The sequence below is a fragment of the Notamacropus eugenii genome, chromosome 1 (genome assembly GCF_028372415.1).
Source record: "Notamacropus eugenii isolate mMacEug1 chromosome 1, mMacEug1.pri_v2, whole genome shotgun sequence".
Taxonomy (NCBI): domain Eukaryota; kingdom Metazoa; phylum Chordata; class Mammalia; order Diprotodontia; family Macropodidae; genus Notamacropus; species Notamacropus eugenii.
In genome coordinates, this window is record NC_092872.1 from 174769236 (window position 1) to 174913414 (window position 144179).

A 144179-nucleotide genomic window follows, 5' to 3' on the forward strand; every position below is an offset into this window, starting at 1 on the left:
AGATGTCAGGAGTTTGACAAATCTTAAAACACTAAATCAATGTGACCTATTACTGATGTTTATAAAGTGAAAGCAAAGAAAAAGGCAGGGAAGTCGTGCAATGGATAGAAGGACAGGATGAAAGTCAAAAAGACCTCCTGCTTTCCCCTTGTGTCAGGAATAAAAGTCTCCCTTGGACAAGGATGGGAGGAGAAAAAGCTAAAGATGTCTATCGGCCTCCTTTTGAGCCACATAACGACAGCCCTAGAAACACAAGGGCCTCTCTGCATGTAGCACTCCACTCTGCAATGCCATTATCTATGGGTTCATTCAATGACCACTGATGATGCATCTACTATGTGCCTAGCACCGTGGATACATAGTTGAAAACTAGAATCTATGCCCCTAAAGAACTTACATTTTACTAGAGAGATTTGGAGGAGAAGAAAAGAAGTCTATACTTAATAGCACTATATGAGCAAACCACATCCTGACAACTGATGATAGTCTCATTTTTCTAAGCCATTCTACACTGTTTCTTACTAGCAACAAATAAAGAAGATGATGTTCTTTGACCCTATTCCCAGTTTGGGTGGCAGGGAAAGGAAAAGGGCAGAAGGATCAACACTGATTGGTACAGTAGCACACTATGCCTCATCTCATCTCATCTCTATTTGCTTGTCATCCCCTATTAGTATTCTCATCCTACTAATATATTTGCAGATCAATTCAGAATAATACTATATTATTTTATGCACTTAAGATATAAATATGGCCCAGGAGATATCTGTGAATAAAAATATAGACTTTTGTCATCAAATCATGATCTGGCAATTAGAAACTCATCAATTTCAGTCCCAGAGGCATCACTAAAGTACTCTACCAGTAAGCTTTCAGAAGCCTCTCTGGGAATTAATAACCTCTCTGGGCTCCTGTGTCCTTGATATTAAAATGCGTCAGTGTCTTGGATCCTTTTTCAGGAATGGAATAAGAAACAGTATTCTCATAATGTTACCCAACCCAGGAAATGGGTGCGATGTGAACACAGATAAGGTATTCGAGGTCTTCCTTTGGAAATGTCATGTAACATTTGGAGACAGCAAAAGCTCATAAAGTTTAGAGATCTTAGAAGTCATCTAGTCTAATCCCCTTATTTTAAAAATGAGAACCAGGGAAAGGAAACAACTTGCCCAAGTCTGCAAAGATGGCAAATATAAGAACCCAGTCTTGAAGCCAAGGCCTTAGACCCCAAATTCATTTCTCTTTCTCTCTACACTTCATTCAGATTCAATTACCATTAGTTTCATCTTCTATATGAGAATTTACTTATGTACTTCTGTGAAAATACTGAAAATATTAAGTCTTTGACACCACTAGCAATGACCACCATTACCACCATCATCACAACTAATGAATCATGAACCATTTGAGTGAATAAATTACTTTCATATACTATGTTTTGTTTGCTTTTCACAATCCCTGTAATTTAAGGTAGAAATCATTTTTTTTCACATTTTATACCTGAGAAAATTAAGGATTTGAGAGGATAAGTGATTTGCCTAAGGCTACACAGTTTAAAAAAGAAGAAGGAAGGACTGAATTGAGATTTTCTGCATTTTGTGAGCTTTCTCCCTATTTCCTTTATAAATAATGTTGTGAGTCAGTTGGGTACAGTAGAAAGAGCTCTAGACTAGGAACTAAAGAGTTGGGTTCTATTTCAAGCTATCTGCTCTTTGACCTTAGGCAGATTATTTTGCATTTTCTAGCCTCAGTTCTAAAATGGGAGCAGAGGACTAGATGATCTTTCCCTTCCAGCACCAACATTCCATGATGCTGCAAAAGAGGATCTTATGACAAGATTTTCTAATCTGTAAATTCCAGGGACTTGGTAAAATTAAAATGTTCTAGAAGGGTGAATAACCTTTCAATATGACTGTATAGTCTGATTGAATGAAATAAGCATCATCCCTGACATCCCTGCTCCCTAGTCATCCTGTTGCTTTGGATAATTGCACTATTGTTTCTAAAAAAATCCAGGACTTCAGAGAGGCCTGGAAAGGCTTATATGAACTGATGCTCAGTGAAAAGAGCAGAATCAGGACAACTTTGTACACAGCAACAACTACAGTGTGTGAGAAATTTTTCTGATAGACTAAGTACGTCATTGCAAGGCAAGGACTTACAACATTCCTGATGGTCTCTTGAGACAAAAATGCCTTCCACATCCAGAGAAAGAACTGGAATTGGATCACAGAATGAAGCAGACCATTTTCTTTTGTGTTATTTTTGTTTTATTATTTCTCCCATTCATTTCAGTTCTTCTGTGCAACATGACTAAGGTGAAAATGTATTTAATAGGAATGTATGTGTAGAACCAATATAAAATTGTATGCCATCTCGGGGAGGGAGGGGGGAGGTGAGGAGGAGGGAAGGGGAGGGAGGGGGAAAAATTCTAAGATATATGGAAGTGATTGTAGAACAATGAAAACAAATAAAATAAAAATTTTAAAAAGCACCCAGGCTCTGTCAATGATTTGGTCAGTGTCTGTAATCAAATTGCTTAATCTCACTGAGCCTCTGTTAACTCATCCATAAAATGTGAATAACAGAGCTCATACTTGTGAAGAAAGTGTTTTTAAACCTTATCGTGCTGAGCAAATTATGGAGTGAGGAAAATAAGTGTGAAAGTCTTTCCTAAAGTGCTACTCAAATGTAAAATATTATTTTAATTTAAACTCTGATTTAAATTACTAGGAAAATAAGGTGGAAGTTAAGAAACATTTAAGGGGTTTTTCGGTTATAAGACACCTATAGTTCTCCAAACTTCCCTAGGAGATGAGACAGAAATTTATCATAATAAAAACTGAGAACAAGTGTACTTTAAAATTATAATTATTATAATAGTATATATTTATGCAGGACCTTGTACTTTCCTGAAAGCAACCAGGTGATATAGGCAATATAAATATTATTATCCCCATTCTACAGATGAGGACTCAGACTTGCTCCAACTGAAAAGATCATGAAGGGAAAAAGTCATGAAATGTCAAAAACAGAGCTGATTGACAGATAGATAGATAGATAGGTAGATAGGTAGATAGATAGGTAGATAGATAGATAGACAGATAGATAGATGGAGACAGAGATGGAGACGGAGATGGAGATGGAGACGGAGATGGAGATGGAGATGGAGATGGAGATGGATGTGGATATGGATATGGATATAGATATTACTTGACTCCATATCCCATATTCTTTTCATGACAGAGTTCATGTGAATCTGGTACATGAAGACACTACACATAATTATAACATTATAAAAACAACAATAATTAAGTGCTCGCTATATGCAAACCACTGAACTAAGCCCTGGGGATACAAACAGAAAAAGTAAGACAGTCTTTAGTCATAAGGAACTTTTATTGTAATAATGATAGAAAAAACATATAGGAGAATTTCACTATAAGCCATATGCAACATCACAATGGTCCACAGGGTACAGCTGCACAGCTGGTAATTTATACTCTTTAGTAAAATTTTCCATTAAAAAAACCCATATCCCCTTAATTCATTTGAGGATGCCAAGGAATTTGGTGGTGAGAACTGTTTTTGGTGGGTCTCAGCAGGTAGGGTTGAATCCCATATAGAGGCATTTGCCAAGATGCATCTCCAAAAGAATTTCTCTCTAGAGGATGGCAATAGGGAACGGGCTAGAAGTAGGGTCATTTATTTGCCAGCCATTGGTGGCAATTGGTTAGTAATTGATGTTTGTGGTAGCAGAGATGTTGTGGCCCTTTTAAATAGGTATTGCTGAGGGGGAGGGAGGTGGTGCTGAGCCAAGATGGTGGAGCAAAAGCAGCGATTTGCTAGAGCTCAACCCCCAAACTCAGCTAAATACCTGTAAAAAATGATGCTGAACAAATTCTGGCATTGCAGAACCTACACAATGATGGTGTGAAGCAAATCTGCAGCCCAAGGCAGCTTGAAAGGTCAGTGGGAAGCATCTATCACTCTGTACTGGGAGCAAAGGACAGTCCAGTGTGGGCCAGACCAGCACAGATGGGACCTGAGCAGGTCTCTGGGGGACTGAATTTCTGGCAATTGTGTCAGTTTCCAGACTCCAAGAACCCAAAATACTGAAGATAAACTGAAATATCAGTGGAAAAATCCTGTCGGACCTCAGTAAGAGAATAGAGTGGTTTGGCCCCAGCCACAGGACAACAGAAGGAGTGGAAGAGCCCCCAGCAGCCTCAATAGCAGCAGGAATAGTGGCACTGGCTGTTTCTGGAGCTCTAGACCCACAGACTGTGAAAGGATTGAGCAGCTGACAGTATTCCCCCCCACACACACACACATACACACACACTGGAAACAGAGAACAACCTTGACAAAGAGCTCAAAAGTCAAGTAATTGGCTGGGGAAATGAACCAGGAAGAGAATCAGACTACAGAATCTTATTTTGGTGTAAAGGTAGACCAAAATATATAAACATAAAAAGACAACAAAGTCAAAGCTCCTATTTTCAAAGCTCCCAAGAAAAATATGAATTGGTCTCAGACCATGGAAGAGCTCAAAAAGAACTTTGAAAATCAACTAAGAAAAATGGAGGAAACATGAAAAGAGAAATGAGAATGATGCAGGAAAATCATGAAAACTGATCTATTGCTTGCTAAAAGGGACCTAAAATATGCTGAAGGAAATAACTCCTTAAAAAATAGACTAACTCAAATGGTAAAAAAGATCCAAAAAACTGGTGAGGAGAAGAATGCACTAAAAAGCAGAATTGGCCAGATGGAAAAGGAAGTCCAAAAGCTCACTGAAGAAAATAATCCCTTAAATATTAGAATGGAGCAAATGGAAGTTAATGACTTTAGGAAAATCAAGAAATTATAGAACAAAACCAAAGGAATGAAAAAACAGCAGATAATGTGAAATATCTCATTACAAAAACAAATGACCTGGAAAATAGATCCAGGAAAGACAATTTAAAAATTATTGAACTACTTGAAAGCCATAATAAAAAAAAAAGAGACAAAATATCATCTTTCAAGAAATTATCAAGAAAACTGGCCTGATATTCTAGAACCAGAGGGTAAAATAGAAATTCAAAGGATCCGCCAATCACCTTCTGAAAGAGATCCCAAAAGGAAAACTCCTAGGAATATTATAGCCAAATTTCAGAACACTCAGGTCAAGGAGAAAATATTGCAGGCTGTCAGAAAGAAACAATCAGGATGACACAAGATCTAGCAGTTTCTAAATTAAGCGATCAGAGGGTTTGGAATATGATATTCCAGAAGTCAAAGGAGCTAGGATTAAAACAAAAAATCATCTACCCAGCAAAACTGAGTATAATACTTCAAGGGAAAAAGTGGTCATTCAATTAAATGGAGCACTTGCAAGCATTCTTGATGAAAATACCAGCGCTGAAGAGAACATTTGACTTTCAAACACAATAGTCAACAGAAGCATGAAAAGGTAAACAGAAAAGAGAAATCATAAGAAATGAATGTTGAAAACTAAAAATAGAGATCAAGATGGATCCCATAGTGGGTGAGACCTGAAACACTGAAGAATTATGCATTTGCATCACTTCCATTGAGTCCTGCCTTTCTTGGTCACCTGTGACTGCTCAAGTCCTCTCTCCATCCTTTGTTGTCTCCAATGCCAGGGTCCAAACCCAAGGCTCCATGTCCCTGAAACCCTTTCAGGGTACAATATGTCCAACTGTGGCAGATCAGATTCAGAGGCTTTATCGCAGGCCAGGCACAATTAGTCCATATGAACATTTGGAGTGGAGCTCAGACATGCAGGCCAAGTCTCAGTGCTGCTTCAGTCCAGTGAAAAGATGACCCTATGGTCTGGGCTGTCTGTGTGCAGGATTATGACTACAGCTCCTAGTGTATCTGTACCTGATGTTTCATCACTTGCCCATCACCATAGAATCTTGAGAGTCATCAAAGTCCAGTGGCAAGACAAAAGTCAAAACAACTGGCAATGGCGCAGGACGTAGTGGATGACCTTGGCATCTTTGATGTCCAGCCAAACTCTAAATGCTCCACAGTGACTGTTTCTGCCACCATTGTGGCCTGTTGGAATAAATTGTTCTCGTCTGCCTATTCCTCTGGGGAAATCTTCACATGTTTGGGATAAACATTCGCCTAACTCACCAAAGAGTCTAAGACCCTTCAGTTACCCTTAACCTGATTTAACCCATTTGTCAAAACAGTTTGCTGCAGTATAGCTGCTGCTCATGCCACAGTTCCTTGGAGCTATAGGTGAGAGTTGGGTGGCAGGTGGACGCCAAGAAGTAGTAGCATTCATTGAGTATCCATACACCCCAAGGAAGCTTTACCCAGTAAAGTAGTTTACAGGGAGAAGTTCCACAGATGCCTGTGGAACACCTATGGTTAGAGGACATAATCTGGAAGAAGATCCAGGAAAGGAGACAGTGAAGGAGCAATCAGATAGTAGGAGAACTAGGAGAGAGAGAGAGAGAGGAGTGTCTTCAACTACGCAACCCATAGCTCGCTGCCCTCAAGAACATAAAATACCCATTTGACAAGATATTTGGGAAAAACTGGAAAGCAGTTCAGCCAGAACTTTCTTTTCATACATTTGACAGTGTATCCCACAATACTTTCAACATGGTTATACAACCTGAATATAATAGGTTTAACAACAGACACATATGAAGATAACGAGATTGGATACCTTCTACAGTGAAGGCTCAGGGAGGAAATTTCCAACCAAACAAGAGATAAAAGTGATTACAAAGAATAATTTAGATAATTTTCATTTCATAAAACTCAGAAGCTAGAAAACAAAGTCAACTAGTTTAAGAAGGAAAAGTCAATTGCAGAACATTAGCATTTGCCTTGAATAAGGGTTTGATTTCTAAATCATATTGAACATTTACAGAAATATATAAGGCTACGTGGATAAGTGCCAAGGGATATAAACAAACAGATCTCAAAAGAATTGCAAATTGCTTGCAACCATATAAAAATTGCTCCAAATCATTAATAATAAGAAAAATGGAAATCAGAACAACTCTGAGGTTTCACATCTGTAATGGAAGTTATTTGCATCATATTTTAGATTCATTTATTTCCCTTGTTTGGTAAACCCAGCAAAATGGCAAAGATTTAAGATGAAAGTAGTGTTGAACAGGTTACACAAAGGCAAGCACACCAATACACTGTTGGGGGAACTTTGAGTCATTGGTCCACCAATTCTGAAGAGCTATTTGTAATTAAGCTTTGAAAAGTGACTAATATAACTATGTTATTCATTCTTTAATAAACATTTATTAAGCATCTACTATATGCCAGGCATTGTGCTAAGCACTGGGGATGCAAAAAGAGGCAGACTTCTATTACTGTCCTCAAGGAATGTTAGTTCCTTGTAAACTTGTAAACGAATATTTACAAAGCAAAGTGTATGCAGGATAAATAGGAAGTAATTAACAGAGTGAAAGCCCTAGAGTTAAGAAGCGTTGAGGAAGACTTCGCTTTAGGAGATGGAATTTTAGTTAAGACTTAAAGAAAGTCAGGGAGGTCAGTAGTTGGAGTGAAGCAGGGAGAGCATTCCAGGCTTGGGAACAGCTTGGGGAACTGAGAGATGTGGGGTGCTGGGGGGGGGGGGGGGGCTCTTGCTTGTGGAATAGCCAGGAAGTCATTGTCACTAGATTGATGAGTGTGTGTCAGGGAGTAAAGGGTAAGAAGACTGGAAAGATAGAAGGGGGATAGGTCGTGAAGGGCTTTGAATGCTGCAATTTGTATTTGATCCCAGAGGCAATAGAGAGCCACTGGAATTTACTGAGTGGGGGTGGAGATGACATGATTGAACTTGTGCTTTAGCAAAATTACTTTGGTGGCTAAATGAAAGATGGATTAGAGTTGGGAAAGACAAGGAAGACCAAGCTATTACAATAACTCAAGAATGAAGTGATGGAATAGGGTGGGGATGTTGAGGTAAGAGTTGGGAGAGTTGGTTCAGATTTGAAAGAATTCACTTAGACCTTCTCTTTAGTCAATGGGAGCTTTAATGTCACAACAGCAATTCGGACCTGAGATTTAGTAAGAAACTAAACAAAAGCACTGATATAGGAGAAGAACCAGACATAGACAGAAAACTATACAGCTTGCAGGTTGATTTTAGATTTTCTTATGGGGGGTTGGAGATTTAGGGACAGGATAAGTCTTGCAAGATAAGGACACAGGATGAGGACAATGAATGACATAAGATAAGGGAGACAAGAGAATCTTATGAAGTAGGGTGGGAGTGGGGGAGAGACAAGGAGTTTTATAGTCCAGGATTAGTGGAAGGTTTGTGGTATTTCAAGATAAAGGGAGGAAACTTTAGGGCACCAGGAAAAGAGCAACTCAGCCCTTAGGGCACCTTTGTATCCACATTAGGGACAGTGTTAGAGAAGAGAAAGGGAGACATTTTAGAGATGATGGAGAGGTGAAACAGACAGATTTTGGCACCATATTGGATATGGGAGATGAGAGAGAGTGAAAAGTCCAAGATATGCAGTCCAAAAGTCTGGGTTGTGAACTTGAGGGACTAGGAGGATGGTGTTGCCCTGGACAGTAATAGGGAGGGCAGTAGATTGAGAGAGTTAAGGGGGAAATATGAATTGTGTTTTAAATATTGAGTTTAAGATGTCTACTAAACATACAGTTCAAGATGTCTAAAAAACATGGAGATACTAGAATGGCAGTCAGTAGAGGCTGGAGCAGTAAAGACAGAGATGACAATCTGACATCAGCATAAAGATGCTAATTAAATCCATGGGATCTGATAAAATCACCAGTAAGTGTCATATCTTCATTTTCAAGTTCCCGACTAATTGCGCCATCACCTACTCCTTTTTAGCCCTCAAGTTCTAACAAGTAAAAATAATTGAGTGGAACTTTTACTCCTGTGGAGACCAACCATCTTCTCCTACAAGCCTGGACTTCTGCTGCCCAGAATTATAGATATGAACCCCAAAGAGGTTAAAGACAGGGTTCATGCACAATATTCACAGTAGTGGTTTGTGTTGTAACAAAGAATTTGAAACAAAACAGTTTCTCATTGATTGAGAAATGGTGAAGCAAATTGTTATACATGAACATAATAGAATATGACTGTGCTCTAAAATATGAATACAAAGAATTCATAGAATCATAGCAAGATAGATAAATTAAGGGAGGAAGGAAGGGAATTTGGAACTAAAATTTTAAAAAATGAATGTTAAAATTGTTTTTACATGTAATTAGGAAAAACAAAATATTATTTAAAAAAGAAAACTAAAAGTATACTAATTAAAAAGAAAACAATAAATAGATATTGCTCCCCTTGAGGATGACTGCTAGGGATGCCCCTCAGAAAGTCTGGAACTATTTATTTATTTTTTTCATTTCAAAGAATTCTTCTGAAGTTTCCCGTAGGTATGGCTTTCTGCTCTTTTCAAGGGTGACCCTCCCTGACACTACCATCATCCTTGGCTAACTGGTTTTCCATATATATACGTGGGCAATTATCTAGTCATTGGTCACTACCCTTCCCAATGGCCAATGTCAACACCTCAGAAAGAATTTCCTACTTACTCTGATTACAGGAAGGATCCTTGATGGATTTTTTGAACTCAAAAAGTCACCCTTTACAATTGTATTTCTGGGTTTCTGTTTATCTAAAAAACAACCACAAAAGATACAGAGACACCATGTGCTCACAGACACATGGAGACCCATGTAAGAAAGCATCTAGCTACTGTTCCTTCCCACCCAATAGCTCCCAGCATTGTACACTTTAAGAATTATAAAATGGATGAAAATAAATTTGGAAAGTGTCCTAATAAAAATTTAATAAAACATCACCTTGATGCAGCTATAGAAAAACTAAAACTTTCACATCAAAAAAAGAAGAATACCGATAGTCTTAAAACACATGAAAAATAGATCAAAACCATTAAAAATGTTTGGAATAAGCAGATACTGCTTCCTTGAATATTACTACAGGCTGATAACAAGAACTTGCCTTTGGAGTTGTTAAATCTAACTAGAAGTGCTTTATTCCACAGATCTAAATATAGAATCAAAAGACCCTCCATCATAAAGGCTACATCTTCATGAATGTAACAAACAGTATGTTGACGAAGGATCAAACACATTGTTGAGTCCTATGGATTTGTTTGCTGAAATAAAAGGTTTCCTGATTGCAATTCTGGATGAGTTCTGAGTTATCAGAGAGTACAGATAGGTAATCCTTAAGGAGCTTGGATTTAGTGAACTATGCTAAGTGTACAAGGAAAAGATGGAGACAGTGCACCATATCACTTTAGGTTTTAAAAATTTAGCACCTACTACATACCTATCCAGGCATGACTTGATAGCTAGAATCATACATCAAAATCTTGTTAGGTTTTGTGGATTAACAAGTGGCAAATTTCCTTATTGCATATATACAAACTTTGAAATATCTTGGGATACTCAGTCAGTAAGCTGTATTAGAACTGGATCATTATCATTGATTGCCTGTGGCCCATAATCATCCAGACCTAATTTTAGTTGATAAAAACTTAACAATATTTTAATCGCTGTCACTACCCCATTATCTCAAAGTCATATTGGATAAAAATTCTTAAAGTATAGTGACCTGGGCAAGGAAATCAAAATCAACAAGGTGAACAGGGAGAGGTATTCCTGTTTTCTAGTCTTCTCCTAGAGTTTTTCTAAGGGTGCTTTCAATGAGTCTAGAGAGAATGAAATTATACCTAATTTTTTTATTCAACTAAAAAAAAATCAAATATTTTTTTCACCAGTGCAAGGATTCATAGAATACAAGGATTCAAGGAAAAGCAGGAGGAGAATGAATTGTCTCAGGACCGTATCCATCAGAATCTCATTGAAATAACAATCATAATCATGACAATATCTAGGTAGATGGCATAGTGAATAGAACGCTGGACCTGGAATCAGGAAAACTTGAGTTGAAATCCAGCCTCAAATAATTACTAACTGTCTGACCTTGGGTAAATCACTTAACCTCTTTCTGCCTTAGTTTCCTCATCTGTAAATAATAATTGTACCTACCTCTCAAGGCAACTGTGAGGAAAAACTGAGATATTTGCAAAGTGCTTTGCAGACCTTACAATGCTATATATAGATGCTAGATATTTATTATTACTGTTACTATTATCATTATTATACCTGAGAATTCATTGGTATGAAAGAACATCATGAGGAAACTTGCTTTACCAATGCAGAGCAACAATTCTTCTGCATTTTTTAAGCAGAGGTAGGATTTCCTAACCTGAAATATGTGGACATGCACTTTGTTTTGTTTTCAATACTTTATTAACTGTATTGTAATATTAATTGGTTTTCTTTGTAATCTGGTATATTTTATTTTGCACATGTTAAAAAAACAGTATTCTGAAGAGTCCATAGGTTTCACTTTATTGGATGAAAAGGTTCCATGACACAAAAAAAGGTAAAGAATCCCTGCCTGGGAGAATTGCCTTAGCACAGAAAGGATTAAGTGACTTGTTGAGGATAATCCAGCCTCCATGTGTCCAAGGCAGGATTCAAATCCAGGTCTTCTTGACTTAAAGCATACTAACACTTTATAAGTGATCATTATCATTTTCATCATCTTATTTGAACATCAGGAAATCTTGTGAAACAGGTAGATATTCTATCATCCCTATTTTAAAGCTGAAGAATTGGGCTCCCAGAACAGTCACAGTGCCAGGCCATGGCTGAGTTGGAGCTAGAACTTAGGTCTTTTGACCTGGAAACCAATCTTTTTTTCACTATACCTTGTTATCTTGCCTCCCAAATGGGTGTGGTGGAAGTTTAGAGTGGCTATTGCTGCATGGTACTGAGAATCTAGAAACAATCAAGTGTTTCCATTTTTAAGCAGATGTTTGGCAGCATATCCAGACAATCAGCACATGCTAATTTTGAAAAAGCAATAAGAATAATAATCATAACCTTCTGTAAGACAATGGGTTTCCAGGTTCTGAATTAAAAGTAAACATGAGTAGTTGTTGATCTTGGGTATAGTAAATTATGACAAAAATATGTGAGAAATGCACAGGCCACTCTGCAAATGCATAGCAATGACCTGATCATGGATTTGCTCTGCATTGAACAAAAATAAGAATTGATATGCACCTTGAACCAAACTTGAGTTTTCAGCAGGTGAAAAATTGATTTGGCGGCCTCTTTTTTGGAGGGCTGTTCAGTTTTGCATACCTCAGCACTTTTCAGTCCCTGGCAGGAGAGATCTGAAGTCTATGCAAAGGATTCTCAGATCAAGGTGGATGTAGGAAATGCCAGAACTCTCTAAGGAAGATGATTCTGCTTCAAAGATTCCAACCTTCCCCACAAACACACACACACACACACACACGTACACACGCACACACATACACACACACACACACACACACACACACACACACACACACACACACACTTCCTGCCTAGATACAAAGCTTAAAGAAGTTGGGAGAAGGATGAAAAAAGGCTGGAATCTAAGGACGCTGGCATTTTGATTACACCAATATACTCGTACCTGTAGTCAATCAATCACTCAATACCACTACCTGATTTCTATCTACTTAAGGAGGCAGAATAAAAAGGTGAAGTTTGTTTTGCTTTTTCCCAGTCTAGCAACATGATACTTCAACAAAATTCTGAATTACTTGGCAATGACAATCCTTTAGAAGGAAATAGACCATGTGAAAACACACACACACACACAGATACACAAACAATAAAAATCTATATAAACCCTGAAAAATAAGTTGGTGAATACATTCTCACTATAGAAAACAATAATAATTAAGGACACAGGAAAACATTAAGGGTTTGGAGGCCATGAAAAAAATGTGGATGCTATGTTTTGTAAAATCATCATCATAACTATCAATATGCATTTATTAAGTACCTATTGCGTCACTGTCCTAAGTGCCAGTGGTACAAAGAAAGGCAAAAACACAGTCCCTGCTCTTACTAAACAGATGAATGAGCAGACTTTTTTTCTATTTATGTTTATTTACTTATTTTTATTTTTCAACATTCATTTCCACAAAATTTTGAGTTCTAAATTTTCTCCCTATCTCTCCCCTCCCCCACCTCAAAACGCCATGCATTCTGATTGCTGGTGCCCCTAATCTGTCCTCCTTTCTGTCACACTCCTTCCTTCCCTTCCCCCATCTTCTCTCTTTTCTTATAGAGAAAGATAGATTTCTATACCCCATTACCTGTATTTCTTATTTCCCAGTTGTATGCAAAAATAATTCTCAACATTCGTTCCTACAACTTTGAGTTCCACCTTCTCCCCCTCCCTCCCCAACCATCCACACTCAGAAGGCAAGCAATTCAATATGCACTATATATGTGTAGTATTGCAAAAGACTTCCATAATATTCATGTTTTGTAAGACTAACTATATTTCCCTCCATCCTATCCTGCCCCCGTTATTGTATTCTCTCTTTCGACCTTGTCCCTCCCCTAAAGGGTTTACTTCTAATTACTCCCTCCTCCCATTTGCCCCCCTTTTTTATCATTCCCCCCAACTCACTTATCCCCTTCTCCCCTACTTTCTTGTATTGTAAGATAGATTTTTATACCAAATTGAGTGTGCATTGCCTCCTTAAGCCAAATGTGATGAAAGTAAGCTTCACTTTTTCCCTCTCACTTGCTCCCTTTTCCCCTCCATTGAAAAAGCTTTTTCTTGCCTCTTTTATGAGAGATAATTTGCCCCACTGCATTTCTCCCTTTCTCCTTCCAATATATTCCTCTAACACCCCTTAATTAAATTTCTTAGATGTCATCCCTTCCTATTCAATTCACCCTATTCTGTGTGTGTGTGTGTGTGTGTGTGTGTGTGTGTGTGTGTGTAATCCCACCAACTACCCAAATACTGAGAAAAGTTTCAAGAGTTACAAATATTGTCTTTCTATGTAGGAATGTAAACAGTTCAACTTCAGCAAGTTCCTTATAAATTCTCTTTCCTGTTTGCCTTTTCATGCTTCTCTTGATTCTTGTGTTTGAAAGTCAAATGTTCTATTTAGCTCTGGTCTTTTCATCAAGAATGCTTGAAAGTTCTCTATTTCATTGAATGATAATTTTCTCACCTGAAGTATTATACTCAGTTTTCCTGGGTAGGTGATTCTTGGTTCTAATTGTATTTCCTTTGACTTCTGGAATATCATATTCCAAGCCTTTCAGTCCCTTAATGTAGAGGTTGCTAGATCCTGTGTCATCCTGATTGTATTTCCACAATACTCAAATTATTTCTTTCTGACTGCATGCAATATTTTCTTCTTGACCTGGGAACTCTAGAATTTGGCTGCAATATTCCTAGAAGTTTCTCTTTTCAGATCTCTTTCAGGAGGTGTTCAGTGAATTCTTTCAATATTTATTTTGCCCTCTGGTTCTAGAATATCAGGGCAGTTTTCCCTGATAGTTTCATGAAAGATGATGTCTAGACTCTTTTTTGGATCATGGCTTTCAGGTAGTCCCACAACTTTTAAGTTGTCTCTCCTGGATCTATTTTCTACATCAGTTGTTTTTCCAATGAAATATTTCACATTATCTTCTATGTTTTCATTCTTTTGATTTTGTTTTCTAATTTCTTCATTTCTCATAAACTCATTAGCCTCCATCTGCTCCATTCTAATTTTTAAAGAACTATTTTCTTCAGTGAGTTTTTGAACCTCTTTTTCCATTTGATTAATTCTGTTTTAAAGCATTCTTCTCCTCATTGATTTTTTGGACCTCTTTTGCCAATTGAGTTAGCCTATTTTTAAAGGAGTTATTTTCTTCAGCATTTTTTGGGTCTCCTTTAACAAGCTGTTGATCACTTTTTATGATTTTCTTGCATTGCTCTCATTTCTCTTCCCAATTTTTCCTCCCCCTCTCTTACTTGATTTTCAAAATCCTTTTTGAGCTCTTCCATAGCCTGAGAACATTGCATATTTATTTTGGAGGTTTTGGATGCAGAAGCCTTCACTTTTACTCCTTCCTCTGATGGTATGCATTGTTCCTTCTCATTTGAAAGGTTAGAAGAAGAAAATACCTGTTCACCAAGAAAATAGCCTCTATAGTCTTATTTTTTTCCCATTGGGGGGGGGCATTTTCCCAGCCAGTTACTTCACTTTTGAGTCCTTTTCCAAGAGGAGGATATACTCTGGGGATCTGTAAATTCTCAGTTCCTCCAAGGCGGCACAATCAAGGGAGAGGAGTTTACTTCTCTCCTGGCCTGTGCTCTGGTCTGAGAACAACCACAAGCACTTTTCTGCCCAGGATCTCCGGGTAGGATTCCCTCTCCAGAGCCTCCACCTGCTCCACCAGGCCAACTCTCCTCCTTATCCCAGGGCCACCACTTCAGGTTGAGATTCAGATCAGCTGCTCAATCCCCCCAGTGTCTTTAAGCCAAGGGCTCCAAAAATGGATGCCGCCATTGCAGTGGCTGCTGCTATTGGGCCCAGATCACATTCCCTTCTCACCCAGGTGAAAGAGCTTTCTCACTGACCTTTGGAGCTGTCTTTGGAATTTGTGGGTTCACCAATCTGTGAACTGGTACTCACAGCAGCACCCTGAATCCTGCTCTGATCCTGTCCCTGCCACACTGCACGGCCCCCATGCTTTGCTATGCTCCACCAATCCTGGTGTGGACAGAGCTTTCTTGTTGGCCTTCCAGGCTGTCTTGGACTGGAAATCTCTTTCACTACATCATTTTGTGGCTTCTGCTGCTCTAGAACTTGTTTAGAGTCATTTTTACAGATATTTTATAGGATATGGGGGGGGCGGGGAGCTTCTACAGGTCCATCTTTCTCCTCCACCATCTTGGCTCTGCCTCCATGAGCAGACATTTTAATGAGAGAGGAAGCATACAAAAAATTATGCATATACAAGATATGCACAGTGCATAATTGGTTATAATCTTTAAGGGAAGACACTAGCAATGTGAGAGTTGACGAGTGGGGAGAGGGAAGACTCAGGAAAGGCTTCTTCAGAATGTCAGATTTTAGAGAGCTGAGTCTAGAAGAAACTCAGGGAATACCAGAGGTGGATGTCAGGAAGGAAAGAATTCTAGGCTTGGGATAGGGTCAAGTAATAGAGTCGAGAAAGAGAATATATTTAGAAGTTTTACTTGGATGAATCATTATTTATTAAATATTCATTTATCTATTCATCTATTCATCTATTTATTTATTTATTTATTCATTTATTCATTCATTTATTCATTCATTCATTTATTTATTCATTCATTCATTCATTTGTTTGTTTGTTTATTTATTTTTCTGCCTTTGGTATACTTGTTTCTTCTTATCTCCCTCCCCAAAATGTTATGCAGTCTTATATGGGTTCTACACACACATTCCTCTTAAACACACTCTCACATTAGTCATATTGCATAGAATAATTATAACGAATGGGAAAAATCATGAGAAAAATAAAACATAACAAAAGAAAAAATATTCTGCTTCATTTTGCATTCTGACTCCAAAGTTCTTTCTCCGGATGTGGATGGCATTTTACATCATGAGCCCTTTGTAAATGTTTTAGGTCCTTGCATTGCTGAGATCAAATCAGTCCTCACACACTGTGGCTACTACTGTGTATAAAGTTCTCCTGGTTCTGCTGGCATCACTAAGCATCAGTTCATATAAGTCCTCCCAGGTTTTTCTGAAGTATGCCTGTTTGTCATTTCTTATAGCACAATAGTATTCCATAACATTCATATACCACATGTTCAGCCATTTCCCAATTGATGAGCATCTTTTTGATTTCCAGTTCTTGGACATCACAAAAAGGGCTGCCAAAATATTTTTGTACATATAGGAATTTTTCCCATTTTTATGATCTTTTTGGGATACATCCCTAAAAGCAGTATTGCTGGGTCAAAGTGTATGCACACTTTTATAACCCTTTGAGCATAGTTCCAAATTTATCTCCAGAATGGTTGGATCAATTCACAGCTCTACCAACAACAATTGAGTGTTCTAACTCTCCCACATCTTCTCCAACATTTATCATTTTCCTGTTTTGTCATGTTAGCCAATTTGATAGGTGATATGGGACCTCAGAATTGTTTTCATATGCATCTTTCTAATCAATAGTGATTTAGAGCATTTTATATGACTATACATAGCTTTAATTTCTTCCTGTGAATATTGTTCGTATCTTTTTTGACTATTTATCAATTGGGGACTGACTTGAATTCTTGTAAATTTGACTCAGTTCCCTATAACATCTTAGAAATGAGGTCTTTATCACAAATACTAGCTGTAAAAATTCTTTCCAAATTTTCTGTCTCTCTCCTAATCTTGGTTGCATTGGCTTTCTTTGTGCAAAATCTTTTCAATTTAATGTAATCAAAGTTATCCATTTTGTATTTCATAATGTTCCTATCTGTTTGGTCATAAATTCCTCCATTCTGCCTTAATCTGACAAATAAACTATTCCTTGCTTCCCTAATTTGGTTATAGTATCAGCTTTATACCTAGCTGTGTATCTATTTGGCCTCTATTCTGGTATATGGTATCAGGCATTGGTCTATGCCCAGTTTCTACCACACTATTTTCCAGTTTTCCCAACAATTTTTATTAGTGAATTCTTATACCAGAAGCTGGAGTCTGTAGGTTTATCAAACAGTAGACTGCTACAGTCATTGACTACTATGTCTTGTGTACCTAACCTATTCCATTGGTCTACCCCTCTATTTCTTAGCCAGTACAAGGTGGATTTGATGATTGCTGCTTTATAATACAATTTAAGATCTTGTATGGCTAGGCCACCTTTCCTAGCATTTCTTTTCTCTTAATATTTTGGAACTTTTGTTCTTCCACATGATTTTTGATATTATTTTTTCTAGCTCTATAAAATAATTTTTGGTAGTTTGATTGCTATGGTACTGAACAAGTAAATTAATTTAGGTACAATTGCTGTTTATACAAGCTCAGACTACCCACAAGCAACTGATGTTTTTCCAATGATTTATATCTGACTTTATTAGTGTGAAAAGTATTTTGTAATTATATTCATATAGTCCCTGGGTTTGTTTTGGCAGGTAGACTCCCAAATATTTTATAATGTCTACAATAAATTTAAATCAGATTTCTCTTTCTATCTCTTGCTGTTGGGCTTTGTTGGTGATATATAGAAAGATAGATGATATATTTGGATTTATTTTGTATCCTGCAAGTTTGCTAAAATTGTTCATTATTTCAAGTATTTTTTTACTTGATTCTCTAAGATTCTCTAAGTATATCATCATATCATCTACAAAGAGTGACAGCTTAGTTTCTTCTTTGCCTATTCTACTTCCTTCAATTTCTTTTTCTTCCCTTATTGCTAAAGTTATCATTTCTAGTACCATATTGAATAGCAGTGGTGATAACGGACATCCTTCTTTCATCCCTGATCATTTTGGAAATACATCTACCTTATCCCCATTATTAATGCTTGCTGATGGTTTTCAGTAGATGCTACTTAACATTCTAAGGAAGGCTCCATTTATTCCTATGCTCTCCAGTGTTTTCAACAGGAATGAGTGTAGTATTTTGTCTATAGCTTTTTCTGCATCTATTGAGATAATCATATGGTTTCTGTTGCTTGTGTTGTTGATATGACCGATTATGCTGATAGTTTTCCTAATACTGAATCATTCCTGGTATAAATCCTAGCTGATCAAAGTGTATTATTCTCATGATAAACTACTGTAATCTTTTTGCTAATATGTTATTTAAAATTTTCACATCTATATTCATCAGGGAAATTGTTCTATTTGTTTTGATTTCCTGGTTTAGATATCAGCACTATATTTGTATCATAAAAAGAACTCAGGAGGACTCCACCACTTTTCCCAAATAATCTATATAGTATTGAAATTAACTGATCTTTAAATTTTTGACAATATTCACTTGTGAATCCATCTGGCCCTAGAGACTTTTTCCTAGGGAGTTCATTGATGGCTTATTCAATTTCTTTTTCTGAGGTAGAGTTATTTTACTCCCACTTCTGTTAATCTGGACAATTTATATTTTGCTAAATATTCATCCATTTTACTAAGATTGTCAAATTTATGGACATACAAGTGGGGTAAATAATTTCTAATTATTGTTTTAATTTCCTCTTCATTGGAGGTGAATTTATCCATTTCATTTTTGATACTGGTAATTTGGTTTTCTTCTTTTTTTAATCAAACTGACCAAAGGTTAAGCCATTTTATTTTTTTTATAAGACCAGCTCTTAGTTTTATTTATTAGTATGCTAGTTTTCTTAATTTCAATTTTATTAATCTCTCCTTTGGTTTTCAGTATTTCTAATTTGGTATTTAACTGAGGATTTTCAGTTTGTTCTTTTTCTACCTTTTTCAGTTGCATGTCCAAGTCATTGATCTCCTCTTTCTCTGTTTTATTCATGTAAGCATTCAGAGATATAAAACTTCCCCTAAGAACTGCTTTCACATAAGTTTTGGTAGGTTGTCTCACTATTGTTATTCTCTTGAATGAAGTTGTTGATTTTTTTCTATAATTTGTTGTTTAGCCCACACATTCTTTAGGATTAGATTATTTACTTTGGAATTAATTTTTGGTCTCTCTTTCCATGGCTTTGTAGATATAATTTTTATTGCATCATGATCTGAAAATGATGCATTAATAATTTCTGCCTTTTTGCACTGGATTGTGAAGTTTTTATGCCCTAGGAGATGGTCAATTTTTGTGTATGTGCCATGTACCACTGAGGAAAAAAAGGTATATTCTTTTCTATCTCCATTTAGTTTTCTCCAGAGGTCTATCATATCTATCTTTTCCAAAATTCTTTTCACCACATTAATCAACCTTAATTTCTTTCTTGTTTATTTTGAGGTTAGATTTATCAAGGCCAGCAAGGAGAAGTTTGAGGTCCCCCGCTAACATAGTTTTGCTATCTATTTCTTCCTTTAACTCCCTTAACTTCTCCTCTAAGAATTTGGATGTTATACAACTTAGTGCATATATGTTTAATAGTGACATCACTTCATTGTCTATGGTGCCTTTTAGCAGGATATAGTTTCCTTCCTTATCTATTTTGATTTCATCCATTTTTGCTTTTTGACATGGGGTTCACTATCCCTGCTTTTTTTCACTTCAGCTAAAGCATAATATATTCTACTCCAGCCTTTTACCTTTACTCTGTGTGTATCCTCCTGTTTCTTGTAAACAACATATTGTAATATTATGGTTTTTAGCTCATTCTGCTACCTGCCTCCATTTTATGGGAGAGTTCATCCCATTCACATTCACAGTCATGATTATTGTCTATATCTTTCTCTCCATCCTATTTTCTCCCCTCTTCAGCTTTTATTTCTCCCTTCTTCCTTCCCCTCCTCAAAAGTTTTCCTTTTGACTACAGCCTTCCTCAATCTTCCCTCCCTTCTATCAGTGCTCCTCCCTTTTTCTTTCCCTTTTCCCTTACTACTTCTTCCTTCCTTTCTAATAACTCCCTCCCTTTTATTTCCACTTTCCCCTCTTACTGCATGTCGGACAAATTAGATATCTATACTTAACTGAGTTTGTTATTCCCTCCTTGAACCAATTCAGATGAAAGTAAAGCTCAAACAATGCTCAACTCCCTCTCTTCTTTCGTCATACTATAATATGTTTTATGCGCCTTCATGTGATGTAATTCACCCTTTTCTGCCTCCTTCTTCGCTCTTCTCCTTTCATATTCCTTAATTAAGTTTTTTTTATCATCACATCAGTTAATTTATACCCACACCTTTTATCTGTGTATATACTTTTTAAATGTCATAACAAATATACAATTCTCAAGATTAACAAGTATCATCCTCCCATATAGGGATGTAAATAATTTCCCCATATTGAATAACAAGGTTTTTTTCTCTTTTTTTCCTATTTACTTTTTTTATGCCTCTCTTAGTCTTCTATTTGAAGATCAAAATTCCTATTAAGCTCTGTTCTTTCCATTGGGAAGGTCTGGAAATCCCTTATTTCATTGAATGTCTATCTCTTTTCCTGAAAGATTATACTCAATTTTGCTGGGTAATTTATCCTTGGTTATAGTCCAAGCTCCGTTGCCCTGTGGAATATCATATTCCAATTCCTCTGATCTTTCAATGTAGAAACTATAAGGTCCTGTGTAATCCTGACTATAGTCCCTCGATATTTAAGTTGTTTCTTTCTGGCTGCTTGCATTATTTTCTCCTTGTCCTGATAATTCTGGAATTTGGCAATAATATTATTTGTTTTCAATTTAGGATCTCTTTCAGCAGGTGATAGGTGGTTTCTTTCGATGACTATTTTGCCCTCTGGATCTAGGACCTCTGGGCAGTTTTCCTTGATGATTTCTTGGAAGATACTATCCAGGCTTTTTTTTTCATCATGGCTTTCCAGTAGGCCAACAATTCTTAGATTTTTTTTCTCCTGGATCTATTTTCCATGTCAGTCCTTTTTCCAATGAGATATTTTACATTTTCCTCTATTTTTTAATTCTTTAGCTTTTGTTTGACTAATTCTTGGTGCCTTATAGAGTCATTAGCTTCTACTTGCCCGATTCTAATTTTTAATAAATTGTTTTCTTCAGTTAGCTTTTGTAACTCCTTTTTGATTTGTCTCAGTTTTCCTTTCAAGGAGTTATTTTCTCTCGTTAGGTTTTGAACCTCCATATCCATTGGGTCAATCTTACTTTTTAATGAGTTGATTGTATTTTAAAAACCATTGATCAATTTTTCTTCTACCTCTCTAATTTGCCTCTTGAAATCCTTCTTGAGCTCTTCTAAGAATACTCTTTAGGCTTCATACCAGTTCATTTTCCCTTTTGAGGTTTCAGATGTGGATATAGTGTTGATGCTGATTCTATGGTCTTTGCTTTTCTAATCTGCTTCTTGCTTTTTGTGATTGCCTTTTTCCTGGTTTTAAAAGTGGATCTCTGCTTCTGGGGTACAGGGGGATCTGTCTCATTTTTCTTGTTCTGGGTCTTGTTATTAATCTTGTATCCTGTGGCCTCTAATTCTTTTGACTAGAAGCTATATAATGCTGCAGCTTACCTGGTGCTAAGCTAACTGTTGTGTGCCAAGGTTAAGGCCAGGTGAAGTCTAATTGAGGTTCCCTGAGGTTATTCTGAAGCTTGCAGTATGAGGTCTGGAGGAGTGGTCTGGCTGCTGGAAGTCTCCTCCTCCCCTAAAGCTGTGCTACAGCATGATCTGGTTCAGTGGCTGGTGAACCCTGTCTGCTCTGGTGTCTGTCCAAATCTCCTGGCTGTGATAAGGCATGCCTGGGGTCCTGGCATTGGCACTTACTGGCTCCATCCCATTGGGGCACAGGATCTCCTGATGGTGGGCTGCCTCTGGTCCTGCTGTGGTCTCCTTCAGCCACAGCAAAAGAGATCTTTCCCATAAATCTCCTCAGTCTCCTGAGCTAAAAGCTACTTCACCCCTTGTATTCCAGGATTTTTTCCTGGGGCAATATTCTCTGGGTTTTTCAAGGTCAACAAGGGAAAGTGAGAGCACTTACAGTTCACTCTGCCATCTTAGTTCAAGAAAGTTCAAGTAGGTGACTTTCAAACATTCAGTCTGTGAGCTGATAACCCCAGGAGTAGCCACTGCTACTGCCATGGGTCCCAAGCTTCTCTCTCACCCCCAGAGGAAGTCTTCACATGCTAAGGGGAGACACCTCCCAACTCACCACCAAGTTTAAAGCTCATCAATTACCTTCAATTTGGTTTGGCCCATTTGCCTAGACTGTTTGCTGGGGTGGAGGTTGTACATGCTACAGCTTCTTGGAGACATAGGTGAGAGTTGAGTGTCAGGTAGACACCAAAGTTGGATGGGCAACCCTGAAAAGGGTTCAGCAAGCCCTCACACCAGAGGTGGTTGTACTTGAACACCCCATACATACATATTAACAAGGTAGTCTGCTTTCAAAAGACCAGCCCAAGTAAACAAGTATGAAGAGATTCATCATCACTAGGCTGACCCCTTGGTGATGAATTCTTTGGTCATGACTACCCATGAAACAAAGGAATATACTCAATGACCCCCACCTCCCTCTTTCTGGATGGTGGAAGGGGGGAGATGGGGGTAGAAAGTGAGGACTCACCTAACTTTTAGATTATTGGTCAATTTTAGCTTAGTTGTTGATGTTTGTCTAACGACCAATGAGGAGACACACTGCCATGTAACTAGGAATTTTTGAACATGGAAAATATAGCACAAAGCCTGCCCAAAGCAACTGAACTGAACAAGACTCACTCTTTCAGTGACTCTACTCCCTCCTCCCACACCCTCTGTCCATCATTATAGACCAGCCTGACTCAGTATACACCAGCCTCTTTCCTCTCCATCAGGCTATCAGCTTTTACTAAACACTGATAGAACTGCTGTTGTGGCCAGCAGTTACTCAATTTAGCTGTTTTCCCCCAACCTCAGCCCCAGAGCAGCTCCTCAGAGGAATCTCTCCCACATGTTTCCTGAATCTTCCTCTCCTGTGCCCAGCATCCCCATTCTTCTTCAGAATCTGACAGCTTCTCTCTCAGCTATTATTTATATTTTAGTCACTTTATTCAGTTTCTGTGGATGTCAGTTACAGTTAAACAAGAACTATTAATAAAATCCAGGGGAAGGCCTCAAGAGTATGGAGTAGATCCTCTGGAGAGGATTTAAGAAGAACATAGAAAATGGAGAATGAGAAGACTCACATGGCTTGAAATGACCATCAGGAAGATCAAAGTTGGACTGAAATACCAAGGTATCCATCACTGTGGAAGGTGAGGCTTTAAAAGAAATGACAACAGCAGCAGCCAGGTAGCAGACCATTTTTTCAATGAGAAAATGCCTGCAAACACACACTTGTCTCTCAACTCCCCTCCCTTTGAGATGAATCAGGCAACAGTGAGTACTGAAAGTCTGTTCCTGGGAATCTGAAGAAGAAAAAACTTGTAACTTTGGATCAGGTTCAGGAACTATACAAACATATCTGTTCCAGTTTTTTAGTATCCTATCTTGTTTGAGTCAAAACTGTACTCCCTATCCTTCCAATTCACTTACCTTATTCATCTGACTTGCCTCAAAGGGACCTTTGGCATTCTCAATACACAATACACTCTAGTGACTCCCTGTAAAAATCAAACATAACCTCCTATTTTTGACATTTAAATCCCATCAGAAGTTGGCCCCAACTTACCTTTTTAGCCTTGCTACATATTATTTCCCTCTGCATACATTAAGAGCCAATTCAACCACCCTTTTGACTCTTCCTCATGTGACACTCCCCCTACCTCTATGCCTTTGTACTGGCTGACTCTTATTCTTGGAATGTACTTCATTTTCATCTCTTAGAATCCAAGGTTCAATTCAACCACTACCTTTAGCATGAAACATTTCAATTCCAAGAGCCTTTCTCCTCAATATATCACTTAGTATCTATTTTTATATGATTCTCTCTCTCTTTTCTCTCTTCTTTCTCCCCCCTTATGTGGATACAGTTGTGTTTGTCCTTTGTTCTCAAAGAGGACCATGATATCAAGATGATGACATGACTTACAATTGACTTTGATTTGAGTGAAGGAAGGCTGTGCGAGGTCACCAACTTCACTTTCTTCTCCTGAGCCATCTGGGTCTAGTGGCCTGATATTCATCAGGATGGCTGGAGATGGTCCATGATGCAGTGTGAAACCCTGGCCCACATTCTCACTTTGAGTGAGATACACCCATTCAGTGAATAGGCTTCTATAAGTAGTTACTCAAGGGATGGCTCCTTTAATAAAAAAAATCAAACTGGGAGGGAGAGACTCTCAGGGTTCCTGGGTAAAAGAGAAACAATTATTATTTTAGTTATTACACTAATAACTAAATGGGTATATAATGCATATGCATATATGCATAAATATTATACATGCTGTACCTAGAAACTAGACTTCAAGTTTTTCAAGAACAAGGCATGTTTTACTTTTGCTTTTATATCTTTAGCTCTTCCCAAAGTACTTAGGTACTTAATAAATGTTGATTAATTGGCTGATTTCCAAAATCAACCTTCCTCATGTTTGCTTTGAATGTTACTAAAAATATTCAAAAGGATTGTCCCACAAACTTAGAAGATGGTTCCCAAAAAAGAACTGCAGAGATATTCTGAGATATGGTTGTATGTTTGGAATAACCAGTTAACTTCCCAAGGGCTTTTGTATGTATAATTTCTGGTATATTTGTTTAAAAAAAACACTTAATGGTCATATCTTATCTGCCACCTATAGAGAGACTAGAAACCCTCAACATTTTCTTCTGATTTCCAGGAAACCACACTACCATTCTGCCCAGAAATCACCCTAGAAGCAAATATGAAAATACCTCCTTCCTTAAGGAGGAACCCAAAAACTGAAGCTCTTTCCAAGTAGACACTGGGCTTCTACCATATGCTAAACCAGCTCTACTAAGTGTTTCATTATCAAGATTCAGGTGCAGAAGAGAGCTTGCCTTACTACCTCTATGTAAACACAAGATTTTTTCAGTGGTTTACAGCTATAGGTCAGGAGAGTAGCACCCTTCCCCCTGCTCGACCCCCATTCCCTTCCCCCTCCTGAATAGCTGACAAGAATTCACTTCCTTCTTTGGCAGAGGAATATGCTCACTTAAAGACAGAAAAGATATTTCATAAGCATGAGTTCCTAAAGTTTTAGATGAAAGAAAGCATTGTTCATATGTAGAAACATCTTTTTGTGCCTGGAAAGAGGAATTTTAGTCCCATTTCTAGATCTTCTTTATATCCTAGTCATTGTTCTTACTGTTCACTTGAAATTTAACTCGACTTTAATTTTGTCCATTTTTCTTTCCTTGAAAGAATAAGCTCATTATCCTTGGTACATTTGACACCACTTTAAATGAAATCCTTGAAAATACCTCATGATATGGTCAGCAGTCCATTAGCCTTTTATGCCACGTAAAGTCACCCAGCAGCTGAAGGATAGTGTTTCCGATCAAGGGATTGGAGGTTGGAGAGAAAAATCCTGATATCTATCCCAAAAATGATTAACTTCTAAATGAATGGAGAGGTGTGTGAATTTGAAATTGACTCCTTCTTAGGCAAAGAAAGGGAAAAGATGGACTCTAAGACATGATTGCTAATGTTTCCATGAGTGAAGCAATCTTTTTTTTCCATTTAAATGGGACAAAATAGTCCATTTGAATGTGCAGCTGAGATTTGAAAGACTGGCATTAAAGAAAACAAAGTAAGAAGATGTGGAAAGACCAAAAACCAACAGCATGTTGCCCCAGTAGCAATATCATAAACGTAAAATGTCACCAGTAGTAAAGGCATATATATGGCACCCTCAAGAAGGGGGCCTGGCTTACTCAAAAGAAACAAAGGATTAAAACTGAGGAAAAATAAGCCTCAAAAACCTGTCTTTTCAAAGCTTTGTTCTGCTCAAGAATCTATGTATAAAGATATGCCCAGGGAGTCTTAACTCCATAGGAGAACCCAAAACGCTCATAGGAAAATTTTCTGATACTATAGAATTAGAGCATGATACGGATTAGTCCATCAATAAGCAAATATTAAGCACCTACCATGCGTCAGCACTGGATTACAAAGAAAGGCAAAAATAGTCCCTGCTCTTGAGGAATTCACAGCCTAATGAGTGAGACTGTGCAAACAGCTATGTACAAATGAACTATGTATGGTATAAATAGGAAAGAATAAACAAAGGGAAGGCATTAGGATGAATGCGATTGGCAAAATTTCCTGTAGAAGGCAGAATTTTAGCTGTGACTTGAAGGAAGCCAGAGAAACCAGGAGGAAAAGAGGAGGAAGAAAAAATGTGATGCAAGAACACCAAGATTAAGTCTCAAAGACATATTAGACTTGAGAGAACATCAGTCCTATTCCCATTATTTTACACTTTATCACTATTATTAATGAAGTCTTACAGGGGCTTTGGCTAAAAGCAATAAAATTCTCATCCAGATAAGATTATGTAACTTTTCTAGGGGGCCTCAGGCCTTCTGATTTCCAGCCCAGTATGTTTTCCACTAGGCACTTCCCACTTAGATGAAAGAGGGGCAGTTCTGAGAAGGTTTCTATAAAACCCAGATTTAATGCCTGATTATATAATTTAAAGGGAGAATAATTTCAGTGGTCTAAGGCCTCTGTATAAAGTCTACTGAAGATCACATCTGATTTCACCTGTTTCTCAAACTTTTTTGGTCTCCAGATCCCTTTACATTATTAAAAATTATTGAGGACCTCCCAAAAAGCTTTTGTTTATTTGACTTTTATCTATCTATATTTACTACATTATAAATTTAAATGTATTTATACTATTACATAAATAGTTTTGACTTTACAAACGCCCTGAGTCTCTTGGGAATTGTCTTAGAAACTCAGCAGGGTTACTTGGGCCCTACTTTGAGAAGACCTACTATAGATAATATTTTATTATTGGGATAGTGGTTCAGTTATTCAGTCATATCTGAATCTTCATGATCCCAAGGACTACAGCATGCCACACCCTTCTATCCTCTTCTGTCTCCTAAAGTCTGTCCAAGCTCAGGTTATTTTCATGACACTAGCCATCCGTCTCATCCTCTGCCATCCCATTATTTCTTTTGCCTTCAAACTCACCCAGTATCAGGTCTTTACTAATGAGGCCTGTCTTCTCATAATGTGATCCAAGTATTTAGACTTTAGCTTTAGTATTTGATCTTCCAATCAATGGTCCTAATTAATTTAAGTATTTATAGATTTGAACAACAAGCCACAGAAAGCCCTGGGGTTATTTGGTTTTGGAGGCTGTATCAGCCTGAGCAGCTGGACCTTTTAAGACATCCCCCATAATGGGTGGAGTTGGGCATTTGAGCCTGGGAAGACTGAAGAAAGTTCTGCTGATAAGGGACTCTAGACTCACCTGTGCTGGGAAGAGTGGCAGAGTTAAAAAGGAACCAGCACATGCATGGTGAGTGCAGAAGCAGTGGGGCAGAAAGCCTCTGGCTACGGGCACTGACAGGAGGTTGGAAGTTTGACTTTGGTTCTAAGTGAGAGGGAAGAACTGAAGATATGGGGCAAGAGGTAACATTTCCCATACCCCAGGGCTAGAGGTGATTATAAAAATTAAGCTAATATCACAGCCAAAAAAAAATGCACAGGTAAAGGAGAAAGAATTCAACCATAGAAAGCTATTATGAGAATGGAGATGACTGGAGTTCACCTTCAGATGATATTAAAGCAAAGAAACCCTTTAAAAAAGTAACATCAGGGGGCAGAGCCAAAATGGAGGAGTAGAAAGACATGCATACTCTAGCTCTTCCCCCACAGCCCATAAAATGCCTGTAAAGAATGACTCTCAATGACTCACAACAAATCCTAGAGCAGCAAAAGCCACAGAAAGATGGAGTGGAGGAGCTTTCCAGCCAAGGGTGACCTGGAAGGCTGAAAAGAAAGGTCTGTCACACTGGATGCAGAGCGGAGCCCAGCCCTGGCCATGACACTGGGAGAAGTAGTACCATAGCAGACCTCAGGGGCAGAATCACCAGCAGCAGGGATAGTTCTCAGATCCCTCAACCCACGGGAACCAAAGGCAGCTTCAAATGTCAGTGAGAAGGTTTTATTAGCTGGGTGAGAAGGGAGCAGGGTCACCCCCTAGTTCTGGCCCCAGGGAGCGGTGGCAGAGGCAGCAGGAGCAGTAGCAAGTGTCCACTTTTGGAGCCCTCAGCTTAAAGGTCCTGGTGGAATTGAGCAGCTGATCTGAACTTGAGTGGCAGCCCTGTCCTCCCCTTAAAGCCCTTGGAGGAATGGAGCAGTTGATCTTAATCTCAGAGAGAGAGAGAGAAAGAATAGGGTGAGTTGAATAGGAAGGGATGACATCTAAGAAATTTAATTAAGGGGTGTTAGAGGAATATATTGGGAGGAGAAAGGGAGAAATGGAATGGGGCAAATTACCTTTCATAAAAGAGGCAAGAAAAAACTTTTTCAATGGAGGGAAAAAGGGAGTAGGTGAAAGGGAAAAAGTGAAGCTTACTCTCATCACATTTGACTGAAGGAAGAAATAACATGCACACTCAATTTGGTATAAAAACCTATCTTACAATACAAGAAAGTAGGGGAGAAGGGAATAAGCGGGGGGGGTGATGATGGAGGGGCGGGCAAATGGGAGGAGGGAGCAATTAGAAGTAAACATTCTTGTGGACCAACAAGGTCAAAAGAGACAATAGAAGAAATGGGGCCAGGATAGGATGGAGGGAAATATAGTTAGCCTTACACAACATGGAAGTCATTTACAAAACTACACATATATAGCTTATGAATTGTTTGCCTTCTCAGTGGGGATGGGTGGGGAGGGAGGAAGGAAGAGAAGTTGGAACTCAATGTTTTAGAAACAAATGTTGAGAATTGTTTTTGCATACAACTGGGAAATAAGAAATACAGATAATGATGTATAAAGATTTCTCTTGCCCTACAGAACAAAGGGAAGGGAGGCATGTTAGAAGGGAGGGCAGATTGGTAGAAAGGGTAATCAGAAAGCTCAGTGTTTTGGAGAGGGGGGAGGGGAGAGATGTGGAGAAAATTTGGAACTCAAAATTTTGTGGAAATGAATATTAAAAACTTAAAAAAAGAATGGTTGGAGCCCTTCACAACTCTCAAAAAGAAAAAAACTCACGTCAAATGATTACCTACCCAAAAAGAATTTACAGAAGATCTTTAAAAAGACTTTAAAAATCAAATGACACAGATGGAGGAAAAACTAAAGAAAAAAATAAGAATAATCCAAGTAAAATGAGAAGGCTATCAAAGGAAAGTCCATCAGTTAGAAAAGGAGATCCAGCATCTTAAGGAAGAAAATGACTGTGAAAATTAGAAATGGGCAAAGTGAAGCCAGTAAAATTATAAGAGATCAAGAAATAATTAAAGTATGAATAATGAAAAAATATACCAGAAAGTGAAATATCTTATAAGAAAAACAATAGATTTTGAGAATAGGTCAAGAAGAGAAAATACAAAAACAAGTGGACTAACTGAAAGTTATGATCAAACAAATAAACTTGATAATGCAAGAAATAATTAAAGAAAATTGTCCTGGGTGGGGGAAATACTTTTAAAAGATCCCATGAGGAAAACTCATAGGAATATCATAGTCAAATTCTGAAACCCCAAGCTCAAGGATAAAATATTAAAAGCATCAAGATTAAAACAATTTAAATATGATGGAGTCACAATTAGAATCATACAAGATCTAGCAGCAGAGACATTAAAGGACCACAAATCTTGGAACACAATATATCAAAGAGCAAAAAAAATGGAGTTCTCATTAAAAATGTCATACCCTTCAAAGTTATGTATAATCCTGAATGAAAAAAATGAATATTTGATAAACTTTCAGACTTTCAAGACTTCGTTAAAAAAAGATCCTGAACTTAATAGAAGATTCAATATACAAGAATGAAGAGAAATATAAGGTATATACACAAATGACTGATTATAAGGGATTCTTAAGGACAGACTGTTTACCTTTTATATATGTAAATTGTATGTCTAAGATTCTTATTAATAATTGGTTAGCTCATAACAAAGATTGGGGTAAACCTGACCTTGATATTAATTTTAAAAGTAAAACCATTTAGGAATAGCTAAAAAGTAATTATTTCATACAAATGAGGTGCAAGAGGAAGAATTGATACAGAGGAATTAGATGGGGGAGGTGGACTGATAGTTCTGATAACCTACTTTCATCAGGAATGGATTTAAGAGAGAATGATACATACATATTCAGAAGAATATAAAAATCTTTTAAATTCAGAGGAAATAAAATGGTAGGGGCATAGGGATCCGGGAGAGGACAAGGGAGGGATCTTTAGAGGAGAGGGTGAGGGAATAGGTTAAAGGTGGTAGAGAATAGTGTTTAGATTTATGGGAATGGCAGGGTAGGGGAGGGATCCTTAGAGGGGGGTAGGCAAGCAATAGGAGGGCAAGGTAGTGAGTAGAAGTAAGGTAGAGGAGGTAGGAGGGATAGGAAACGAGATGTGTACAAACATAAAAACAAAGAGCAGGAGTAGAATATTTTGGGAAAAGTATGTGTCTATATATGTGTGTGTGTATATATATGTATATGTATATGTGCATGTACATATCTACAACTATAGAGCAACATATCTAAACTTCATTGTGCTCTCCTTGGGGGTTGGGGGTGAGGGAAGGGAAAAAAAAAACAAAGTAAAAAAGTGCACAGCAGAGAACAAAAGAAAACTCACTAGAAAGCAAAGAATAGATGGACAATTTTCAATACAATGTGTATTACTCATCATACAGACTTTCTTGAAATGAAAATTTATTGTTACATATTTTGAATCCTCTCATGTTCTGCTATGTGTATTTTCTTTCTTACTTTGTATTTAAGTTCCACTGTTTAAGTTTATGATATATTTTTGTTTCTTTTCTCTATTCTGTATTTGTGTTTTGGTCCTAGACTTCAGAACAATTTTTTTTAAATCATCTAGGTCAAGAGTGAAGATCTATGTGCTTTAGTGAATCACAGCCTCAATTAGATAGCAGTGTGAGGCAACAGCTGCAAAGAGTAGAGGCTCCCTCTGACCACATTAAAAAAGAAATGGTACCTTGAAAGGAGAGTCCATATGATCTGCTCTGGTCAAGCCATATTTGATGTATTGCACTCAGGTCTGGGAAGCACATTTCAAGGCAAATCGTAGACTAAGTGGAATATATCCAGAAAGGGGCAACCAAGATGGTAAGAGAATCTATCATACAAGAAATGGGAAGGAACTAGGGATGTGTAGCCTACTGAGCAAAAGCCTTGGGAAGAGTATGGTACCTATCGTCAAAAAGGAAAAAAAAGTTTTTCATGTGGAATAAGGATTCAATTTATTTTATTTAGCCCTAAAAGAGAGAAGAAAAAGTAATGGATGAAAGCTAAAGACATAGTTTGGGCTTGGTATAAAGAAGGATTTACAACCAATTATTTAAAAGTTTAAGGGGTATCCTCTGTAGATAGTATATTCTTTGTCATTGGGAGTCTTCAAGCACAGGCTAGATGACATATGATGGGCATCTGTTGCAAAGGGAATTAATATTTGGTCTGGGTCAGGTTGGAAAAAACATATCTGAAGTTTCTTCTAGCTCTTCATTTCTCTAAAAAATACTGTCTAAGCCAAACTAATCTGGATCTAAAATAGTACAAGTGGAATAAAGAGAACAAATGTAAGGGCAACAACAGAAATTAAATCAGTAGGCAACTAGTTAGAGGAGACAAGGGGAAAGAGAGAGAAAAATCAAAATCAACTCAGGTTTTGAACCTGAATGATCAGGAAGTTGAAATTACCATCCACAAAAATAGAGAAGCTGGAAGGAAGGATGAGTTTTGTGAGGGGAACTGATGGATTCCATTTCACACCTGCTAAGTTTGAGATACCAATGGAATATCTAGGTGAAGATCATAGAGCTATTGTTAGAAGAGACCAACTAGTTGAATTCCCTTTTTGTTTTATAAAAAGGGGAACTAAGGTTCACAAAAGTCAAACTTAGTTCAGGTCATAGATTGTAAGGGTCAGAGGTAGAAATTGAAGTCCTCTGACTCTAGAACAAATTCTATTCCCAATTAACCACAAAGTCAATGTCCAGAAGTTAATTGAAAATAGTGAGCTAGAGGTCAAAGGCGAGAATGACTGGATATATAGATTTGATAGCTATTAACATAGAATTGGTCTATTGAAGCCATGGAAGTAAAAGTGCTAATACCAAAGGAAAGACTCTATAGAAAAAAGAAAAAGGGGGCCAAGGACAGAGCCATAGGGACAGCCACACTAGGGAGTAGAAGAAGAAACAGAAAAAGAGATCATGGAGATGAAGGAGTTGTCAAACAGGAAAAAGTAGCATCACAGAATCTGAGGGGAGAGGAGGCATTCAGAAGAAGGGAAGGGTCAAAAGTGGCAAAAACTTCAGAGAGGTCAAGGATGATGAGTCTGAGAAAACGCCATTGGATTTAACAATTCAAAAGTCACTTGACAGAAGCATTTTGCAGTATGTTGGGGACAAAAGTCATGCTGCGCTGTCCTTGTCTTATTAGTTATTATTAGTAGCAGTAAATGTTAGCTAGCCATAGTAGTAGTAGTAGTAGTAGTAGTAGTAGTAGTAGTAGTAGTAGTAGTAGTAGTAGTAGTAGGAGTAGGAGTAGTAGTAGCAGTAGTAGTAGCAGTAGTAGTAGCAGTAATGCTAGTATGAGTAGTAGAGGTCTAATCTTCACTGAATTGAATCGAATGATTATACTAAGGATTTGGTGACAAATAACATTCCCAGGACATAGTAGACAGAGAGATAAAACGACTTCAGAGTCAGAAAGACCTCATTTCAAATGCTATCCCTAACGCATACTAACTGTTTGACTCTGAGCAGGTTATTTAAACTCTTAGTGACCCCAGACAACTCTCTGAGGTTATAAAGACAGAAGGAAACAAACATTTTTAAGCACCCACTATGTGCCAGGTATTATACTAAGAACTTTCCAGATATGATCTCATTTGATTCTTGTAACAACTCTTTGAGATAAGTGTTATTATTAATCTCAATTTTTCAGCTGAAGAAACTGAAGCAAAGAGAGATTAAGTAATTTGCCCAGAGCAAATTTCTGAAGGCAGATTTGAACTCAGGTCTTCCTGACTCCAGGGCCCAGTGATCCATCCATTGACCCAGTTGGCTGTCTATAAGTTGCTAAGCAGGTGCCTGCCTACATTGATAAAGGAAGTTTTCTCATAAGAAGATCCCAGCATCAATGAATTCACAGATCTAGCCCCAGTGTGGCTGTTGTTATCCAGCTGTTTCAGTCATATTCAACTTATAACCATATATGGAGTTTTCTTGGTAAAAATAATGAAGTAGCTTGCCATTTCTTTCTCCAGTTCATTTTATAGATAAGAAAACTAAGTCAAACAGGGCTAAATGACTTGAAAAGGGTCATTCAGCTAGCAAGTATTTGAAGCCAGATTAGAACTCATGAAGGTAAGCCTTCTTGACTCCAAGTCCAGCACTCTATCCACTGCACCACTTAGCTGATCTTAACTTCAATATAAACCATTAGAAGATAAAGGGAGACATGTACTCTCTTCCTTTCCCATTATGATATTATGCAGTCTTCAGGAATCCTGTATAAAAAGGAAGCAAACCTCCAAAGACACATAGTCTAGCTGCAAATATTTCCCTGGGGACCCATTATCTTGAGAAAGTCTGCTTTCAAATTATCCATAGAAATTGTGTCTACAAATTGTAATGTATCTGGAGGAATGAAACATACAGTTAAAGAGTCAGATGTTTTAAAATAGGTAAATGTTTGTCCTAATGTGGAGGCTTCCTTTAGCCAGGGCTCAGGATCTTAGACTATCCAAACTGCTGAATGGATGCAATGAGTTCCTGTCAACCATTTCCCAGTTCTCATTAAGTTGGTACCCTGGGGATGTGCTTATGGACTATTAGTGTGTTAGTCACTCATCTAGTATTAGAATGCTCATGGAGAAAGCTCAGAGTATGTCAGATTCTTTCTAACAACCTTTCAGTGAAGGACCATATTCCATGAGAGGGTTGCAGACTCCCACCGGAAAATCCACAAAGACTCAATGAAGTTTACATATCAAAAAATTCCACTTATACCTAAAACTCCTTCCCTGTCTCTCAAAATTCCTCTTATGTGGTTTTCATAGTAATCTGAAAAGCAAATAAGGTTGCGTTAGTGTTAAGTTCGATTTGAAACAAGAGAGAGTATTTTCCCAAAGAAAGGACCAAAACCATGCTAGAGTCTCTCCACTGGTTGAGTTACCATTGTGTGAAATTAGGTACTATTCATATGTTAAAGAAGAGAATTTCTGAGACCAGGTACACCTGATGTTCAACTTTCTACAGCGTATTTCATATCTGTTGCTTTTGTACATTTCCTTCCATAGTAAGAGACTTGTTTAAACTCTTCTACCGCAAATTCTAAAGCAAAAGTCAAGGTAGTTATTAGCACCCAGCTCAGAAAGTTTGAAATGGAAAGGATGCAGATGAACACTCTATAATATCCTTGACTGAAGATCATGCAGCCTCTAATGATGAGGAACTAACTGCTTACTAAGGTAGTCTAGTTTACTATTTGATTGCATTGTTGACTAGGAATTTATTTCTTATATTAACATTGTAGAGGGTAACACCATTCTTCCAGTTACTCAGTCACCATCTAGAGTTAGTCCTGTATTCCTCACCATCTCTCACCACCACCACATCATATCCAAGCTGTTACTAAGAGCTATATATTTCATCTTTGCAACAGCTCTTAAATATGCCCCCTTGTCTCCTGTGATACCATCACCATGCTAGGGCAGGCTCTTATCACCTCATATCTGGATTATTACAGTATCCTGCTGGTGGGTCTAGTTGCATCAAGTCTCTTCTCACTCCAAACCATCCTCCATTCAGCCTCTAAAGTGACTTTCCTAAAGCACAGGTCTGGTGATGTCACCTCCCCTTCTCAATAAACTACAGTGGATTCCTATTATTTCCAGGACCAAATAAGAAACTCCATTGGGCATTCAAAGTCCTGCATAACCTTCACAGTCTTTTATAGCTCCCTCCTACCTTTCCAGTCTTCCTAAACTTCCTAAACTCCCCAAAATGTATTTTTTGATCCAGTGACATTGGCCTCCTGGCTGTTCCTTGAAGAAGACACTCCATCTCTCTGCTCTAAGCATTTTCTCTATTTGTTCTCCAGGTCTGAAATGGTTTTTTTCCTCTTCTGCTCACTGTAGATAGATAAATATAGCTATAAATAGATATATAGAGATATATATTTGTTTGCATATTGTCTCACTTACTACATTCTAAGATCCTTGCGATTAAGAACTATCTTTTGCCTCTTTATGTATATATAATGCTTGGCACAGTACATGTCATGTAATAGGCACTAAAATATGTTTGTTGATTGATCAGTAGATTTATTGATTGATTGATTAAGATCTGCTTCCCCAATAATGAATCAAAAGAATGAGGTGGCTGCTTTAAAAATGAACACAGTTTAGAGCATATTATTTTACAAAATGTGGTTCCCAGATCACAGAAGAAATAATTCAATTCAATTTTAAAACATTTGTTAAGCACCTACCATTTGCAAATCATTATCTGCTATATGTGTTGGTTATGATAACTTTTATGGAGATCATGGGAAATCAAATGTCTTTGTATCTTTATTTTAAACTTTCTGTTTACATGCCGTTTTCCTCCAATAGAATGTGACTTCCATAGGGACAAGGGGAACTTCACTTTTTATTATCCCCAGCTCTTATTACAGTGCCTGAGACATAGTATAATACTTAATAAACACTTGTTAAATTAATGAAATCTTATATGTCCAAATGCAAAGGACCCTAAGAAGATACGTATGGATAAATCAGTCCTCCTCCTTCCTCAAGTTGTTTCATGTAATATAGCAGAAGGAAAGAAGATGCTTGTGTAGATGTGTGTATGTGTGTGTCTGTATTTGTGTGCTGCTGAGACATATGTTCACACCATTCATTAGCCATACTTCCCTAAATAAGCACCTCTTCTGCAAATCACAGCAACTTGTTACGGAGATCCTTCTCACTCAAGAGCTCTTCTCAATGAACAAGCGAAGCTGATGGGTTTTCTCTTCAGGACAAGTTTCACTCTCTTCCAGTTTGATCACAGCTCTTTAGATGCTGAAAAAAGAAAATGACTCATTGAATGTCAAAAAATTTCTCATTAAATTGTGAACTTCAGGCATTACTTTTCCCTCAAAGGACTGTAATTTCTCACAACCTAACTACTTTTCCACGTGTCATCTCATTCCTGAACTGAACCTACTCCTAATTATCTTCTTATCATTTGGAACCTGGAAATCCCCCAGACAACACTTTTCTCTTTAGGGTCATTTCCATCTGAGCTGACTGTAGCTAATTGGCTAGTTTGATTTACCTTGTGGATTGGGTTACCCCTTCCCTCTAATTAGAATCTCATCATTCAGATTCATTATCTTATCATTAAGAAAACTATACTTAATCAGATGAACAGAGTGGCTAAGTTGAAAAACTTCATTATTTTCTTCTAATATTTTGCCTTTCTTCATTACAAGCCACCTCTTAGTGCTACTGTGACTAGTTCCCTAAAGAACTATGAATGTTCAAAATGGAGGAATTTTGTATTGTCTCTTTCTTCTCCTGATCATAATTCAAGCCAAGTTAACCAATATTCAGTAAATGCCTGTCTGCCCAGAACTGAGCTGAGAACTGTTAGGGAGAATACAATGGAAGAAAAAAATAAGAACTCTTTTCTTAAGTTGCCGGTCAGGTAATGAAGTTAATGTACTACTAATGTATGTGGAACATTTACAGAAGAAACATAAGTGGTGTGGTGGGGACATAAATCTTAGCATTCAAGGAAGAGCTGATCTTCTCCCATCATACTCCTTTTGATCATCCCCCTTCCCTTTCAATGAGATAGCATGGTACTGTGGGGAAAGTGCTGGATTCCAAGTCAGAGGTCTTGGTTTCAAAGCCAACCCATGCTATAGATATAACCAATAAATGATGACATAAATGATGAAATAAAATTGCTATGACCATTTTCAGCAAGTCACTTTACTTTTCTAGGTCTCAACTTCTCATCTATCAAATGACAAGGTTGAGCTAGGATCTTTAAAAAGCAGCAGCCTAGGGCAACTCACATAACATAGTCCTTTCCATGATTTTCCAAACAAAGAAATAAACTGGCAGAGAGGGTAAACATGAGCAAAAGGCATTCCATTCAATTGCTGGGGAGAGAGATAATAAAACACTACAGAACTCACAATGACTCTATCCAAAATAACACACAGGGACCAATTCAAGCCAACCAAAGAAGACATGTTCCCACAGATCCCCAAAAAGACTTTTTATATAGAGAGTGAAATGTTGGAATTCAGCTGTAATGCAACAGAAGTTGTTTTTTTTTTTTTTTTAAAGACTGAGAGCATTCAATTCTGCTTAAGTAAGAAAAACCTAAATGGGTAGAGTTCCAATGTTCTCCATCCATGGCCCAGCTTTTTAAAAACTACCACCTTCTATGGTAAATCCAATGTTGGAGATCAGTGAAACTGAGATTCAGACAGAAATAGTTTCAAAAGAACTTATTATGTCTTCCTGGAGCAGAAAATAGTGAGAATGGATAGAAGGACTCAACTTCTACCAAGAATGGAAGTCAGTAGTAACAGATCAGCAGAGCTCTGATGAGCAGTGTTGCTGACAAAAGAATGACAATCTACAGAGGACAAATGTGGAGAAGCAAACCCGAGTCTTCCCTCTTACTGGGTCCATGTGGAAGGGAGCAGGGCAAGTCATAAGAATGTATGGTTTTCCAAGCAATAGTATAACTGACTGGAAATCATTGAGCTCAAAGGTGAGTCATTTCTGAGTCTATTCTGTGTTTTAAAGCCTTGTGAGCCTAAATTCTAATAAGATAAATTAATGACTGTTACCACTGAGGTAACATCACATATGGAGGAGATTCTTGAACACAGAGGACAGAACTAGGGACAATAAATATAAATTGCAGAGAGGTAGATTTAGATAACATTTAAGGAAATATTTCCCAAATGATTAGATCTTTGAAAAAGTAGAATAAACTAACTTCCTCTGGAGGCAGTAGGTTCCCCTTCATTAGAAGTCTTTAAGTGAAGGCTGAATTCACCATGTTGTACAGATGATTCTTGTTGATTAACAAGTCAGACTAAATAGTCACTAAGATCCTTCCCAGCACCAACATTCACTGTTTCTTTAAGAGCAATAAGGATTTATACATTTATGAATCCTAGCACATGGAGTCCTATCAAATTAAATCCACTGAATTGTTTTATTACATATAATCTACAGCATTCATACACCTTTCTCTATCCAAACAGAAAAAGTAGGCCTCATTAAATTTACCTGGTCACCCCTGGACAAAGAAGCCTAAGCGGGTAGTCAAAAGCAGTGGACTTGAAGTCAGAATACATAGCTTCAAATGACAGCTCTGACACTTATTAGCTATAAGCCTATGCGCAGTCATTTAAATACTTTTATTTTTCTTCTTCATACGTTGGGGATAATTTATATTATATGGATATAGATGATGCGTGTTCTTGCACACACACACACACACACACATACACACACACACACACACATACACTTATATACTTTATATTCCATGGAATCACTGTGAGGAAAATGTTTTTAAACCATAAAATACCTTATAAATATGAGTTATATAGGAGGAAATGGAAAAATTGGAGATGTTCCAGAGAAGAGTATTTGAATTGGTTAGGAGGATGGAAATTAGGTCTTGGATTAAGTTTCTTTACCCTCAAACAGAAATGCTTTAAAAATCTAGAGAATTTTAGAATTTAATAGTACCTTGGAGAGGACTGAAAATTACCTTCAAGCATATGAAGGCTTATATTGAAGATGCCTATAAGCCATTTTCATTGTTCTAGAAATCGTGATTGAATTACTGAAAGTTTGCCTAAGCCCAAGAAAAAACAGCTTGATTATAATGGTTGCAGGGATAACACACTCCACACGTTTGCAAGGATGCAAGCAATATAAAAAAAGACCTTCTCAAACAATAATCTTAGACTCCTCTAGTAATAAATTCCTTGAGGAGAACAAGTAGCTCATGGAAACAAACATAGTACAATCAGAAAAGCACAATGATTAGGAATCAAGGAAGGGTAAATAGATGCAGCAGTAAAGGGGATGAGACTAGAAAAGGAAATATGAAGAAAGATGATAAGAAAAGAAAATATGGAAATATAATGAAAGTAGGCTTTACAATTCAGAAACTAAAGTGAATAGGTACAATAAGGAAAACTAATGGAATCCATAAAGACATTAAAAATGGCAAGGCAAGATGGTCAGAACATATTTCTCTCCATATTCTTCCTATGAAAAGACTTAATAAATGAAGGGTTTCTTCCCTCTATCTAAGACATAGTTGATAAGCCAAGAGGGTCCAGAAGAGCCCTTAGGCAGGGCCCCCATGATGTCTGAGCTTCAGAGTGCAGTAGATTTAAGATTTTGAGAAAGGAGAGAAGAGAGAAAAGCAGAGGAGAAGAGAGGACAGGAAAGGAAAGGAGAGGGGAGGACAGGAGAGGAGAGAACAGGAGAGGAAAGGAAACAAAGTCAAGTGTAAGTCATGTCATCATTTCTCTGATGGCATGGTCTTCTTTGGCAATGAAGGATGAACACAAGACAGTTATTTTTCATTCAAAAGATCCTAATAATGCAGCAAATTAAGTACATGCACATTTTGGAAGGTGATCCAGAGCTATCATGGGACAGGTTCATACTCAGCAAAGATGAGGAGCACCTCCCTTTGGAATGTCAGTATATGCCTAATGGTTCTTCTCTTAACAAGACTCAAGAGGACAAACTCTTGTCAGAACCATTACCCTTCTTTGAAAGCAAGCCAATAGATACATTTTATTTTTTCTCTTGGACTTCAAAAAAATAAGTGAGTCTTGCCACAGAGTTGACTTGCATTTTGTTAGATGAAAAGAGAGACCTTGTGCTCATATGGAACTAGAATGGCTGCTTTAGAGCAGGAATATATTGTAGGTGCATGTGCTCTACCATAGCTCTAAGTCAGGTCATAGTTGAGATTTAAGTCAAGAGCCCAATCATTTTTATAGAAACACAGTGTGTCAGTAAGCACCCCAACATACACAGGCAGGCATACTATCACAGGTTCTTAAATCTACATTTATAAAAGGAAAGGCAACTTTTGAAGGGTCAATAATCACTTTAACCAGTTCAAACAAATGCTTCCAGACATTCCCAAACGTACCAAGTTTTCCATTTATTCAATAAACAACCTTTTTATCTCTATCAAAATCAATAGACAGGGCTCTACTGCCTGAATCAGAGCAATATTGCTGTACAGTTTATATACATCTCTAGATTGAGAGACCCTTTACATCTGAACAGTTGAGGCTGGGGCGGGAGGGGGGGGGTCTGAACATATGGCCACTCAGAGTTTCAACCAGGTAATCACACGATCCTTCTCATAAGTGAACCGCCAAAGCAAAATACTAACCTCCCAGTATATATAATGAATACTTGGCTTGTGATTGTCTCAGAGTCAGCAGGCACAAAACCCATACAACAGCACAGCTGTGAACCCTCAAAGCTCAAAGGCTACTGAACCCTCAGGTGCTCACAATCTAGCCTGAGTCTAGAAAACAACTCAAACAAACAAATCCCACCCTGCTTGCTGCCACACACAGTCCCTGTTTACAAAAATATAAATTACCCAGATTAACAGAAGAGGAACTAAACTACTTAAGTAACCCTGGCTCAGAAAAAGAAATTGAACAAGCAATCAATTAATTCCCTAGGGAAAATCTCCATGGTCAGATGGATTTACAAGTGAATTCTATCAAACATTTAAAGAACAGTTAATTCCAATAATATATAGATTATTTGGGAAAAGTGGTGGAGTCCTACCAAGTTCTTTTTATGATACAAACATGATGCTGATATCTAAATGAGGAGGAGTCAAAACAGAGAAATAAAATGATATACCAATTTCCCTAATGAATATAGATGCAAAAAATTTAAATAAGATATTAGCAAAAAGATTACAGCAACTTATCACGAGAATAATACATTTTGATTAGACAGAATTTATACCAGGAATGCAGGGCTGGTTCATTATTAGGAAAACTATCAATATAATTGATCATATCAACAACAAGAGCAGTAGAAACCACATGATTATCTCAATAGGTGCAGAAAAAGTTTGAACAAAATATAATACCCATTCCTATTGAAAACGTTGGCGAGCATAGGAATAAATGGAGCCTTCCTTAAAATGATAAGTAGACTCTGCCTAAAATTATCAGCAAGCATTGTAAACAATGGGTATAAGGCAAATGCATTTCCAGTAAGATCAGGGATGAAACAAGGATGTCTATTATCACCACTGTTATTCAATATGGTACTAGAAATGTTAGCTTTAGCAATAAGAGAAGGAAAAGGAAATGAAGGAATTAGAATCACTCTTTGCAGACAATAAGATGATATACTTAGAGAATCAAGTAAAAAACTACTTGAAATAATAAACAACTTTAGCAAAGTTGAAGGTTATAAAATAAACCCACATAAATCATCTACATTTCTATATATTAGTAACAAAGCCCAACAGCAAGAGATAGAAAGAGATATCCCATTTAAAATTACTGTAGATACTATAAAATATTTGAGAGTCTATCTGCCAAAATAAACTCAGTGACTATATGAACATAATTACAAAACACTTTTCACACAAATAAAATCAGATCTAAATAATTGGAAAAACATCAGTTGCTCATGGGTAGGCCAAGCTAATATAATAAAAATGATAATTCTACCTAAATTAATTTACTTATTCAGTGCCATACCACTCAAACTACCAAAAATTATTTTGTAGAGCTAGAAAAAATTACATCAAAATTCATATGGAAGGGAAGGGGAGGGAAGGAGCCAGTACAACCCAAGTCAACTGAGCAGCTTTTGGCCATCCAAATTTACCTTCCTTTGGAGAGAAAAAGGAAGGGGAGGGGGAGACAGACAGGAGAGGAGGAGTTGAGTTACCCAACTAGCTAGATATTTTTGACAAGGAGAGAAAGATAGGGGGAAGAGAAAAGGAGATGAACCCATGAACAGTTATCTATGCTTTTATTCAGTACACATTCCTGAGTTCAACAAATACTTATTTCATGCCTAGGATATGTCCAGCATTGTGGGTGCTAGATGGTGAGAATGTAAAGAATAAATCAGGCCTGAAGGAGCTTTTGAAATAACATGGGAGTCACAATAGTCTCTGTTTTATTACATAAGCAGTCCCCGCCTTAGGGAAGAGAGAGACAGACATACAGAGACAGAAAGACAGACACAGAGAAAGACAGAGACAGAGAGAAAGAAACAGAGAGAAATCCCCTATCCTAACCTCGTTTTACAAATGAGGAAATGGAGACACAGAGTGGGTAAATGACTTTCCTGAAGTCCACCACCACATGGGTAGTAAGTTACCAACTGGTAAGGATTGGAATTCAGGTCTTGTGACTTCAAATGCAGGTTATATTTAAAACTACTTATGCATTTTCTATAGGAAAATACATTTGAGGTTTAAAATTTTTTATAGAAATAATTTAATGAGTGTAAGCTAGTTAGATTCTATAGAAATAATTTCATGAATATAAGCTATTTAGATTCCAAAAATAGCCTCAAAAATCTGTTAACAACTAGCAATGTAAATGAAATTTGTTCCTAGTATAAGTATATTAAACAACCTAACCGCAAAGTTTAGCAGTGGCTGAGGAAGTGCATACTAAATTAGAACAATGAGAAACACATCTTCATCATCATTGCATTGACTCTCTTTCCCAGATCCAAGCTGGTAGTAACTCTGTACCTGGTCATAGGCTTCAGAAGGACCATGAAGTAGAGAGTGATGGTGAGTTATAAAACTAAGTGTCCAGGAATTTGAAGATCGGGAGTTGTAAGTAGGCCTACTTTCTTTTGTAAATCCCTAAGGATGTTTCAAGGTCCTCGACTCATTCTCTATTTTAATTCATTTTTTATTCACTGGAGCACTAGGACCCCAAATACCATTCCCTTTATCTTTCCATCTTTGGTGAACTTTCACAGTTGTTCTCTGTGGTCTATAGTTTGAAGGCTACAGAAAGAGAGACAGACAGACAGAGAAAGACAGACAGAGAAACTCAAAGAGACAGAGACAGAATATATGTGATTATCTCCCTCTGCCATCCTTGTTTATCATTAAATTGAGCATCTATGTTAACACTGTTTTGGTATTTTATTTGATCTATAACTTTTTCCTTCAAAGTATTTCCATAGCAGTTATTCCTATTATGAGGGGAAAATTGTGAACAATATTGTGATCAATATGTGATCAAATCTACAGTCACTTACCCAAATAGTAATAACAACATTTCTACAGAACTTTAAGCTTTTCAAAATTCTTTCCATACATTATCTTATTTGATCTTCACAACAACAGTGCAGGTAAGTACTATAAATATTACTATCTTGAGGCTGATAGTTGAGGAGATTGAATCTGAGAGTGGCTAAGTGACCTGACTATGATCAGACCAGTAATTATGTGAGGCTGGATGTGATAAGACATCATTTTGCCCTACACAGAGTAATTTGTAAAGTACTTAGCGCATTGTCCGGAGCAAAGTAAACATTTAACAAATGCTTCTTTCCCTTCTTCATGAATCAGTTCCCTCTTTTTTGGAATTCTCCACTACTCACGAGGCCTTTTTCTATTTGGGGCAAAAAACTGTTTCCTTTTAGCTTTTTTTTTTTTAGCTTCCACCCATTTCTTCAAGTTCTGACCTCCAGAGCAAAGCAAAAGTATGCCTTTGAGGGCTTCATGTGACGGAACAGACCCTGGGTTTGGAGTCAAACTTCAGGGTTCATATCTTAGTTTCCTAGCTCTATAATATTTGATCGATATGACTTCAGGCCAATCATTTCCCTTTCCTGAGCCTCAGTTGCCACATTGTCAGAGGAAAAGGTTGAACTAGCTCTCTAAGGCTCTTTATATTTCTAAATCAGTGATTCTACTTACTTGAAGACCGTTATTCTGTTTCCCCTAAGTCTAGTCTTCAGGTCAGTTCCTTGAGTCTTTGGTCATAGGAGATGTTTTTTAGGATTCTCATCATGCAAATAACCCTCTTTCAGTCATTCTTTAGATTGTTCACATCTCTCTTAAGGAAGTTGTTGTTAAGTATTTAATTTGTGATGTTATACTTGTTGGCAATAAGAGACTGGTATATATTTGAGAGTGGTGTACTGAATGGTTTCATTACTGCCTCAAATGTGTCTTTCCTGTGTGACTCTGGAAAAGTCCCTTAACATCCCTGAATCTTATCATCCCCATCTGTAAAATGGGGATATTAATTGCTATAGTATCTACTTTGCAGGGGTCAGATGAGATGATGTAAAGCACTTTGCAAACCTTAAAGTTTTGTGTCTATAAAAACATAAAACCACCACTGAGATCAGAGTGGCTTGAGTACTTGCTCTCTCTCTTTCCTGGTAAGGAGCCCCTTTCAGATCTACATCCCTACTGCTGACCAGATTCAGTTCTGGAAGAGTCAACCCCCTAAAGAGAGTCAGACCCTTTTTCATGAACTGTGCCTCTTAATATCCCCAATATAGATCCCTGGAAGGACCACTTAAATTTTAGGTTTGGCTCACATGGAGTATTTCCCCAGAAAAGGAATAAAATGGTACTTAATAAACAATGTAGATCAGATGTTGGACAGCTATTTATTTCTGTCACCTAAATGGAACATTCAACGTTAAAGTTTCATCAGTTTACATTGACAAAAACTTCCACATTTATCGATGACATAACAGCTATTAAACACTATTGAGACACTGAGATTTAAAACATCAAAACATGAAGCATTTTAGAGGGCTGCTGAGTCAGCATTTCACCTTTGCTTTGACATTTTCTCAAGTGCTGGAAAGAAGAGAGGGAGAGGAGAGGGAGACAGGGAGAGGCAGAGAGAGAGAGAGAGAGAGAGAGAGAGAGAGAGGCAGAATGAGAACCAGTACTCTCTGACATGGGTTTATACAGCTTTGCAGTCCTTACCAAGGAGCCCAAAGCACCAAGTTCTTCTCACATGCTTTCCTAAATGCATTAATGTGTGCAGACTGAGAACACATTCTAGTCAGAGCAGACTGCAGGAAGTGGTGGTGGGAGGAAGAGAAAAAGGGAAATGGTTCTGCTTTTCTGTTTTTTATCCATATTACATGTAATCGTCGGCTACTGTCATTTCCAAGTAAATAACTGACCTGTCAGCTTACAGAAAGAAGAGAGGTTGATGGTCAAATCATTCTATTGTTTAACACTTTAACAGGGAAGGTTTGTCCATTCTGTCTTAGTTAATCATGAGACCATGACTGTAGACCTACACCTAATAACTGTTCAGAGGTTTTCATCATTAAACTAAATAGTGTATGTGGGACAAGACAGGATAAAGTGAATGATTAAGTTTTACATTGAGATTTATTTTAGAAGAGGAATATAAAGAAACACTTGCCTAAATTGACTAGATTTGTTAAAACAGCCTATTTTAAAGAATAAAAACCAGTTGAAAGAAAATCTCCTTCAGGTTCCAAAATAATTTAGTGTCAGGGAAGATAGTAAGGCTTAAGTGGAGTTGGACCAAAGATGGAGAGAAATTAGACCAAACTGAAGGGGCCCTCTGAAAACCTAATACTATAAAGAAAATCAGGTAAAGCTGATCACGGTAAGTCAATAAAACTCTGAATAACTCCCCAAAGGTCTTGTTTAGATAGTATAATAGCAAGAAAATTGAATAGGTGATGGAAAAGTTTTTTTTTTAACCTATAGAATATTTCACTCTTTTGGTCATATTACCTTGAGAAAGTAGTTCAAAACTGTAATAAATGAAAGTTGAATGAGTAACAAAACATTTGACTGATTAAAAGGGTCTGTCTGTAATGAGAAGATAATGAAACCTGCTTCTGAAGAGAGTCATGCTGCTTACAGAAGTTCACAGCTTCCCAAGAGGCAAAAGCCACCTTTCTTGAAGATACAAGAAAATTGCCAATGGGATATTGAGAAAGCAGTGACAAACTCTCCTAGATGGAGACCCTCAGATTTGAAAACACCATTCTAGAGGAGCCAAGATGGTGCAGGAGAAAGATACATATATGCTAGCTCTTACCCCACAGCCCATAAAATACCTGTAAAGAAGAACTCTCAACAAATTCTAGAGCAGCAGAAGCCACAGAACAATGGAGTGGAGGAGATTTCTAACCCAGAGAGACCAGAAAAACTGACAGGAAAGGTCTGTTGTGCACCGGATGTGGAAGAGAGCCCAGCCCTGCCTTGGCCACATGGCACCAAAAGGAGCAGATCCGAGCAGGCTTCACAGACAGAATCTCCAGCAGCAGCATGGATCCCTCAACCCACAGGTGCCAAAGGTCAGTGAGAGGGTCTTTTCAGCTTGCCAAGAGGGGAGTGGGGTGTCCCTATAACTCAGGCCCCCTCAGGAGGCAGCAGTAGAGCCAGCAGCGGACAGGGGTTCCCAAAACAGGCAGTAGCCCCTATGCATTGTTGAAGGTCTCCTAATAAACCCCCTGAGGAAACTAAGCCCTGCCCCAACCTGAGCAGCTGATCTTAATCTCACACTGAATAGCAGCCCTGCACCTGCCTAAAATCCCTGAGGCTTTGGAGTACCTCATCTGAATCTCAGCCCCCAGTGTTGACTTGGTGGAATTGGACGTGAGGTGGTTGTGGAGAAGAAACTCAGAAGTTAAGTAACTGGCTGGGAAAATGCTCAAAAAAGGGAAAAAAACATAAGGCCATAGAAGGTTACTTTCTTGGGGAACAGGTATCTTCTCCCATCATTTCAGATAAGGATGAATAAAGCATACTGTCAGAGGAAGTCAAGGCCTCTGCCTCCAAAGGGAACTTAAACTGTGCTCAGGCAATAGAAGACCTTAAAAAACAAGTTAGGAACTTACTAAAGGAGAACCAAAAAAAATGCTGAGGAAAATAACAGCTTTAAAAAGAGTCTAACTCAATTGGAAAAAGAGGTTCAAAAAGCCAATGAGGAGAAGGAGCTTGTAAAAAGCAGAACTAGCCAAATGGAGGAGAAGGTTCAAAAGCTCACTGAACAAAATAATTTGTAGAAAGAGAGAATTGATTTCAGGGAAGTAAATGACTTTGAGTTAAACCAAGGAGCTAGTAAACAAAACCAAAAATTTGAAAAAATAGAAGATAATGTGAAACATCTCATTGGAAAAACAACTGACCTGGAAAATAGATCCAAGAGAAATAATTTTAAAATTATGGGACTACCTGAAAGCCATGATCAAAAAAAAAAGAGCCTAGACATTATCTTCCATGAAATTATCAATGAAAACTGCCCTGATGTTATAGAATCAGAGGGCAAAATAAATATTGAAAGAATTCACCAATCACCTCCTGAAAGAGACCCAAACAGAGAAACTCCTAGGACTTTGTGGTCAGATTTCAGAGTTCCCAGATCAAGGAGAAAATACTGCAGGCAGCTAGAAAGAAACAATTTGAGTACTGTGGAAATACAATCAGGATAACACAGGATCTGGCAGCTTCAACATTAAGGGATCAAAGGGTTTGGAATGGAATATTTCAGAGGTCAAAGGAACTGGGATTAAAATCAAGAATCACCTACCCAGCAAATTTGAGTATACTTCAAGGGAAAAAATGGTCATTCAGTGATATAGGTGACTTTCAATCATTCATGTTGAGGAAAAGACCAGATCTGCATATAAAAATTTGACTTCCCAAGACAAGAATCAAGAGAAGCATGAAAAGGTAAACAGGAAAGAAAAATCATAAAAGACTCTCTAAAGCTGAGCTGTTTACATTACTACATAGAAAGAAAATATTTTTAACATTTGAATCTTTTCTCAGTATTTGGATAGATGGAGAAATTGTACATACACACACACACACACACACACACACACATACACATGTGTTATATGAGAAGAGATGATAACCACACGCAAAATAAAATAAAATAAAATAAAAATCAAGGGGTGAAGGAGAAAAATTCTGGGAAGAGAAAGGGAGTAATGGAATGGGGCCAGCTATAACTCACAAAAGACATAAGAAAAACCTTATTCAATGGAGGAGATAAAGGAGAAGAGGAGAGGAGAAAAATAAAGCTACTCTCTCCACATGTGACTGAAAGAGGAAATAATATGTTCACTAAATTTGATATGAAAATTTATATCACACCACAGGAAAGTAGGAGAGGAGGTGACAAGTGGAGTGAAAGGAATGTTAGAAGGAAGGGCAAATGGGAGAAGGGAGTCACTGGAAACAAACACTTTCAAGAAGGGACATGGTCAATTGTAGGGGAAAAAATAAGAAGGGATAGAGTAGGACAGAAGGCAATATAATTAGTATTACATAACATTATTATTATGGAAGTCTTTTGCAAAAGAAAACATATTTAGTCTGTATTGAATTGCTTCCCTTCTCGGTGGGGCTGGGGAGGGGGGGGAGGGAGAGAAGTTGGAATTCAAAGTATTAGAAACGAATGGTGGGAATAATTGGGATATAAGAACTACAGGGAATGGGGTACAGAAATTTATCTTGCCCTACAAGAAAAGAGAGAAGATGGGGATAAGGGAAGGGGTGGTGGTGATAGAAGGGAGGGTACATTGAGGGAAAGAAAAATCAGAATGCAAGATATTAGGAAGCAGGGGGAGGGGAGTGATGGGGAGAAAATTGGACATGTTACAAAGTGAGGTAAAAGCAATTAGTATTAAGACAAATGACTGAATCAATTACTGAGAATAAATCAACAGCATCTTTAGTTTGGAGAAAAGAATTTCTGTCTAAATTCCCTAGAGGAAGATAACCTCAGGCAAAATTTGGCATTGATGGAAGGTTTTAATGGTAAATTTGATTTTATGAATGCTATTTAATCAGGAACTAGAACATATATAGAAAGGCATGTAAGTCACTTAAAACTTGCCTTAAAAGAGGTTCCTTAGCCAAAGTGAAATTATAATCATATTTGAAACCTGGTTATCGGAACTTGCCATTTTTAGATGCTATGGGACTATTAAGTGACTGTTCTTCTGAGTCTAACTCTAGGTATGGGTATCAAGAAAGGTGATCTGAGCCTCCAATCCATGATGCCAGTAAGCTGGTGAGATGCTGGTATGAAGTGCATAAGGTGATCTCATGGGAAGGGTGGGAGAGCAGCTGTTCAGCCTGGGCTGAGGTAGGATTCTCCTGACTCAATTTCCCCACTGTCACCTGGCAGACTTTAAGCCTGACTGAATGCAAGTGGATAATCTAATCCTGTCTGGAACTGACATGAAGTTGGGGAGATATTGTATCCCTGCAGTGTCCCTACTCTTGATGACAATTTCCTGTAGTCAAAAAGTTCCTAAGCTTAATACCAGATTTATTCAATTATAGATTATTGGTAGGGGAACATCCAAGGTTAAGTCTAAAATTAAGCTGTTAGGCATGGGACTTTAGACCAACAACAATAAGTTAGGGCTCTTTAATTCTTCGAGACTGTGGAGATAATTAGGTCAAGACCTTGTGAAGTTAGCAACATAAATATTATTTATGTCTCAGTTGGTTAATGTTTAAAAAAATTCTTTTGTGGTCCATATTGTAAATGCTTTAAAAAAAAGTATCACCTGACCAAAAGTTTGAATTGCTTTATCTGTTATAAACTGTTAAAAATAAAAACTAAAAATTAAAAAAAAAAAAGAAAACATCATCCTAGATAGTCCAATCATCCAAAATATAGGGAAATCATGATTTCTAGTGAACTGGATTATACCTAATAAAGGAGCTTAAAATTAGCTGTGCTGTCAATCACTTTCTATTTGATTGAGAGCTCATTGAGAGCAGGGTCCAGAAATCTATTTTTCCTTAGACATAGTATGAATTATAACTATACCTTATCAAAATTAAAGAGCACATGGTGGGGAGAATTTTAAAAGAATCCATATGATTAAATCTGTAGTAAAGATCTATTTTTAAATAAATATAAATATATAGCAATTACATGAAAAGCCCCAATTTATTAGTTACTTTCTTTTACTTTTACTACACTGAAATTAAGAAATCAAATAAAGTAAACAATTCTTTATGCATTATAAAACAGAATGAAAGGATTTTATATGAAACTGTGGATTTTTATTATGTATAGCTTGATTTTTTTTAAAAGTACCTAATAAGTTAAATATGTAACCTCTAAATCTGTCTTGCTTGTCTGTGCTTTCTTCTGCTCTGCCTACTGTTCTCTCCTCAGTAGGGCAAAAAGGAAGGAGGAAACATGTGGTGGTTAGTTTTATTCCTAGTACTCCTTTCCCTCCCACCACACTACAACAAAAACAGATTTTCTTATTGCCCTTGTCCTCAAATGTAAGTCTCATTCTACAACTTAAATTTTTCACCTCTGTTAAGAAATGAGTAACAATTACTTCATAATCAATTTGTTGTTTCTGCTATTATTCACTCGTTTTAGTCATGTCTGTCACATTATTACCCTATTGGGGGTTTTCTTACCAAAGATACTGGTTTGCCATTTCCCATTCTCCAGTTAGTTTTATAAATGAAGAAACTGAGACAGAGTTAAGTGACTTGTACAGGGTGACACAAGTAGTAAGTATCTGAGGCCAGGTTTGAACTTAGAAAGAGGAATCTTCCTGATTTCAGATCTAGTGCTCTCTATCCACTGCACCACCTACCTGCCTGTCATAATAAATAGTCAGATCATTACATTTATCAGAATTCTTATGTTTTTCAAAGTTATTACACTTAATTGTTATTGTATAAGTTGTTCTCTGATTCTTCTTATTTCATTTTGCATCAATTCAAATAATTCTTCCTGGGATTCTCTACTGCAATAATAATCTATTGCACCTATATGCCATGATTCTTCATCAATTCCAAAAATTATTGGCACCCCTAAGTTTTCAGTTCTTTCCTATCACAAAAAAAAGGTGTTATCAATATTTTTGTGCATATGGGTTCTTCATTCTTTCTTTGATTTTTTTTTTTTTTTGATGGCCTTGAAGCAGTATGGTAGGGTCTTTTGGATCATAGTTCCAAATTGCTTTCCATAATGCAAGGTCAATTCACAACTTCCCCAACAGTATATTAATGTTCCTATTATACCATAGCTGTTCCAAGATTTGTCATTTTTCTTTTTTGTCATCTTTGCCAATCAGATGATTATGATATAGAACCTCAGATTTGCTTTAATTTACACATTTCTAATTTTCTGTAATTTGAAGCATTTTATATGGTTATTTATAGCTTGAATTTCTTTCTTTGAAAACTACCTGTTTATAATCCTTTGACAATTTATCAAATAGGTAATTTCAGTCAGCCAACAAGAATTATATTAAGCACTTACTATGTACCAGGAACTGTACTAAATGTTGATAACAAGAAAAACAAAAATCTTGTACCTATCATAAAGAAGCACACATTCCAAAGGGGAGAAAATGTTCAAACAATTGTGTACATATAAGATCCATAAATAGTAAATAAAGGTAATTTCAGAGAGAAAGTATCAGCGATGAAGAATACCAGAAAAAGAATTTAGAATGAGTATTTCATGAAACCAGAGAAACCAGTTGGCAGAGATGAGGTGGGAGAGCATTCCAGGCATTGGGGATAGTCAATGAAAAGGCACAGAGTAAAGAGATGGTGAGTCATAAGCAATAACCATAAGAAAGTGAATTTTCTTGAACTGCATAATATGTGAAAGAGAATAAAGTATAGGTGAAATGTGAAGATAGGAAGGTGCAAGATTAGAAAGGGTTTTAAATGTCAATAGAGCATTTTATATTTGATCTTGGAGGTAATAAGGAGCCTGGAGGCTATTGAGTTGGGGAGAAGGGGTAACTTGGTGGGATCTATGCTTTAAGAACATTTTGCCAGCCAAGTGAAAGATGGATTAGAAGGAGGAAGAAATTTAAGGCAGTGAGACCAACCAGCCCACTATTATGGTAATCTAGCCACAAAGGGTAAGAGTTTGAACCAGAACAACAGCTGTGTTGGGAGGAGGAGGGGGAAAGATAAATGAACATATATAAAATATTTTGTGAATATGGAAACAAAAAGATTAGGCAAGACTTACATATGTCAACTCTGTGCATATGTGTGTGTGAAAGGAGTCAAAACTAACATTGGGATTGCAAGCCTGAGTAATTGGGAGGATGGTAATAAATTCAATATCAATAGGCAAAGTCAAAAACGGAAAGAATTTGGGAGAGTATGGATATAACGAGCTATGTTTTGGATATATTGTTGAGATGTCAAGAGAAAATCTGGTTTGAGATGTTCAAGAGGTAGTTAGTTAGTGACACAACTATAGCTAGCTCATCAGAGAGAATAAGGCTGGATTTATACACATGGGAATCATCTGCACAGAGATAATATTTGAATATATGAGAACTGATGAGCCTACCAAGCAAGAAGAAAAGAAGACTGAAGATAGAACCTTAGAGAGACACCCCTGGTTAGAGGATTACCACGGTTGAAGATCCAAGAAAGGAGACTTGGAAGTAGTTTATGAGACAATAAACAGGAGACAACAATATCATAAAAGCCTAGAGAACAGAGAGCATAAAGAAGGAGAGGGTGTTCAACAACATCAGAGAGGTGCAAAAAGGATGAAGACTGAGAAATGATTATTAGATTTGTCAAGAGATTAGTGGCAACTTTTCAGAGAGTGAAGAAGGAATGAAGGAAGGAAAGGGGGGAAGAGAAGGGAAAGAATAGAACATGTCTCCTGTCTAGTGTTATTTCATACATATATATGCATACATTTATGCACATGTATGTATATATACACACATATATGCGTATATTATATACATGTGTATATGAGTGTGTTTGCATATGTGTGTGTGTGTGTGTGCTCCTGATGCATGAACTTCCATCAAACTCCTATCTGACTAGGTTCCTTTAGGTCAGCCTACCAAAACCATACTTCTTTATTAAAATACAATCAATCCTCAAGTTTCAAGGGGATAGTGTTCTTAGAAAATGGCTCAAAAGTCAAAAATAGGAATGTGGATACAATGAACTTATGGGAAATAATGGGTTTGGTTTTCACACCCAAATTGTGATTTTTCACTAAAGACTGTTGAAAATTCTATACACTTTTCTACATACAAATCTTTGAAACAAAGCATTAATTCTAATAATATGCACTTTTCCTAACATAGTAATCATGAAATAAACCATACAATGAAGTACACAAAATACAATTGGTAACATGCAAAACATTTTTTCACTAGTAATTCCATAGAATTCTGTGAGGTTTTGTGCTAATATGTAAGGGCAAGCAAAGTAGGATGTTTTGTTGTTTTTGTTTTAGTATAATCAAGAAGTATAATGCCTCTGTTTGTTCCAGGATCTATAGCCATTTAGATTGTAAGGTCAAAGGTACTGGAAAGGTGGAGTGTGATGGCAATCAAATTAGGATCTTTTGCTGTTTTTGTTTTACCAAAAATTCCTCTGATTGAATAATGTGATTAAAGAAGATCTTTCCCACCCATTGATGGGCCTACCATTGTGGGAAGCTTGTTCAAGGGAGTTGTTTTGTAGGAGGGTCCCAAGTACCTTTTGTTTTTTCTATTGAGGCAATGAATCAGAGGGTTATGCTCTCCACCTCTAAAAAGTGTATAAATACTCTGATGGTGACGTTTTTCTTTGGGGCTTAGTTTTTGTAAGAAGGTTTGAGTGCCAGGACTCTGGGAAATCACTTTAAGGAGCCCCCGGGGTTTGAAAACTCAGATGTCAGTGCTTCCCTCTCTGATAACTATGGTCAGACAGTTGGAACTGTTTCTTGAATTCAGACAGAGGAAGCCATGTCTGTTGACTTTTAATTTCTCTGTATTTTCTTTGAAGTTCAGGGTGCTGACTCCCCTAAACTAGGTGAATGATATATGTCTTGGTTAAAGGAATGATACATGTGCTTGATTAAAGTGATTGTTAACCTCTTGAAAGTCACTTTCCTTCTATGAATGCAGATCTAAGAACCTGTGATAGTAAACCCCCACCATGCATGTTGTGGTGCTTACTGATACATAATATCTCAATAAAAAACATTGATTTCAGACAATATTTACTTCTCACAACACATGAAATCTGTCCATAAATACTGTTCATCAATTAAATTCTTAAACCTAAAACATTTTTGACTTGAATCTTACTTTCCACCGCATCAGATGGCAGTGTTAGGGTGTTATACTATATAATATATACTGCTGTAAACCTTTCTACCTTGGCCACCCTCTGAAATAATAAAGAGAGTTCTCTTTTATTTAGTCTACTGTAGGAACATACACCATTCTCAGCATTACCACCAACACTCTGTTCTTCATGGCTAGTAGATAGCTTTGGAAATTATGAAGGATAAACCAGCTTGAAATAATCCATCAGATACCCCATCTTGAGATCCTTAAGGTCTCAGTGTATGGGGACAGAGCAGAAACAAGTTGATATTGAGGCTGAAATTGATGATAGGATCAATGGCCTCAATGTCTATAGTGAGCTATATCTGTGGTCAATTAGGCAGACAGCGGCTGCAGACATTCTGAAATGAAGTTTATCTAACACCTCTATTTTTTCACAAAGCTGCATCACTGATTTTGCGTGCTTGGGCTTAGAGCCCAAGGGACTTGCACAGTATCTTGGGGGCATAATAGCAACACAAAATTTGAGTTTTATAGGCAAACAATGAAAATATACAATGGATACACCAGGAGCTCTTTACAACAATAGGGTAAGCAAAACCAGTAAAGGGTCTAGTAGTACACAAGCTTCTCCACAGACTTGTGCCCATCTCCTTCTATTCTCTAATGCATGTTATCTGTGAATATGCATGGTGGACAACGCAAAAATGAAAATGAGGTTACTAATAAAATCACTAATGCTCAGTCACAAAAGTTAAATATGTGACTCTTGAGGATGGACTGTATATAATTCGCATGGCTTATCTCTAACTGATGCCATTTTCTTGGCTGCTTCTTTTGTCCCATTGCTCCAGAAATCCTTCTAGACTCCTTCCCTGCTCTGGTCCCTTCTACCTTAAGTATATTATGAATCTGTGATTCAAATGTCTTTTGATTGGGCAAACTGTTGAAATAACCTACTCAATCAGATAAAACCTATATGAAATCTGTAATGTTCCCCTAAGGAATAAGATGGAAACAGTAAAGCAGAAGCTCAGGATGCTTTGGGGATGTATAAGTTTATGGCATCAGATACAGATCCTTGTCTTAGCAATGATCAGCAGACAATTACCAATGAACCTAATGACCACAAAACACTTTGTAAACATTATAAAACTTGAAAATTTGCCTGAAGGGATTTCAAAAGGTCTGTTTTAAGGAATGTTTAACTTTCCTTTAGAAAAAAAAGAAACCTCAAAATTCAGTATATATAGTTCCCTTTATGCCCTGGCCTTGTGAACAGTACAGAAAACAGTGTTCCCAGACTTCAATTTACTCTCAAGAAAGGAGCTATTGCTTACAGAACTGAGAAAAATAGTTCATAATGTTGCCCTGACTGATGGAACATGCTGTAACAACAATGAAAAGCTGTGATAGAATTCCATTATTCTGTAGTTAAATGCATGCTCTTTCCTCCCCAGAGTCAGACAGGATTATCTTCACCTTTCATACCTGTTGTAACTGAGGTTTCCAGACAGTGTGAAGGCAAGTTGGGGTCCACAAAAAGCCCTGCTAATGGAGCTCATTGGGGAAGCAAATAGGTAGCACTCTGCTGCTGCTGCTTTTGCTGAATAAAGGCAACCGTAGCAGGCTTTGATCAAAGGCACTGACTCTTCTGCCGTTGTTTTTGACATTGACAAGTCTTGAAAGGGACTGGAGCTTTCAAAAATTGCATATGTCAAATACAGAGTGTGGTGTGATGGAAAGAGCACTTCATCTGGAGGTGAAAGATGAACTTAAAACAATTCACTGGTTCAAATCCCAGCCCTGTACCTGTGTGACTTTGGGAAAGTCACTTAACCTCCAGATTGCTCATGTGTAAAATGAACAGGTTAAATCAGATGATCTCTAAGATCCCTTCTAGCTATAAATCATAGATGAGCCTTTTTTCATCAAATACTTCCTTACTTTGATTACTACCACTCTTCAAGGAGTGGGATACTACTGATGCATGAACTTCTACCTGCTTAAGTCACAGTAAGTGATGGATAAAACCTGTATTGTAGCTGTTGCAGATGTTATTGTTATTATGACTTATTGATTATTGTATTTGCAAGGGTAATTCACATTTTGGGAGACTCTTAAGTATGAGACACTTTTGTATGGTCAGTTGAAATCCCTTTTGTTTGGTTGTGAAAAGTAAACGTTTTCTTTGCAGTATTGTCAATGGCAGCTTCGTAAAGTTTCTTGTCAAAAGTGCTAAGTATACATTTTTCCTTTTCTTCTAAATTCTATGAGGTTTCACACTTCAACTCTAGCCCCACAACACATTCTTTATAACAGTAGTTTCTGAAACACTTGGGTGATTCTGTAATAAAGTGCTATGCTGGAGGCAAGAAGATCTGAGTTCAAATCCCATCTTGGACATTTATTTAGCCATGTGACCATGGAAAAGTCATTTAACCTGTATTGCTGCCAGAGATATTTTATGACCTTCATATGAATATAGTACTTATAACAACTTGGAAAGGGCTATAACAGGACCAGAAGATACCTTGTAAGCTCAAGAGAGTGTAGTGTTCATTTGACTGTACCCAAGGGAGCTAAAGTCAGCATTCACACCCCAGGTGATCACTATCCATCTGAGCTCTGTAGTTCATCTTTTCAAAAACTCATATCTTTCAATAAATCTCACCAGTATATACATGAGTTTTTCATTCTTTTTTCTTCTTTAATTTCACATTTCATTGATTAAAGTTATGGTTACAATATAACACTCAGATAGCATTAGCTGCTAAATGTTGACCACTGGGAAAGAAAGCCCAAACAGCTTTCTGGCCCTTGTAATTACCCCATAAACCTTAAAACAACGAAGGTGGACTTCAACCTTTAACTGTTTACTTTCAAACTCCATCTCTGAGCTGGCTGTTGTCCCTTAGCCTCTCCTCCTGGTTCTTTATAATACAAGAACTATCATTCTTGGGAGATAGGCTGCCCCTTCTCTATGTCGCTACATTAGCAGTAGGGCACTGCATCATTATGCCCTTCCCTCTTTTGTACCAAGTGTAGTTTCATCTGGCTATAACTCCAGTCATAGATGATGATGAATCTGTATTCCTAAGAAAATGACTTTGAAAACCTTTCTCATCTGAAAATAGATCTCATTCTAGGCTAATCTGTGTTTCATAGATGAACTATTAAATTCATTATCTATGAGAATAATGAGGATAGGGGACAGTGATAAAAGTCTAGACTTTAGATGTCACTTACTCATCAGCCTCTTTTGTGCTCATTCTTTGTTGATTTGGGGTGGTTTGGTGATTTTACTGTAGCCAGAACCAACCAAGTTATAATCTTGTGTGAAAAGTTGGAGGAATCACCAAAGATCCAATCTTCTCTGATCTTCATATACCTAAGGGAAGGAAAGAAGAATCACAAAGAAACAAAAAGATATAGTGGTATAATTCCCTCAAAGACGTGACAGTCTGAGTGGGGAGATGAGGCAGCCACAGATGCATTAGCTATTCTTCCCTGCCTCCCACACCCCTAAGAGGCTCACAGCATTTCTTCTTCCTCCTTACCTATGAAAGCCACCAGGCAAGAGAGGGTTTTTTTCCTCTTTTGTTCCAGTCTTTTGTTTCTAAAACTCAGTTTTGACTTAACAGCCAATCAAAAAGCTTTGTGCTTTTGCCACACAGTAAACTAATAGGAAATAGTCAAAAATGGCTTGCATACTCTAGAGCAGAGAAAAAGTCTCTCCATCACTCATTTCAGGAAGCAGACTCATCAAACTTCCACATGGGTTGATACAAGGTAGAACATATTGTGTATGGTCTAAGTACTGGGTCCTTGTTGGTTAATCCATTGTTACACAAACTGGTAAAACTAAAACTGCTTGAGGACCTTTGCTTCCATTTACTATCATATGAACTTTCATAATCTAACAAAAATTCCAGGGAATACATGTATATATATATATATATATATATATATATATATATATATATATATATATATATGTATATATATATATATATATATATATATATATATGTATATATATACATATATATATCAAAACTGGATAAAAATTCAAGCATTTTTTGGGAATTAATAGAATCACTATTTTATCTTTTCATATTTTTTTCATTTATGCATATGATCACATTATTTTAGAATCATAGCAGGTTGGAGCTGGAAGGAATCTTAAGAGACCATCTGCTCCAACCCCTTCATTTTAACAGTCAAGGAAACTGAGACCCAGAGGCCTAAAGTGACTTTCTCACATCACACCAAAATTGTCATAATGGAATCTGGACTAGAATCCTGGTCTCCTGACTTAGTCATTCCACAATTCTATTTGACAAAAATGTATTAAGCACTTACTATATCTGAGGTGTTGTGTTAAACATGAAGGCTATGAAGGAAAAAACAAAAGTTTCTGTGCCATCAAGGTACTCAAACTTCATTCAAACTTGAATGCTAAGGGGGTTATGACATGAATATAGATAAGATATAAGAAAACTGGATAAAGTGATGAACTTTGAACAAGGAAAATTAGGTTCAGATATCTCTGATGCTTAAGGAAGTTGCATAACCTCTCTAAGACTCAGTTTCCTTAGAAATACAACATGGAGTTGAGTAAAGAGCACTAGATTTGGAGTATGAGAACCTGGGTTTGAATCTCATATGCATCATTTATGAGCTGTGAAGCCTTGGACAAGTCATTTCACCTAATCTCAGTTTCCTCACTGGCAAAATGAGGGGGTAGACTACATATCCACTGAAGTCCTATCCACCTGAAAGTCCCACCCATCTGAATCTATAATCCTATAACTAAATAGAAGATAATTTGAGAAGACAGCTAGGCTTATTAGGAAAGATTTTGTATAGGAGGTGACATGTTAGCTGAACTTTGAAGGATGATAAGGACTCTAGGAAATAAAGTTGAGGGAAGTACATATTCCAGGAGCGTAATATAAAGATGGGAAGTAGGCTTTGAAATACCAAATCTGGGGAATTGACAGTGATGCCAATTTGTCTACTGTGTACAATGTATAAAGGAGAGGAAGGTATTGTGCTAAGCATTGAGAAAACAATTCTTGCCCTAAAAAAGCTTACATTCCATTGAAGAAATGGACTGAAAAGGGGAGAGATGAAAAACAATGGATAACCATTGGAATAGTTCAACTAAAAGGTAGAGAACAAAAATACCATAGAACCACATGAGGAAAGGCAAGAGAAACAAATGCCAGAGATGTTGTACCAATGACCCAGCCTGGAACATTTCCACTATTGGAATGACTGAGATCATCTCCTATGCAGCTGGTTCCCTTTATCCTAAGAAATATTGTGAGTTAACTGCCATGAGTACCTAACAATTCTCTCTCTCTCTCTCTCTCTCTCTCTCTCTCTCTCTCTCTCTCTCTCTCTCTCTCTCTCCTCATTCTCTCTCTCCTCTCTCCATTTCTATCTTCTTGTTTTTCCATATCTCTATCTCTCTCTGAATCTCTGAATCTATCTCTCTGTCTATCTCTTTCTCCTTTGTCTCTTTGTCACACTCTATCTCTCCATCTCTCTCATTCACACTCTCTTTCATTCACTTTCTCCATTAAGAGATAAAAGCACTTGGCGACTTCCCCTTCTCCTCCCCCCATCACCCAATCTAGTCATATTGCAGTCCTAGCCAAGGAAATGAGAGGAAAATTGGCTTACCACTTTCCCCCCTGGGGAGTCAAAAAAAGACAAAGTATCTTGCTTGGGGCATGAGTGATTGGAGAGGTTGATGTTAATGCATTCCCTTGATTTTGTCAGCGATTTACTAACCTAATGTAGCTATGGAATTATGAATTTGAAGTGGTGGTGATTTGTGAAAGATGTGTAAGACCTAAGAGGGAATGGAGATTCTCCAGTGGGAATGAAGAGCTTTGGATTCCCATCATGTGAGGATCAGCTGAAAGCACCAAGTATGTTCAACTACGAGAAAAGAAGGTTCAGAACCATAGTTCTCTCCAAGTACATGAAAGACTTTGATGTGAAAGAGTCATTACACATGTTGTTTTCAGCCTAGAGGGGAGAATGTGGATCAGGAGATGGGAGTTAACAACAAAAGACAAAAAGACTTAATAATGTCGGGGAAAATTGACTAAGAACTAAAGCTATCCAGAAATGGTCTATCCCTGGAGGGATGCGTTCCTCACTTTTTAGTAAAAGCAAGAATACCAGCCATCAGGTATAAAGAAGTGGAATTCTTTTTCTGGTGTACATTAGAGCTAGGTGGCTACTGAGTTTCCTTCCTACTCTGAAATTTTGTGATTCTGGGACTGTGTGCCCAAGATCCCTGAGATGAGGTAAGCCCACCCAAGGAGACCTAAGCCAGATCCAAAGAGAGTCTCATAGTTCTCCAGGGGTTTAAATATGTTTGTTGAAGGGCTTGAGAGTTATTTTAGGGCAGCTATATGATCATCTGCTGCAATAGAAAGGCAGAGTATGCTAGCCATATAGAAAGTGCTGATCACATACTGACTCCTATGCATGTGGACTGGTGGTGCTTGCCATTTAGGCAGCCAAAAGAAGTGAGGGAGGGAATGATTATGAACCAATTCAATACTGTCATGGCAGAAAATAAGGTGTAGATGTTAAATAGATACAGTGAAGGCTAAATAAAGGTTTGTTAAGGGGCTGAATTGCAAACAAACGATTTGCCTCTTAATGGTTGAACTAATAGCAGAATCATAACTAGGGCATAACTAGGCTTTCCACTAGGGTAGAAAATTTAGAAATTTCAAGCAAGTGTCTGGGGATATTCTTTATCTCTTGCTTGGACTTGCCATCAGCATTGCTGTCCTCATTCCACTTGTAGAAGTTCATTTCTAAAAACCTACTCTTTCCCCTTTTGATGTCAAAGAAACACCCTGGTGTCCAAGATTTTCTTCTTCCCAACACAACAGATGATAAGCTCGCTCCTTGCACCCTCTGCTTGTCCAGGAGCAAAAACTACAAGTTACTTTCCTAGCTAAGAGTCTACCTACTACAAGATGCAGCCTCTCAGGAATGTTCATATCACGGAGGACGTAGTCTCTTCCCTAAATCTACTTTACCTACATTTCCAGCAAATACAGATTTTTCTCCTTTTACGTTGTCTTTACCTAACACCCTTAGAAAGGGTGTTAAATTAGACTGTAATTAAACTGAGAGATTGGAGAGGAATTTTTTTTCTAAGACAAGAAGCAAATTCAAGTAATTAAAAAAGGTTGCTGGGAGTTTTTGTCCATGAGAAACACCGAGCTCGCAAACACCATTATAGGCAGGCACAATGGGCTCCACTGAAATGAAGTTCACCCATTTCAAGTGTTGCTAAGCAATGTTGGCAGGAGGTAATGCAGAAAAACCTGAATTGAGGATGTATGGATATAAAATATTAAGCTCTTGCATAGCCTCCTTTACAGAGTGTTTTAAAAGCATAAAATCTCCTTTGTCTGTCTTTCCAACTCTTTTTGGTCCATGCTGACTGATAGTGAGGCAAACTTTCCTGCAGCATCAACACATGTACTGGATAGGTAGAATGAACACGGCACATGGGAGTCCTAATGACCAACTAAGGCATCAGAAGCACCTCTTGATAAAAAGGTAAGGACCCAGGCAACTTTCTTTTACAAACAACATCATTTGGCTGATAGCTGTGTTACATTTCACTGTAAAAAGAACTTGGTGCTGTAGTATCTTATGAGATACATTGACTGTTCTTAATGCTTCTAGTGCATGAAATCACCCAGGCAAAAAATAGTGTGACCTGTCACCCCTATACCCATGTTCCTTCCAGCTACTAAGATTCTCTCTTATTATTCCTATTATTCTATAACTTAATTGTTTTAGTGTTCCAAGCAGAGCCTGAGCAGTCCCATCAGCAGAAAGCATCATTTAAAACAATAATAAAGCAATAAATACCAAGGCTTATCTAAATGAAAAAGGATTATTATCTTATGCTTTCCAGGGCTGACCATTTTATTTTCTCTAGTGTTCTTATAATCTTCCCTATTTCTAGATCATACATGCTTGTTGAATACCCATTAGTTTCCTAGTATGACATTTCCTATTAACTAGTTAAATTTTTTCTAAAACTCTGCAGAACTGCTAAAAAGTTGCTTTTGTAACTCTGTCAATTAGACATCATGCCCTAGGATGCCTAGAGTTAATTTCTAAGGCATTAATTTTTTTACTGTGTACCTATCCCTTTGATTCAGAAAAATTTCTCATCTGAGACTAGTGATGATTATCAGACAGTAGAAGTAGATTTCTCTTGCAGTAGAAGGAGTTCAGCTTTGTTGTGTGCATGTTTTTCTTTTAGGGGTCTTGCTTTTCCACTCTGTATATCTCTCAATGTAGAGGGAAGACCACTGTCTTTCTATGTCTTGGGATAAACTTGGACAAATGCAGTTCTTATATTGAATGAGAATTCCGTTTCTGAGACAAAGAAATCCCAAGGTTTTCTCTATCCTGAATCAGTAACTTGAGGTCTCCTGGCTCCTTTGTGGGGGGGGGGAGGGGAGGATAAGAGCAAGGTTCTTATAAGGAAGTAGCAGATGTTTCTGATTTTTTACATCTGAGATGGGATGTTTCAGATGCCTATAGACTATTCCAGTCATGGAAACTCTTTCCACTAATGTAATTTAGCAACCTGCCCATAACACAGAATGGTATAGCTTCCTAGAACACTAGAAGGTTCAGTGACTTGCTCCTGGTCACACAACTTCTGTTGGATAGAAGCAAGATGTGAGCCCAGGTAAACCTGATCAAAGATCATCTCCCTATCCACTATGCCAAGCTGATACTCTCATTCCTGGCTGAGTGTACTCCAGATGACCAACAAACTACTGCTCCTTTGGCTTAACTTTGGCAGTAGAGGAAATGAAATGTCCTAAAGGTCCAAACCCTTTAACTGCTTCCATTAAAAAGATCACTCCCTTATATTTTAATAGCATTAAATACAAGACATCCTTCCTTATGGTTGAATGAACACAAAATCTATTCATTTTCTCAGTGCTGAGGACTTGGTTAAAGGATTTGCCACTGAAAAATATAGTCTAGAAATAAGATTTAAAAAAAATTATGACTGTTATTAATGGTTCGGAGGAAATTTCAAGAAACAGATTGTCCTATGCTTTGATATAACTATGTATGAGATCTCAATGTTGAAACTGGACATAATTGAATTATGTCATTTCCTAATATTTTCACTGGCTGCCTCTCATACCTATAATGTTCTCTCCTCCTCATCTCCATCTCTTGGCTTTCCTGGCCTCCTTCACGAAGTAGTTATAATCCCACCTTCTGCAAAAAGCTTTCCCTGTTAGTATCTTCTGTCTGTTGATTTTCTCCAATTTATCCTTTATATAGTTTTTTTTTTCATTTTTGTACACAGTTGTTTGCATATTGTCTATCCCATTAGACTGAGCTCCTTGACAGCAGGGACTGCTTTTGTCTTTCTTTATATACCCAGTGCTTAGCACAGTGCCTGGAATATAGTATATGCTTAATAAGTGATCTTTTATTTACTGTTTTTCTTCATCTGTTTCTGTCTGTAGAAACAGAAGTTGCCATAGACAAAGCAAGCATGTGCTTATGCTACCCAACAGGCTGTCAGCCGAGCCTGATCAGAGGAGTAATCTGGGAGCCATTGCCTTTTTATTGAGAACTTGTAACGCGGTCCCTACTGTTCAAGCTCATTTTTATCTTGTCTGATTTCCATGGATTGGGGCTAAATTGACTGACTTTGGAATTATATTCAACAGTAGAAAAATGTTTGCAGCAGTTAACCAAAATCCAAGATCTTTGTTTTAACCAGTTTTTTGAGTAAACATTTTGTGAGGATCCGGTTGAAAAAGAATGTTTTCTTGCTCATAAATCTAATCCAACCCAAAAAGCATTTATTAAGCACTTATTGTATGTGAGTAACATCCTAGGTCTTCAGATGCAAAATGAAAAGGAAATAAGTCTCTGCTTTCAAGGCACTCATTTTAGCTAGCTAGGTTTATAATTTTGTACTCCAGTTGGTTGGATGGCTTTTATTTCTATTTTTATTTCCCTCTTCTGACTGGTTAATAGACTGATTTTGTTGGCTCCGTGTTTCTTCATTTCACATATTCATTTTTTACTCCTATAAAAGTTACCTGGAAAAAGACTCAGCCACAAAGGAGGAGTACAAAATCTTTCCTGGAAAAATGGACAGCTGTCCCCTCCCCCCAGTCCCATTTCCCAAATTAATAATTTGAGCACACATCAATTTGCAAACAGCAGCTCTAGGCATGTGGCACAGCATCTGTTCCTGAGACACTAGAAAGACCGTCTAACGCAAGTTGGGTGTCTGCCAACACACACTCTCCAGCTCTTTTGCTGACAAGGCTGTCAATAACTGGGCAGATGGCATCCAATCCACAGCCAGGAGAGTTCAGTTAACAACCAAACGTGTTAAATGATTTCAAATTCATTGTATGCCAAGCATTGTGCCATGCCCTTTGTCGGGTCATTAAAACTATTCCCTGATGGAGAATGGAGTAGGGGGTTAAGAAATCAGGAGGCACTGGTTTCATATAATAAGATTAACTAAGCTTCACACAGTTGGTTGGCAATATATGATCAGTCATTGTGAATACAGAATACTTATCCCTTAGAAAGGGAAAAAAAAAAAAACGTCATTCACAGATTTAATTTAATGCCATTTGGACACAGAGATCAAATCCTTGGTAACTGTACATGCACGTGTGACAGAACTTGGCAGGAAATAAATGCACAACAGGAAAGGTTTCCACATGTTCTCTGCAAATATATTTACATATCATCCTGTCTTGTAAGGGCCCTATACAAACATGCATGCTAAATATGGATGGCATTTTAATTAGCAGCCCGGGGGTCTTCCCCAAATAGCACTGCAGCAAAAAATATTTTTTAAATCCTATTACTCATCTGGAGGTGAAATAGGGACAAGTGCCCCTCTTCTCCTTTTGGATCATTGGTCTCTGTTAAAAAGGGTGTGTGCAGCATGTGTAGAAGAGAGAGCACAGGACTAGAAATTTGGAGATGTAGGTTCTTTCCTCACTCTGCAATTTGTACAGTCATGTGACTTTAGGACAAGTCACTTTGCTAATCTGCTGCTGTTTTCTCCTCTCTAAAATGAAGCTTTGATTCAATTTATTTTTTTAAAAAAGCATTCATTAGATATCTATCATGGGGCAGGCAGTGGGATAGATGCTGGGGATAGAAAACCAAAAATGAAAAGCATTCCTGCCCTCAAGGAGCATATTGGGGAGAAATAGCCTATAATTTAGAATAGCTTTAGAGAGAGAAGGGATCTCCTAGGTTATGTATGTAATCCAATCCATGTATGTGAACAACTATGTGCAAAATATTAACAAAATAAAAACAAAGTGATTTAATGGAGAAAAGATTAAAAATGGAGAGGCGGAGAGAAAAGCCTAAGGTAGATAAAAATGCCTACCCTACTTACTTCACACAGTTTCTGTGAGAAACAAATTAAAAAATGAACAGAAAAGTGTGTTGAAGACTTTAAAGTGCTACGGAAGCCCAAGGTATCATTAAAAGCCAATCATACTCTAATAACCAGAAACAATTTGGATACTCCAGGAGGATTTACTAAGGAAGAAAATGAGCAGCTGAGACTTTAAACAGCAGTGCAATCCTGGAGTATGTAATACAATAACTTTTAAAAGTATAGTCCAGGGATTTACAGCTTGGTTCCATACTGTCTTCTATCCTTTCTCTCTCCTCTTTCTCTTTGAAGGTTTATTGATTAATATACAATCAAAGGTTGAATTTATAGGCCTGAGTGTATGGATGCTTCCTCTCGGACAGGGCTTCAAGATAGATGACATCAGAACAGAATTGCTGCTTTATCCACTTATGATAGGGGCCAACCTGAATGATCAATAAGGATTATTTCAGAGTCATGGAGCAAAAGGGAATCTTCACAAGTGGGGCTAAATTAGAAATTTTCCAGCCCCATTACCTTAGAATGGAGAAAGAAGTAGAACTGCCCATATACCAACAAGACCATTGACTAAGGGATAAGATGTCTAGGAATCAGATTAGCTACCTGGATATAAGTAACAACTCTGTTACAGACTAGCTGGGTGATCCTAGGTGAATTATTTATCTTACCAGAGCCTCAATTTCCAACATAGCGCAGCCTCTTATCACCTTGTGCCTGAATTACTGCAAGAGTCTGCTGGTGGGGCTCTTCCCACTCCAATCCATCCTCTATGCAGCCACTAACATGACTTTCCTAAAGCAGGTCCGATTTTTTGACTTCCCTACTAAATACACTTCATTGAATCCCTATCACCTCCAGCAGCTCCAAAATGCCTTGCTTGCCATTCAAAGTCCTTCATAATTGAGCCTCCTCCTACCTTTCCAGTCTTATGCTTTACTCCCTAACGCACAGACTTGAATCCAGTGACATTGAGGTGTTAGCTGTTCCACAAACAAGATCCTCTCTTGACTCTGGGCATTTTATCAGAGTGTTTGCCATGGGGATGTCCTCCTTCCTCTGCCCTGACTACTTACTTCCTTGGCTTCCTTTAAGACCCAACTAAAATCCTACCTTCTACAAGAAGCCTTTTCCAACCCCTCTTAATTTTAATGCCTTCCCTTTGTTAATTATTTCTTATTTATTCTGTATGCATACATTTGTTTGCATGTTGTCTTGTCCATTAGATTGTAAGTTCCTTTAGGGCAGGGACTGGTTTTTTGCCTCTTTTTGTATCCCCAACATTTAGCACAGTGCCTGGAACACAGGAAGTGTATAATAATATACACTTCATATATATATATATATATACATATATACATACACATACATATATACATATATATCTAAATATATATGTATATGTGTATATATGTATATATGCATATATACATACATAATAAATGATTGAATTTCCTCAGCTGTAAAAGACAACAATTGGCCTGGATGACCCCATAAAGTCCTTTCTATCTCTAATATTGTGCATCTATATTGGACATTACATCTGGAGACACTGCCTTAGAGGCTAGAGACTTCTTACAATTTCTCTTCCTTCTTCCCTGACAATCAAATTCAAAATGGGAGATGGTTGAAGATGAAGCAAGGTCAGAGTTGTGGCTGAGGAAGGAGAAAATGTTATTGCCTTTTTCCCTGACTTCAATCTTCCTCCCCAAATACCCACCTTAGTGTAACTCTAGCCATGTCACTTAACTTTTCAGTACTCAATACAACCCTCTAACATCATAAGGTAGAAAAGGTGGTGACCTGCTTTGCTAAGGCATCCCCTTATGGCACAGATCCTTATGCCAATAAAATCACAGGCTATTCCTTATCTCTCTCATTATTCTAATGATATTATGTATTAATTGAGTGTTCATGGACCCACTGTATCTGTAGATAGTGGCAGAACAGAGGGAAGCCTGAGAGTAGATTCACTGGTTGAGTAGCTTCATAAAAACCTGATGTTTGGTTCTGGAATTGTGGGTGCACAAATGCTTTGTGATGAAAAACATTTTAATTAAAATGTGACTATGTTTTCCATTACCAACACTCTCTAATCTAACCCACACTCTCTGCTCCAGCAGTAACTTTATTTGAAATCAGCCAATCAACACACATTTTTCAAGCACCTACAATGTGTGAGGCACTATCCTAGGTGTTATAGATACAAAGATATAAAGGAAATAATTCTTTACCTAAAGGAGATTATAGTCTATTGAGGTAAACAAAGCCGAATAATTTAAATAAATATATTATGTAATAAAATTAATATTATTTCAATATATAATTAATTTTAATTAGGCAAAAAATTGTTATATGTATATGATACATGTGTATCATGTGTATATACATAGAGACTGAGAGAGGCAGGGAAGTGGCACAGTGGATAGAGCAATAGTCCTAGAGTCAGAAAGTTGTTCTTTTGTTGTTCTGCAGTCATTTTCAGTCTTCTCTGACTCTTTCTGACCCCATTTGGGGTTTTCTTGGCAAAGATCCATTTCCTTCTTCAGCTAATTTTACAGATGAGGAAACTGAAGCAAAATAGGGTAAAATGAATTGCCCAGGGTCTTCTTGATGAGTCATCATGACTCCAGGCCTTGGCACTCTATCCGCTGTGCCACCTAGGTATCCTTGAGTCAGGAAAACCTGAGTTCAAATCCAGCTTCCAACACTTACTAACTCTATGACCCTGGGCAAGTTGCTTACGCTCTTTGCCTTAATCCACTGGAGAAGGAAACGACAAACCACTCCAGTATCTTTGCCAAGAAAATCTCATGAACAACATGGTTCATCAGATCACAACGAGTCAGATATGAGTAAATGTCAGAATAACAACAAATAACATGTAAGGATAAAATATCATAACTGTTAAAGTAATTATATTATTGGCATGATATTATTAGTATATGTAATATGAACTTATAATATGTATATACTATAACATATAATATATATTATAACTTATATCTATTATATATTATAATATATGATATACATAAGTTCATATCTGATATGAACTTATAATTGTGAATAATATAATGTTTTATAATTATATAGTATCTATTATAATTGCGATAGATAACATATCATTATACAGTATAATTAATATAGTATGAATTTATAATATAATTGTGGTGATATAGTATCTGTTTATATATATCTGTTTATATCTGTTTATCTGTTTATATCATATAACACACATATGTATACACATATAGAATGCAAGATGATTTGGGCCATTTTGGAGGAGGTATTCATAGCTGGAAAATGAAGAAAGCATTCCTTTGGGTCTTGATCTGAGCTTTGAAGGAACTTGGGGATTTGATTTGAAGGAGTAAAGGTAAAAAGGGACTGCTTTCTAGGCATGGGAGAAAGTCAATGCAGAGACTGGAACTGGTATGTCATGTGTAAGCAATTAGTTCACTATGGCTAAACTAAAGAGAGTATGAAGGGGGAAAAGTCAGTCAGCCAACCAGAATTTATCTAATGCCCACTATGTGCTAGAGATTTTGCTAAACACAAGGATATAAAGATATGCAAAAAACATCCTCAGCTCTCAAAAATTTACAGTCCAATAAAGGGGACAACATGTTAGCAACTATGTACAAAAATGATATATCCATGATCAGTTGGAGATGCTCAACATTGGGAAGGCAGTAAGGGGAATTGAGACAGGTTTCTTGTAAAGATAGACTTTTAACTCTGCTAAAGGAAGCCAGGGACACTAGGAGGCTGAGCTGAGGAAGAAAAGCATTCCAGATATGGGGGCAGTCAATGAAAATAATTTAATGTATACTAATTCTGGAAAGTTCAGCTGGATTTGAATTGTGAAGGGCTTTAAACACCAAGTAGAAGAGATGGTAGTTAATCCTCAAAGCAAGAGGGAGTCCCTGGAACTAGTAGGGTAGTGACATGGTCAGTGACATGACTGGCTTTAGTAATATCATTTTGGCAGCTGTGTAGTAGCATGAAAAGATTCATGATACTTAATATTGTTTTCAGGTACTTGCTCCTGTGGACTAGTTGAGGTTACAGAGATTTGGCAAAGGTGGAAGCAAATGGGTTAGAAATGAGTTGTCAGCTCCCTGGCATAGGGAAGGAATTTCAGAAGTTTCCCTGATTAAAGAAAAAAAAAGTTTCCCCCCAGATAATCCTGCCTATTAGAGATGTCAAGGGTTCACAAATTCCTTTGGAAGTGAGTGTGGTGGATTCAAGTAATCAGATATTGACCTTTGGGGAGGGTTGTTTATAGCATATGCCATCAGCCTCTGAGGGTGAGGGAATATGTTCTCCCTGAACTCACTTTAAATCCTCTCCCTTATGCTCCATTATCTTCCTATGGAAAAAAACATTAAAGAGAGCCAGATAAAAGCTTGATTCCCTTGAATATTCAGAAAGGCATATTACTAAGACTATCCATGGTTTCTAAGGGGAGAATGGAACACATTGCTTAACTCCTATTTTACTTCCTACCCAGCTCACCCAAATACCCTTGCTATAAACTGTTATAAAAGATTCCTACCAAGACAATATCTGTCAAGCATGTGGATATGTAAATATAACAAATATATATGTATGTATAATGTGCATATATACAAATATATGTACACATATGTGCATATATATATGTGTGTATTAGATTTCTGATCTCATAGATATGAGATTCTCTCCAGTGACACATATTGCAATCCATCCATGACTATGCCTCCTATGAATCTCTTGCCCACATCCCTCTATAAGTTCGTCCTAAGAGGTATGCCCAACATGCCAAGGGCCTTCCTCATATTCCTGTGACATTGAGAGACTTGTAGAGTACAAGAGCTCTCAGTTATCCTTCGCTCTTGATAAATGACTGTCCTATCTCTTTTGGCCATACATTTCTGTGAAGACATCCTTTGTATAACCCCTCTGTGGTACTTTTTCTACTGTTTCTCTCATTTGTAATGTGTTGCCCCTTGCTCACAACCACCCTTTCTTTGCCTATTCATTGCAATAGATTCATCCTGAGGTCTGTTGGTATTTAATAGTCACAAAGAAGAAACTGATACAGATACTGATACATCTCACTGCCTCATCCATACATGAGTTTGAAGTGGTTTTTTCAGGCTTGACTGGTATATGTTCCAGCTTCTCTAATGATAGACATTAGTGTAACAGATATTGATAATGAATCTCCTAGAACATCTCAAAAATGAACATCCTGGTGCTGGGTGTGGCACTTGATTAACTAGATCAGGGTATGCTAGGCAGCTAGGTGCACAGTTGATAGAGCACTGGGTTTGGAGTCAGGAAGATCTGAGTTCAAATCCTGTTTTGAATACTTACTAGCTGTGGGAACGTGGGCAAGTCATTTAACCCCGTTTACCTCAGCTCCTCATATGTAAAATGAACTGGAGAAGGAAATGACCAACCATTCCAGTATCTTTGCCAGGAAAACCTCCAAAATGGGGACACAACTGAAATAACTGAACAACTCATGTAGATGCTTGTTAAATCAGGTGAACTGAAAGTAGATGGGAAAATGTGACCTTCATCAAAGAAAGAAGAGGTCAAGGTCTGGGATGATATAACATGTAAATGGGGCTAAAGCAGGGAAGGCGAATCCCCTTCACCAAATCAGGGAAGACAAAACAAGAATTAAAAGTATCAGAATCAGTACTTTCAAGGTGAGTTCCAAGATCTTGCCCAAGAAGGCAAATCATAGCAAGGGAGAATTTTGAGATGTCTGGTGTCTTTAAATAGGGGCTTCAAGGCTGTCTGAGGCATGGCATAGGGAACATCTGGATTGCACTCTCACATCTGGTACATCGTATGACCTCTCTAAGCCCCAGTCTCCTTTTTTTTTTCAATGTACAGAATTTTATTTGATTCAGAATGAGCATGAGTACATAACAAAGTCATCTCATATTTCTGATATTCTAAAGATCATTAAAACAATACAAATACTGGCAATTGTATTGTTCTAGAAAATAAGATTTCTGGCAGCCAGACTTACAGGTATTATCAAATATCCTAGTCTATTTCCAACAGGTCATCTCCATTAAGTTTTGCATTTAGTCTAATTCACTCATAGTAAAGTGGCCTACAGAGGAAGATGCTATATAGTTTCAAGTTTTGTTGGCCTTAAGGAGTTGGGTTAAATTAGAGATGGAAAACCAATCACCCCCACCATATTAAAGGAAAATAACACAAAGTACAAGTATCCCATGTTCCTTGCTCAGATCTCTGCTACTTGGGAGCATTTTTTTTTTACAAAGGGCAAGTGGGGGAAACAGGATGAAATAGACAGAAAAGGAGTCACAAATTCTACCTAGAGTTCTACAAATAATGCCCTTAGGCATAGGGAGAGAAGAAAGAAAAAAGAGGGGGAAAGGGAAAGGAAAAGGAGAAGAGAAAGGAAAGGGAAGAAATATAAATGATGATGGGCCACCAGCAATTGCCTCCACTGTCCCCAGCCCTCAGAGTACTAATGTCCCCAGTTACTTCCACCTAGTCTAGTGGGAGAGACTTTGGATTGCACCGAATGGTGTTCCTTATTATTTCTTGCTCCTTTCATTAGCAGGGAACAGAGCTGACTTTTAAGCACAACCTGGAGTTAGTCATTTTAGAAGATCACTAGTACTTAAGAATCTGACTAATTAATCTAGCATCTATCACTGTGATTCCCTCAACCCAGTTGATTACTTTTAGCTCCTTGAAATATAAAACTCCCCTTTTAAGAAGAGAAAAGCAAAGAGGCTTTAGATTTATTGTTTGCACTTTTCATTTGGTAGGGCCAATGTGGGTCTCCTTAAGCCACAGAAAAATTGAACCAAGTAGTGTGGCTAAGCTCTTCACCTGGATGGAGCAGTACACAAGGAAAACGTTGCTTGTTGACTGCATTTGGCCAGTTCTGGGTCTCAAGACAAAAGCCTGAGTGTTTGGGGTACATAGCACTTCCTTTCCCTTCAACTTTCCATGGAGTAAATTGGCTGTGTCAAACTGAACCCCAGCCTGAGTTGTATATACTTCTAGAAGATAGACCCTTGCACAAAAATGCTTCTCTTGTATATCCTTCAGACAGAAGTTGTAGTAAAAACCATTAATCTGGAACTTCTCTATGTGCTTTCCAAGTTTCACTGGCTTCTTTGGGTCAAACGCAGTCCTCTGTACAGATTCCACTTTTCCAGTAGTGATCAAGTTATCACTAACTGACAAAAAAGCTTCAACATCTATACAAACTTCATGATCATATAGATATTCAGAAAACCCTGGCCCACCAGGTTGAAACAAGTAGTTGGTCAGACTGACTGGTGTAGTGCTACTGGTCTGGGTTTTGTAATTTACTATGAACTTCCCCCCATCAAGTGTGTACATGATCCAAACTTTCAACTTGCCAGGATAGCCTTCCTCTTCATCTGGACTGATTTGGGAGAACTGAACACCATTTGGTAGCACATAAGTGGTCCAAAAGACCTTGTCAAGGCTGTTTAGTCCTCCATGTAGACTAGGAGGTCCATTGTTAATGGCCAACTTGTATTCTATCCCATCCATGATGAATGTTCCTTTGGCAATTCCACTGGCCACTTTTCCAACTACTGCTCCAAAGTATGGATGCTTCTTGATATACCCTTCCAGCTTAGCAAAGTCCAGCACCACATCTGAGAATTTCCCATCCCTGTCTTTCAACTCCAAAGAGGTGACGGTGCAGTCCAGGGAGACAATTTCCACCCTCAGCTGGTCTGACTATAGATGGAACTTCTCTAAAATCCCTCCTCCACTGGAGAGGCCTCCAAACACACTCCTGGTCACCAAAGCCTTGGGCAGAAGGGGAAGGAAAATGACACAAAACCCAGCTTCAACACAGATATCATCAGTACCTCACCCCAGTTGAATCCATTAGATTGTAAGTTCCTTGAAGGCAGGGGCTGTCATCTGCCTCTTTTTGTATCTCCAGTGCTTAATACAGTACCTGACACATGGTAGGCACTTAATAAATGCTTATTGATTGAGTCTATAAAATTAGGACAATAGTACCTTGGTACCTACCTCACAGGGCTGCTGTGATACTAGAATGAGATAGTGCATATGATGTACTCCCCATGATGTAAAAGTTATATTTCTGTTACAGCAGTTTAAGGTGAGTTTCATCTCCACTACAGCTATGATAAGGATCAGAACCCCTAGGACAAAATTCTGGCCCTCCTGTTTTTCCCAGGTCTTCCTTTTCAAACATGTTTCTACTCATCTAATTTCACTGAATCTTGTTTTTGTCAGTTTGGGTATTTTCAGATATCAGAAGTAGGATCATACATGTACAGTTGGAAAAGACTTTTAAAATCATCTAATCTAAGACCCTCATTTCTAGGGCCCATCTATTCAGCAAAGCCTGAAAATAAAAACAGTTTGCATTTAGAACTTCTTTTTTGCTTTCAGAAGTTTACAAACTTTACTTTCCTCATTCCAGCACTCCCCCAAAACTTCATCAGTACCACCTCTTTGACGCTTGACCTAAGGTACACTGGATTATTATACTTCTCTCCATTTTCTCTTCCTAAGAAAATCATACACCCTGTAAGACATCTGTCTTTACCTCTTGTATCTCTAGCACTAGGTAAGTTTACAAATAATAATCATAGCGATGAAAATAATCATCCAAGATAATGCACGGAATTAGTTACTTGCCAATATAAAAAAGAAATTTAAATGAGTTAGGATTTTAAGCAAAATTATGATGCAAATTTGTATTAAATGTGTATTTCCATCTAATATAATGGCTCTATTCTTACTGACAAGTAAAAATGTACAGTAACAGACTGGGCAATTGATTTCTTGTCAATGACATGTCTAGCAACGTATCTTAATTCTTGACTGTCAGGGCTAATGATTCAGGATCTTGGCTTTTAGGTTGTGAAGCTGCACTAATTCTTTCTTATATTAATGTAGTAGTGAGTAACCTATGTCTATAACTGAGTTGATATCATTTAATTCTAGCCAGTGTGAGACAATATAGGAGCAAATGGCATTCACATAGAGCTTTTAAGTTTTATTTGAGGTAGGCACTAAAGATATTGTTATGATCGTTTTATGAATGAATAAACTAGTTCTGAGTTTCCCATATCTCCACCTGTAAATGTAATTTGAACTCAGTATTTTAACCCAGATTTTCCTTACTCCAGGTCCAATACTCTATAGATGAGATAACGCATGTAAAGTGCTTTGTAAAACTTAAAAGTCCTATAGGAATATCAGCTATAATTATAATTAACACAATAATAATATAATAATTTTTGTTGTTGTTCAGGCATGTCCAACTCTTTGTGACCCCATTTGGAGTTTTCTTGGGTAAGGAACTGGAGTAGTTTGCCATTTTCTTCTCCAGTTCATTTTACAGATGAAGAAACTGAATCAAGCAGATTTAAGTGAGTCACTCAGGGTCACACAGTTAGTAAATGTCTGAGGCTAGATTTGAACTCATGAAAATGAGTCTATCTGATTCCAAGCCCAGAGCCCTATCCACTGTGCTACCTAGCTGCCCTGTAATATAGTGCTGATAATCATGATGATCATGATAAAAATAATAATTAGCAGTAGTAGAAGAAGCTATTTTGACTGATACTATTACCCATGTTGAGTCCCAGTAGGAATACGAAGATTTTTAGAATATGCTGAGAGGAAGTACTTTTCCTAGATCACTTACTCAGAAAAGAAAAATCATACTATTCTTAGGTCTTAGGAATCCCTCATTACCTTACCTTGCTTGGAGGTATGGATAGTTGATTCTGATTCCTGTTTTTGGAAACCAATATTTTGTACCTTACCCTTATCAAAATAGTCTCAAGCTTTTGATCTATAGAAGGGAAATATAAAAGTGGATGAACTCTATTAAGTGCATATCATGGGAGGCAGAGTCAAGATGGTAGAGTAGAAAGAAGGACCAGTAAAAGCTCTCATCCATAGCCCATAAAAAACCTGTAAAAAATGACTCTAAACAAATTCTAGAGCAGCAGAAGTCACAAAATGACAGAGTGAAAGACATTTCCAGCTCAAGACAGCCTGGAAGGCCAACAGGAAAAGTCTATTGCACCAGGCACAGAGCAGAGTGCAGCCCTGCATGGGCTGCACAGCACAGCAGGGACAGGACTGAGAATAGGCTTCACGGTGCCCCTGGCAGCAGCAGTTCTCAGATTGCTCAACCCACAAATGTCAAAGACAGCTTCAAAGGTCAGTGAGAAAGCTCTTTCACCCAGGAGAAAGGAATGTGGTCTAGACCACAGACAGCAGCCACTGCAGTGGTAGCAGCAATTTTTGGAGCCCTGCACCTAAAGTCCCTGGGGGAATTGAGTAACTGATCTGAATCTCAATCTTGATGGCAGCCCTGGGGTAAGGAGGAGCTCTGGCATGATGAAGCTGTTGGAGGCTTTGGAGATCCTGGGCAGAAAAGCTTGCAGTAGCTCCCATACCAAACTGCAGGCCAGGAGAGGAGTAAACTCCTCTTCCTTGATTGTGCCACCTTCGAGGAACTGAGAACTTACAGGTCCCCAAAGAATATCCTCCACTTGACAAAGAACTCAAAAGTCAAGCAACTGGCTGGGGAAATGCCTAAAAAGGGGGGAAAAATAAGACTATAGAAGGCTACTTTCATGGACAATAGGTATTTTCTTTCATCCTTTCAGATGAGGAAGAACAATGCTTACCATCAGAGGAAGACCTAAAAGTCAAGGCTTCTGCACCCAGAACCTATAAAAATAAATACACATTGGTCTCAGGCCACGGAAGACCTCAAAAAAGATTTTGCAAATCAAGTAAAAAAAGATGGAGAAAAAAAATTGGGAAGAGAAATAAGAGCAATGCAAGAAAATCATGAAAAGCATGTCAACAGCTTGCTAAAGGAGACCCAAAAAATGCTGAAGAAAATAACATCTTTAAAAATAGGCTAACTCATTTGGCAAAAGAGGTCCAAAAAGCCAATGAGGAGAAGAATGCTTTAAAAAGTAGAATTAGCCAAATGGAAAAGGAGGTTCAATAGCTCACTGAAGAAAATAGTTCTTTAAAACTTAGAATGGAGCAAATGGAAGCTAATGATTGTATGAGAAACCAAGAAATTACAAAACAAAACCAAAAGAATGAAAAAATTGAAGATAATGTGAATTATCTCATTGGAAAAACAACTGACCTGGAAAATAGATCCAGGAGAGACAGTTTAAAAATTATGAAACTACCTGAATGCCATGATGAAAAAAAGAACTTAGACATCATCTTTCATGAAATTATCAAGGAAAACTGCATTGATATTCTGGAACCAAAGGGCAAAATAAATATTGAAAGAATCCATAGATCACCACCTGAAGGAGATCTGAAAAGAGAAACTCTTATGAATATTGTGGCCAAATTCCAGAGCTCCCAGGTCAAGGAGAAAATATTACAAGCAGCTAGAAAGAAACAATTCTAGTATTGTAGAAATGCAATCAGGATAACACAAGATCTAACACTTTCTATATTAAGTGATCAAAGGAATTCAATATGATATTTCAGAAATCAAAGGAACTAGGACTAAAACCAAGAATCACCTACCCAGCAAAACTGAGTATAATACTTCAGGGGAAAAAATGGTAACTCAATGAAATAGAGGACTTTCAAGCATTCTTGATGAAAATACCAGAACTGAATAGAAAATTTGATTTTCAAACACAAGAATCAAGAGAAGCATGAAAAGGTAAACAGGAAAGAAAAATCATAAAGGACTTACTAAAGTTGAATTCTTTACACTCCTACATAGAAAGATAATATTTGTAACTCTTGAAAGTTTTCTCAATATTTGGGGAGTGGAGGGATTACACACACACACACACACACACACACACACACATGCACACGCACATGCACATATGTGAGAGAGAGAGAGAGAGAGAGAGAGAGAGAGAGAGAGAGAGAGAGAGCAGGCTGAGTTGAATAAGAAAGGAATCATATCTAAAAAAATAAAATTAAGGGTTGAGAAAGGAATATAATGGGAGGAGAAAGAGAGAAATGGAATGGGACAAATTATCTCTCATAAAAGAGGCAAGAAAGCTTTTTCAATGGAGGAGAAAAGGGAAGGTGAGAGGGAAAAAGTGAAGCTTACTCTCATTACATTTGGCTTAAGGAGGAAATAATATGCTCACTAAATTTGGTGTGAAAATCTATCTTACATTACAGGAAAGTAGGGGAGAAGGGGAGAAGTGGGGTGGGGGATGATAGAAGGGAAGGAAAATGGGAAGAGGAAGTAATTAAAAGTAAACATTTTTGGGAAGGGATGAGATCACATGAGAGAATGGAATAAGTGGGGGGGTCAGGGATGGAGGGAAATTTAGTTAGTCTTATACAACATGACTATTATAGAAGTCTTTTGCAAAATTAAACGTATGTAGTCTACATTAAATTGCTTGCCTTCTCAATGGGGATGGGTAGGGAGGGAGGAAGGGAGAGAAGTTGGAACTCAAAGTCTTAGGAACGAGTGTTGAGAATTGCTTTTGCATACAACTGGGAAATAAGAAATACAGGTAATGGGGTATAGAAATCTATCTTGCCCTACCAGAAAAGAGAGAAAATGGGGATAAGCGGAGGGAGGGGTGTGATAGAAGGGAGGGCAGATTGGAATAAGGTGTAATCAGAATGCAAGGTGTTTTGGGGTGGGGGAGGCGAGAGATGGGGAGAAAATTTAGAACTCAAAATTTTGTGGAAATGAATGTTGAAAACTAAAAATAAATCAATAAACATAAAATAAAAATTTTTTTTAAATTTTTAAAAAGTGCACATCATAACCAACCTGGGTTGCTTCCTTTTCAAAAGCAATTAGCACACTGTTTTGTGATTCAATTTTTGCTTGAAATAATTCCAAACCTTTATTTTATATTTGTTTTCATATAAAAGAAAAAATTAACTTGCAAATCTCATCTTACAACATACCCTAAAAGCAATATTCATACAATTCCTGTCTTTTGCTTTCTACAATGTGAGATTTTAGGGCAAAAAAAAAAGTTTTATTGTTCTTGTTTTTGTTGTTGTTTTCCTCTCTGCAGCAGTATTTTAGAGGTAAAGTGGCCAGTTTGTGTGTGGGAATTTACTCAGATAAATGCATATATAAATCAATTGAGTCAATCACTTTATCTTGCTTAGAAGTAACTGACTCTAACCCTGATTAGTTTTATCAGGAGAGCCCCTCAATTAATCAAATTAATCAAAATCATTAAATTACAATAAACCCAGAACCATACTGTTTTTGTACGGAATTTGCATGGAATAATTAGCTAGATGGGAAGCCAGGAATTTGAATACCTCTAAGCTTGGAGGAAAGAGCAGTTCCAGCCCACATGTTTCTTATTATTGTAGTTATTCCATAAATTTTCTTCATTTTACTTACTTCAGTTTGCATCAATCCATATAACTCTTCCCATATTTTTCTGAATTTTATGTTATTTTGTATCACAAAGTAATTTTGCACAGAAGCATAAATTTAGACCTGGAAAGGACTTTAAAGATCATTGAGTCCAACCTCCTCACTTTGAAGATGAGGAAACTGTAAGAGTTTATAAGTGTTCTAAGCAGCATTTGATCTCAGGTCTTCATAATTTCAAGTCTAACTATCTACTACTTCACTTAGCTGCCTATGTTCACATACCACAATTTGTTTAACCATTATTCACCTGATGGAAATCTACTTTGTTTCTAATTCTTTCCTATTTGTGAGAAAGTATAGCTATAAATAATTTTTTAGTCTATTGGACCCTTTTTTCTGTCTTTAACATCCTAGTAGTATCACCTCAATTAGATTTCTTTTCCTTACAAGTGTCTCTCTCCCCCTCCTTCTGTCTCCCTCCCTCTGTCTCTCTGTCTCTCTCTGTCTCTCTGTCTCTCTCTCTGTCCCTCTCTCTCTCTCTCTGTCTCTCTCTGTCTCCCTCTGTCTCTGTCTCTGTCTCTCTCTCTCTCTCTCTCTGTCCCTCTCTCTCTCTCTCTCTCTCTCTCTGTCCCTCTCTCTCTCTCTCTCTCTCTCTCTCTCTCTCTCTCACACACACACACACACACACACACACACACACACACAGTAATGAGGTTAGGGAATTATTTTAAAGCCTACACTGGTTTGCTTCAAAAACATTAGCGCAAGGAACACAAGAGGTTGCCAACTGTTAAAACTTTCAGAAAAACCATAGGGAGCCTTTGAGATTCTTTTTCAGATCTCGAATATTTCAAAACAGCTCTTCTCAAGAGGGATTGTCCTGCCAAGCATGGTAACCTAAACCTAAGCAGACCTGATTTCCATTTTCAATATCAAATGCAGTTTAATCAATCCTGCCAGTATATGTCTTTCTCTGCCAAGTACTTCTGAATGTTAAAGATTATTCTGAGTTTGGGTCCAAGAAAGGGCCTCATTAATCCTTTCCCAGGTAGCCCCATCCAGTGCCATGTACATCATTCTCTCCAGACTCCTCTCCACATCTGGATATTCTGTTCCTTGAGTGGTGATCATCACCATCTACAAAGTGAGGGTGTTACGCTAGCCTCTCTCTAATTCCTTCCCATTCTCTCAGCCTTTCCCATTTGACTGTAAGTCCTGGAGGACAGAGAGTCTTTCTTTTGAACACTCCCACAACACTTAGTGCAGTACTCAACATGTTACAGTTGTCGTTTGCCCTTCATCTTCAAAGAGGACCAAAGACATCATGTCTTCACTTGTTCATTAATTGGATTTAAGTGAGGCAGAGCTGTACAAAGTCATCAGCCTTGCTATCTCTTCCAGAGTCTTTGAAGTCCAATGGTAGGACAAAATTCAAGACAACTGGCTATGGCCAGGGATGCAGTAGATGACCTTGCTGTCTTTGATTCCTGACCAAGCTCTAAGTTCTCTACAGCACCTGATTGAGTCAGATTGTTTTCAACTTCTCATTTTACTGGGAAGAGTCTTCATATGCTTAGGGTAAACACCCCCCTAAATCACCAACAGATATAAGGCTACCCTCAAACTAGTTTAGCCCGTCTGCCAAGATGGTTTACTAGGGTGTGGCTCCTGCCCATGCTACAGCTTCTAGGAGCCACAGATGAGAATAGGGTGAATCAGATGGACACCAAAAGGTGGGTGAGCAGCCCTGAAAAGGGTTCTGTAGCAAGCCCTCACGTTAGAGGTGCTAGTCCTCCCAAATACCCCATATACCTCTACATATACCTCTAGTGAAGGCTTCAAAAGAATATTTGTAGTCTAGTATGTTTTATTCTACAAAAAACTTTGAAGAAGCAAAGCTTGTCTTCGCTGGTGTCTTGCCCTTCCTCTCATTGGTTTTTGCCTTAAATATCTTCAGGTTAATATCTTGGAGAATGCTGTGATGACTCATACATCATGTTCAAGCATTCTAGATTCTAGATTTAAGGCATCCCTTCTCCTGACCAAGCCATGATTACCCCACAGCTTTAAGAGCTGGGGGAGGGGAAAGTATTTGCATCTGAATGTGCATCTGAGCTCCAACGACAGTTATTTCTCTCCCTTTCACTGACTCCAATTATTTCTGAGGTGCTAATGGAATGGTAAGTCCAAGTTTATCTGGAGACAAAGGTTGTTCGAGAGGTGTAATAGATGAGGCACAGAGGTAATAACAAATAAATCACTTTCACACAGTACTTTGACGTAATATTTCACATAGTAAGGTGGCAAAGTAAATGGAGAGTCAGTTTCAGATATAAAAAGACCTACGTCCAGGTTTTACCTCTGACCTACCAGCTATATGACCATAGATAGGCAACTGGTTTAAATAGGCAACCCTCTAAGACAGAACCTGATCTGCATTAATAGGGTGAAATTCCTCTTCAGGAGTTCTCTGTAAGGATGAAATCTCAGGTCTAGAGCAACAGCAACAGCATGAAAACACTAAATAGCCATAAAAAAGCTTGGTTGTGATGGCTGTTAGTCCAGAATTTCACAAGCAAGGAGGTCACACATTGATACCTTACGTTGTTGCCAGGGTCCATTTTTTTGTATTGATGGCATAATGGATGCTGGGGTGGGGAAGGGGGTAGTTGAAGGGAAACTAGAGCAGGAAAATCAGATTCAAAATCCATCTTCAGACACTTACCTGCTGTTTGACTCTGGTCTAGTCACTTAACCTCTGTTTGTCTTAGTTTCTTTAACTGTAAAATAAGGATAATAATAGCATGTTCCTAGGGTCTAATGAGATATTTATAAAGGTCTTAGCACAGTGCCCAGAATTTAATAAATGTTGATTTCCTTTCTTCCTTCTTTCCTTCCCTGCCTTCCTTTTCTTTTTCTTTCCTTCCTTCTTCCCTCTTTCCTGCCTTCCTTCCTTCCTTTTGAATTCCTGTCTTCTTAATTAGATAACCATGCTGTCAATCAGCAGCACTACACTGACCAGTAAAACCTACCACTCGAATCTGATAAATAATCTCGGATAATGTGCTAATGACACTGTTAAATAATAGACTTCTAGTGACAACGAGTATACAACTCATGTTATGTAATTCATTAGACTGTAACCATGAGAATTTCAGTTCATGGAAGGCTAAAGTGGAAAATGTTTTTTTAACAATTATTCAATACATAGTCATTAAATTCCTGCTGAGAGGCAGCATCCTTTAATAGGTGGAGGGCCAGCCTTAGAGGAAGGCAGATCCAGGTTCAGGTTTTGCCACTGACACATATTAGCTGTATGATCCCAGGCCCATCACTTGGCAACTCAGTGTCCCAAGCAACTCTGTAGGACCCTAAATTATACAGGAGTTGTCAGTCTGCATAGTAAAGAGTTTCTACCCTAGAAAGTTCCCCACATTAATGAAGTCATAGGTCCAAATGCATGTAGCGTAGAGTACTAGGGGTAACCAGGTGGCACAGTGGATAGAGCACCAGGTCTAGAGTCAGGAAGACTCCTCTTCCTGAGTTCAAATCCAGACTCAGTCACTTACTAGCTGTGTGTCCCTGGGCAAGTAACTTAACTCTGTTTACCTCAGTTTCCATATCTATAAAATGAGCTGGAGAAGGAAATGTCAAGCTACTCCAATATCTTTGTCCACTCAACCACTTAGCTGTCTCTAATTAAGACATGGTCCCTGCTGCAAGGAGATGACAAACTAATGGGGTGATGTAATCTGTTTGCAAATAATTTTAATGAAAATTAGAATATACATTTGTTGAGACCTCGTGTCAGACATTTCATGATGCCATGTGGGATTTTCTTGGCAAAGATATTGGAGTGGTTTGTCTTTTCCTTCTCCAACTCATTTTATAGATGAGGAAACTGAGGCAAACTGGGTTAAGGTCTCTCATAAGGTCTGTTGCCATATTTGAACTCAGGAAGAAGTGTCTTCCTGATTCTAGGCCCATAAAAGAAATACAAAGTGACTTGAGGGGAGATAAGAAGAATGAGAAAAGGTTTCCAGGAGTTAAAAATGGGTAGAGATTTCGAGTTCCTCAGATCATAGCAAATAGATGGCTGCCCATACTATTTATGCATAGAGATGTAATTGTCATTCTACCTTTCATACAAGGTCAATCAGACTCTGTACTGATGAGAGACCATAATGAAATGAAGTCTTCTCTTATTCTGTGATACGTTTTTTCTTACACCTCCCCGAACACCAGGATCCTATTTCCCCTTGTCAGCTGATATTAAGGTCTGTGTGACCGTGGTAAGACAATGGGTCTTAGTCAATACTTCATATGAGACATGTCTCATAGCCCTAATGCTTCCTTAAAAATCAATATGGCATCCTCTGATTGGCTTTAATAGAATTTCCTCATTAAAAATATATGCAGGATGCCAACTAGCATATGAATGAGAAAGAAATAGAATGAAGAGGAGAAATCAGTGACCATGCTGGCTGTTTCTGTCTCCCACCATCCTTTAGCTTCCAGCCCTGAGAATGGCAGGATGCCCCTGCCCTGCCCTGCCCTGCCCTGTCCTGTGGGACTCTAGCAGCTGGCTGTTGCTTCCCAGATGAATTGAAAAGAATAACTGTGAACCTAAGAGGCCTCCCTGTTTCCTAACTACCCAGGCACTACTTGCTCGCTCTCAGCAAGGAGGGTAGGGCATGCATGGGGACAGCACACTCTCATCCATTTTCCTTTGAGTTGTTTTCCACCCCATTAAAGTCTCCTGCAGCGGGCTATTATTTGTGCGGGCCCAATGCAAGGGAAGTACCACCTCATGAATCTTTATACCACTCAGACCTGCTTGAATGTTGTTTAATTATAAGCTGCAGTGTGAAAATCCCATGTTACCCCCATGCCTGCCTGCACTGCAGAGTAGAGCTATTAAAGACAGGCGGTATAACCTTTGGAATAGACTCAGCTATAATAGCTAATACCCCTCAGGAAAAATTCTGCATTGTTCCCCCGCTGAAATGGGATGAAGACAATTTTGCCAGGCTTGAATCTGCTTATCTGTCAAGATATAGGAAATGCATCGGGGGAAGCAGTGGGCCCCAGATGCTACTTCCCAATTACATGGCCTCACTTTCCAAGTTGCTAGAACACTCTCTAGCCATTATGTAATACTCAAGACAACTCTGTGAAGGCGGTCAAAAGTTAGCATGGCTGTGTTCGTTTCACAGATGGAAAAGCCAGAGTATGCTGAAGGCACTTACCCCAGACTAGCAGTAGATTCAAGATGATGGAAGAGATCCAAAAGCATGGAATAAGAGAACATTTGAGGAGGGTGTCCTTTCCAGGTTTTTCATTTTAACAATTATAAAGGATAGGAAAAGGGACCGCCCCTATGATTTCACTGGTACAAGGAACACCAGGGGGAGGAAATTCCATCTACTGTTGTAGTTCAACAGAAGCAGCAGCAGCAGCAATGATGATAATACCAGTAATTAGCACTTGTACAGCTCTTCAAGGTTTGCAAATGTTTATCTCACCTTGCGGGGGGAGTGCAACTCTTCGTGACCCCACTTGGGATTGTCTTAGCAAGGATACTGGAGTGGTTTGCCATTTTTACAGATGGAGAAATTGAGGCAAACAGAGGTTATGTGACCCGACTTGTCACAGAGCTATTATGTGAGGGAGGATTCGAATTCAGATCTTCCTGCCTCAAAGTCCAAAGCTCCATCTGCTGTGCCATCTAGCTGCTTCAGTTCACTTCTTTCTTGGCTCTAATATTCTAGAGTACTAAACAGGAAAGTTACTTGCAGTCATGCCACCAATGGGTCTCAAATGTGGGACTGAAATCCAAATCCTCCTGGCTTCCTATTCACTATTCTAGGTACCTCTAACATACCTGTATTATTAATCATTACTGCATCTTGATACTGAAACCAGGTATAGAGTAAACAAAATTTATAGATACAATTTGTCATATATAAGGATGATGTGACCAGCTTGTCATCAGCTCCCAATTATGGGACCACCTTATTCCACTTATTATGTGACCATCCCTGTGTCAGATGATATGGAGTGCCTTGGTAACAGATAGACCACAGGACTTAGAGTCAGAAGTCACCTAGGTCTATATCCTGCTCTGTGACCCTGAGAAAATCACTCTATCATCTCTCAGTCTTTGTGACCTTACATGTAAAATGAGGATAATAGTAGTTTATAACCCTGACCTCTCAGGATTGCCTTGAGAACCGAATGAGAGAATGTATGTGTTTCACAAGCATTAAAGTGATGTATATGTGTTATTCTTCTTACAAAAATACATAAGAGGTAGCTCCTGCCCTCCTGGATAGACAATCTAATTCAACAGACAAAACATAAAACAATTAGAAATCAATTGAATACTAAACTGTGTGGTATTACTCACGAAGTGTTCTTTGAGAGGGGAGTTGTCAGGACAAGCATCAGGGCACAGGCAGATCTTGGCCTGGGGCTTGGGAGGCCAGGTAGAATTTGGACAAGAGGAGGAGAGGGTATTCTGAGGACAGGGGAGGGGAAGGATAATTTCGTGTTTCAAAGGATAGGAAAGAAAGGGGTGTGTGGGTGTGAAAGAGAGAGACAAAGAGCCAGAGAGAGACAGAGACAGTCTGGCCAGATTGGAGGATCAGAAGTATTTTGCATATTTTGTGTAGACTCTCCTGGAGGTCAAGGGTAAGGTCTATCAACCAATGAGATTCTATATTTTCAGTTTGCTTCATTTGTTTTGTCTGGGTATCAAGCACTATAAAACTAAGGTCCTGGAGGAAGAGGGCATCTCAGGTCTTAGAGGGGGCATGGACCCTTTAATAAAATGCCATTGTCTCAGAACTCTGCCTCAGTTTCTTTTGTTATAGGTTGGACAGTTTTGGACCCCACAGAAGAAATACCAGAGGCCATCTAGTCCTCTCATTTTACAGATAAAGAAACTGAGACTGAGGGGGATTATATGATCTGCTCATAATTAGAAACTGGTGAATATTAGAGATAGGATGTGCTGTTAGAAAGTTATATAAATAGGGTTGCACTGACACATTTCAGAAAGAGTTGAAAATTAGGCAGGGAAGTTTGGAATTCATGTGGTAGGCAGTAGGGAACCAAGTAGAAGCCAAGCTTCTATTAACCCCATTTTACAGATAGGGAAAATGTGGTTAAGTGGTTTGTCTAGAATCCAAAAGTAGTAAGTACTTAGGACAGATATTTGAATTAAGGTCTTCCTCACTTCAATTCAAGGACTCTGTCCACTGTACCGCCTAGCTGCTTCACAATAAGACTTTTAAGGTTTACTCTAGTGCTTTACTCATGACAGACTCATGAGGTTGATAGGAAAAGTGCCATCTTTATTTTACACATGAGGAAGCTGAGGATCCTGGGGGTTAAATGAGTTGTCCATTGTTACACATCTAAGAATTATCAGAAGCAGGATTTGAGCCTAGGTCGTCGAACCCTGAAACCACTATTTTCCCTTTGGTGACATAACTAGTCAGTTATTTTAAATTATCATTGCTTGCAGGAACTCCAAGCCCAGATTAAGTTGGCGTTGACTCCCACCAGGGTGAGAGGACAAAAGTGAGCCTGGGACAGCCAGTTCACTGAGCATCTGGGCCCTTGTTTTTACTCTTGTTTATCAAGTCTTCTCTTCTTGCCTCTGATTGCTGACTGCTTGGCCTTTAGATTACCAGCTTTATGTCACCCTCTCCATCCCTATAGCTATTTGCTAAATATTTTTGTAGAGTGTGAGTCTTCTGCTCTGCTCTCTCCTGTCATCTTGTGTTGCTTTCTTCCTCCACTTCAGACCCTCTGTGTTGGTATATGTTCTTTTCCCCTTGTCCTGGATCCTCATCTTGTGAAGTCAACCTATTCTCACCCATGACAGGTTGATTTGGACATGTTGATTTTGAGGTGGCAAATTAAAATATAAATATATCCATAGAACCATAGAACAGCACCTCTAGAAGGGACCTCAGAGATCACCTTGTCCAACTGTCTCATTTTATAGATGAGAAAATTGAGATGCCCCAGGGAGGGAAAGTGAATTGACTCAGATCATGTAGATAAAAAGTCACAGATCTAGGATGTGCATGAATGCTGGTGTCTTGTTTTTTAGTTGTGTTTGACTCTTCATGACCTCATTTGGTGTTTTCTTGGAAAAGTACTAGAGTGGTTTACCATTGGTCATCTGATTCCAAATTCTGTGTTTTTTCTACTCTACCACTGCTTTTACAGGAAAAGAACTGAGGACCAGAGAAGATTTATCTACACTCAGTTAATGGCAGAGCCAGTATATCCAGGTCTCCAGATGCATGTTGTAAAACATCTTACATCAGGACGAGTGTCTCCCTCCATAGCCTTTCCTAAAACCTCCCTGGACCATCTCCCAGTCACTTTCCTTATTCTACTCCCCAGTTCCTACCCCACACATTCATTTCTTAATGTTCTATCTGCTGGTACCTCCGTGATCTTTTCACTTTCTCCACTCTGTACTTAGACTATTTTCCAGACTCCAGTTCAGCCAATGCCTATCCCCTTTTTCCATTCAAGCAGTTCTTGAAATCCCATTAACTCCACTAAGTCTCTTCTGACTTATGGGAAAAAGTCATAGCAAATTTGGATGCTAAGGGCCCTAAGGAACAAAGGATCCCCTCAAAAGTTTGATGGTACTCCCATTGTTACATGAAGAGAGATAAAGACACCACTACCACCACCACCACCACTACCACCCCTCGCAAGCCTGGAAAATTCTATCCAACCCTGGGAAAAGACATGGAGGATGAGCCTTGGAAGAAGAATAGACACTTTTTTGGAAATTTGAACACAAAAGACACTGAGAGTTGGAAGTACAGAGAAGTTTCCTCCAAACTCTGGGAAAGAGGAGAAATAATTGGTTGAGATTCAGTAGTAGTATTTCTAGGAAGTTGTCAGACTGCCAGCACATGTCATGAAGAGCAATGAATGAATGAGCCCAGTCTTCAGGCAGAGAAAGCAGATTGTATTACAGCATTCTAGGAGTCAATGTACATGGAAAATGCAATTCATTAGGTAGAAAAAATGTATGGAGAGAAAGAGGAATGTTTATTCCCTCTGAATCATAGTTTACTTACCTATATGTCACACATCTTGGATTGGAGCACTTCCCATAAATGTGAGAATGTGCTCTGGCCCCTTCTGATGGCTTAAATTCTCTAGTAACCCTTCGATATTTGTTAGTTCCTTGATCTCCATGACTGGGGTGAAAGGAAGAGTTGAAAATGACTGATTACTCAGTCAGGAAGAGCCAAGGCCTCAGGAGATTACAAGAGCTGTAGAAAAATGCCACCTATTTCCTATTTCAGTGTGTCACCTGGTACTCAAGCAGCCTGTAACCTGGACTTCCAAGCAAGTACAGCAAGCTAAGATTGGACCTCAAGTCCCTGGCTTCCTGTTCTGTTTTGTGTTTCTTTCCCTGAGACCAAGCAATGATCCTAAGAAATTCACATTTGCAGTCTTGGTGCTACCTCAGTAAGTTCCAGAATTTCTAAGATCCAGAGTTAAGGCCAGTAACCATGGAACATATAACAGTTTCTTGGCAATCCATCAAAAGAAGATCCTGCAGCTGAGGAACGAAAGCCATTCCTGATTGGTGAGGAGATCAGGTCCTTTTGAGTCACTTAGCCAGTGTGGCCATCAGAGGAAAGAGAAACATCTATTTAGCTTTCCTGCAAGTGACTTTATCTTTTGGGAGAGTAAAAGAGGTATGATGTGCAATTGTTTTATGCTTCAAGTAGTTGTTACTGTGCACTTATGGGCCTTTGGTTTTATGAGCATTCTTTTTTTTTTTTGGTAGAAGAAATAGCTTTCTTATACATGAAATCTGTTTTGCCCATTGAATATATCTTCTAGAAGAAACTGTTAAATCCTTTTAGGGGAAATCAGAGACATCAGTCCCATCTAAGCTTAGTTGTAAAGTTTTTCCCAGTTCTATTCCAAGGAAGGGGCATAACAAGCCAGAAAGTGTGAGGGAATGTGGATTTCTTCTCTCTGGTCGTGTTCCCCCAGCAATGTGAGGACAGAGTGGGAGCTCCTTATGGGAGGAGGTACCCTCTGGGCCATGGATGATATCTAAAATGGTATTAATCGTACCTTTATTGCCTATCTCGCTGGGCTCTTGTAAGAAGGCTTTGTAAACTTTAAAGGACTCGATGAACATGAATTACTATTATTATTATTGATCAGAAAAACAGCATAGTATAGATGGACCCAGAAAAAAAGAAACTCGAAACTCTTGGGGTAACCATAGACAAGTCATTTCAACCCTCTGAGCCTTGGTCTCCTTATCTGTAAGATGGGGGCAACATTTGTTCCACCCCCTACCTCACAGCCTTCTTATGGAGGAAAACACCCCACAAACCATAAAACCATCAGTGAATCTGAGCTATTATTATAATCAAACAAAAACAAGCCCAGTCCTATTGAACTTTCCCTGTGGCACGTCCAGCCCAGCAAGAAACATAGACACAGACTTAAGATCTGCTTTTTGCTCCATTTCTGTCTCTGCTCAGACCATATGTTTGTGCTTAAAGGCAGAGTTGTGTGTATGTGTGTTTTTCCACCAATATGTCAAATTGGGGCCTTCCCTGGAAACCCCTGGTAGTAGACATGCTGCTGCCCATTTCCATATGTAGATTCCAAATGCAAAAACATCGTTGGCTTTTGCCAAGATGGTCGCCAGGCAAAAGGGGGAGGGAAGACTTTTCCGCAAAGTCAAATGTAGCTCTCTCCTCTTTCCCCTGATGTGGTTTTCTTCAGCCAGGGGCATATCTGTCAGGGGTCTTTTTGTTTCTCTACAGTGAATTTGGTTTCCCTGAATGGAACATGGCCTGTTCCTTTAAGCCTGCTAAGCCAGGAACTCAGCAGAGAGCAGCCTGTGTGTATGTGTGTGTGTGTGTGTGTGTGTGTGTGTGTGTGTGTATGTGTGTGTGTCTTTAAAAAAAAAAAAAAAAAAGAAAAGAAGAAAGAAATTTTAATCCGCAGCTGCTTCCCCGTGGCTTTGTGCTTCTCATGGGGAGAATTTAGCAGCAGGTTGTCAGGGTTCCATGCTGAGAGACTCCCTGAACCTCTCCAACTTCTTTTACGAGAAGCCTTCCAGCACCAGCAGCAACCTCGAAAAATAGAATCGGCCAGAGCGTTCCCATATGTTTGTGATTCCTTAATACTGCCCTTCTTCCCGAGCCAGTGCTGGCAGCTAGTGGGAGCATGTGTACCAGGATAGCGGCTCAGCCCCGCGGGGGAGCTCATTGGCTAAAACCAGCTAAATGCTCCACAAACATCATCGAGAGAGATTAATTGGTTGTTAAAATTTGATTGCTTTGTGCTCCCTGGTTGATGGTTTGAAATGAAGATGTGCTCATGCAGAGTTGTCGTAGGTGCCTTCTGGTGGGTGTAGGCTGAGCTTTGGATACCTTTCTTAACTGCAGCCAGACCTTCTGGAGGAGACTGAAGCATGACCCAATTATCTTGGAAGTGCCTTAGTTAGTTGTATCAGTTATGGATTATGCCTCCTTCCCCCATCCTCCTCCTGAAGCCTCTTTTGGTTTAACAACTTCCAAAGCTGTAATCAATCCAGATTAAACTATATTTATGAGGCCTCCGATAAAACAACGGGTTGGAAATGATTTCCTCTTTGATAACTTACCGTGTTCACACTCAGGGTTTGGATGCCACACTTTCATTACTACCATGTTCATTGTCGTCATTTTATTGATTCGCATTTGCAAGTTCAGCAAGGGACTCTTTCAAGTCCAAATTGAACCTGCGGCTCAGCTAAGTTTAGATGTCACCAGGAGATAGGATCTCAGTGGTGGGCACTCAGAACATGGAAGGATTTAGAGCTGGAAGGAATCTAACGCTCATTTTACAGGTGAGGAAGCTGAGACTGGGGAGTGTGGGAAGTGATTTGCCCAAGGTCACCTAGCTAGTAAATGTTAGAATTGGGGTTTGCCCCCCAGGGCCTGCAACTCTGACTACCAGAATATCATGTGGTCTCCTAATCCATTCTCTGCTTTTAGAGAAAAGGAAATGCAAACCCAGAGAGATAAGTGAATTGTCCAAGGCTAAGGTGGACTCGAACTCAGCTAACTCTGATTTCTAAATCAAGACTGTCTTATACCCCAGTTGCCTGCCTGGCTTCAAACAACAGAACTGTGCTTTTAGGGTTTGTTTAAGATGGAGATTTTCTTTGCATACCAAAATAAAACTCAATTAAAATGCTCGTGAAACATTATCACTAAATGTTAGGTTTACTTCAATAGTGAACTTTCTAACAAAGCAAACACCAAGGTAAAACTTGATACCTCATTTATTAGTCATTAACAGCTATGAATCCTAGTCATTAGTCATAAATTTATTGTTGGAAAAAGCCTTAAAGTCCCTTAATATCAACCCTCTCACTTTACAGACCCAGGGAGCTAAAGTGATTTGCTCAGGGTCACACAGGGAATAAGTATTAGAACCCAGGTCTTCCTGACTCTTAAGCCCTGCACTCTGTACACTATCCCATTGTTTAGAAATAGGCTAATGACATAGCAAGAATGATGTCTTGACATGAAAATGAGTTGGATATAAGCGAGGCACCAACAACTGTCCCTTGCTAATTTTTTTCCTCTTTTTATTTTTCTCCTTCTCTGGCTCCAAAAGAGTACATTTTGATGTTTTTGTCTTATCTACTTGATGTGCTATGGAAATCTCTGGACTGTTTTTAAAAAAATAATTTATCTCTGTAGTTTTACCTTATATAGCCATCCTCATGATCCTATCTTAAAGCAGGTTGGTAGTGCAGTGGATAGAGTGCCTGCCCTCAAGTGGGGAAGGCTCCTCTTCCTGAGTTCAGATCTGGCATCTGACACTTATGAGCTGTGTGATGCTGGTCAAGTCACTTAACCCTGTTTACCTCAGTTTCCTCATTTCTAAAATGACCTGGAGAAGGAAACGGCAAATTACTCCAGTATCTTTGCCCAAGAAAACCTCAAAGGGGGTCACATTCAGATCTGACTGAACAAAGCTATCCTCACAGCTCATTGCTATGCCTTAGACACAGATCTGTTCCTCTCTGAGCTAATGAAAGGATGACCCAAGACACAGTGGGTGACTTACCACTAGACATGATGATTCTGGAGGAGAGAGTGAGACTGATGACTTTGCCCAGCTCTACCTCACTTAAACCCAATTCACTCATAAGTCAAGACATCACCCTCAAGATGTCATTGGTCCTATTCAAGAACAAATGACAAATGACGATGCAAGGATATGTAGAAGGTGAAGGGAAGAAAGACACAATATCTCCTCTCCTGAGTCCTGTACGAAACTTCTACATTCTCTCTTACCTAAGAGAGAAGTCATAACAGAAAAATTCCATCATGCCCCCTGAGCCCTAACATCTCCACCTCATCCCTTGGTCTCTCCTTCCCACTCTCTGAAAGAAACAAGAAGCTTCCTTCCCAAATGGAATTAATAGCTGCTGTTTTTTTTTTTCTTTGAAATTTTCATATTTAAAGTTTATACGTTAAAAACAGACAAACACTTGGTTCCCTTAGTAACTAAGGTTGTCTATAGCAACCTGAACTTTTCAAACTGCTTTAGATACAGATTCCATAAAAAGATAATTCCTCCATATTGAATTCTAAGAGATCACATCATTACAAAACAAAGCTCTTTAAGCAAAATTTAACCAGGTTTATAAATGAAAGTTTAAAGTCGCTTCAACATGACTGTCAACCTCTTTTCTCTTCAAGAAATGTGCTCTAACAAATACAATAGACCTCAGAGGACTGTCTTGGAATCTTTCTGTTCAACTAGACTCCTTTGAAACAATTTAGGAAGCTCTAGGGGAATTTCAGTCTCTGTCCTTTTTAGAATTTCATGTTTCATATATTTGCTTCCACCAGCAATTTCGAAAGCCTGGTTGTCCTCCCCTGAGGCCTTGGGAAAGTGGTAGAATTGGTGTATGAAGAGAACTCAGAGCTAAAACCCTTATTATTCAGAGGCAGCATTCAGGCAGTGCCAGAAACTCCAAATAGTTTGTCAAAGACACAGTAGAATGGACTTTCTTCTATCAACAAACAATTCTGCTATTTAAAACAATAAAAAGTATGCCTGGAAAGTGCAGATTAGGCTTAGAAAGAAGACACAGTGAATATCTCCTCCCCAACACATTTACAAAAAGCAGGCTGTATTCAAGGATAGAGACCAGGTCTAGTGCTATCTCCTTCTGTTTTGAAAAAGACTTCAAGGGAAGTGACATCAGGGATTTACATAGGAAATCTTTGCCAAAATGAGCTCAACCTAAGTTTCCTGTAAATCAAAGTGAAGTGAAAGGAACAATGAAAAGTAGCCACATTGCCTTTTGGGAAACTCCCGAGCAAGTCAATGGTGTGAATGAACTTGTCAAGAAAGCCTTTTGTGGTTAACAGAGGATAAGTCTCATAGTCCATCAACTGTCAACAGTGTGCTGAGTATTTTGAAATTTAGATTCTTTGGTAGCTGGGTGACATTGTGAGTGCAGTAAGGCAAATGTGATGCCCAACTACAGACTTTGTGGAAATGTCTAATACTTAACCATGTCAGACGGCAGCTAGATGTCGTGGTGGATAAAGTGCTAGTCCCAGAGTCAAGAAAATTCATCTTCATGAGTTCAAACCTGGCCTCAGACACTTACCAGCTGTGTCACCCTGGGTAAGTCGTTTAACACTCTTTGCCTCGGTTTCTTCTGAGGCAAAATGAGCTGGAGAAGGAAAAGGCAAACCACTCCAGTATCTTTGCCAAGAAAATATTTTCAAATGGGGTCACAAAGAGTCAGACATAAAACAACAGAACAACAATAAACCAAGTCAGATTCTTCTGGAAACCAAGCTGTCCCCCAGAATAATGATGACGATCTCATATTTATTTGGGGCTTCAAGGTTCACAAAATGATTTTGTCACAATAACCTTAGAAACTGCAAATGGTATGCTATTATCCTCATTTTATAAATGGGGAAAGTGAAGCTAAGAGAAGCTAAATCTGGAATGAAGATAGCCCTCAATCCACCAACGGTGCTGAATCAACTCAGTCAAAAGGGATGAAGCCTCCGTTAAGGTCAATTTGTCTCATCTGCAAGGAAAGGAGAGAGGTGTGTTGTCTCACTTTTTCTTTACTGCCAGCACATTAAATGCTTAATCAATGCTAGATGACTGAAAAAAGGGGGGGAAGAGGATGCAAATTTGTCTCAAGATAAACCAACCATCCCTTCCAGCAATAGTTCAGTCAGGGCTAGGTTATCCCAGCTTAGATCTACCTAGAACAGTGGAATGAAATGGGATGAGTTGATGCCAATCTGTTCCTCTATGCAGTCTGGAAGATTTATCAGTTGGCAGCTTCTTCTTTGGCATTATAGAATACCCACTTGAGCTCTGCACCCCTCCCCCCATAGATAACTGTCTTCTTTGTGGCTTTCCTGCCTTCTCTAAGAACCATACAAAAGGAACCCTACCTTCCCTTGGTCTGATGTGCACTCCAGAGGGCCTAGATTTATAAACAGCCAATGCAGAGGAAAAAAATCCAGCAGTTCTTCCAACCTATCTGGCAAGTTTGTCAAGCAGACTGATGTCATAGTACCCAGTAGAGACAGGGAGCAGGATGGAGCCAGCACAGCCTGCCTAGTCAGTAGAGGATCTGGATGGCCTCCATCAAGTATGCCACCTGGGCTTAGGCAACAACATGTCCCTTCACTGCCTGTCGAAGCCAGCATTGTGAGAAATGCATGCTCTTTCTCCACAATCAAGTTTTCTACATAGATGATAAATAGGTAAACAGTCATAAGCATTTCTAGGCTGGGTCATGTAGCAAAATCCCAAGTTCTTCCACTTTTCAGAAGGAGGTAAGACATTCATGCACATCTGGGAGTTTTATTTGGGCTGCATCAATTCACAGGAGATCAATGCCAAGACTGGAAGCTGGGAAATGCCAAAGCCTAGGGAGAAGGAAGGAATGGAAATCCAAGTATCATTTTCTTGGAAGTAAGAAAAATAAAGAAATTAATACATGGATAAAACATGAAGAAGCAAAGAATATAAGAATATAAGTCCAGAGTACTCAAAATTTGGTGGTTATGAGGAAAGTAGGCTAATATATTTCATGGATCCCCTCTCTTTGGAGGGACTGGGGGATGTAGCTTATTTTTTCCTTTTCAACCTAAAGGAGGCATTGTATTAGATCTCAGCACCAAGACTTAGAGTCCTCTGCAGGGAAAACAAATGTAATAGAGACTTCAGATAAGATTAGTCTCAAAAGCCCTTGGGACTTTTCATAGATACTGCTTTGAGGTATCTCTGCTTCAAGAATATTTCCAATGAGACTTGGAACTTCATTGAAATGCAAGGACTTAAAGAAATTCCCAATAGTCTTTTAGGGCAAAATGCCTTCCATACTCAGAGAAAGAACTTTGGAATTCAATCGCACAATGCAGCAGATCATTTTCTTTTGTTTTACATTTTGGTTTGTTATATGATTTCTCCCATTCATTTTAATTCTTCTACACAATATGACTATAGTGAAAATGTATTTGATAGGAATGTATGCATAGAACCTATAAAGAATTAAACACTGTGTTGGGGAGGGAGGAGGAAGGTAGGGGGGAGGGAGGAGAAAAAAATCATCTAAACTACATGGTAGTGATTGTAGAACGCTGAAAAAAATAAAATTAATATATATGTATATAAAAATATTTCCAATGACTGACTTCTTTCACCGACTACATTTGAAGTCATTCTCCATAAGTCTCATCTCCTTGTAAGGTCCTCTTTTCACTATTTCCTTGTGGAAAAGTAAATGAGAAAAATATGGTGCTGTTGATACAACTGAGTCTATGAAAATATGATGGCTTTTTTTCCCCCAAATAGCAGTAGTTAACTTTGCAGTTCCTTAAAGAGGAAACATTCCTCTTCCTAGCAATTATTTTTATTTTTAGGTGTAACATGAAATCTCAATGTCCTCTCTTTTTTAGGGGGCAATATGGTAGAGTGGCTACAATGCAGGCTGAATTTGGAATAGGAGTCATTGGGTCATAGATACAGAATTGGAAGGTACTTTCTTCAGAGGTCTTCTAGACCATCACTTTCATTTTAGAGGTGAAGAAACTTAGACTCAGAGAAGACAAGGTTGTTGCCAAGATTCAAACATAGCATTCATTTTATAACTCACACTGCCTTTCTTAAGAAGACCTGGCTTCAAATCCCACTTTGGACACTTAATATCTATATGACCCTTAACTTACATGTGCTTTAAGAAACTCATTAGGGTACCATGAATCAAATTGTGGTATATAGATGCAATGGAATATCATTATGCCATAAGAAATTACAAAACAGTATTTCAGAGAATTCTGGGTAATATGAACTGATACAGAATGAAGCAAATAGAACCCAGAGAACAATTTATACAAGTAAAACAGTATTGTAAAGAAAAAACTTTGAAAGACTTAAGAATGTTGATCAATGAAATCACTAACTATGTCCCCAGAGAATTTATGATGAAGCAAGTTACCCACCTCCTCACTGTGAAGTGACTGACTCCAGAACGTGTTTTGAACATGACCAAAATGTGGATTCCTTTTGCTTGGTTGCGTCTATTTGTAACACATTTCTTTTTGTTCTCACTTTGTTTCTTTTTTCTCTTCCTCTCCCAATTTTTGGTCACGTAGAGATTAGCAAAGAGAGAAGAGGTGAGTAATAATGACCAAAAAAGTGGGGGAGAGGTAAAGAGAAACATTTTTGTCAGTGCACAGAAGAAAACAGTGCAAAGTTCAGAAGAAAACACAAATAGGACAGCTTTGAAAGTAATGTGTGGAATTTTTTATATGCTTTCTTTTCATTGTAGCACTGACTCCCTTGCTCCACTCTGCCTGAAAGCCAGGTATGCTACAGTTCATCCCTCCTCCAGGGTTCTTGGTGCCCTTACAGGGTACTGAGGATTTCTAGGCTCTCTGACAATGACTCCAGTTTCCAATGATGGCATACCTTCAAGTGTAGGGCGTGGGCTCCCTATACTCCACTTCTATTTAACTACTAATGGTCATATTAGCTTTATAAAGGTATACTCATTTCAAAAGATATAATCACAAATATACAAACTTACTCCTGATACATGTGACTTAATTACCCCCTCTAAGCTGCCTCAGTCTCTAAGGAGGAGAAAGAGAATGGGTTCATAGATTAGGTGAGTTGTAATAGAACATAATCCCAGTTCTAAGTCCAAAGTTGCCCTTGGACTCAAGTCCCAGGCATACTGGCTTCTACAGGCTAGCTGACCACAGTCTCTCACTTGAAATCTTGGCTCTGATATCACCATGGCTCGAACTCTAGCACCTGCAACTTAGAAGGAAAAATGAAATAGAACAGAAACCTCATCCTCAGGACAGCTGACCTAAAAGAAGAGAAAGAAAGGAAAGTTATCCCTACTTCTGGTTTAGTTCATGGCACTCTCACTAGGTGAACTGTGTGTGATCTTTATCCTCTGGATGCTACAGAAAAGAACCCATGAGAAAGAAAAAAATTGTCTCAATCTGGCATTTTTTAAATATGGTAGCCATTCAATAGAGATAGCCAATCAACATCTCCACCAACATGTAGGGGAACAGGGAAAAGTAGGATGCCTCCATGATAGGTGATCTCGGTGTGCTCCAAGCCCCCAAGGCCCTATTTCACAAGAAAAAATCAAGGAGTATGAAATAGAGATTCATAGTTTCATATGAAATATTCATTTGTCCTCTACTATATATGTTGCAATATTCAATTTTTTGGTATTTAAATCTAGAATAAAAGTAAACCTAAAACAACAAGTTCATATAGTCTATCAGGTTAAGATATACATCCTTAATTATGTCAAGGCCCTTTTACTTGGTTGGTGTGGATGCCCAAAATAGCTCTGATCACAAATCCACCAAGATTTCGCTATGGTATTTGAGAGTCATGGTGTCTAAAAAGCATCCGACTTTAGATAACCTGGTGCGATGGGCTTCTCTTAACTAGGTTGGTCCTTAGAGTCAAATACAAAGTTCAATACTCAGCTTGTCCTCACACCCTTTGCATCTCAGAGGAGTCTGCCATCGTTTATTTGATCCTAGATGTAGAGCTGAAAGACACTTTGGAGATCATCTGGTTCAAGACATTCATTTTACATGAAACTAAGGACAGAGTTTCAGTTGCTTGTGTAAGGCCAAAAAGATAGTAAAGACGCCTCTGAGCCCAAAGTCATCTACTCTATAATCCATCTACTCTATAATGTTGCCTTTCAACTGATTTAGCCTTAAAAACAATTCATGCCATTCCATTAGATGACCTCTGAATAAGACTTTGACTCAGATGGAATAGAGATGTAACAGCCATCTTATATAAATCAAACAATTGTTATTCTTATATATCGGTATTCTAGAAAACCCTAAAATAAAATGATACATTATATTGGATTCCATTTACATGCAGCATTTTCTGATCTCTGCCTATCACACTTTGATTATTCATTCAGTGCAGTCTCTTTGCCCATTTTTGACATTTCTTTCCATCTTTCAAAATGCAATCTCTTTATAGTCTGGTCAGTTCCTGTCCTTTGTTCTCAAAGAGGACCAAAATCACACCTCTATGTTAGAGTCCAGTTACAGTAGGTCTGACTATAGCTGAACTGATGCCTCTGCTTCATTCATGCTTCCATTTCTTATAGACAAAAGGACCCTAATAACACTCTCCCTGGAGTGGTGTTGTCCACCACCATCCCTAAACCAGCTCTTTTTCATATGTCGTGATAATGACCAGCATTCACATAACCCTCTAAGACTGACAAAGGGCTTGTCATATATTATCTCATTTGACCTTTACAACAAGCCTGTGAGGCAGGTGCTATCATTGACCCCATTTTACAGAGGAGGAAACTGAGGCTGAGAGAGGTTCAATGACTTTTCCATAGTCACTCAGTTAGTAAGTGTCTTAGAACTCAGGTCCTCCTAAATCCAGGTTCAGCATTCTATCCACTGCACCATCTAACTGCTTCATTCACTCCCCCAAGACAAGGCAAGGCTTTTCATCCCCAGCAGTAACTCAAGAGAAAGTTCAGGTAGGTGTGACTAGCCTACAAATGCTCCTTTTTGAGCAAGGAAAAACTACCATGGGCTTTTCGGTACTGCTGGATAGATTATGGGGGATCCGCCCTTTCTTCTGTGCCATTTGCTGAAGACTTTTGCCTTCTCCACTTCTGAGTCCCCACATTGCCTCATTCTTTACCAATTGATAAAGAAAATTCCCTCTCTGGCCCTTTCATTTACTATTTGGACTAGCCTGGTGTTGATCTTTTCTTGAAATAATACCCCACTCAACTACAATCACTTGATTGGAACCAAGAGCTTCTTTGGAAACTGCCCCTCTTCACTGGTCAATTTGAAACTTAACAACACTGAGGTCTCCTGGTCACCATATGCCACAGGTCTCATCCCTGACCAGGTCACTGGCAGGAGTCAGAGTAGATGGGATAAAAGGGGAGGAGAGATGCAAGTAATACAGAATGGGTATAATGAGGAAATCCTTGGAACGGGAGTCAAAGGGCTTTAGCCTTGCCATTAAATTTCCATGTGACCCCAGGAGAGACACTTGACCTTTCTGTAACTGCTCCCTGCTCTACAAAAGGGAGAACTGAATTAAGAGGATCACTTATTGTCCTTTTTAGGTCAGGCATTTTATGTTGCTATGACTGTGCCCCATATTTAAGAAGTGGATCTCCAATAGCTTGCCGTCTTTCCTTAAACATGCTTTGCAACACCATTTGCCCATGTCAAAAACATGACAGTCAAGATAAGGTGCACCCCCATCACAACCCTTAGAGTATTCTCTAATTTTAAGGAAAATACCAAGTCTGTTTCTATGTTCTAGTCTTGTGCCCAAACAGCACTGGGCACAGGCTTTATTCTTGCCACAAAGGAAGGACTGAGCACATGAAGGATTTATTTTGTTTTTACTCACTCAAATATCCTTTCTAAAAGGACCCAGTCCCAGATCTTTCCCTTTCATGTATGATGTTTCAACTCTGTTTTCCTATTTATAGGCTCCTAATTAAAATGCATTTTGCTGCCTACTGGCAAGAATGTAAATGACTGGAATGCTCTGTCTGGCTGCCTTGGGGCCCATTACTTGTTACACTCTTCTACCGATTCATAGCAATAAAACATTTTTGTTCTCTAGTGTTGTCAAAGGTCATCTTAAAACTGACATACAGTAAAGCCTCATTAATTCAGGACCCTCTAATTAGAAATTCATCATGATCTGAACAGTACTAGGCTGAAATTTGCTTTTACACTGTTGTATTTATAGGGGTAGGGGATTTGCTAAGCAAATAATTAAAGCAAAAGTGAGATTATAGGGGGATTGTTTAGTCTACTTGAGAGAACAAAGTATTATCAAATAATTTAAAGGCACCATGAATATATTAATAATCATTAATTACTTAATTCCTCCCTCATTCTTTACTCTGTACCCTTATTATGACCTCTCACCCTTCCATAATCTTTATTCTCCTAATCTATTGCCCTCTTCTGGTCCCACTTCCCTCTCAATATAGTTTTGAACTATGGTCAGCTATTTCAGTGAGGCCCTCTCCATCCTTTCTCTCTCCAAAGCCCTCACTGCTGCATCCAATTCTTTCACTGACTCCCTATCACATTCCTATTATGATCAGTATTCCCAACCTTCTCCCTTCTCCTCAAGTCCCCCAACTCCACCCCTAACTTCTTCACCTCTTATTTTGCTAAGAGCAAAGTCATCCAAGGTAAAATCCTTTCATTTCTCCTACCATCATTCCATACCCTTCAGCATGGTCTTATCCATGGTCTTCTCCTTCCCCTTCCTATGTATCTCATCCTGGAGCCTCTTTCTCCTTACCCCATAAGGATGGGAGCACTGCCAGACTGTCTTTGACCTTCTTCTTTCTTTTTATTCTCTTTACAAATGAATGAAGGAAAGAAAAAGCATATTGTAAGAGGTTACTGTGTATGATGCTAAGTTCTAGGGAAACAAATAGAAAGAAGTGAGACAGTCCCATGCTTTCCAGGAGCTCACGTACTAATTTGGAAAGAAAATACATTTAGGAATTTTCAACTATGAGAAAGGTAGAAAAAACTGAAAGTCCTGATGATGCCACAGCATACAGATGGCAAGTCCTCGAGGTCCTTAGGGTGTCTATGCAGATCAGATGGCAGGGCCACAGGGTCTAGGGAGCAAAATGAGAGTGATTGTTGAGGCCCAGAGGTCCTGAGGAAGTGATGGCAGAGCAGATGATAAGGCTTGGTGGACTTATCTTAACTAATAACAATAACAATAATTAATTGGTAACTCCCAGATCATCCAAGTGGTATAAGCAGACATGTCTGATCTCGGGAGCAGAGCAGGAGGAGAATGGAAGGACTCTTCCTACCACTGTTGGAAATTAGGGAAAGGGTCCAAATGTCTAGAGTGATAAAAGAGATTCTGGGTTCTTTAATACAGGGATTGGGAGGAAATGATCAGTGTCTAGCCAGGAGGAGGCAAGGTAAAGGAGACATTGTCCCGAAGCCTGCAGAGGAAACACTCCCATCAGCAGGTTTTCTTCTTTAAGGCCCTCGGGAAGGTAAATCTCATTTGTTGCCATGACATAGGATAGAATTAAATAGAAAAATATTTATTAACCATTTATTATATGTCAAGTCCTACACCAGACATACACAGAGAAAAGCAAGGGCATTCTGCTCTCAAGGACCTCATATTCTAATTAGGTAAGATAATATATATATAGGAGGGTCCATCTGCAGAACAGATGGAAAGGTCTCTTTGTCTTTAGGGTATGGTTGTCCTCTGGATGATAAAACCCAGAAGTCCTCAGACTATAGCAGCAGATCAGAGAGCAATGCCCAGAGGTCTGAAGGGCAGAGGAGCAGAACAGATGCTAAGGCCAAGTTGTCCAACATCTTACAGTTGTAGCTAGTGACTCCCTGCTTATCCAAGTCATGTAATGTCCCTGAACTGAGTAAAAGACGTTGACGTGTTGGTGAATATTTAACAACCAACTCTCCAAAGGGGACAATGTATCCATGAGTGCTTTTAAATTTTAATCCTAAAAAAAATTAATCTTCTTTATAAATATTTACTTCATCACTTTCTTAAGCATAGAATAAGGCTCAGCAAAATATAGCCTGCAGGTCAAGTCCAGTAAGTTTTTTTTTTTTTATTTGTTGTTCTTTTTGTTTTGTTTTTAATAGCCCAGCAGCTAAGATCTGCTTTTACATTTTTAAATACAATAGACTATTCTTAGCTCATGGGTCATAAAAAAAAATAGTCATATTTGGCCCACAGACTGTAGTCTGCTGAACATTGGTCTAGATAATCTGCAAAACAAGCCCAGACTTGTAGTGTTAGCTGATTTCTAATGCGTAAATGCTCATAATGAAAATTTAGCCACCAGCTCTTGAGATCCCATTTGACCTGGCTCCAGCATACCCCTGAATGAGCTGAAGGCTCTAGTGGAGCAGGGTTCTGGACTACCTCCAGTAAGAGAATAAAGATTGGAGGTCATGTGGAGTGCCTGACAGGAACTGGTCAGGGGAGGGGAGGGCTGACCCCAGCCTATTTTTGTGGGGCCCTCAGAAGTCCTTCAGAACACTCAGGAACCCTCTAAAATCTGCATCCAGTTTAACTATTCATTTCTATGAGTCCCCTTCACACATTCTATATCTTCTAACCAAACTGAATTATGTGCTCCCCCCTGTTCTTTCTAAGCCCACCTTGTGACCTAAGCTTCTGCACATCTGCTGTGTTTCTCATTTTCTAGATTTTACCACCACTCCTCAGCTGCCTTCTCACTATAGATCTTCCCTAAATCTGGGGTCTTCTCATCCTGGAATATCTCTTCACCGAGCTGGCCTCCTTCTCTCATTGGTGACTTCCTCCTAGGGCCTCCATGTTGAGGAAGCCTTAGTTCAAACCTCTCTCATTCCCTTCCTGCAATACTTCTGGCTCCCCAGATATTGCCATCATGTCTTAGCTGCCTTCACAGCCTTAATCTTCCATCATTAGCTAGGTAGCCTTCTCATCCTGGAACATTCAGCTGCTCTGGCTCCCTTCTCCAAGGCTAGTCATCCTTCATTCCTCTCCCTCCTGTGCTTCTGACTTGCTGGACTCTTCTATCACAATTCAATATTCTTCTCTGCCTGGAGTATCCCTTATCTCCAGTCTCCTCCCATTGAGAGTTCCTTCTAGGACATCTATTTTGAGGAAAAACTGAGGCTCATCTTCCTCCATTACTCTCCCAACTGTGCCTCTCACTGCCATGTTTCCCATCATGCCCCTCAGAGGAGGACACCTCCTCCTCCTCTTTCCAACTCCCTTTTATGTGTTGCCTTCCTCTGTTAGGGGATAATAATGATGATGATAAAAATAATAATAGCTAATATTTACATAGCACTTACTAAGCATCAGGCACTATGCTAAGCACTTTACAATTATTACCTCAATTGATCCCTACCACAGCACTGGGAGATAGGTACTGTTATGATCTCCATTTTGTACTTGAGGAAACTGAGGCAGAGAGAAGTTCAGTGACTTGCCCAGGGTCACACAGCGAGTAAGTGTCTGAGAGTAGATTTGAACTGAGGACTTCCTAACTCCAGACCTGCAAGTCTACCCATTGTACCACCTAACTACATCCTTAAGAGCAGGGACCGTATTTCATTTTACTTACAGTTATATCTCCAACTCTTGGCACAGTGCCTGGCATAGATTGCATGCTTAATAAATGATTGCTGTGTCACCTTACTTGCCTATGTTCATATTGGCCCAATGCCTAGAATGGACTTCTTTCATATATCTGCCCATTGCCTTCAGTTGTTACCTCTCCCAGATGACTATGAAGTTTGGCAGTTTGTTTGGGTTTTTTTTTAATCTAGAGTCCATATCTTTTCCCAAAAACCTAAAACTTCATTTCCAGTTTTGAGCTATGTAATCTCCCCTGCATATCTAACCAACATCTGAAAATCAACTTTGCACAAGACTAAATACATCTCCCTAAAACCTGCCCCTCTTCCTAACTTCTTTAATTCAGCTGATGACATTACCATCCTCCCAATCACTCACAATCTGGACCTCAAGAGCCACATTAGGCTTTTTCCCGCTCCCTTCTCCCCCAAATCCAACCAGCCATCAAATCCTATTGGTGCTAACATCATTATCCTTTTCAAATACTTTATCCCCCTTTCCACTCCTGTTTCCACCAACCTAGTTCAAGATCTCATCACCTCTCAACAGGTCTCCAATCTCCCTCCTCTCTAAACCATTCCTCATACCTTGGCCAGCTAATCTTCCTATTATATTACCGTGATCCTTACACAAAAAACCTCAGGGAATAAAACACAAACTCCTGGACTTAGTATTCATAGCTGCCAACAATCCAGATCCAATTTACCTGTTCTCTCTATGCCTCTGTCTCTGTCTGTCTGCATGTGTGTGTGTGTATGTGTGTGAGTGCGTGTATATATATATATGTGTGTGTATGTGTGTGTAGGTACACATATGTACCTACACACACATACAAATACACATATCTGCATATATGTAACTATATATGTATATGTTTCTATTTATGTACATTTTCTATTGATACATTTATCCATATATGTGTTTCTATTGGTATATATTTTTATATATGGATATAATAAATTTCAGTTTTAGGCTATTTCTATACTTCTGACCTAGCATTCATTTAAATGGACCCTCTTTCTAGTTAACAAAAATTAATGAGGTTTAAATGAGGTTAATAAAAAAATCAGCCACCGTAAGTATCTCTGTTCTGATACCTTTCTTCATCAATCCAAAAACCCATTTAAGGCACCGCTTTTCATTAGCTCATTAAATCAATTTTTTTGCAAGACTAATGTGGAAATATGATTAAGATGATTGTACATGTATAACCTATATCAGATTGCATGCCATCTTGGGAAGGGACAGGGGGAGGGAGGGAAATTTAGAACTCAACATCTTTTAGAAAAGAGTGTGCAAAACTAAAAATAAATAAATAAATGCACAAATAAATGAATAAATTTTTTTTAAAGTAAATACATCAATTTTTCATGAAATTGTATAGAAATGTAGCTATTTAAGGTTAAGCAAGGACCATTGAGATCATCTAATCTAAATCTCTTATTTTACAGGTGAGGAAACTGAAGACCAGAAAGGTTATCCAGCTTGTTCAGCATCACAAAGTTTGTCCATGTTGGAAATAAGACCAGAACCTAGGTTCGCTGATAACTAATTCATTGTTATTTCCATTCTTAAAGAGAGTCTACTTTTGGACAGCGCCCATATGGTGTGCTTATATCCAAACAGGCAAGTTTATACATATAGTGCATGAATATATATTGGATAAAGAATTCAAAAGCATTACCTTAAATTAACTTTAAAAGTTTTCTTTTCTTTTCTTTTTCTTTTTCTTTATGGTGGGGGCAGGGAAAACATTGGGGAGGAACGGGAGCATAGTCTATATTGATAAGACAATAGGACTTAATAAAAACAAACCATAAAGCACGGGTCTGCTCACATTATTTGCCTTCTGAAGAAGCTTCAGCATTTCTTTACTGACTCTATAATAAAATACAAATTCATATGTTTGACATTTAAAACCTTCCACAATTTAGCTCCAGAGAGATTACAAATCACCACCACCAATGGACTCTATGTTTCAGCCAAACTGATCTACTTGCTGTTTCCTGTAAATAACATATCTCCCATATCTGTGTCCCTGTATAGGCTCGTCCTCAATGTGTGCAATGTTTCCTATCATCTGCACTTCTTGGATCTCTTCGTGGCCCACCTCAAATGCAGCCTCATTCAAGAGACCTTGCCCTATTCCAACAGTTGTAAATGCCATACCCCTCCTCCTATCACTATGCATATATTTTGTATTTACTTATCAAGGGACATCCCCAATAGAACTTAAGCTCTCTGAGAGCAGGAACTATCTCACCTTTTGCATTTTTAAGTCCAGAACCTCAAACAATGTCTGGCCATAGTAGACACTTAATAGGTTTCTTCAACATAGTTCACTTGAATACCTTTATTTGTTTCAGGTCTTTGCCAAAGGCAGCACTCTAGGTAAAAGCTGTGCTTTCAGTCAGTGCCCTTGGAGTCATTGGTGGGATTTTCAGCCTGGAACAGTGGTAATGAAGGGATAGGGTCCCTAGAAGAGAGATTTATTCAAGGTATAGTTCTAATTATGAGTAAAACATTTCCTGAGAAGTAAACATTCATCTTTCCATTTTATAAATGAGAGAACATGATCAGGGAAGTGTTAAGGAATCTGAGTAATATTTTACTCAGGAAGGAGCAAAAAGGAAACCATCCTCAGATATCCAGAGGTTATGTCTCTATCTGCCTCTCTTCCTCACTCCTCTGATGATTATCACACCAAAAAGGAGCAAAATTTTCAGAGTAAAGGGACTGGTCCTAATGTACACCCCACCCCACCCCCCATCTTCATTCAACATCCTATTGCACTTCAGAGAATTTTCACCACAACTTCCTACACTGCTAGTAATCTGAAGAGGTTTTCTTTTTTTTTCAGTCAGAGACAAAGTTTATTAAAATATTGGTTGAAGTGGGCAAAATTTTAAGAATCCAAGCTACTGTGAAGCTTGCATTGACAAGTGGGCCAGACTCTTAAGGAATCTGAACACTTTAATGGATGCAGGATGGACCTTTTATACAGAAAGATGGTGGGAAGGTCTGGATGTGATCTAGAAGTGGCCAAGTAGTCTGGGGTAACTGGGAAGTAACAGAAGGGGTCTAGATGGAATTAAGGAGTGGCACTCTAAGGTGGGGCTACAATGAAGGGGCAATGGAAAGGATTATTAGCTGGGAACAGCTGGGTGCCCCACACAAATGGCAGTGACCTGGGCCAAGAGGGAAAGTCTAGAGCCTTTCAAGAGTTCATCATTAGTGTCCCATCATTCCCCCCTCATACAAATGGGACACAAAGTCTTTTGGGATAAGGGCAAAGGTCTCAATTTCTGAAATTTCTTTCTGCTGGCAAGGGGCTGCTTCCAGGGGGTCCCCAAAGAGGAGGTTGACTGGAACCAAGCACAAACTTCATCCAGGGGATGGGGGGGGGGGACATTGGCTGGTACCCATTGTTTGCTACCAACTGTAAGTGAATGCCTTGTAGTCCAGAAGACATGGATCTGACAAGCAAGTCTGCAAGGCCCAGATATAGGGAGAAGTAAAAGTGCAAGAGCCCCATTAAAATCAATTAGATTTGATGTAGAGAATTATCTGATCTTGTTACTTTCTCAAAAGTTTCCACTCTGATTCCAAATTTTTTTAGAAGGATCAGATGCTATTGGGAAGTAAAAACAACTCAAGGGAGGGAGGGCACTCTAAGGAGATATTTCAAAACTCCTTAATGATCAATCATAAAACCTCCAGAACCTGCTGAGATGTTTTTAGCTGTTCTGACTTTTCACTGTAGTCTTATCCTGGTCTGAACCAGGACTCCAGGAAGAAGAATCCTAATTTTTCTTTGAACTTTTATAATTTATCTTGGTCCTCTAAATCGTAGAGGTCAGGCCCAAATTTTTCCTTTTCAAGGGCTTGGAGACTAAACTTTCTTTCAGTTCTAACCTAAGGGCAAATCTCAGAGAAGTCCCACTGAGTCCACCTTTGAGGATCTCCAGAATTCTTTTTAATGTAATTGGCTTACTTTTAGTGTTAGTCGTATTTGTTTTATAATAGAGCTACTGCTATTTTCAATATTTGCTTTAGAATATTCTCTGCATTACTAAATATTTTATTATGTTCTAGGATTAACACGCTTCCCTCCATGAACCCACCAAAGAATACCACCAACCAAAGAAGGCAGCATGATGCAGTGGATAGAGCACTGGACAAAGTTAGAAAGACATAAAGTCAAAGTCCACTTCATACACTGTATATATATGGCTATGCGATTCTGAGCAAATCAGTTAACCTCTCTAGTCACCACTTTCCTAACGTGAAAAATTTGAGGGTTGGATAAGAATACATCCCTAACTTTGCTTTACATGAACCTTTTCCATGAATAAATCTACTTCATATATGGGGGATACCAGGTTAATCAACACATATTTTCTCAACCATCAGCTCTGAGTGTTTCAGAGAAGAGGTAGAATTCATTTGTAAATGATTCAGATTGCCATCAACATTCTTTCACTGCAAAAGATCTAGCAATCAGCTTTATAACATGGCAACATTATTTGTGGATATCTCAGTGAATGCACCAGCTGGCCTTCCTCATAATCTCATATGGGCAAAGCGTAATTGTTGGTCCCAGTGAAATTTATAGTCCAAGGAGCCTGCAGCATCTCAAGTGTTAATCAAATGAGGTGTTTCCAAGTTTCCACAGTTTAACCATTAAAATTTACTTTGAAACTTCAAATGGACTCTTAACATTTTCCACATGCATGACCTTAAAAAGTCTAGTCTGTAGTTTTGCAGTATATGGCCTTTTTCAAAAAATGCAAGTTTTTATATGTAGATCTTTGCCCCAAAGTTTAGAAATCTTTTCCCCCTTATATAAGGCTCTGACCCACAAGAGGAAAAGCATCAACAAGAAGCACATATAACTGCAAACAATTGAATAATATATGATATATTTTGAAGGATTCGAGAGAAAGGATTGAAAGAGAACAGTGCAAAAACATCCATCCTCATTTTGACAAATGGCACCTAGGCTTGGGTAATTGTCCCGTAAGAGTCCTACCATAAAGTCCCAAATAAAGTTAGTTTCTTTTTAACCCAAGCTAAGGTGACTAGAGTGTACCAAATTCACTAGGATTCCAGATTCAGAGCTCAAAAGGGACCTGACAAGTAATCTAGTTATACCTCCCCTTTTACAGATGAAGAAACTGAGATTATAACTTTTCTAAGGTAACATTGATAGTAAGTAGCAGAAGTGGGATAGGAACTCAGAAACATGATACAGATAATTCTGAAGTTAGAGCACTTGGATTTAAATTCTATCTCTTATGTTTACTACCTTGTCTGAACTCAGGAAAAACAATTACCTTCCTGGACATCAGTTTCCCCACAATGAAGGAAATGTAAAACGAGGGAGCTAGACTATATGATCTCTGAAGTTCTTCCTTGTTCTAAATCTAGATCTATGATCTACTTAAGACTGTGACTTTTGCCTTCAGATTCAACCCACTTTCCACTATGCAACACTGACTTCTGGCTTTTACCATCTCCCAGATGAGAGGCTATTTGCTTTTCAAGCTCAGATCTGCCATCTGTCATATGAATAAGATGGTTAGACCTCTGTGATCCCAGAAAGACTGGAAAACAATTGTACACCAGAAAATATAATTAATCTCAACTGTTTATAATTACCCAGATACATTCAGGAATATCAAGAGCTTTTCTCCCTATTGCATGTAAGCTCCTTGGAATAAGGAAGGTTTTCTTGTTTGCTTGTTTTTCCTTTGTATCTCTAGGAGCTAGGACTTAGTAAGGACTTAATAAAGGCTTATGAATTGGTAATCAATAAGGCATGGCAAGAGGAGGTGGAGTCAAGACGGTGGATTAGAGCTAAATTCTCCCAACATTCCCCTCCAAACAATTTTAAAATAATGCCTCAAAAACGAATTTTGGAGTGGCAGAAGCAATAAATAGTCAGCGATACATTTTTCCAACCTACGACAATTTGGAACATCAGTGGGAAGATCTGGGACACCAGGTGGAAGACAAACCAAAGCGCACAAAACAACAAAACCTGCAAGGGTTGGGGGAGGAGAGATACTTTAGAGGTGGCTATTTCAATAGCAGCAGCTTCAGGAACTCTCAGTCCAGAGGTGGTAAGGAAGTTGGCCAACCAGTCAGAAAGAGATTGCAGAGGACCCTTTGCTGACACTGTATACATCTGGAACTGAGTGGCAACTCTATTGCCCATAAGCAGTTCTGAGTTCCAGTTCCAGGGCTGGTGGTCAGTCTCCAGGAAGGAGAGGCCCAGTTGGTCCCAGTTCCAAGGCACAGAAGAATGTTCATAGTGAACTGGTCCAATCATCCTAGAGAACAATTTAAAGTTATGCTCAAAGGTACATAAAACTATGCACCACCCTTTGACCTAGCCCAAAGAGATAAAAGAAAAAGGACTCACATGTACAAAATTATAGCAACTTTTATTTGGTGGAAAAGAATCAGAAAGTTTTGGTTTGGAAAACTGAGATAGCGTGGAAAAGATAAGTATTAGGGTGAATCAAGAGATCAGCATGGCCAGTCTATGCATTTAGACCCAAGATACTTTTTATGGGATCAGAATCCTAGTGGAAATGTACTTCAATTGCAGAAGCCTCTGTGATCACCTGTCACCTACTGTATTTTTCCCTTTCTGATTATCTTCTCCCCACATTCAGCCAATACTTTTCTAGGTAGGATGCTTGCTCAGGATTCCATTAATTGCCACAATACAGCAGTGGTGAATGTTTAACAACCAACTCTCTACAGTTGTTTTTAAGTTTAATTTGCATCAATATCTTTTTCTATCACTTTTTAAAATCTAAGCAATCAACAAAACAATAAATCAAGGCATAATTTGCCTATTACCAAGATGTAATTGCACACACTGAAAATTTATAAATTAGCTCTCTCAAAAACCAGTCTAAGTTGATTCCAGTATAGTAGTATAAATAAGAATACTGTATTATAGTGTAACATAGGTAAGAATTCTCTATCTGGAACCAGGAGGCCTCAATTCAGATCTCAGTTCCAGTCCTTGGGAGCTATGTGACCTTGAGCAAGTCAACTAATTCAGTTTCCACATCTGTAAAATCTGGAAGATCATACATTTATGGTCTATCTCACAGAGGTGCTATGAGGTAAGCTTTTTGTAAACCTCAGTGTACTATAAAAATGTAAGCATCACTGTTATTGTTGAGAATTACCATGATGTCATAGGTTGAGAACTGACCTCAGACAGTCAGGAAAACCTGAATTAAAGTCCTGACTCTAATGCATACTAACTGTGCAAATCTGATCAAATCACTTCAGTTCTCTATGATCCCACACAATTCTCTTTTAAAAAATAGTTCACATTAGAGATGAATTTCTAATCTTTATTGACATTTTTACTTATTGATGTTTTTCTTTACTGGGAATTCCCTAAACCAATGAAATAATAGGCTTAAAGCATTGTAATCCTACCCCATTAGTATTATAAGACCTAAGAGATGGAGGTATAAACTAAGATTTGCAAGTCTTCATGAAGAGAAACAAAGATTTAAGTGGTAGTAACAATAATGGAGAGAGAGAAACAGAGACAGAGAGACAGAAATAGGAAAAGACATGAGAGAAAGAAGAGAGGGGAGAGAGAGACATGAAAGGGAGGACAGACAGAGACAACATGAGAGAAAAAAACAGAAAGACATGAGAGAGAAACAGAGGAGAGAGATGAGAAAGAGACAGAGAGAGAGAGAGAGAGAGAGAGAGAGAGAGAGAGAGAGAGAGAGAGAGAGAGAGAGAGAGAGAATTCTGAACAATATCCTTGTGACCTACACATTTTTGTTGTATAAGAGAAAGCAATCTGAATGTGCTTGGCTTTCCCCACTCCCCATATTACCCAATATATTTTGGGAAGATGGGGCAAGCTTTTAGAAGAAGTATTTGACATAATTATCTATGAAGGAAATATGGAACCTGAGGCAAAGCTAGAAGGAAAAATGGGATCCTCCTGATGGCTAAGAATGGTTCTTTGATATGAGAAATGGTTCTGTGATATGAGAAAGAGCATCCTGAACATCATAACTATAGGGCATGGGAAAACCCAGAGAGGAGACTCTTTGGTAAAGTATTGGAATGGTGTGCAGGAAGTTGCCAAGTTCCCAATCAAGACAAAAGACTTTTGAAAGTATTGTGCAAGTCTGAAGGCAATGCCTAAAAAACAACATGACTAGATCATTTCTAGTTGAAACATTACTGGTTGGGAGTTAAGGAAAGGAAGACAGGGAATCATGTATGGAGGCTTGTAATGGAAACACTGATCAGAGAAATGATTCCAACATCCACAAGAAAAACAACCAGTTATACTCAGTAGATGGATCAAGGAACTGTGGAAAGAAACTCAAGTCCAGGAGATATCATGAGATCCTCAATAGGAGATGCCCTGAGAAGACATACTGCAGAGTTGTGTTTGGGGGGAATCTCCCCATACAATCTGTAAGATCGAGTGACTGAAGTTACCAGGTATCTGTGGAAGGGTTGTTTGCTGGTTGATATTACTATTTGTTGTTTGTCTTTCATTGAGCTGTAAATCAATTTGTTCATTCTCTGAGTCTTTTGTACTCCAAACTTTCAAAGAATCAGGAATGCATTTAGGCTTGTGTCAGATAAGCAGTTCCCAAATTATCTAGACAGAGATGAGTCAGAGAAGAAGGAGATCCTTCAAAGTGTTGCCAGAATCTTTGTGTCATCATCCTCTGAATATAATTGTTTTGAGTAATATGTACCAATTCTTAGCTAAACATTTTCAAATCTAACTAAGAATATTATTGCATTCCCTTGGGTTCTACAGCTATTTCTTTATAAACCCAAACCTGCACCATGTAATGATACTTAGGTAATGAAACAATTATGATATGTAAATATAATTACGATATAATCATTTTAGGTGCTCATGCTGCAAAATACATATAGATCCTATCCTGAAGGAACTTACACATAAGTTAATAGAATCTTTATTCATAAGAAGAGACATCAGGATTTCTTTATAAAGGAGAAACCCTTAAGAACTAGGGGACAGAGTAATCAATGACTACTTCAAAAGATTCAGAAAAGCAGAGATGAGGAAGGAATGTATTCCAGGAATTGTGGGTGGTGGGATACCTTGTAGAAAGACATCGAAGCAGGAAATTCCATTTCAAGGTTGGAGAATGCCTTGTAGTCCAATTTGGCTAGAATATAAGAGTATGTAAATGAGAACTATGAGAAATAAAAGTTTGAAAGACCTAAAATATAAGTGACTTACTCATAATCACATAGTAAGTGGGAGAGTCAAAATATTCATTTCTAATTCCAGAGCAGTAACTAAGACTGGGCAATCAAGGATGCCAAAATTGGAGAATGCTGACAAAATGTGCACCCAGACAGTATGAACAAGAGAATTTAGAATGGAGGAAGGAAGAGTGATTAGTTAAAGCAACCAAAAAGTGATTTTCTTGCCCTAGCAATCCAGTACTCGGTGAGCTCCTTCCCGGTCCAGTCCACTGCCACCCTTTAGTGAAGTTGTGGTACCTCTCTGAAAACAACTTCTCTAATAGCAACCTCATAGTGCCAGGAGGAACCACAATCTCTGACCTTGGATATTCCCTCCTTCTGCCTTATGAACCACTGTTTCTTGAGGTCTCCTTCTCTTTCTTCAAATGAATTTTGGTTTTAAAAAATTGATTTAGTAAGCTTCCTCTGAGCACAAGAATTTGGAATAACAACTCTGACAAGCTCTATTTTCCTTTATGTCCCTGGTTCCCCCAGTGATTACTGCATCTCTCCCTGCTTCCACCCAAAAAAGAGCTTTATTTCTTTCCTATATATCTTATATTTACTTAGGCATGAGTAAGTTCTCCATACATGAGTTACACTGTCTTAGCAGAATATAAACTCTCTTAATTTTGTATTTTTATTCACAGTGTCAAACACAACATCTAGCACACCACCTAGTATATAAATGCTTATTAATCCTAACTGATTAGCTGACTGATTACTTTAATTAATTATCTTAAAGATATATGTGATATATAATTATCTTAAAGATATATGCATATGTGTATACATGTGTGTATATGTATATACATATATACATGTACAGATATATACATGTACATACATGTACATACATGTGTATGTGACGATATATGTCTATATTTATATCTATATCTATCTACATCCATATATAGACCATCTCTATATGTGAGGCCTACATGGCCTCATCCTCAAAATAGAAGTCCCTGAAAGAAATTGACCAACCAAGGAAGCGGCCAGTATGGCAGCAGGATGATCCAGGAAGAAAAGGAAAAACAGAACCAGCTCTTCAACAGAGGACCTGAGTTTAAATCCTACCTCTGACACTGCCTATTTTTGTGACCTTGGATGAATCATTTAGTCATCAGGAGCCTCAGTTTCCTCATTTGTATATTGAGCCGTTTGGAATACCTGGCCCCTGAGTGACCTTCAACTCTACATCAATGTTTCTATGAGCCTACGAATGGACTAGAACAGGTTCTTTTGATTCTTAAAAAGGATGTCAAAAAGGACACCGCAATGACAAACAGACTGACATTCATAAATTCTGTGACTGTGGGTAAGTTCTTAAAATTTTGTGAACATCGGTTGCCCCGTCTGTACATAAGGATAACAATATATGTTTACCACCAGCCCTCCCCATTTTCCACCAAGGAAATATTGCTGTATTGAATAGAGGCAGCTAGGTGGTACAATGGCTATACATCAGGCCTGGATTCAGGAAGACCTAACTTCAAATCCAGTCTCAGATATTTACTAGCTGTGTAACTCTGAGCAAGTCACTTAGCCTCTGTTTACCTCAGTTTTCTCAACTGTAAGATGGAGATAATAAAAAAGCCTACCTCAGAGGATTGTTGTCAAGAACAAATGACATAAACATTGTAAACCATTGAGCATAGTAATGTTTGGCATAAAGAGGACATTATATAAGTGTTGTTATTATAAAGGATTAGTCTGGGAAACAGGGAGGCCTGCATTCAAGTCTTGCCTCCAACACATCCTAGTTGTGTGACCAAAGAAATCACAAGTCTAGATCCAAAGAAGAAAAACTCTAAAACTACAGCATGCCTATTTCACTGAGATGCTATAAATATGAAATGAAATAAATCTAGAAGCATTATCCAAATGTCACCGACTATTTCTGTAAGCTTCTTGAAGGCAGTGACCTTATTCATCTTTTTATCCCTGTAGGGCCATATTCCTAGAATCAAGCTCCATCAATGTTTGCTGAATAGCTAAGTGAGTCCTAGGAAGCATGCCAAGATACCCTAGGGGCTGGTTAGACAAGGAATCCCCTGCCAGCTTGGCAAGCAATTGTACTGGGCACACTTCTCCCCAGGGCCAGGAGGAAGGTCTGAAGTAAGGCCTCCTGAGACAAATGATCATATTTCCATCCTCAAGAAGAAAATGAAAAAAAAAAATAAAGAAGAAAAGGAAGCCAATGAGCCCCAGTAAAAAATGGCTTCATTTTGGTTCAGAAATTTTCAGATTTAGAATGCTTCAGAAGAGATTCTCTGTATTTTAAAAAATAAATTTCATTCACAAAAACTCAGGGGAAATTCCACTGCTAGATTATTCACCCACTAACCATCCCTGCAAATTCCACAGCTGAAAAATACCCAGATAACAATCATTTGGACCATACGTGTGCTGGATATCCACTTAAAGCGATGGATTTTCACAATAATCAAACATTTCTACTTTAAAGGATAAAGTACAGTATTCCCACTTTGGGAGTTATTTTTAAATTACCTCAGATGGTGAGGGAGTGTTATAGTTAACCCATATGTCTGTCTTCCTAAAATTGGGAATTTGAATGTAATTTCCTCTATGTTCAGAAAATAATTCAGAAAATAAGATTCTTTTCTGGCTGCCATATTTTTTTAACATGATCAAAATTAGACTGATTCTTTTATATTTCTTGACATTTCAAACAGAGACAAATGAACAAGGACAGGATTGTATTGCTTCTAGGAGTAAAATATAAGCTCGTCTGTTTGGCATCAAAAGCCCTTTATGACCTGGCCTCTGTGTAAATTTCCTGCCTTGTTCACCATAACCACCACTCACACAATCTACGTACAGTGTTGCCAAACTGGCCTTTTTAAATAACATGCTGTCTTCCATTTCTAGCCCTTTGGGTTGGCTCTTCTCCATATCTTAAGTGTTCTCCTCCCATCTTACTTAGAATACCTTGTACTCTTTCAAGGTGCTATTTTTTGACATGAATCTTTTCTGATTCCTCAAGTTGCAATCGGCTTCTGTCACCTCCAACTACCTGGTACTTATTTTCTATGTATCTTACATATATTTAGATATATACATATTGTCTCCTCTGAGAGAATGTAGGTTTCATGAGTACCGGGGAAGTTTCACTTTTGTCTTTGTATTCTCAATGCTTAGCCCAGTGTCTGATACATAATAGATACTAAGTAAATGATTGCTTGATTATTATAAATAGATATGTATCAAGCTCCTACTATGAGTAGAGAAATGTACTAGGTGAAGAATAGGACAGAGATAGGTTAACTCCAAGGTTTTGAAGGTAGTCAAGTGGATGATTGGTAATTTCAGAGAAATGGGTAATGAAATTAGAAGGAAGCTTAGAGAGAAAGATTAAATGTTCACTTTGGACCATGTTGAGTTTGGGGTACTGATTGGGTGTCCAGATGAATATGTAATCTAGACAATAGGATATACAGACCTGGAGCTCAGAAGACAGATATGGATTAGAAAGGGAGATTTGAAAGTCATTACTATAGAGAAGGTTGTTGAAGTAAAGGAGGAGGTGAAGTTGTAAAGGGGGAATGTGAAGAAAGGGAAGGGAGTGGGGAAGAAAGGAAGAGAAGGAGAGAGAAGGAAATTGAAAAGGTTATTCACATACTTTTGGGGAACATACAGATTAAAGAGTCAAGAAGATGATAAAGAGCTAGTAACACTGGAGTATAGCCAGCAGCTCAGAGAACAGGTAGAGTGAGAAGAGCCTAAACAGCAAATGATGTTCCTGAAGTCAAGGAAGAGACAGGCGTGGACACCAGAGTTGAATACAACAGCATATGGAGTGTGAAGAATGAAAAAAGGCTATTGGTTTTGGTGACAAGGAGATCACTGGTACCCTTAGAAAAAACATTTTCAGTGAAATAGTGGAGTAAGAAGACAAATTATAAGAGGTTGTGTAAAGTATGATGAATGAGTGTAGCTCAAGAATGTGGCTGAACAGGAGACAAGGGTAGACAGTGGTAGAAGCTAGGAGACCTGAGTTCAAGATTGGGTATGTTGGCAAGTGAATCGAGATAGGCTAGGAGAAAAGTGTATGAATCAAAGCACCAGAGATCATGATAATGCCTAAGCAGATATATGAATATGAGAGATTGAAAGTCTAGGCAATAAGGACAAAGGAGACAAGATGAAATTATATTTTCATGGCAAGGCTGTGGGGGGGCAGGTTGTCATATTTTTAAAGTTATTATTTATATTAATAATAATAAGATCAACAGTGATGATGGTAATTTGAAAACAAGTCCAACATTCTGGTTACAGAATTATTGGGAGAGACTATTATACAAGAATTCTCCTCCAGATCTACCACTCTTTGTGTTTTGTAGCAAATATCATCATGTATATACCAGTTTATTGCCTGGCACATAACCACATACTAAATGCTTAATAAATACTCTCTCTCTCCCATATATTTTTTATTTTTTTTTTCAAATTTTGAGTTTATAATTCTCTCACAACCCTCCCCCACTCATGGAGAGAACAAGAAATGTGATTTGAATCATATTTCCATATTAGCCTTGTTGCAGAAAAAAGCAAAAAATAAATAAATAAAGTGAAAAATATGTTTCTAGTCTGCATTCAGACTCCACCCTCTGGAATTGGATAATATTTTTATCATTGGCTTTTTGAAATTGTCCTAGATCATTGTGTTGATCACAATAGCTGTCAATTACAATTTATTATCCCACAATAATTCTAATACTGTGTACAATGTTCTAGTTCTGCTCATTTCACTTTCCATTAGTTCATATAAGTCTTCCCATGTTTTTCTGAAACCATCTTGCTCTTCAATTTTTAAAATTTGTATATTTCATTTTTTCCAATTACAAGTAAAATTTAAACATTTTTGTTGAGTTTCAAATTCTCTTCCTTCCTCCCTCCCCTTCCCCTTCCTTGAAAAGGCAATAAATTTTATATAGATTATACATGTGTTGTCATGCAAAGCATACTTCTGTATTAACTATGTTACAAAAGAAAACATGGACAAAAAACCGAGAAAAATAAAGAAAGTTTTAAAAAGTACACTTGATCTGTATTCACAGCTCATCAGTTTTCTCAGAATTTTTTCATCATAAGTCCTTTGGAATAGTTTTAGATAAGTGTATTGCTCAGAATAGCTGTCATTCATAGTTCATCATCATACAATACTGCTGTTCCTGTGTACAAGGTTTTGGTTCTGCTCCACTTCCCTTTGTTCACTTTCCATCAGTTCATTTAAGTCTTTTCAAGTTTTTTTTTTTTTCTGAAAGCATCTTCCTTTTTATATAGCACAATAGCATTCCATCACAATCATATACCAAAACTTACTCATCTATTCCCCAACTGGAGGGTATCATATCAATTTCCAATTCTTTGTCACCACAAAAATAACTGCTATAAATATTTTTGTACACATAGGTTCTTTTCCTTTAAAAAAAAAAAACTCTTTGTCAAATAGACTGAGTAGTTTAATTGTCCTTTGAGAATAGTTACAAATTGCTCTCTAGAATGGTTGGACCAGTTCACAACTCTATCAATAAATACTGGATTAATGTCTCAATTTTTTCCATATCCTCTCCAAAATTAGCCATTTTTCTTTTCTGTCATATAGTCAACCTGATAAGTATGAGGTTATCCCTCAGAATTATTGTAATTTGCACTTCTCTGATCAATAGTGATTTCAAACATTTTTTCATATAACTAAATATAGTTTTGATTTCTTTTTCTGAAAACTCCCTTTTCACATCCTTTGGCCATTTAATAATTGGGAAATTAGTAGTATTCATATAGATTTGACTCCATTTTCTTTGTATTTGAGAAATGATGCCTTTATCAGAGAAAGTTGTAAAAAAAATATCCAAGTTTTCTGCCTTCCTTCCATTAGATTTGTTTGCAGAAAAAAAGTTTTAATTTAATGTTATCAAAATTATCCATTTTACTTCCCATAATGTTCTCTGTATGCTGTTTGGTCATTAATTCTTCTGTTATCCATAGATTTGACAGGTAGATGATGTTCCATGCTCTGCTAATTTGTTTATGCTATAACCCTTTATATATAGACCTTATCTTGGTATACATTTTGAGATGTTGGTCTATACTTAGTTTCTGTCATACTGCTTTCCAGTTTTCTAAGCCATTTGTGTCAAATAGTGAGTTCTTGTTGCAAAGATTTGATCTTTGGGTTTATCAAACAGTAGATTCCTATGGTCCTTTACTACTATGTATTGTGTACCTAATCTATTTCACTGATCCACCACTATTTCTTAGCCAGTTTGAGATCTTATACTGCTAGACCACTTTCCTTTACATTTTTTTCATTGTTTCCCTTGATATATTGTTGTCCTTTTCTTCCAGATGAATTTCATTATGATTTTTTCTATCTCTATACAGTTTTTTTTAGTTTGGTTGATATGGCACAGAATAAGTAAATTATTTTAGGAAGAATGGTCATTTTTATTACATTAGCTCAGTCTACCCATAAGCAATGGATGGAAAAATGGTTTATAATTGTGGTTATATAGTTCTGGTTTTGTCTTGGCAAATAGATTCTCAAGTATTTTATATTGTCTCAGTTGGTCTAAATTGAATTTTTCTTTATATCTCTTGCTGTTGGACTTTGTTGGTAATGTACAGAAATGTTGATAATTTATTTTATATCCTGCAGCTTTGTTAAAGTCATTCATTATTTCAACTAGTTTTTTAGTTGAACCTCTGGGATCCTCCAAATATACCTTTATATCATCTGCAAAGAATGATAGTATTTCTTTCCTCATTCCTTATTTTAATTCCTTCAATTTCTATTTATTCTCTAATTGATATTGCTAGCATTTCTAGAACAATATTGAATAATAGTTGTGATAATGGACATTCTTGCTTCACCCCTGATCTTATTGGGAAGGTGTCTAGCTTATCCCTGTTACAGATGATACTTGCTGATTGTTTTAGATGGATACTACTTATCATTTTAAGGAAAGATCCATTTATTCTTATGCTCTCTAGTGTTTTAGTAGGAATGAGTGTCATATTCTGTCAAAAGCTTTTTGTTAATCTATTGAGATAATGATGTGAGTTTTGTTTTGATAGGGTCAATTATTCTGATAGTTTTCCTAATAATGTATCAGTTCTGCATTCCTGGTAAGTATCTCGCTGGTATATTTAAATCATAATAATCAGCTTATATCTCAAGAAGGATCAAACACAACACTCCCAAGTGTGGCCAAAACTAGATTTAAATGTACTTTGGAAATATTTAACAAAATAAATAAAAATACAATAAAATATTGATAATTTTCATATGTGGCTTTCTTTTTTTTTCCTAATTTTTCTTTCTTTTTTTTTATTATTTTTTAATGTTTAACAATCACTGCCATACAATTGAGATTTTATCCCCCCCATACCTACCCTCCACTACCCCCCTCCCTCCCGACGACTGCATACAATTCTGTATAGGTTCTACATATACTTTCCTATTGAGTATATTTTCATTATAGTCATGCTATGTAGTCAGACTAAAATAAATGAAAGGAATCATATAACAAATCAAAACATGATACACAAAAACATACACATACACAAACATGATTGCTACATTTTGCGAATGACTTCCATATTTCTTTCTCTGAGTGTGGAAGGCATTTTGCCTTGAGAACCACCATTGGGATTTTTTTTTTTAAAGAAGTTCTTGCGTTATTACGAAATTCCAAGTCTACCAGAAAAAACTCTCGCACACTGTGGTCGTTGCTGTGCACAAAGTTCTCCTGGTTCTGCTCCTTTCACTCAGCATCAGGTCATATAAGTCCTTCCAGGCCTCTCTGAAATCTTCTTGTTCATCATTTCTTATGGCACAATAGTACTCCATTACATTCATATACCATAATTTATTCAGCCATTCCCCAATTGATGGACATCCCCTTGACTTCCAGTTTTTGGCAACTACATAGAGTGCTGCTATAAATATTTTTGTACATGTGGGACCCTTTCCCATTTTTATGATCTCTGGGGGATACAGTCCTAGTAGCGATATTGCTGGGTCAAAGGGTATGCACATTTTTGTAGCCCTTTGGGCATAATTCCAAATTGCTCTCCAGAATGGTTGGATGCGCTCACAGCTCCACCAACAATGAATTAGTGTTCCAACTCTCCCACATCCTCTCCAGCATTTATCATTTTCTTGTTCTGTCATGTTTTCCAATCTTATAGGTGTGATGTGGTACCTCAGAGTTGTTTTGATTTGCATCTCTCTAATCAATAGTGATTTAGAGCATTTTTTCATATGATTATAGATATCTTTAATTTCTTCTTCCGAAAATTGCCTGTTCATATCCTTGGACCATTTATCAATTGGGGAATGACTTGTATGATTATACATTTGAGTCAGTTCTCTATATATTCTAGAAATGAGGCCTTTATCCCCGAGCTTAGCTGTAAAAATTCTTTCCCAATTTACTACATCCCTCCGGATTTTGGTTGCATTGGGTTTGGTTGTGCAAAAACTTCTCAGTTTAATGTAACCAAAGTTATCCATTTTGCATTTCATAATGCTTTCTATCTCTCCTTTAGTAAAAAATTCTTCCCTTCTCCATAGATCTGATAAATACACTATTCCTTGCTTCTCCAGTTTATTCATAGTATCAATCTTTATACCTAAATCATGTACCCATTTGGACTTTATTCTTGTGTACAGTGTCAGGTATGGGTCTATGCCTAATTTCCACCACACTGTTATCCAGTTTTCCCAGCAATTTTTGTCAAACAGTGAGTTCTTATCCCAGAAGCTGGGGTCCTTGGGTTTATCAAACAGAAGGTTGCTATATTCCTTGCTTACTGTGTCTTGAGTGCCAAGTCTATTCCACTTGTCTACCTCTCTGTTTCTTAGCCAATACCAAGTGGTTTTGATAATTGCTGCTTTATAGTACCGTTTGAGGTCTGGCAGCGCTAGGCCACCTTCCCAAGCATGTCTTTTCATTAGTCTCTTTGATATTCTAGACCTTTTGTTTTTCCAAATGAATTTTGATATTATTTTATCCAGCTCTAGAAAATAATTGTCTGATAGTTTAATTGGTATGGCACTAAATAAGTAAATTAACTTAGGTAGAATTGTCATTTTTATTATATTAGCACGGCCTACCCATGAGCAACTAATGTTTTTCCACTTACTTAAATCTGACTTTATTTGTGCAAAAAGTGTCTTGTAATTGTGTTCATATAATCCCTGGGTTTGTTTTGGCAGGTAAACTCCTAAGTATTTTATACTGTCTACCCTAGCTTTAAATGGGATTTCTCTTTCTATCTCTTGCTGTTGGACTTTGTTGCTAATATATAGGAATGCAGAAGATTTGTGTGGGTTTATTTTGTAACCTGCAACTTTGCCAAAGTTGTTTATTATTTCAAGTAATTTTTTACTTGAATCTCTGGGATTCTCTAAGTAGATCATCATATCATCTGCAAAGAGTGATAACTTCGTTTCTTCTTTGGCTATTCTTATTCCTTCAATATCTTTATTTTGTCTAATTGCTACAGCTAACATTTCTAGTACCATATTGAATAATAGTGGTGATAATGGACATCCTTGTTTCACCCCTGATCTTATTGGGAATGCATCTAGCTTATCCCCATTGCATATAATGCTTGCTGAAGGTTTTAGATAGATACTGCTTATTATTTTATGGAAAGTTCCCTTTATTCCTATGTTCTCCAGTGTTTTTAGTAGGAATGGGTGTTGTATTTTGTCAAAAGCTTTTTCTACATCTATTGAGATAATCATGCGGTTTTTGTTAGCTTTGTTGTTGATGTGATCGATAATGCTAATAGTTTTCCTAATATTGAACCAGCCCTGTAATCCTGGTATGAATCCTACCTGATCATAATGTATTAATCTCGTGATAAGATGCTGTATTCATTTTGCTAAAATCTTATTTAAAATTTTTGCATCTATATTCATTAGGGAAATTGGTCTATAATTTTCTTTCTCTGTTTTGTCTCTTCCTGGTTTGGGTATCAAAACCATATTTGTATCATAGAAAGAATTTGGGAGGACTCCTTCTTCCCCAATTTTCAAAAATAGTCTATATAGTATTGGAATTAACTGTTCTTTAAATGTTTGATAGAATTCACTTGTGAATCCATCTGGTCCTGGAGATTTTTTCCTAGGGAGTTCATTGATGGCTTGCTCAATTTCTTTTTCTGAGATGGGGTTGTTTAAGTATTCAACTTCCTCTTCTGTTAATCTGGGCAATTTGTATTTTTTAAAATATTCATCCATCTCGTTTAGATTATCGAATTTGTGGGCATAAAGTTGGGCAAAGTAGTTTCTAATTATTGTTTTAATTTCCTCCTCATTGGAGGTGAGTTCACCCCTTTCATTTTTAATATTAGTAATTTGATTTTCTTCTTTCTTTTTTTTAATCAGATTGACCAAAGGTTTATCCATTTTATTAGTTTTTTCATAAAACCAACTATTGGTTTTATTTATTAATTCAATAGTTTTCTTAATTTCAATTTTATTAATCTCTCCTTTGGTTTTCAGTATTTCTAATTTGGTATTTACTTGGGGATTTTCAATTTGTTCTTTTTCTAGCTTTTTCAACTGCAAGCCTAAGTCATTGATCTCCTCTTTCTCTATTTTATTTATGTAAGCATTCAGAGATATAAAACTTCCCCTAATAACTGCTTTTGCAGTATCCCATAGGTTTTGGTATGTTGTCTCACTATTGTCATTCTCTCGAATGAAATTGTTGATTGTTTCTATGATTTCTTCTTTAACCCAACCCTTCTTTAGAATTAGATTATTTAGTTTCCAATTGATTTTTGGTTTCTCTTTCCATGGCCTTTTATTACATGTAATTTTTAATGCATTATGATCTGAAAAGGATGCATTGATTATCTCTACCTTTCTGCACTGGATTGGAAGATTTTTATGTCCTAGTACATGGTCAATTTTTGTAAATGTTCCATGTACTGCTGAGAAAAAAGTATATTCCTTTCTATTCCCATTTAATTTTCTCCAAAGATCTATCATATCTACCTTATCCAGAGTTTTATTTACCTCCTTAACCTCTTTCTTGTTTATTTTGAGGTTGGATTTATCGAGTTCAGAGAGGGGGAGGTTGAGGTCCCCCACTAGTATAGTTTTTCTATCAATTTCTTCCTTCAACTCCCCCAACCTCTCCTCTAAGAATCTGGATGCTATACCACTTGGAGCATACATGTTTAGTAATGATATTGCTTCATTGTCTATGGTACCTTTTAGCAGGATATAGTTTCCATCCTTATCCCTTTTGATTAGATCTATGTCTGCTTTTGCTTTGTCTGAGATTAGGATTGCTACTCCTGCCTTTCTTACATGAGCTGAAGCACAATATATTCTGCTCCATCCTTTGACCTTTATCCTATGTGTATCCCCCCATTTCAAATGTGTTTCTTGTAAGCAGCATATTGTTGGATTATGGCTTTTAATCCATTCTGCTATCCGTCTCCGTTTTATGGGAGAGTTCATTCCATTCACATTCACAGTTATGATTACAATCTGTGTATTTCCCTCCATCCTCTTTCCCACCATTTGTGCTTTTAGCTCTCCTGTCTCCCTTCCCCTCTTCAATAGTATTCACTTTTCTCCCCCTCCTCCTGCAGCCTTCCCCTCCTTCTTTTAGCCCCCCCTCCCTTTTACTCCCCTTTACTCTTATTGCTTCTTCCCTCCCTTTTAGTCTCCCTCCCCTTTCTTCCCCCTTCCCCTCCTACTACCTTATAGAGCTAGTTAGGATTATCTACTTAAGATTATTGTTCCCTCCTTTAAACAAATCAGATGAGAGTACCTCTCAAACAATGCTCATCTCCCTCCCCTCCTTCCCTCTACTATAGTTTTGTACTTCTTCCTGTGATGTAATTTGTCATTTTCTGCTTCCTCCTTTTCACACCTCCTATTACAATCCCTTCTCATACTTAAATCATATTTTTGACATGACATCATTTACTTTATACCCGTTCCCTCTACGTATATCCTTTTTATCATAATAGCTGCACAGTTCTCAAGATTAACAGGTATCATCTTCCCTTATAGGGAGGTAAACAGTTTGCCCTAATTGAGTAGCAAGTTTTTGTTTTTGTTTTTTCCCCCTTGTTTACCTTTTTATGATTCTCTTGAGACCTGCATTTGAAGATCAAATTGTCTATTGAGTTCTGGTGTTTTGGTCAGGAAGCTCTGGAAATCCCTTATTTCGTTGAATGACTTTCTCCTTGCCTGAAATGTTATGCTGAACTTTGCTGGGTAGTTGATCCTTGGTTGAAGTCCCAACTCCTTTGCCTTACGGAATATTGGGTTCCAATTCTTTCGCTCTTTTAATGTAGAAGCTGCAAGGTCCTGTGTGATCCTGACTGCATGTCCTTGATATTTGAATTGTTTCTTTCTGGCTGCTTGTAGTATTTTCTCCTTCACTTGATAGCTCTGGAATTTGGCAACGATATTTCTTGGGGTTTTGAGTTTGGGATCTCTTTCAGGAGGGGAACGGTGGATTCTTTCGATGACTATTTTGCTCTCTGAGTCTAGTACATCTGGGCAGTTTTCCTTGATGATTTCCTGGAAGATATTGTCCAGACTCTTTTCTTCATCATGAGTTTCTGGCAGGCCAATAATTCTTAAATTTTCTCTCCTGGATCTATTTTCCAGGTCAGTTGTTTTTCCAATTAAATATTTTACATTTTCTTCTATCTTTTCATTCTTTAGATTTTGTTTGACTGATTCTTGTTGCCTCATTGAGTCATTAGTTTCTACTTGCCCAATTCTAATCTTCATCGTATTGTTTTCTTCAGTTAACTTTTGCATCTCCTTTTCCATCTGACCAATTTTTCCCTTTAAGGAGCTATTTTCTCCATTTAAATTTTGTATTTTTTTTTTCCATTCGACCAATTTTCCCAGTTAGGTTTTGTGTTTCCTTTTTCATTTGATCAATTTTCCCAATTAGGTTTTGGGTTTCCTTTTCCATTTGATTAACTCTTCCTTTTAGGGAATTATTTTCTCCAGTTAATTTTTGAACTTCCTTTTCCATTTGTTCAATTTTCCTTTTCAAAGTGATGTTCTCATCAGTGAATTCTTTTTTTATAATTTTAAAATCATTGGCTAATTTTTCTTCTATTTCCTTTTTCAGCTGTTCCAGGTGAGCTAGTTGTGCTTGCAAGAAATTCATAGTCCCTTCTGAAGTTTCAGATGGAAGTACAGTCTCAGCTCTGACCTCTTTGGTGTTTGTGTTTTGGTCCTTATCCCCATAGAAAGATTCTATGGTTTTTTCACTTTTCGTTTGCTTTTTCCTATTCATGATGTTGGCTGAGTGTTGTAGCTTCTGGTTCTTTCAGTCAGAAGGTACAGAACTTTGTGTTGAGCTGATGTGTGAAGAACCTAAAAGCAGGTTTTTGTTTTTTGTTTCCCAGATCAACCCTGGGGTTAGCTTGTTAAGTGTGTGGGAGGGGTGGTCTGGTCACAGGAGATCTCCTCAGCTGACCTGAGGCAAAGGCAAGGTCAGGGGATGGTGATCCCAGCTTCCCTATTGTCTTCCCCTTTCCCCCTGGAGGGCTGAGGCACGCCTAGATGCTAATGCATATTCCCACCCTTCTGGGGCTCGTCTCCTGGCACTGAGGCTTGCCTGAGTCTCAGTGCGAATTTTCTCTGCCCTGGGTCCTCTGTCCTTCCGGATTGCCTCCGCCACAGTAGGAAGAATCCCCCTTTGCTATTTTCCTAGCCTCTGGTGTTATGAGACTATTTGCCCCCTTCTGCTGTTCCCGCTGATCCAGGATTTTTCTGGGGAAATATTTTATGGTTCTTTCACGGTCATTAGGGGGGAGGAGAGAGCATTTACTGATCACTCCGCCATCCTGGCTCCCCGAAGTTCAAGTAGGTAACTTACCAAAGTTTAGTCTTCAGGCTGAAGGTTTCAAGGGCTGCTGCGCTGATATCTGGCGCTCAGCGGCTCTCACCGGCTCGGTTTGGCTTGTCTCCTGCTCTGCTGGTTTCGCCCGCGACTCTCAGGCTTCTCAGGTCCCTTCTGCCCTGCTGCGCTGACCTTGCTGCGCTGTGCGCGCTGGGGGCTCACGCACGCGGAACAGATCCTTCCCGTGGACCTTCCAGTCTAACCTGGGCTCCGAATCCATCAAAGTCTGTCACCCACTGGATTCCGCACCTCCAAAGTTTGGTCAGATTCTCCTTTCAGAGGCATCCAGAGGAATTTGTCCAGGAGCTTAGGTGAGTCATTGCTTTCACTCCGCCATCTTGGCTCCACCCCCCCCATATGTGGTTTTCTAAGTTAATATGCAGTCAGCAAATTTAGTGACCCTCATTTCTATTTAATACCACTGCTCTAGAGTACAGTCAGCTAATCTCAAAAGCCTACTCCAGCTCATTTTACAGATGAGTTACTGAAACAAACAAGACTAAGGGACTTGCCCAGCATCACACAACTAGTAAGGCCAGATGAGGCCAGATGTGAACTCAGGAAGATGAGTCTTCCTGATTCCACTGTGCCACCTTAGCTTGGCCACAGTTGCTAATTATAGAAATTAATTCATGTTTATGAGTGAAAGGACTCTTAACTTGAAATCATAAGACTATCATGGTTTCACATCTTAACTCTACCAATTGCTAGTCACGTTATCTTGAGTCCCTTAACATATATAGGCCTCAGTTTCCTCATCTGCATAGGGGAGAATAACACCTATTGTTTCTACCTCAAAGATTTATTATTTGGCTCAAAAGTGACAATACACATGAAAATATTTTGTTAACTGTGAAAGGGCTAGACAAAAGAGCCCTTAATAGTATCATGAGGATGACTACATCATGCATTACTTTTCAATACGTAGACGGGACTTCTACATCAGAGGATCTGCCAAGTTGGCTAACAAGAGAGGCCTTCTGGGTTTCCTAGGCAGGAAATAGCAATGATCATTAATTCAAGGGTTCTTTTATCTCATCATCTTAAGCAGCACAAGTGGTTAATTATCGATACCCTTATTTTCCAGATGGGGTCAAAAAAAGGTATTGAGATGGTTATAGATGGGCACATAATTAAACCATCCATCTATTATGCTACTGGGAAGTCTAGACCTTTAGACCAAGCCAAGGTCTGGTCTAAAGCAGTTAAGCCCATTCATGAGTATTCTGCAATCATTTAGGAATTTTGTATCTATTGGTAAAAACAAGAAAAATGTGATGATAATAATTCCTGATATTTGTATAGCACTTTACATACATTATCCCATTTGATTTCCAAAATAACCTTGTAAAAGACAGCTGACCTCATAATCAGAAAAACCCGGGTTCAAGTTTTACCTCTGACACATACATGCAGTGTGACCCTGGGTAAGTCACTTAAAACCTTCAGTGCTCCCAAAGCAATTCTAAGTTTCTAAATAGCAAGACAAGTTCCAATTTGTATTAGTAAGTTATTCACCAGGAATTCCCCACATTGATGATATTGCAGACCCAGTAAATGGTAACATGCAAAAATACCATTAATAACTAACCAACAATAAGCAACCACAGTAACCATAGACCAGATAGAGGGCAAATATTGATATACTTTATCCCCATTTTATGACGGGGAGGGAACAGCCATCTATTAAGCGCCTATTGTGTGTCAGGCACTGTGCTGAGAGCTTTGCAAATATTCTCTCCTTAGATCTTGCTTAAGGGAGGCAGGATAAATATTGTCTCCACTTGATAGGTGAGGAAGGACAAGTTCAGAGAGGCAAAACTGAACTCTGTTCAGATTCGATGTTGGGATAAAATAAAGCAGTCTTAAGTCATTGAATAGTTAATAATAAAAAAAAAAAAGGTTTACTTTGCCCTAAAACAACAAGGGTTTGCAAGAGATCCTAGAGGTTGAACCAACTCCTTTCAAATTAATATATGAACTTAACTCCTGGTCATTTTGTGGTTTGGTTGGAACTAATTACTCAGTGTTGCTGTTGCTATTATAATAACATTGTTGTATATCCCATAATATAAAAATATTTGGCACCTTTCATTTTCAAAGTGTTTTTGCACATTAACTAATTACTCCTTATGACACCCCTGCAAGGTAGATCATTACAACATCAAACAGAAGAACATTTATACAAGAGGGGTATCAGCTTAACCAGTTCCAAGTCATTAACAAGAGTTCTAATAGAAAGGCTCGTGCTTATGTTTGAAGTTGAACCTTAAACCAAAGCACCCCTCTTTCACTAGCTGAGAATAATTCCCACAGCATTGTTTCATTTGGATGACTGGAAATTCCTCCATGTACTTGCAACATTGCAGAATTAAGTGTGACTAGAGGAGGGAGTAGTAACCTGGTTGTAAAAGGCAAGATGTTTATCAAGAGGATAAAAAAATGCTAATTCTTAATAATTTGGAAGATAATCAGTGGCTTCGCCACCAGCCAATTGAAATGGAGCTCAAAAACAGTTTTTTTAAATTTGTTTTCTAAAATTGGATTCTTTCCTGCAACAAGCAGACCCAGCAGCATTCAAATGGCAATCAGCCTTAGAAGTGAGCTCATTAATTACTATTCATTTGAGCCAGCTCCTATGAATCAGAGGGAAAAGATTAAAGCACTGAGATAAATATCTACTTCTCATCTCAAATTAAACTCTGATCTTCCACAATGCTATAAATGGGTCATTTGGTTCATTGAAAGACTCCTGAGGCAGGGTAAAGTAGTAGAGAATCCTCTGGTCTATGAGTGAGACTGGGTGGATTTTTCAAGTCACTTAAGATAACTGTGGTCAAGTTATTTCCATCCTCTGAAATTCATTTTTCCAATGGATCAGGATATTTCTAAGGTCTCTTCTAGCACTAAAAACCTAGGTTATCTACTTCTTGATCCCATTTGGGGTTTCCTGGCAGAGATATTGGAGTGGTTTGCTATTTCCTTCTCCAGCTCATTTTACAGATAATGAAACTGAGGCAAACAGAGGTAAGTGACTTGTCCCTGGTAATGTAACTAGCAAGTATCTGAGGCCAGATTTGAACTCAGGAAGATCATTTAAGTTTACATTTTACCTTGGAACTCTTGGGTGTTCTTTTTGGCTCTGGACTAATACTTACATTGAATTTATCCTAGCCTAAGGGTCTGGAACAAAGTTGTGTGCATGGGTTAAGCCACACAACTCTCTCTCCCTGGACCTGGGAAGAATCTTTCCTTTAACTGATTCAGTCTCTGAATCAGTTGAATACTGATTAAGGAAGGTTCAGTAGCCTGAATGCAGTGCTATCTTCTATGGAAAAACGAGTTCACTCTCAGAATGAGAGGCAGAAGAATTCAAATAAGATTTCAACAAATAGTGGGAAAGCACAGGGGAGGTTGTCTTGGTGACCCCGGTGTTCCCTCTCTCATTTCCATCTGAGGCCTGGCTCATTTGTATTGCCTCTGACCTTAGAAAGTGCTGGCCCAGAAATGACCATGGTTTCCCATCTCTTTCCTCACCCTCAGCTGTTCTATGTGCCATGGCTACACTTGGCTCATGGGAGGAGAGTCACAGCAGAGTCACCCCAAAGGAGTAGTCAGTCTAAGTCTATCATTCAGACTTACAGCCAGGCTGTCTGATTGAGTGTTCTGAGGCTCTCACCCCTTCCTTAAAGGTGTACTTTATCACACACACTCCCATATGACTCTGGAAATTTACGCTTAGGAAATGAGCTTTACTTAATGTTTATTGTAAAAAAAAAAAAAAAATCACCCTGAAATTAGCAGAGAAAATAATAAAATAAGCAAGTGAGAGTGAGTCAGTAATGACAAACATTTTTTAAAAATTATTTGAAATACTTTCCTAGGTCTACTTAATATAAATGATAGGAGAAATACAAAAGTGGTGTGAGTAGCAAACCGTAAAATCTAAGTGGCAATTTTCTCAGACCAACACACCCATTATAGGAACAACAGAGGTCTGGTTTGCATTCACCTACTCACACCAACATTTACTGAGCACCTAATATATACAATGCACTTTGCTAGCACCTTGTCTGCTTCAACATAAATTATATGGAATGCATTCAACTTTTTTCCAGATAAGAATAACCCCAAAAACTAAAAACAAAAAAACCCCTGATAATAAAGGTTATTTTTCAGCCATGTGTGTTGGGTTTTGTTGTTGTTTTTGTTGTTTTGTCACACTAGGAGAAATGGGAATAAATCAACAAAGTTATGGACAACCAAGTTATAAACAGAACTTGAGAGCAATCTTTTCTTGAAAAGCCCTCTTGTTAGTAATGCACAGAGAAACACCCAAGACTCTCTTGGGCTTCCACCTCATTAACTGAACCCTAATATAGTTATAGAGGACAACCAGGTGGCTCCATGGATAGAGTACTAGACTTGGAATCAGGGAGACATCTTCCTGAGTTCAAACCTGGCTTTGAACACTTATTAGCTGTGTGACCCTGGGCAAGTCACTTAACCCTGTTTGCTTCAGTTTTTTATAAAATTAGCATGAGAAGGAAATGGCAAACCATTGCAGGAACTCTGCCAAGAAAACCTCAAATGGCATCAGAGAGAATTGAACACCACTGAAACTACTAAACAAGAAAGCTGTAGGGACTCACCTTCAAGGGTTGGGGACCAGGAACATTAACATCTTAGAAATTGCATTCACACACTAAGCCTCCATTTTTCTACTCCAAACAACTCCATTGGCCAGATTCAAGACTTCCAATAGGAAGGAGGAGGAAGAGGAGGAGGGGGAAGGAGGAGGAAGAGAAAGAGAAGGAGAAGGAGGAGGAGTAGGAGAAGAAATTTATATAGTGGCTACTATGTATCAGACAAGTGCTTTACATGTATTACTTCGCTTGATTCTCACAACAACCCTGACAGATAAATGCTATTATTATCCCTATTTCACAGATGAAGAAACTGAGGAAAACAGAGGCTAAGTGACTCGCCCAGGGCCACAAAGCTAATAAGTTTCTGAGGCCTGATTTGAACTCAAGAACTCCTGACTCAAGGTATGGGTTAGATTAGGTGCTAGTTAAGTTCCATCCACCTCTGGGATTCTATGGTTCTTTGATTCCAGATACTAGGATTTGTGTTATATGCCCCACCTCCCTTACCTTTCCCAGGGTTTCATTTCCTCAAGATGCTCTGCAATAGGGGCCATGAGTCAGAAACAGAGCCTTCCTACCCTCACAGTTTTTATATTTACTAGGCCGTAGCTGTCATACTCCCCTACTTGAGTTAACACTGCTGACACTTGGGTTCTCCAGCAAAACATCATGTCTTCTCTTTCAAATGTACTTAAATATAGGATAGGTACATATGCAAAAAATAATACAGAAACTAATACAAATCCCTCATTTTGTAAAAGATGACATGGGACCTGGAGAGATGAGTTTCTCAAGATTCGCATGACTAGGTAGTACCAGAACCCAGCACTAAAATCCAGCAGCACTAAGTCCCGTATTTTGTGTCATGCCTGAATTGGAAGGAAAAAAAAAAAACTGGCTGAGTAAAAACAACTTTGTGTTTCATTTGGAAACTTGGTTGCGCATATAATATAGTAGATCTATGCTTCAGGCTTATTTGGATTTATATTTTTTCAGAGCAGCAACCAATAAGGCCAATGGGGAGTAGTGAAGAATGGGGATGAAGCCAGGGATTGGGAAGGAAACAAGGAAGATGGGGTGGAGCATAGATAGGCAAGGTGGGGAGGAATCTAAGGAATCTGGTAAAAGAAAGGAATGTAGCCTATATCTCCATGAAAACTCCTTCATAATCAAGGTCAAAATAAATATGTGAAGGATTAAACATCATAACAGAGCCAGAGGAAGCAAAGACTGAATGTAATCAGCTGCAAGGATCTGAGTGAGTATGAAAACAGGTTTGTCTCATTTGCTAAGGGCCAAGAATTTCCTGGAAAGGCTGAAGATGTAGTTTACATGAACTGTTTGGTCAAGGATTCGAAATGTTTAAAATCTGCCTCATACTTGGAATTTAGCTCCACAGTCACCACAAAGTAATCTGTGCCAACACAGAAAAATAAAGTTCATTTCGAAAATATATATGTGACTGTGTATACACACACACATACACACACACTCTCACACCTCTATTATATATACATATATGAAAAATGAAAGTTATCCATTGAAACAAATTTTGAAAGGCCACATTTGAAATGTGCACCTCCAAATAATAATGTTTTAAAGTCAAGCAAGATGTTTTTGTTTTTAAACAACTGGTCTTTAGGGATGACCACATACCACAACCAGACTCCCTCCCAGTGTCACTCATCAATGTTGCATAAACAGCACATGATTCTCCAGTCACAGAGCCTAGACAAACATGAAATCATGCGATTATTACATGCAAGGGAGAGTCAAATCCAAAGATAGAAAGAGGGAAGCATCATGGCTTAGGAAATCAGTAACAAAATCAACTCACTCACTTTGGGCTCAGTATAGTCTTCAAAGACGTCTATAATTTGGACTAACACTACATAGATAGTCGGGCCTACTTTGTCGGCCTTGTTTGTTACTTACCATCCACCAACACACACAGGGCAGCTAGGTTGTACAGTAGATAGAGGGTTAGGTCTGGAGTCAGGAAGACTCATGCAGCCTTAGACATGTACTAACTATGCGGTCCTGGGCTAGTCACTTAAACCTATTTGCCTCAGTGTCCTGATCTGTAAAATAAACTGGAGAAGGAAATGGCAAACCAGTCCAGGATCTCTGCCAAGAAATCTTGAAATAGGTCCTGAAGAGTCAGACACGATTGAAAATGACTGAGCAAACAACCACAATACCTTCTCCTGTAAGTCTGTGTCTATATTCTCCCTAATATGCTCTGTACACACCATTGCTCAAGCTCACATGGAATACCCTCCTTCTCTCCCTATTCCTATCCAAACCCAACCTAACTTCCAAGTTCCAGTTCCAACCTTATGCCTCCAAGAAGCCTTTTCCAAGGGTCGTAGCCTATAATGAAATCTTTTCATGAATTCCTATTTTACTTGTCAACTGTACTGAATCATTTAGTACTTTATAATTGTTGTGGTAGTATGAATATGAATAACAGGTTGCAAATTTTGTGTGTGTTCGTCCTTCATTGCCGAAGAAGACCATGCCATCAGAGAAATAATGACATGACTTGCAATTGACTTTGTTTTGAGTGAGGGAGGGCTGTGCAGGTCACCAGCCTCACTTCTCCTCCAGAAACATCTGAATACAGTGACCAGATATTCATCAGGATGACTGGAGATGACCCAGGATGAGGCAACTGGGCTTAAGTGACTTGCCCAAGGTCACACAGCGAGTGAGTGTCAAGTGTCTGAAGTGAGATTTGAACTCAGGTCCTCCTGACTCCTGCACTGGTGCTTTATCCACTGCACCACCTAGCTGCCCCCTGAAAAACAGGTTAAGGGATGGATGAACAGACTTCATGACCATACAATGAGCCCACATTTTAAAAAAATAATTTACTTATAATATTCTTTTTTTAAATTTTGAGTTCCAAAATTTTTTAAATTTTGAGTTCTAAACTCTCTCCCTCCAGTCCCTCCCTAACCCATTGTGAAGGCGTGCAACATGATACCCATTATACATGTGAAGTCATGTAAAATATAGTTCCATATTAACCATATTGCAAAAAAAAGAGAAATAAAGTGAAAAAAGTATGTTTTATTAAGCGCTCAGAATTATAAATCCACATTCTTATTATTGAAGAAAATTTGTAAAAGGAATGAGGAGATCAAGGTTCCAGGGATCAGGGCAGATGTAAAGTAGAACCAAATGGTATGAAATTGATTAACAATACTCAATGACAAAAGTGGAAGTTCTAAAACAGCCTAACAATACTTACCAGTTTTTGCCAATAATGTAAAGGTATCAATGTAGCAAAAGGCTCTCAGATCCCTAATTATCTGGATAATTACATGAGTAGTCAAAGAAGATTTTGTGAAAGATGTTGCTAGAATTATTGATGCATTGTTTTGTGCATGGGACCATAGAGAGATTTAAAATCATTGGATGTGAAGTTGGAAAAGGCATTTGTTATGTTTCATGCTATTCTTGTAAACATGATGTGCTATTAGTACGATTATATGAATTTTGAGTCAATTGATTGACTTAGATAATTGTGATCAATGGATCAGTGTAACATCTTGGGAGGTCTTTAGCAGAGTGCTCCAGGGATCTACCCCTGGATGTGTCATACATACATACATACATACGTTTATATATACACAGATACACACACATGTATTTAAATATGCATATACATAAATTTGTATGTATTTGTGTATACATATATAAATACACATTATATATATAATTTATCATTGACAGTTAAAGATAATGATGGCATGCTTATCAAATTTGCAATGACACAAAGCTAGCAGGGGCAACAAAATGTGATGAATGAGCATCAGAATCCACGATCAATGTTCAGGTGCAGCTAGAGCAATTTGGGCAGCTAGATGGAGCAATGGAAAGAATTCCAAGCCAGGAGTCAGGAAGACTCATCTTCCTGAATTCAAATCTGGCCTCAGACACTTGTGAGCTATGTGACTCTGAGCTAGTCACTTAACTCTATTTGCCTCGGTTTCCTCATCTGTAAAATGAACTGGAGAAGGAAATGACAAACCACCCTACTGTCTTTACCAAGAAAACCTCAGATAGGTTCACAAAGACTGAAATGACTCAGCAACAACAACAAAAATAACAATTCATCTAAAAATGATACTTAGTGAGGATTTTATGAGTCTTAGTGGGATACAAATTCTTTGAGTCCACAACTTATCCTCAAAAATCTAAAATGATTAAAAGAAATGTAATATATAAAACAAAGAATATTTTGGCTGTATGTTATACTGCCTTGATGAGGTCACATCTAGAGTAGTGTATCCAGTTCTTGATAAAATATTTTAGGAATGAAAGTGCAAAAATTGATAAGGTCAAGGGAGGGGTGGCCAAGATAAGGTATGACCTCAGAATCATACTATAATAATACTGGTGACCAATATTTATAGAGAGCTTTAATTTTATGAATACACTTTACCAATCCTCTCTCACTTGATTGATTAAAAGGCCTGGTGATTCTTGGCTTGACAAAGGAAGAACTGAAAGGTACATGAAAACTATGTTCAAGTATTTGAAGGGCCATCATAGGGAGGAGAGATTAAGTTGGTTATGCTTGACCCCCACAAGTCCTCTAGAAATAAAGAATGGGAGTGGTGCATGGTGGATTTAGGAATGATACAGAGGGCTTCAACACTTAGGAACATCAATCCTAAAGTAGAATGAGTTGCCTAGGGAGGTAGTGAGTTCCCTGTCCCTAGAGGTCTTCAAAAAATAGCTGGAGGACCATGTATTATGTTGCAGAGAGGATTCTTATTCAGGTTATGAATCAGACAAGATGGTCTCTGAGGTCCCTTCTAAATCTCAGATTCTGTGAGTTTGGGTCATCTAGTCTAACTTCCAGTCCAAAGCAAGAATTTCTTTGGTAGTGTACATCACAAACAGTCTTCTACCTTTGAATGAATAACCCTGGTGACAAGAAACTCACTGCTTCTCAAGGCAACACATTTCATTATCAGGTAGTTCTAATTAACAAAAAGTTCTTCTGATATAACTTTACACATAGTGGGCACTTAATAAATTGTTGTTGAATTTTGATTTTAGTTGAAGGATGCATCCTTTTAACTTCCAATAAATAATAACAACTCTTACCTTCTTGAGTAATACATAATGAGTCTGTTCTCTCTTCTGCTTGGCACCCTTCAAATTGTTCATGGCCCTCAGTCTTCTCTGGCCCAGGATGAATACACTCAGTCCTTTCTATTACCCACCTCTTTCATCATAATCTTCTAAGGACTAAAGAGTACAGTGGATACTTAGATTTATCTACATGCTTTATTGAGTTCACATAGCTGTAGCTAAATTCTGTGCAAAATGAGTTTGCTGTCTATGTCTGGGCTCTCATGTTCATTCTAGGACTTCATATGTGAAGAAACTGAGAAACAGAAAACAGAAGGTACTTTCTCCAGGTCATTCAGAAAGTAGGTAGAAGAGACAGGATCTGAACCCAGTCCTTTTGACTATTGATTCAGTAGCCCTCAGCACTGATCAAGCACTTTTTCCACTGCTCCTTATATTAGTTCTCCCTTCTCCCAGCTTTGTGTCATCTTCAGATTAGATAAGTAGAAATTTTGCCCATGAATCACAGATTTAAAAAAAGGTTGAACAGGAATGACTTCTACATTGATAAAGTGTCTGAAGAAGGATTTTAACTCGACATTCAATATTCCATTCACTCTACCATTTGGATGCCTTTTGAGATCTGTCTCTGCCTCCCCTCAGTTCCCTCCCCCCACCCCACAACAAAATGAACAGATACCAGTGTTCTCTGATACCTAATCATTATTCCAAGACTCCTCCACCCTCCTCAAATTCATTCCCTGTAGTTGACCTTGCCCCATGCATGCAGAATCAAAGCATTCAGGAATGAGCTCCTGAATAGCTGTTCTCCTCTCCATATGTTTCTCTCTCTCTCATACACACACATACATACACACACACACACACATACATACACACACATACACACATACACACACACACACATACACACACCTTCTTCCTTTTCTACTATCTTAGAGAAAGCGATGGCACTCCTTATTTCTAAAGCTAACCCTTTGTGAACAAAGGCTTTGGATCCTACCCTTACCCATCTTTTTTAGAGCCTTGCTCACTCTATTACCCCTTTTCTCTATTCATTTGACCCAGTTGCCCCTGAAATTCTATTTATTGACTACCTTTGCCAGTCAAACTTCCCAAAGGAGCAGTCTATAGTCTCCACTTCCTTACCATTCTTTTTCCACTTTTGCCATCAAGCTTTTCTCTTCAACATTTTACAGAGACACCAGTCTCCAAGGTCACCAATGTTCACTCATTGCCATCACCTTTCCTCACACTAGGTCCTCCTTGTTATTACTGACACGTGATATTATTGCCTACTTTTGAAATCCCCTGCCCACCTAGGCTTCGGGGGAACTCTTGTTTTCCTGACCTGATTCCACCTACCTGACCTCTACTTGTCCTTCACTTAGTAAGCTGGGGCATTTCTCAAGGATCTATCCTCAGACCTCTATTCTCTTTCCCTTGAAGGTCTCATTGGATCCCATAGCTTGACTATCACTGCTTTATGAAAGGCTCCCAAATTTTCATTTCTAGCCATTTCACATCAGAACTCTAGTCCAGAATTTCCAATGGCCTATTCATCATCTGTTCCCAGATTTCCTTCTTTCAACCAAAATTCAATGTGTTAAAAAACAAAACTTTTCATCTTCCTCTAAAACAACTTCTTTTTCACTCCTTAGCACCTCATTATTTGTTGCTACCACCATTTTCCCACTCACTCAGGGTCAAAAAGTCAGTCATCTTTGACGCTTGCTTCTTCACCCTGCATATCTAATCAGTCCCTAAAACCTCTTCGTTCTTGCCTCCCATTCTTCTCTTCTTTTACTACTCCCTCTAATGAACACAACACACACACACACAGACACACACACACACACACACACTCCTATCACTGCTATACATATCTCCTATCGCCTCATTACCTTTATTGTTTAAAAACATTTCTATATGACTTTAAAGTTTGCAAAGTGTGACATTTGATCCTGTGGGTTAGATGTTATTATTATCCCCATTTTACAAATCAGCAAATGAAGGCTAAGAAATGTTAAATGACTTGCTCAGGTCACACAACTAATAGGTGCCTGAAGCAAGATTTGAACTCAGGTCTTCCTGATTCTAAGTCCAACCTTCAAACATTTTAACTCACCTCTTTGCATCAAGTTCCTATGGGAGCTACTCCTATCCCAGTTTCTCCCCTTTTCCCTTTCATTCTGCACAATGATGTCCCTTTCTAATCCTATTTCTTTGGCCTCATTGGTACAAATTCCTACATATATCTTTTCCTCTCTGATCTTTTGGTTCCTCTCCTTTTCTCCATAATTTCTTTAAAAATTATATATGGAGTTTCTAAGACCACATTTGCAAGTTTTTTCAGCATCTTGGAATGGAATTCTTCTGGACCCTGACCCACAAAATCATTTAAAGAATCTTTTAGGTTTTTTTTTTTTTTTTACTTTTTCCTCACCTCTTGGAATCTAAAATTCCCTCTTTTTATGTCCTTTGCTTTACTCTTTCCAATCAATCAACAAATTGGCATTTATTAAGTATCTACTATGTATCACACATTGGGAAAACAAAGAAAGACAAAATCAACAATTTCAAGACAGTTCTCAGTGGCAAAAATCAAAGCAAAATAGGATTTAGTGTCAGGGTTGAGTGAGACCATCAGAGTCACTGACTCTATTTAATTATCTTGAATGAGTTCAGTAGCAAGATTCTGTGCCCAAACTCATGATTCAGCTTAGCAGATTCCTTTATTAAACAGAAATCAAATACTGCCTTGACTCTATGTTCCTTGAAAAAAAAAATGACTGTTTTTACAGTTCCAGTACCACCTGTTACTTCTCTTGGCTAAAGCTCATTCCCTGTGGATATCAGCTCTACTTATCCATAGGCAGTCTATTTATGCCATCCCCCAGGTATGTCAGTCATTAAGCACATCCAGTCCCTCCAGAGTCATTGATTTCTCTGCCTGTCACCTCTCTCATTGTTTTCTGACAATCACTGACAGAAGTCGTGCTCACAAATCAGTGTGACTATGAGTCCTCTGCCTCAGCTCATTTTCTGACTGATATGGAAGACACTGGTACTATAGACCATGAGGCCCTGGGTAAAAATTCATACCCCACCAAGACATCCCCAACTTGGAGTTCTTTTGTAAACTCCTAACCCAGACTGGATATGCATGAGTCATAGAATGACAAAAAACTTAAGAGCTCATGAAGGCTCACCATAAAACATTATCAGTCATGAAAAATCATAGAAAATGGGAAAGGTGCCACACGATTAAAGAAAGGTAAATGTTGTCCTGGTCTTGCCAAAGGGGAACAAAATAGAGTCTAAAAATGATAGACCAGTGGACTTTACTTTAATTCCTGGGATCCATTCTCAAATGAGTCATTAAAAAGATGGTTAATGAACTTTTAGAAGGGCAAGCAAGGATTCTAAAGAAAATGGCATGGCTTCAGAAAGAACAGGTCATGACGCACCAACCTTATGTCCTTTGAAATGATTGAAAAATTAGTAAATAAGAAACACATCACAGGTTGTTTACTTGAATTTTACCAAGCTCTTCATAAAAAATATCATTCTATTCTTGTGGGGAAGACAGAGAGGTAAAGAATAAATGATGAAGTTACATAGACTCAAAACTTCTTGGACTCAGTCATTGTTAGTGGTTCAAGGTTAGTGTGACTGTTGAATACCTATGTGCCTATGTAATATATTTGTCAATAACTTGGATAAAGGCCTAGGTGGTACGCTCATTAAATTTACAAATAACATAAAGCAGAGATAGTTAACCAATACTCTGAATGATAGAGTCAGGATCCAAATGAATTTTGACAAACTAGAGTGCTGAGCTGAATCTAATCAGATGAAATTAGTTGGGGATGAATATGAAGTCTTGCCTTTAGGCACAGATAGCAACTTTGCAAGCATGGAAGGAATGGCTAAAAAGCAGCTATTCTGAAAAAGATATGGGGGTATTAGTGGACTTCAAGCTCAGCATGAGTCATCCTTGTGTACAAGTTAAAAAATGCTAATGTGAGCTTCAGCTACATTGAGAAGCCTAACTTCCAGGAATAGGGAGATGATATTCCTACATGTGAAGATCTCAGCAGACCTCCATGGGAATCCTGTGCTCAAGTCTGGGTTCCATGGTCTCAAAAGGATATTAATAAGCAACAGAATGCTCAGGGGAAGAAGATGACTTGGAGTTCATGTCATATGAAGATCAATTGAAGGAACTGGGTACATTAACGTGGGAAGAAAATAAGGAACAGGGCATGATAGATATCTCTAAGTATCTGAAAGGCCATGCCATTCATGTGGAAGGGAGATTAGACCTATTCTATTTAACCACAGAGGGCAGAACCAAGAGCCATGAAAACAGGCAAATTTAGGCTTGATATCAGATATTATGTCCTAACAAGAGGAGCTATCCAAAAATGGAATGAACTATCCAGATCAGGGATGTATTATTCTCCGCGAAGATCTTCAAGCAGAGACTGGACAACCACTTGCTGTGTGGGTATGTCATGTGAGAATTGACCTAGATGGGCACTGAAGTCCCTTCCTACCCTCAAATTTTGTGATCCTCTGAACCTTTCATTTACAAATGAGGAAACATATGAGAGAGGAAATCTATTTCACTCAAGAAGACAGTTATTTAAATGATGGAGGAAGAAATAGAGCCCCAAACTTCTGATTTCTAGTGTAGTGATCTTTCCACTATCCCCATGTTGCCCACACTAACCAATGTGAACTTGTTCATAACATTTTGAATTGTGACTTTATTTTTTATTTGTTTTTAAAATTTATTTGTTTTCAGTTTTCAACAATCACTTCCATAAGTTTTAAATTTTCTCCCTTTCCCCCTCCCATCCCTCTCCAAGATGGCATGCAATCTGATATGGACTGTACACATACATTCTTATTAAACACATTTTCACATTAGTCAAATTGCATGGAAGAATTAAAATGAATGAGAGAATGAGAGAAAAAATAAAACAAAACATTACAAAAACAAAAAAAAATAGTCTGCTTCATTCTGTTTTCTAACCATAAAGTTCTTTCTTTGTATGTGGATGACATTTTGCATGAAGAGTCCTTTGGAAATGTTTTAGGTCCTTGCATTGCTGTTGAATTGTATGCCTTGAAACCTCTCATTCTCACTTACTTCCCATTTCAATGGAAATTCCAGTTCAGTTGGTAAAGTAAACATTTACTGAGAGCTTACATTGTGCCAGGAAATGTACTAGGTACTGAAGATGGCAAGACAAAAATGAAATGACCCCTGCCCTCAGAGCATTTCGATTTGACTAAGGGAAATTATATGTGTGTATATACATTTATATGTACACATGTGTGAATACACATTTATACATATGTGTATATGTGAATACACATTTATACATACATGTGTGTTTACATTTCTATATGTGTGTATGTGTGGTATGTACATTTATATATACATGTGTATGTGCATGTATACATGGATATTTTAGATGGATATTTTATGGTAATGGATATTTTAGATCAAAGATTCTGAAAAGGCTGTGTGTAAAGGTAGTTGCAAAGTGTCATGGACACTTCTAGGAAGAAACAGGAAGACAAGTGAGGTAGAAGCAGAGTTCAAGCTGACAACACATTCACCATCTTTGAAATGGCACTTATGGGGGAGATGTTGGTATCCACATTTGTTTCCTTCCCAGCGCTTTCATTGAGAAAGCATGTTACTATGAGAGCAGCCAATTGCCACTGTATTCTGAAAGAGATTTGGTCCCTGTGGTACTGAACAAACCTGGTTTCACAAGACTGACCCCTTCAAAGATTCTCCCTTCCCTCCACATGTTTGAGTCCTCCTACCTATAGCAGAAATCATGTGTTAACTGCACCTCTCTGGTATTCAGATAAGGAATAACTGTTCTCTGCTTTTTTAATCAAAATTACTTAGCTCTGGCAATTGGATTTCCAAGGTACTGAGCTAGCAAGAGCTTCCTATTTCTTCCCCCTTCATGTTTTTTTGTCTGTCCATCATTGATATTAGAGGTCCTACTGCCAGATAAAATAACTTAATCAAGTAATCTTTGTCATGCAGTTACTTAGGAGCACTGTAGGTTGGGACCAGGAACAAAGAGCTGTAGGCATCTAGTGACCACTGGGAGTGTGGCATGGGGGTGCCAAAGTGTCTAAACAATGATCTTCCCCACCCCACACTTAGTCCTACATAGTAGCTTTAATCAGTGTGACCACCTTTAACAAGGCCAAGGTGATGAAGTAGGAGAAATCAAAGCAGAGAGGTTTTCATTTGAGCTATCACTCCCCTAGACCATTAGTATTTTTGTGTATGTGTGAGAGTGTGTGTATGTAGTCACATGGGGGTGGGGGTGGAGATGGAAAAGGAGAGAGGGGAGAGAAGAGAGGGAGAGAGAGAGGGAGAGAGAATGTGCATGGTTTTGGGCAAGGCCAAAAAACACAGATGAAAGCAGGATAGAGAAAAAAGCTTGACCTCTGGTGGGCTGTCCTGCATTCCTCCACCACCAGTATCTGAGTCTGTACACACACACACACACACACACACACACACACACACACACACACACACACACTCATGCATATGTACACACAAAGATAGATGATAGATAGACAGACAAATAGATAGATAGATGATAGATAGATGATAGATAGATAGATAGATAGATAGATAGATAGATAGATAGATAGATAGATAGATGATAGATAGATAGACTGACAACAAGAG

General features: G+C 38.1%; 1 long non-coding RNA gene and 1 pseudogene across 1 annotated transcript; both read right to left on the reverse strand.

Moving 5' to 3' along the window:
• Positions 1–31333: 31333 nt before the first annotated feature.
• LOC140524399 (uncharacterized) lies at positions 31334–88950 on the reverse strand. The gene is made up of 3 exons (XR_011973705.1): positions 88767–88950; positions 58022–58163; positions 31334–36688 (listed from the first exon to the last, which is right to left on the reverse strand). It is a non-coding gene; the product is annotated as an uncharacterized lncRNA (long non-coding RNA).
• LOC140529161 (galactose mutarotase pseudogene) lies at positions 73084–74423 on the reverse strand (annotated as a pseudogene).
• Positions 88951–144179: the final 55229 nt, after the last annotated feature.